Source organism: Ictidomys tridecemlineatus, chromosome 1, assembly GCF_052094955.1.
Source record: "Ictidomys tridecemlineatus isolate mIctTri1 chromosome 1, mIctTri1.hap1, whole genome shotgun sequence".
Lineage (NCBI taxonomy): Eukaryota > Metazoa > Chordata > Mammalia > Rodentia > Sciuridae > Ictidomys > Ictidomys tridecemlineatus.
Genome location: NC_135477.1, coordinates 195,505,848 through 195,619,831, shown reverse-complemented (window position 1 = coordinate 195,619,831; position 113,984 = coordinate 195,505,848). Strand labels below are relative to the sequence as shown.

The 113,984-nt window shown below is 41.9% G+C and overlaps 4 protein-coding genes and 2 pseudogenes across 9 annotated transcripts; 4 read left to right on the top strand and 2 right to left on the bottom strand.

The window, feature by feature from the left end:
* Positions 1-676: 676 nt before the first annotated feature.
* Positions 677-6,045, top strand: LOC144364894 (obscurin-like). Its single transcript, XM_078015019.1, has 4 exons — positions 677-983; positions 1,134-1,773; positions 2,606-2,764; positions 3,152-6,045. The coding sequence occupies exons 1-2, from the start codon at positions 798-800 to the stop codon at positions 1,326-1,328; spliced, it is 381 nt and encodes a 126-aa protein (XP_077871145.1). The 5' UTR covers positions 677-797; the 3' UTR covers positions 1,329-1,773; positions 2,606-2,764; positions 3,152-6,045.
* Positions 6,046-6,980: 935 nt separating this feature from the next.
* Positions 6,981-9,543, bottom strand: LOC120885431 (guided entry of tail-anchored proteins factor 1 pseudogene; annotated as a pseudogene).
* Positions 9,544-22,670: 13,127 nt separating this feature from the next.
* Positions 22,671-28,769, bottom strand: LOC144367362 (dolichyl pyrophosphate Glc1Man9GlcNAc2 alpha-1,3-glucosyltransferase pseudogene; annotated as a pseudogene).
* Positions 28,770-42,047: 13,278 nt separating this feature from the next.
* On the top strand, positions 42,048-80,079 carry LOC144364881 (uncharacterized). Of its 6 annotated transcripts, none has more exons than XM_078014962.1 (5): positions 42,048-42,155; positions 52,410-52,553; positions 63,955-64,081; positions 71,546-71,638; positions 73,470-80,079. In XM_078014962.1, exons 2-5 carry the CDS (start codon positions 52,539-52,541, stop codon positions 75,227-75,229), a joined length of 1,995 nt encoding a protein of 664 aa, XP_077871088.1. In that variant the 5' UTR covers positions 42,048-42,155; positions 52,410-52,538; the 3' UTR covers positions 75,230-80,079. The 6 variants fall into 6 exon arrangements, with proteins under 6 accessions (XP_077871088.1, XP_077871103.1, XP_077871095.1 ...); XM_078014969.1 differs by lacking the exon at positions 42,048-42,155 and adding an exon at positions 42,337-42,477; XM_078014971.1 differs by lacking the exon at positions 42,048-42,155 and adding an exon at positions 42,802-42,890.
* A 4,530-nt stretch (positions 80,080-84,609) lies between these two features.
* Positions 84,610-95,617, top strand: LOC144364890 (butyrophilin subfamily 1 member A1-like). Its single transcript, XM_078014993.1, is given in 6 exon segments — positions 84,610-87,066; positions 87,748-87,834; positions 88,060-88,413; positions 89,738-89,956; positions 92,234-92,391; positions 92,393-95,617. Coding segments are annotated over 6 exon segments (1,293 nt in total). The 5' UTR covers positions 84,610-87,029; the 3' UTR covers positions 92,831-95,617.
* An 8,661-nt stretch (positions 95,618-104,278) lies between these two features.
* On the top strand, positions 104,279-112,755 carry LOC120885274 (uncharacterized). Its single transcript, XM_078014927.1, has 2 exons — positions 104,279-104,360; positions 110,199-112,755. The coding sequence occupies exon 2, from the start codon at positions 111,012-111,014 to the stop codon at positions 111,321-111,323; it is 312 nt and encodes a 103-aa protein (XP_077871053.1). The 5' UTR covers positions 104,279-104,360; positions 110,199-111,011; the 3' UTR covers positions 111,324-112,755.
* The last annotated feature ends 1,229 nt before the right edge of the window (positions 112,756-113,984 follow it).

Below are 113,984 nucleotides of genomic sequence, written 5' to 3'. Positions count from 1 at the left end.
GCTAGGACTCTGTGCCTGGGAGCCCTGGAGACTGGCTGGGTGGTAGGCAGTAGGGGGACAGCCTTCCAGGGAAATCACAACCCTTGTGTTCGCCCAGCCAAGCTGCAGGTGCCTGGAGGTGACAGTGATGAGGAGTCCAAGACTCCATCCGCCTCCCCCCGGCATGGCCGGTCGCGGCCCTCCTCCAGCGTCTAGGAGTCATCCTCGGAGTCAGAGGATGGGGACTCCTGAGGAGAGGTGGGTGGGCTGGGACCCTTGCGAACAGGGCTTGGGGCCTGACCTGCTGAAGAGACGATGGGGGGCTTCAAGGGCCTGGTGCTACCAAGGGAGGGGCATCACCCCCAGAGACACCAAGGGACACCAGAGGTTGGAGCAGAGGGCAGGGTCTCTGCACGTGGGTTCCTGCAGAGCACTACCTCTGATGTCACTCTCACTGCCATCTGTGGAGAGTGCACCTTTGCCTCCAGAGCCCACCACCTCTTGGGTTGCAGGGGGCAGTGGGCAGCAAGGCATTGTGAGCAACTACAGTCTAGGCGCCCATCCACGTGGGCAGGAGCCAGCCCTCTCACTGGCATCTGTGCAGAGTGACCTGGGGGCTCCTGCCCTGTGGCCCTGGACTGGGTACCTCCTCGGCCCCTGGACTCAGCACCCTTGCCTCTGTGCTCTTGGGGGTTTTAGGGGGTTAGGAGAACCTCTCCCTCCTCAGAGGTGGGGGGCCATGGGGGGCCTTGGCAGGCCTCACCCCTCTGGCCCCAGGACTTAGGCCCATTTCTCTTTATCAGATCTTTGATATCTACATGGCCACGGCCGACTACCTACCCCTAGGGGCCGAGCAGGATGCCATCACACTGCGGGAAGGCCAGTATGTGGAGATCTTGGACTCAGCCCACCCGCTGCGCTGGCTTGTGCGCACCAAGCCCACCAAGTCGAGCCCCTCCAGGCAAGGCTGGGTGTCACCAGCCTACCTGGACAAGAGGCTCAAGGTATGGTAGTCCGGAGCTGGGGGAGGGTGCCAAGGCCCTGGGATCCTGGCCCTTCGCCAGAGAACCCTGGAAGTAAGGGACAGGAGCCCGGTGGCCACAGAGAAGGTGGAATAAACTGGTGCCCTGGGACAAACTCCTGTTTCTCAACAGCTGTCTCCTGAGTGGGGGCCCAGTGAGGCCCCCAAATTCCCCGAGGCCGTGTCCGAGGATGAGTACAAGACCAGGCTGAGGTATGCGTTGGGGAAGGTTGAGGGTGCAGCCACAGCTGGCTGCTGGGCCTCAAGGGCCAGCTGGCGTTCTGCCCTGCTTCTTCATGGGGGACCTGTGCTTGCTGAAGCTGTGTGAGCCTCCTTAGGTCACGGTCCTGCCCCTGGTTGCTGCAGCTGTGCCCTCCCAGAGCCTCATGCGGGAGGGCTTCCTGGGGAAGAGGTGGTGCCCTTGCTCCACCACCTACCCACTTTCTGAAGCTGGGTGACAGGCTCCTGATCACAGGAACCCCGTTTAACTGCAGTGCAAGGGAGCAAGCTCTCCATGTGTCCCTAGTCCCCATGTGGAGACTAGGGACAGTGGGAGCAGGGCAGCTGCTGGGCACCCCCTGATGTCAATCTTCCGCCAGCTCTGTCATCCAGGAGCTGCTGAGCTCAGAGCAGACCTTCGTGGGTGAGCTTCATTTCCTCCAAAGCCACTACATACAGCAACTGGACCATGCTCCCCGAGCACCAGCAGCCGTGGCCAGCCAGAAGGCAGTCATTTTTCGCAATGTGCAGGACATCAGTCGCTTCCACAGCAGGTAGGCAAGGCCACACACATGCATGTGAGGTGCACGCACAGCTGTGGGTCAGGCCTCGTGGAGGGTGACACTCAGCAGCTAGGGTAGGAACTCGATTTACCCATGGGCACATCCCACTTGTGTGATGCCCCAGTGACAGACGCTCGCCATATGGGTTGAAGGCTGCAGAATACCTGCCACCCATGAGCACTCACACAGGCCCATGTGCATGCACATGAATGTACACAGGCACACGGGAAGTCCCATGTGCACACCACATATGCTCAGGCACCCAGCCTGTTCATGCCTGTTCATGCACTGTTCATGCACATGTGCTTGATATGTGTGTGCACATAGTGTACATGTGTGCACACATACATATGTGAATCCTGTACAAAAATGTGCATACATGCTGGATACACATAGATATGTGCACTCACATGCATGCTGATCTCCATGCACGTGCACTCTTGCACACTCACACAAGCATTTGAGTGCATGTGTGTGCCATGTGCACATCCACAGACACATTCAGGCAAACACATGCACACATATTATACACACATGCACAGTCACATGCATGCACACATGCACCCACACACGTGCACATGTACATGCATGTACCCACATATACATGCTCACATACTACACATCTGCACACTCGTGAGCAAGTGTACATACCCATGCACTTCTGTACGTGCCCACGTGTCTGCACACCCAGCTTAGTATACTCAATCTCACAGGCCCAGAACCCACTCCTGGGCAAGAACCATAACCTCTCAAGGAGAGGGCTCAGGACTGGGCTGTGAGCTGTGCCTGACCCTGTCCCTGACCCTGTCCCTCTCTGTGGCAGCTTCCTGCAGGAGACCTGCAGCACTGTGACTCAGATGACAATGTGGCCATGTGCTTCATCAAGAGCCAGGAAGCCTTTGAGAAGTACCTGGAGTTCCTGGTGGGCCGTGTGCAGGCAGAGTCCGTGGTTGTCAGCACGCCCGTCCAGGAGTTCTACAAGGTGCCCGTGCCTGGCTCCATGGCGTTGGCCACCAGGCCTCTCCCTGGCTGCTCCCAGGCCTAGTGCTGGCCTTGACTCCCACCAGAAAACTCACTGACCTGAAAGTCCCCTGAGGCTTAGCCCTTGTCCTGTGCTCATGGCCTTAGTTCATATTTCCTGATCTCTTCCCCCACAGTCCCCAGGGCCCCTTGAGCCTTGTAGCTCTGTGCTCCTGGGCTAGCCACCTCACTGCCCAAGTTCTGTGCATGCCTCCGGCTAGATGGTAACACAGCCATTGTCCAGGTTCAGGGCCAGGTGTGAGAGTGTCCCTGGGATGTCCTCTACTGTCAGGATGCCCTAACTGGGGCTGTGCTTTCTTGCCCGAAACCCGCCCTGTGGTGCCTACAGAAATGCACTGAGGAGATGCTGTCCGCTGGGGACCCCTCGCAGCCACCCCACCCCCACTGCAGCACTACCTGGAGCAGTTGGTGGGGCAGGTGCAGAAGTACCAGGCTCTGCTCAAGGTGGGAAGCCCTGTCCTGTCCCAGCCCTGAATGTCCAACTTCTAGGCCTCAGGAAACCCACTGCACAGAAGTAGTTCGCAGTGCGTCTCTGAATGCGTGCGTACGCACACACATACACACGCACGTATGCATGCACATCTGTTTCAGGAAGATGGTGGAGAAGCATGTGTTTTCACGTAGCTCTGTGTTCAAGTAGCCATGAGTTCAAATCCTGGTTTTTAAAAAAGTCATATTTTTGTACATGGATTTAAGTAAAATTTGGCTTAGATATGAGGTAAATTAAGGGTTTATATGATTCTGGTTTGTGTTAGGTTTAGAGGTAAAGACTGAATCTGTATATCAGGAAGTGTAAGTATTCATAAGACTTTAAAAATATGAACGAAAACATACAGACACATGTTCTGACACAGTGAAGAGTAAAATGTGAGTCATGTAATTACATGTTTTGTAAAGATGGGGAGGCAAGTGTATATCCTGTAAAGGATATAGTGAAATATATATGCAAATTTAACATTTATAATTGAAAATTGGAGTCAAAATGCATGTGAAAATTCATATTGGGTTACATGGAGATGTGTAAAATTTGGATTAGTTTTAGAGGTAAGGATTAAAATAATATTTTATTTAGGGTTACAGTTGGGGATAAGAATGAATATGTATACAAGAAAATATCAATATTTATGAGATTGTATGTATGGAAATGTGTACAAAAACTCATAATCAAACAGGTTCTGACACAGAGGAGAGTAAATTGTGTGTCATGATATTATACATTTTTAAAATATGGGGTTGAAAAGACATAAACTATGAATGATACATAGTAATATATATGCATATTTAAAAATGGTCATTGAAACAGAAGACAAAATATACTTTAAAGCCTGTTTTGTGTACATACAGTTAAGTAAAATTTGGTTTAGATATAGAGGTAATACAAAGTATAATATTATAATTTAGTTTCTGCTAGGGTTAGGATTAAAAGTAAATATGTGCATCAGAAAATATGCATGATCATAAGAATTTATGTGTGAAAATATATATATATAAACACATCACTGTACATATTCTGACATAGAAAAACATAAAATGTGATTCAGGTGATTACAAATTTTGTAAATATGTGGTTGCCCATATATATACATTTTATGATATGCATATATACATATAGACAAATTTCATGTATTTGAATATATGTCCTGATACACATTAAAATTCATAATATATTACATGATTTTAAGTAACATTTGGTTAAGGTATTGAGGATAGTTAAGGGCTTATATAAAATTTTGAATTGAGTTAGAGTAATGATTAAAATTTTTAAAATATATATGGGGAAACATGAATATACATAAGACTGTATGACTGAAAATATGTATAGATATACATATTCCAAAAAAGGGAACAGGAAAATTTGAGTCATGGGATTACATATTTTGTAAATATGGGGTTGCAAACATATATTCTATAAATGGTTTAATGAAATGTATAGGCAAATTTAACATTGATAATTGAAAATACAAGCTAAAATAAGCTTTAAAATTTATATCATTGTACATGGATTTAAGAGAAATTTGGTTTAGTTATAAAGGTAAGGTAAGGATTAATATTTCATTCTACTTAGGATTCTGCTTGCATTAAAGAATGAATATCTACCTTGGGAAATATAAATATTCAAAATAATATATGGGAAGATATTGCATCTCTTCTAACACAGAGGAGAGTACATTTTGAGTCATGTGATCATATATTTTGTACATATGGGGATGTGAATATATATATGTATATATATATGTATATATATATATATATATCTTACATTCAAAATTGAAATAAAATTCAAAAATAAACTTTAAATTCATAATTGGGGTACATGAATTCATGTAAAATTCTCCTTAGATATAAAGGTAAGCTCAATATTTAATTTTCTTTGGATTTGGCTTAGGGTTAAAGAAAAATAATTGGGAAATCTCAATATTTTAAGCATTTATATGTGTGGAAATATGCATTAAAGCGTGTATAAACATACATGTTTTTAGACAGGAAAAAGTATAATTTGAGTCAGGTGATTAAATATTATTTACATATGGGGACAAAAGCATATAACCCATAAATGGTACATTGTAATGTTTATGTAAATCAAGAGACTCATAAAAATTCATATTGATTTATATATTTTTAAATAAAACATGATTTAGGTATTGAGGTAAGGTAGGGCTTAATATTTAAATTTGTTTTGGGTTAGGGTTAAGGTTAAGCAATGATAATGTGTATCAGGAAATATCAATATTCATAAAAATGTATGTGTTGTGATATGTATGATAACATATAAGCATGCAGGTTGTGACACAGAAAAGAGTCAAATGTTAGTCAAGTGACTAAAAGTTCTGTAAATATGGTGATGCAAGATTATATCTCATAAAATATGGGTAGTAATATAAATGCAAATTTAATATTGATACATATTATGATTACATAGGTGAAATACACATAAAATTTCATATTGGTATACAAGATTTTAAATAAAATTTGGTTTAAGTACTGAGGTAAGGTAAGTTTTTATGTAAAATGTTTAAGTTAGGGTTAAAGAATTAACATATATATGAGGATATATGAATATTCATTAGAAAGTACATGTGAAATTCTGTATGAAAACAGATACATACATGTTCTGACAAAGGGAATAATAAAATGTGAGTCATGTGTTTATATATTTTATAAATATGGCAAATGAAATATATATTATAAAGGATTTATTATTATAAAATATGTATATTAGATATTGAAAATTGAGTTACAAGTAAAAATATCCTTTAATATTGATATAGGTGTACATGGATTTATATAAAAATTGGTTAATATGTAGAGGTAAGATTAGGTTTAGTATGAAATTTTGGTTTTGAGTTAATGTTAGGATTAAAAAATTAGCATGTATATGTGGAAATATAAATAGTCCTAAGAATGTACATGAAAATATGTACAAAACATATATAAATATACATGTTGTGACACAGAGAAGTGTAAAATATCAGTCATATGACTACACTTCCTGCATATAGGTGATTGGAGGATATATACTATAAATGATATATATTAATATATATGCAGATTTAAATTTGATAATTAAAAATGGAAGTCAAAATACAATTTAAAATTTATATTGGTGTATTTTGATTCAAGTCAAATTTGACTTAGATATAGAGATAATGTAAAGGCAATATAAATTTTGGTTTGAGTTATGATTAGGGTATAGAATGGACACATATGCTGGAAAATATCTGTATTCACATGACGGACATGTAAAAATATGTAAAAAAACATAAAAGATACATGTCCTGACACAAGGGAGAGTGTTTTTTAAATAATGTGATGAGACATTTTGTAAATATGGAGTTAGAAATAGATACCCTATAAATGATATAGCGATATGTATGTAAATTTATAAAATTCTTATTGGTGTGTAAAGGTTGAAGTAAAATTTTTCTTACAGAAGTAATATAAGGATCAATATAAAATTTTGGATTGTGCTAAGGTTTTAGTGAAAGAATGAATATTTGAATTGGGAAATATCAATATTCATAAGAATATACTATGAAATTATGTTTCATAAAATATATAAACACACATGTTGTGACACAGGCATGAGTAAAATGTAAGTCATGTGATTACAAATTTGGTAAACATGGGGATGAAGAATATATCCTATAAACAATATATACCAGTATATATGCAAATTTAATATTGATAATTGAACATATAAGTTAAAATACACATAAAATTTTATCATAGTTTACATGCTTTTAATAAAATTTGGTTTAGTAATTGAGATAAGTGTTTACATAAAATTTTGGTTTGAGTTAGGGTTATAATTAGCAAGAGTTTGTGGAAATATGAATATTTCTAACAATACACTTATGAAATTATGTACAAAAACATACATGTAGTAATACAAGGAAGAATTAGAAAGTGAGCCATGTAATTACACATTTTGTAATGATGGGAATGCAAGGATAGATATCCCATAAAAGACGTAGCATAATACAAATGCAAATTTAACATTGATAATTGAAAATAGAAATCAGAATACACTTTAAAATTTATATTCTTGCCAATCACAGTGGTGAACACCTATAATTCCAGCCACTCTGAAGGCTGAAATGGGAGGATTATGAGTTTCAAGACAGCCCCAGCAGCAGCAAGGTGCTAAACAATTCTGTCTCTAAATAAAATACAAACTAGGTGTGGAGATGTGGCTCTGTCCTCAAGTGCGAGTGAGTTCAATTCTGGTTTTTAAAAAAATCATATTTTGGTATATGGATTTAAGTAAAATTTGGTTTAGATATAGAGGTAAGATAAGGGTTAATATAATCCTTGTTTGTGTTAGGATTAGGGGTAAAGACTGAATATGTATATCAGGAAATATAAGTATTCATAAGATTGTAAAAGTGAAAATATGAATGAAAACATAGACACGTGTTCTGACACAATGAAGAGTAAAATGTTGAGTCATGTGATTACATGTTAGAAGTCAAATAAGTATCAATTCAAATTAACTTAATCAGATTCCCTATTTTGTTTTTCAAATTCATTCCTTTCTATACAGCAGAAATATTAATGTTTATAAAATTTATAAAAATATTATATATTTTATATATTTAAATATTATATATTTAAATTGATATATTTAAATATTATGAATATTAAATGTTTATAAAACATGCTTAATTTGAAATGCTTTCAATACAAAACAATTCAATCACAAAACAATGCATTAAGGTCTCTTCAGTACATTTATAAAACACTGTAATGAAAAACTAACAGTTGCAAATAAGTAGATGATATACACTATAGAAATGTTCATCCAACTAATGACTTTAGACACAAAGAACACACAATGTCAATTAGTGTTATTCTTTCAATTTTACTACATGAGACAATAAACCAAATGTTCAAGTTCTAGTAGTTGTAATAAAACTGTCTAAAATAGATATAAAAGTACTTAAGTTTGGGCTGCAGTTGTATCTCAGTGGTAGACCACTTGCCTAGCATGAGTGAGGCACTGGGTTCTATCCTCAGCACCATCTACAACTAAAAAATATATAAATTAAAATATTTTTTAAAGTATTCAAGTTTTTAGAAAATTTTGACTTTCCAGTTGGCAACAGGACCACAATGTGCCAATAGAGCAAATCAGGAGTAAGGCATGTAGGCCCCCATCCTGTTTCAAATCTGGTGTTACTATAGAATACTGTAGAATACTGGGATTCTTACAAGAATCTCACATAAAGCCCAATAACATATTCAATACAAAACTACCCTATGTACTTTGGGTTTTTTGTTTTGTATTTTTAAGCAGCAATCAGACTCTTAACCTAATAAGAGAATAGAAGTCATAATAGCTGGGATACGTGCTGTGGGGCACACAAGTGTAACTCAAAAACTCAAGAGGAAGAGGTATGAGGATGGTAAGCTTGAGGTCAGGCTGGGCAACTTACCAAGAACCTGTCTCAAAATTAAAAAGGACTGTGGCTGGGGTTAGGTGGTAAAGAACCTTTGAGTTCAACCCCCAGTTTAACAACAACAACAAAATCCCACAGTGGTATTCATCTTTCTTTTCGACTGAAAGGGTAAAGTACAAGGGGTCACCACAACGTGTTACAGACTAAAATCCAACTAATAATTCCAACACCACCTGCTGTTCTAGCAGGGAAGGCTACCAGGAGGTCTAGTGGTGTTATCCATTTCCTCAGCACACAGTCACAGGGGCAGAATAATATTTCCAAATGAGTGACATCATCAAGGTAGCTTGCAATGTACAGAAAGCAACATTTAAAAATCATTTTATCTTGGCTAGTTGAGCAGTCCGTGCTTTCACATAAGTCTTGAGCTGGTCCACCATCTTGTTGATCTTCCATTCCAGCCTGGCATATCTGGCAAACTCATCCATCTTCTTGACCATGGAGAATAATTGCTTCATATCCTGGATCTCTGCCCTCATCTGCGGCTCTGGCTCTGCATCATTCTGCAGCACTCTGGACATGAAGGAGGACAAGGTCAGAAGGAGGATCAGAAGGACATTGCATCCAAACAGGAAGCAGAGGACCAGTAGCCACGTCCAGCTGTGGGACTTGGTCAAGTTCTTCCATTCTTCCCAGATACTCCCTGAAGCCCAGGCACCTCTAACAGAAGCTCCAAGGGGACCTCATCACTAGGCACACCCACAACTGCGCACTGAGTCCCACTAGCCCTGCTTCCATGATTGAAGTTTGTAAAATTTATTCCTACACACATTACATTTGTGATGCTTTCTTTAATTGTTATAGCCCAACTTAGATTATGGTTCAGCCCAATAAGCACCCTATAAAATGGAGGATATTAATAGATAAGACAAGATTAGATAATAGGATAAATAATGTTAAGTTATCCTGACTGTACTTAAAAGAATTTAGCCTTTGGCTGGAGTTGTGGCTAAGTGGTACAGCGCTTACCTAGCATTTGTAAGACACTGGGTTCAATTCTCAGCACCCCATATAAATAAAGTCTATTGACAACTTTAAAATAAAACAAAACAAAACCTTGCCTAAGTGACTCCATTTGGAAGTTCCAAAATGTAACCCTAGGTATATAACTTATTTCTTATAAAAGTTGGTTATTTTTGTACTGCATGTGTTTGGAACAAGGATGTGGTTATATGCATTGGGTGGCTGATTGTTAACTTTAGCTTCTGTGTCCTCCTTGCTTGCTTGCATCTACATTTTCGAGGATGTTGTTTTTCCCCTTATAAACCCCATAGAACTTGCACCCCATACTGTTCCTGGCAGAAACAGTTTGGGTCCTTCAGGGAGCAGTCACCAGCTAGCTAAATAAAGACTCTCCAATTTGGAAAAAATTCAGTTGAGAGTGTTTTCCGAGCTATAGACCCACAACAAAATGGTATCTTTTTTTTTTTAATCTCTATTTATGAGCATTCACTTCTACCATATATACAATTGATTTTTATTTGTAGGTTGATCTTGAATCCTGCAATTTTACTATTCCAGACATTTTTAAAAGATTCAGTGATTTTTACTATAAATGTTCATGTTTTCTGCAAATAAAGTTAATTTATTTTTTAATTTTTCATTAGTATGATTTTTAGTGTTTTCCCCCCTTAACTGAGTACATCGACAGACTCTTTAGTAGCAAACAGAAAGAAATGATATGTACAAAACCCCATTTGTTTCTGAGGATTTGGTTAAGTATTCAGTCTACTGTCATTAAGTATTGTGTTTCTGATAAGTTTTTAATAGAATCCCTGTGTCAGATTGAGGCACTTACTTTCTATTCCTAGTTTGCTAAAATTTTAAACAGAAGTTGATATTGGGTTACTAGGAAATACTTTTCTACACTTATTGATTTTACGAATATATATGTGTATATGTATATGCATATTACATACATATGTCATTTTATATTATTGATATGGAATTGCATTGATCAATTTTGGAATGTTAAATCAACTTTGCATCTCTCTGAAAAACTTTGGTATGATATATTAACCTATTTCGTATATTGTTGAATTTTCTTTGCCAAGTTTTGGTTAGAATTTTTGCATCCAAGATCATTGTGTTGGGGTTGGGGTGGGAGTGTTGGGGGGAATCATTAGGGAATTAGTGATCTTAGTTTATAATAATATTCTCTTGCAATGCTCATTCCTGTTTTTTTTCATGAAAATAATACTGGACCCATTAAGTGAGTTGAAAAGCACTTCATCTTTCTTTATAGTTTCGTGTAAAATTTTATTACTTCTTCCTTTTGTAATTGGAATTCAATATTGTTGCCACTTGAGATTGGATTAGTATTGGTACAAGGGTTTTTAACTAAAATTTCTATTTCTTTTATAGATACAAGACAATTGACCAAATTATTTCTTCTTGAGTAAATTTTGGTTTATTTTGAACTTTGTAAGAATTTATTCATTTTATAATAGTTGTCAAATTTATTGGCATAAAGTAATTCATAATATTTTCTGATTCTTTTTTTGAGGGGAATGTGGTTGAGTGTTTGTTTGTAGATATTCTGTCCATGGAAATAGACATGGAAGCATTTCCCCTGGTGAGCAAATTCCCAGGGGTGTTAACTGGTGCCCTGATTCCCACAGTTGGCATACCCAGCCTCCTCCCTGTGAGGTAATTAGACAACTAAGCAGTCACTATCTGGTCTCCTTAACAATGTCCTTGGAGAGAAATTACTCTGTGTTTGTTTTAAGGGGATCTTATCTCAGTTAGCTAGCACTTGGGTTAAAGAAATACTAATTAGAATATAGTCATAGTAACAGGAAGTATATATTCTTTGAGTTATAAACTCCCAGGCAGGGAAGAGTGGTCATTTCACTTCTGTACTTCTTCATCATCACTTCATTTTGCTCCTCTCCACTCCTCCTGTTTGCTTGTACTTGTGTGTCTTTGTCTGTTCTTTGTGCACCTCCTTACAGGTATTCCTCCACAGGTGTTCCTTTACACTTGATATTGAACCCAGAAGTGCTTAACCAGTGAACCCACATCCCTATCTCTTTTCATTTTTTTTTATTTTGAAACAGGGTCTCACTAAGTTGCTTAGGGTTTTATTAAGTTGTTGAGGCTGGCCTCAAACTTGCAATTCTTCTGTCTCAATCTCCTGAGCCATGGGGATTACAAGAATGTGTCAACAGGACAAGTTGACTTTTCATTTAATATCCATAGAATATTTAGTGATATAATGTCTCAGATTCCTAATATTGGTAATTTGTGCCTATTATTAAATTTACTTATCATTCTTCTAAAGATTTATCAAGGTTATTTTATTTGTTCTAGAGACAGCTTTTGTTTTTATAGATTTTAGAAGTGTTTTACTTAATTGATTTCTGTGCTGATGGTTCTTTTTTCTCTGACTTCATTAATTTCTTGTTTGTTTTTATTTTCTGCTGTTAAGGTGGAAATTTTATCAATACAAACTAATTGTCAGATAATACATGCAGTAACATGTATCCACACCATACCTACCTCTCTATTACATCACATACTTTCCCCTGTGATTTTCATCTTGCATTAGTGGGACACATTTGCTGCAATTAATGACCCCAAATTGGCACTACATTATTAGCTATATTCCATAACTTACATTGTTTCACTCTGAGTTACACAGTTTTGCGGCTTCTGATAGAAAGCACAATAATAGAATGCATTCACCACCCTAAAATCCCCTGCGATTCACCTATTTATCCTTCCCCTCTTTCCTCCTAAATTCCTGGTAACTATTGAGTTTTCTAACTCTCTGTATAAATTTACCTTTTCCAAAATGTTGTATAGTTTAAACTTTCTAGTATATAGCATTTTTAGACTACCATCTTTCATTTACTAGTATACATTTATAATACCTCCATGTCTTTTTATGGATTCATACCTCATTTATTTTTATTGCTGAGTAATATTCTGTTGTATGCATGAAGTACTGTGTGTTCATCTATTAACCAGGACAAAGACATCTGGGTTGCTTCCCATTTTGTGATTATCAACAAATCTTCCATAAATATTCATGTGCAGGCTTTTGTTGAACATAAATTTTTGACTCATTAAGAAAAATACTTAGGCATGAAATTGCTGGATTATAAAACTATGTCTAAAAAAAAGTAAAACTATGTCTTTGCAAGAAACTTCAGAGTGGTCTTCCAAAGTGAATGTACCACTTTTCATTCTGACCAACACCCATGAAAGTTCCTTTTACTTCATATTCTCACTTGTATTTGATATTGTCATTTTTCAAAAAAAAAATAACCATTTCAATTGTGGCATAGTAGTGTCATGTTGAAAATCCCTAATGACACATAGTATTATATAGTTTTCAATAAGCTTTTGTTCCATGTGTAGATTTCCTTTGGTAAAATGGGTTTTCAGGTTTTTTTTTAAATCTATTTACTAATTGTGTTTTTTCCTTATTATTGTATTTTTGGAGTTACTTTTATACTTTGGATGCAGGTTTTAAGAAGATATTTGTTGTGTAAATATATTTTCCCAGTCTATGATTTGTTTCTTTATTCTTTCAACATTTTTTCCCAGAGTATTAGTTATTGATTGATTGATTGATTGGTTCATGCATTATTTGTGATGGTATCTCACTATATTGCCCAGGCTTGTTTTAAACTACTGGACTCATATATTCCTACCACCTCAGCCTTCGAGGTTCTTAAAGGTTTTCATTTTATCAAACTTACAATTTACTAGTATTTTTTCATGGATTATATTTTGCTATTGAATTTTAATATCCACTGTCAAATTCAAGGTCACCTAGACACTTTGTGATGTTATTTTATAAATGTCTTATATTAATATTTGGGTTTTGAAGTTTAACTTATGGAAGTAGAGAGTAAAATGATTGTTACAGGACACTGGCATCAAAACAGACATGTCCTCAGTGGAATACCATAGAAGACACAGAGATAAATCCCTACATGTACAGCATCTGATCCTTGACAAGATATCAGAAACATACATTGGAGAAAAGACAGCCTTTTTACAAGTGGTTTTGAGAAAACTGGATAACATATGCAGAAAAATTTAATGAGAACCTTATTATATATTTCAAAATAACTAAAAGTAAGTTTAACATGTTTTACCAGAAAAATATCAGATCATTGAATGACTAGATAGATATGTTAATAAGCTTGACCTCTTAATAATTCCATATTGTATACATACATAAAAAATCATGTTACCCCATAAATATTTATAATTATGAGTTCCCAATTTAAAATAATGTTAATAATGTTAATAAAAATTACATCTAATGTGCAGGTTGAATAAATATTTATTGAAAGGAGTAAGGATTGTTTTAGTGTTATGGTTTGGATCTAGTGTTATAGTTTTGGATCTCAAAGGGCTCATGTGCTGAAAGCATGGTCCCCAGTGCATCAAGTTGCACAGATGGGGATTTTAGGAAATTATTGGATCCTAAGTTCTCTAACCTCATCAAAGGATTAATTTACTGATAGCTGAATAGACTTCTGGGAGGCAGAACCTAATTGGAACTAGTAGGTCACTTGTGAACTAACCTGGAGATTATCTTCTCCATTGCCTGTTTCTTTGCCTCTCTTTCTCTGCTCCCTGGCTGCCCTGAACTGAAAAGCTTTTTTTTCCACTAAATGCTTCCACCATAATATTCTGCATCACCTCAGGCCCAATAAATGGAACCATCCAGCCAAGGACTTCAACCTCTGAAACTGTGAGCCTAAATTAATCTTTCCTCTTCCAATTTGTGTCCGGTACTTTAGTATCAGCAATGAAAAACTGAATAGCACAGATCATATCTTGATTAATTTTTTCTTTTTCTTTTTATTCCGCTGCTGCTGCTTTTTCATCTCTCCTTTTCCTCTTCCTCTATTTTCAACATAAAATATACAAAGATTTTACTTGGTGTGGAGAAATTATCTTTCCTGTATTGAATTGCCTTTGCTTTTTTGTAAAAGAACAGTTAACTGTGTTTATGTGCTTTCATTTCTGGATTCTCTGTTTTGTTCCATGGATCAATTTGCAAGTCATATAAGTTTTTTCTTCTTCTCCAATATTGTTGACTATATAGGTCTTAAGCCTTTCTATAAGAACTTTAGAATAAGTTTGTTAACTTCCACAAAATAAATTTTTTGGTGTTTTCACTGAATTGTATTAAATGTATAGATCATTTTGAAGAGAAATGACCTCTTGACAGCATTGGTTTTTCTCATCTATGAGCATGAAACATCTTTTCATTTGTTTAAATCTTCTTTGATTTTTTTCAATTGAATTTTTAAATTTTACTCATATAGACTCTGACCATATTTTACCAGATTATATCAAAGTATTCATTTTCTTGATACTAATGCAAATAGTATTGTGTTTTTAATTTCAAATTCCCATTGTTCATTGAAGGTATATTGGAAAGTAGTTGACTTTGTATAGTAACTTTATATCATGGAACATTGTATAACCATTTCTTAATTGTAGAAGTTTTTCTGGTTGAATCTTTGAGATTTTCTACATAAAAAATCAAGTCATCTGTGAATAAAAGCATTTAATTTCTTTATTCCAAATTTGTATACATTTTATTTTTTTATTTTTGTTGTTTTACTGCATTAGCTAAGAATCCAGGAACAGTAAAATGGGGTATTCATGCCATCCTCCTGATCTTAGGAGCAATCATTCAGCTGTTCACATTATGTATTACATTGCTGTTGGGTTTCTTATTTTTTTTTTTGATAGATTTTTAAATCGAATTGAGGAATTTCCATTGTATTCCTAGTTTCCTGAAAGTTTAGTCATGAATGAGCATTGAAGTCTGTCAGATGCATTTTCTGGACCTTTTTATGTGATCAAATGATTTTTCTTCTTTAGTCTGATTGATGAGTTAATTACTTTAACTATATTTTGAATGTTAAGCTAGTCTTGCACACCTGGAGTAAATATCACTTGGTCTTGGTGTAGAATTGTTATTATGTATTGCTAGAATCTGTTTGCCAATACTTTTTTTTGAGGATTTAAAAAAAAATCTTATGTTCCTGAAAGATATTGGTCAGCATGTATTTTTTTCTAATTTTGCCTTCATCTTGTTTTGGTATTTAGCCCCATGGAATAATTTGGAAAATGTTCTATGTTCTTCCATTTTCTGGAAGAGATTATAAGTCATTGTCATCATTCCTTCCTTAAATTTTTGGTATAATTTAACAGTGAAATTATCTGCACCTGGTGTTTTTTTCATTGGAAGGCTGTTGATTATTCACCCTTTTTTTTAGATATAAACCAAACCTACTTAACATTATCTATTTCTGCTTTTGTGAATGCTGTAGACTGAGTTAGTATCCCTTTAAGATATATTAATTGAAACATTGTCTCTTATGTGATGATATTAGGAGGTAGGGACTTTGAAAGGCAGTTAATTTCTGAGGGTGGAACCTCATGAGTGGGATTAGTGCATTGATAAGAGAAGCCACAGGGATCCTCACCCCTTCTGCCATGTGAGAACACATTCATCCATATTGCAGGAAGTGGATCCTCATCAGACACTGAAACTGCTGATGGCTTGCATTGATTTTGAACCCACTCATCCTCCAGTAAGATGAGAAATAAGTTTCTGGTCAATTCAAAATAACATCAATCCACCCGGTTTGTGTTTTTCTGCCACATAGCTTCATGAATATATGAAGACACTGCGTTTTGGTATTTTGTGTCTTTCAAGGAATCAGTGCATTTTAAAATTCATAAGCATACATAAATTTCATAATATTTTTGATAACTTTTAAATGTCCATGACATCAGTGGTGATGCACTTCTTTTATTTCTGACATTAGTAGATTTAAAATATTTTATGTCTGTTTCCTCTCCTCTTATCTTTCCTTCTCCTTTACCTTTTTTTTCTTCTCTCTTTGCGGTTTTCCCTTCTTTTTCAGTTCCCTTGGCTTGGGTTTTATCAATTTTATTGGTCTTTTCAAAAAATGAACTTTTAATTTTGTTGACCTTTTGATATTGCTTTCCCTTTAAAATTTTCATTGATTCTTGTTCTAATTTTTGTTTCTTTTTTTTTCCTGCTTTATTTAGGCTCTTTCTCTATTTTCTTAAGGTGGATGCTTAAATTATTAGTGTTATATTTTTCCAGTGCTAAACTCTTACTTCTAAGTACTGTTTTCTCTACATCCCTCAAATTTTGACCAAAAGTTTTAATTTTCAAAATGCTTTCTAATTTCTCTTGAGACTTTGGCTTATGTGTTATTTTGAAGTCTATGGTTTGATCTTCAATATTTTGGGAATTTTGGTGTATTATTCTGATATAGTTTTCTACTTTACTCTGTTGTTGTCCAAGGATGTGTTTTGTGTGATCATTATTCTTTTAATTTGTTCAGTTGTGTTTTATATCCTAGCATGCGATCCATCTTTGTTGGAGTTCTATGTGAGCTTGAGAAGATTGTCAGTTGTGCTATTGTTAGATGAAGTATTCTATATATGTCAGTTATTTCCAGTTAATGAGCAAGCATCACTCATCATACTTGGCCTCTTTAGACTGAAATATATGAAAATGTTATTCTCTTGAGAGTGGGAAACATAGGATAAACTAGCCAGAAAAGTGGGTGTGTACCTCTCCCTCCCTAGCATTGCTAGTAGCCAGCCAGGTTTAAGATTTACTGCCCCTGCCTGCACTTCCCTGTATTACCACCAGAGCAGCCTGGATGTGGGGCTCTGCAGGTGTGTGGGGCAAGGAGTGCATAATGGCAGATGAGTGGATGTGTCTACAAGTTCCACCTTCGCCCCACATCAGAGAGGAGAGAAAAGGCGGGGAGGATGTGCGCCAAGAGACCTCTGCATCGAGTGAGATATTGGATATGGGATGGAGGAACTTCAGATAATGTGGTCGTGAACCCTGTTCCTGGAACGTTGCTCAGGATGCTCACTCTTTTGAAATTGCAGACCTGCAGCACAGTAGTGGTGGGGGGTACTTGTAAGTACAGCAGATATTTTAAACTTATATTGAAAACTTAGAAATTGTGTTGTTATTGTTAATAAATATTGACAAATGTAATCAATCAGTAATCTGTTTCTGAAAATGCAGCTTTCAAAGTATCTCCAAATCCCACCACTAAAATTGTTTTTCCTCTTGTTACATCTAAAGTATAAGAAGCATGTTTTGACTTTTGTGAATCTAAATGTAGGCTGCTGTTTTGTATATTCTTTGAGTAAGTGCAAGTTCTAGTGAAATCTCAGATTAGCACTAGAATATTGACAGGTGAGATGAGGTGAGTGCACATAATAGGAACTTGCAACTTATGCCATTTCATTACAAATGTGTTTCATAGGAACTATGTAAGAAAAAGTAATAAAGGTTGAACTGGCTCTGTCCTGCATAGTGTAGATCCTTGCAGTTGCTACTCTGCAGGGTAGAGTGGACCAGAGGTGGCACTGCACTGGCAGGCACAGCATCAGGTACAAGAATAAATCTGGATTTTTCTGGCATTTTCTGGGAGATTACCAGCTCCTCTCCCTAGAGGGCTTTTGCTTAGTTGAAAATGGTTTGTCATTCAGGTTGTTTTAAAAGTTCAAATGCTTATATTTTGTGATTTGTTCTGTTTCTGATTTTTGTGGGTTCAAGGTAGTCATGTTGATTGCTCTGCTCTGCATTAACCCTATGATATGCTAGCCAAATGCTTTCAGCAGACCTCAAGGCATTTTAATCTGACAATTTTTAAAAAAAGGTTTAAAAATCTGGATCACAGGCCTTTTCTTTTCTTGAGGAATTTTTAAAACATTTCTCATGTCTTTCACTCTCTCCATTCCTCATTAAGTTTTTTTAATTAGTTGTGGCTGGGTGTGGTGGTGCACTCCTGTAATCCTAGGGGCTCAGGAGGCTGAGTCAGGAGGATCATGAATTCAAAGCCATCCTTAGCAACAGTGAAGCACTTAGCAACTCAGGGAGACACTGTCTCTAAATAAAATACAAAATACATTGTGGGCAGGAGGACAAATTAATGTGATTTTCAAGAAAGTCACTTTGCTGCCATGTATTCAGATTAAGTTTTGTCATCATGGGAAAGTTTAGCCTGAAGGGAAAGGCATTGCAAAGTTACTCTTCCATCATTCATCCCTCTGTGCCAAATGGCTTAATAATTTCATTTCACTCATTTAAGACCATAGTATATGTGAGTCCCTGAAACAAATGAACATGCAAATACTGATCTGCATCTTAGACACAATTTTAACTTAGCTTTGTGTAACCACCTCCACAAATTAATTAAAATGGAACATTTACATAAAACCTAATCATTAAGTCCTGCAAGAAAACATTGTTATTTTGCTAAGAGATTTAAAAATAACTAGACTAATTAATTTGCTTGTAGAAATGAATTACCAGATAATTCCACACACAGTCACTGAAGTACAATTAAAAAGTAAGTCACTGGATGTCACTATTACCTGGAGGAAATGTGGCTTCAGAAAACTTTGCCATGAGAGGAGCAGACGGCTTTGCTGCTTTTCCTGTTTCCTTAGTTTTAATTGCATAATATTGATGTTGTTAACAGTTTTATTCTTTGTTTTCCATTGGTATTGCATTTCCTGGAACCCAAGGGGATGCCCCCTCTGACACTGAGCATTCTTGCTAAAGAGTCACATGTGCAGGTGCTCTGTGGGGAGGGGCAGTACACTTGCATGCAGTGAATGTGTTTCTACGCTCAGCTTTCTGTGGCTCTCTAGATGACTCTGTAAATTTCAGTGCTAACTTTTTCATGTATCACCTCTTTTTTAATTTGTTGTATTTAGTACTCAAATTAATGTTAAAAAAATAAATTGACATTGCCATGAACATTTTAGATAATAAGGTCAATCTCCATAGGGAAGAGATGGCTATTGATGGTTCTTCAAATGTCAAGATTATATTTAAATGGCTTGTGGCTTCAAAGGTTCACAGAGACTAGAAAAATTACATTTGATAATTCCTTAGGGCTCCCATTCTGATAGTACAAATTGTGGAAGTAGAAATAATGGAGAATAGGACTGGGGCTGTAGCTCAGCAGCAAAGTGCTTGCCTAGCATGCATGAGGCAGTGGGTTTGATCCTCAGAACCACATAATAATAAACAAATAAAATAAAGGCAATCTGTCCATCTACAACTACAAAAAAAGAAATAATGGAGAATAAATGTTATTAATCTTATTAGGTAAGATAGATAAGCTAATATTTCTTTGTTTTCTGAGGATTTGGGAACTATTTGTGTGTGTGTATGTGTACACAAGTAAGACACTTAAAACTTGTATTTGAAATCTGTTATTACCAAGTCATTAAGAGCTATTCTCATGTCTGTGCTATCCTCTGAGAAATTAAATTATTTAATTAATTAATTAATTAATTAATTTTGCTTTACTGAGGATTAAACCCCAGGGCACTTTACCATTGAGCTGCATCCCCTGCCTTTTTTTTTTTTTTTTTTTGAGATGGGGTCTCCCTAAATTGATTAGTGCCTTGCTAGTTTGCTGAGGTTGACCTCAAATTTGCAGTTCTCCTGCCTCAGCCTCCTGTGTTTGAGAAATTTTAATGAGGATATTGCCAGCAGGGTGGAAAATCAGGTTCCAATACAAAACCATGGACCTCAGTGATGCTCAATGCTTTTGCTGGCTAACCTTTAGTAGTTTCCTGTAGACTTTATGACTAAACTGAAATGTTCTTGAGAACCAACATGAATGTAATGAGATGCACATACATATCTAAAAAAATGCATAGGTCTTCCTCCCACACAGACTGAATGCCATTTTTCCTCCATTTATAGCTGGTTCTCAGGAGGAAACCATTCTTCTCTATGTGTCAGCTTGCATGAGGTTTGGTTATGAGAGCAGCTCTTCCAGAACAGGACTTTTTGCACTCTCAGAGATTATGCACATTTTTACATGATCTTTTTAATCAGCAGGAGATTTTTGAGTCAGATGAATTTTGCAGGGAGGATAAGTTTCTAGATAGCCTGTACCATTGGCTTGTGTTTACTTTTTCCTCCTCCCTTCCCCTTCACTCCTCCCCCTTTCTCTATCTTTTCTTTCTCTATATACTCTCTCTGTCCCTGAGGACAAACCAAATTGTGTGGACTGCAACTATAGTCTATGACACAGGATCTATTATTTTAAAAATATGAGCAACTGCGTGGGCTTCCTTCTAAAACTCTTTTAGTCAAATGAGAGTGTTTTATGTGGAACTGTTCTCTTGAAGGGAACTATAGGGGAATTTTGAACACAGATTCTGAGTTAGAGTTCTGTTTTCTGTATAAGCAGTTGTTATTTCCTTCACTTCCTACTGGGAGATACAACTGGAGGAAGAAAAAAAATGTTTTATCATTTTCCCTGTGAATCTGCCACTTATTAATTTCTGGGTATTTGGAGGAAGAAGAGGGAGAATAATAAAATGTTCATGTTTTGATTGTTTGTCCAGTTCTTTAAATCTGTCTCATGGATTGTCACTCTGATATATGGGGTTCACTCTTCTCCCATGTAGCAACTACACAGTTAGAATCTAACACCTGCATCATTTTCTCCATTAGGTAAAGCACAAACTCTACCTGACAGCTTCTTTGCCCCCACTACTCTAAGGAGGATTGAAGTACATATTGAGTACATTTTATTCCTTGATGGTGATATCTGAGGTGTGGCCACACTTAACAGATCCATGGAGTCAATTCAACGGGTAGGTCTGACTTGGAATCTCCGCACTTATAATTTTTCTCCAGAAGCTTCCTTTTGCTTTCTTCCCCAGTGAAAAGTGCCCTTCATATTCCAAGAAAAATTCTGGATCAGTATAGGTAGGACGTACACTTTGAATCACTCTTCTAAGAGAGATAATGTTTGTTTTCATCCATTTCCACTGATGTCTTCCCTCCTCTCCATTAAGTTCAAAAAATCGCTCATGGAAATGTCCCTGACCATGACTGGGGGTGCAGACCAATCTATTTTGTTGGCCTACATGGGAAGCAAACCCATGATGTTCAAGTAATATGCTTGACCTGAGGAATCTCCATATTGATACCTTGATTTGAAGATTTGTATACTTTCTTCATTGAAGCCTTGTGGAAAGCATTACTTTTTATTATCTTTGTTATAGTGTATTAATCCTACAAGTTCCTGCACAGTATTACCAGTTTCAAGTATAAATATGCACAGTGTCACCTAAGAGCAAGACAACTATAGTGTATAAGATATTCTTTTTTTTGCAGAAATAAAAAATGCCATTTTATTTATGTTTCCTTCAGTAGAGGAGTCTAATTATCCTTTATATCCTGACAATGGTTGACATAGTCTACAAATAATTATGCGGTTAATCAGACTCTGTTAGCTTTCAGAAAACATAGCAGTCTGAATGATCTCAGACAATTTTAACAGAGGAAGATGATATTTTTTTTTCAGATGAATTTCACTGTTTATGGAGAGCAGTAGCTTCTTACCATGGTAACAATCAGGTTGCTAGGCTCAACAAGGCCAATGATGGAAGAATGATTCTCTAAACAGATCTTCTAAAATGAATGGCTCATGCCACAAGCAACTTTCTTCAAGTTCTGATTAATTTCCCATGAAATAATTGACTTGCCTACTTCCAAGCAGTTCCTCTATTCATTGCTCCTTTGTCTTTCTGATCAGAGGACCGTCAACACTGAAACATACAGTATGAATCAAGCATGTGTGATGCCCACTGCACAATACACTGAAGTCAGTAACAAAGGGAAAAAAGGAGCACTTCAGCTTCCAGGAGGTAAAAGGGAATACAAATTCACAGCAGACTTCCAGAATCCCCAAGCCAAGGAGGTAGAAAATTTCCATCCAATTAAAAAGAGGTTTTTCTTTTCTGAATAGAATCTTCAGTGAAGTAATACTATAGATGGAGAATAATAACATGAGTAAGATTTTAATGGGAAATTCTGGGACAGTGAAGAGCAGAGAGAAGAGGGAATAATGTCCTGTTGTGGTCAGAATCAGAAAAATTGAAGCATCTTCTGCTTTTTCCACAGACAAAAGGATCATTGGGAGAATTTCGAGGAGTATGGCTGCTTGCCATTGAGGCCTTAGGGATCTTGTTGGGATCAAGAAGTTTCAATTCCAAACCAATGACAGACAGAACTTTGTCCAAAGCATTGTATAAGGCCCAGAAGTTTGAAGCCCAGTATGCATGGCAGAGGCCCCTCTAGAAAGGAAAGAGTTGGGGAAAGACTTGAGGCAGCTGGTTTAAGGCTAGGAAAGGACCCAGTGATGGAGCAGAAACTAGGAAAACAATGAGGCCCAGCAAAATAACACAGACAAAGCTAAAACTGTTCCATCAGACAGACCCATCTGGTTTATTTGCAGCAAAACAGTAAGAGCATAGCAGGTATATACTGTAAACTGGTGCTACATAGAAGTAGATGTGCTTCAAATGTAGGAGAACGGTAAAGAAAAATGCTCCTTCCACATGCCTTTTCTGAAATAACCGTGCAATGGAGAGCAACATTAATCAAAATAGGAATCCATTGTACTGGAAATGAATATCTGTAATACCAGTGGCTGAGGCAGGAGAACTGCAACTCTGAGGTCAGGCTAGGCAACTTAATTAATCAAGATAGCTGGATGTAGTGATATAATTCTATCTCATAGACAGCATACACAAAGAGTGCATCTGTAAAGATGACAGGAAATCTCTGGAAAAAATAAGGTACTTAAACTGCAGTAGTTCATATTATGAACATTATGCATCACTTGATCAAAATATTTGGCAACAAGTGACAGGACGTATTCAAACCACACAAAAAAGCAGGATAAGCCAAGGTCCACTCTGAAGTTGCCTCATAATACCAAGGTGATATTGGCAAACTGTGAGTGATAGCAAGCCAGTTGGGGTGTACTTCAAAATCTGTAGAATGGTAGGTAGAAATAAGAAGGCATTTGAGGAGAGTCACCCGGATCACCAAAGCAGAAAACCAATTGCCACTACCCATTAGGGTTCTGAGCGCCACCATTGCTGCAGCACCATGCACTTTCCATGTATAAGTTATTCTTACCTGAGAACACAATCAAACCTAAGTACTTTGTATAAATCACAGACATGCAGAATGGAGGCTCTTAACAATTTTCCATTTCTAGGAATATAACGTCTTGAGCATTTATTAAAAAATTATTTAATAGTATCTTTGTCAAACTCTCCAAGAGTTTTCTCTCGGTAGTCAAGTCATTTAGTGGACATGGATTGTTTGTCCTTATTTGATAAATGCTGTCCACACTCTTTATTGCTAAAGGAACATGTTCAATCTCAAGTAACGCTATGAGTGCTAAGAGGGTCAATATAGTCTATAAAGGCTTGAATAACAGGGACTAAACTTTTGCTGATATTTTAACTGAGTCAGCCTCTTCTTTCCTCAGTAACATGCTTGTTGTTTGCCTATAGTGAGTCTGATCTGTATCAACCTGGTGTGTATAGGAAGGCTCCCTGTGAATAGGAAACCATGCATTGATGTAGGCATGGGGAAATAGCCTTGGAAACAGTGATCAGTGTCTTTATGGGCATTTGAACTTGGAGTTTTTTAAAAACAACTTTTGACAAACTAGTAAACAGATCTGTATTCATAGTATGTGAACACATTTCCCAGAAATATGAAGACTAGGATGTGTTTGCATACTTACAGAAAACAATAGCATTTTCTTTAATAAAAGTTTATATGACTGCTAAGCCCATAGTGTCAAGTGAGGAGAGATCCAGGTTTGGTGGGGTCTGAAGCTTGTGGAATTGTAGGAGATTCTTTAAGCAAAATCAAACTAAATGACCATAAGGACCCATTCTCAGTGCCCCTGCCAGGCCTCTAGGGTATTATGAGGAGAACTCAAGCCTCATGTGCATTAAGGAAAATCTTCTTTTCTGTGTAGATTGTTTGGGAAAAGTGAGATCAAGTCATTTCAAAGTACCTGATAATTATACTAACCAGGAAAAAAGATTCAAATATATCAAAGCAATAATGAAAAAACAGATGTTGCAACTAATCTGCAGATCCCTAGGGAATATCTTGAAAAACCACACACTCATAATTGGAAAATCCAGAAATGAATGAATTTCTAGACACACATAACAACCAAAATTGAACCATAAGGATCTAGAAACCTTAACAGAACAGATGTATCCAAGGAGAGCACATCAGGAATAAACTTCCAACAAACTAAAGCCCAGGGCCAAATGGCTTCACTCCTAAATTTTATCAAAAGTTTACAGAACAACTGCCAATTCTTCTCAAATTATTTGGAAATATTGAAATAAAGGAAAAATCTTCCAAATGTATCCTATGAGACCAGCATTGCCCTAATATCAAAACCTGCACAAGAACACTAATAGCCTGATGACCATAGATTTAAAATTCTCAGAAAAACACTAGCAAATTAAATCCATCAGAACAGCACAAGGTTTAAAAATCATGACCCCATGTGAACCACAGGAATGGAAGATGGTTCAATATATGAAAGTCAATACATGTAATTTCATTGCATAAACAGAATGAGGATTAAAAATCATATATCTTGCTGGGCATGGTGGCACATGCCTATAATCTCAGCAACTTGTAAGGCAGAGGCAGGAGGGTCTTGAGTTCAAAGCCATCCTCAGCAATTTAGTGAGGCCCTAAACAACTCAGCAAGACCCTGTCTCTAAATAAAAGACAAAAAAAGGGGGCTGGGAATGTAGCAGTGTGGTTATGTGCCCCTGGGTTCAGTCCTCAGCATCAAAAAAACTCATGTGTGTCAACAGACCCAGAAAAGGTATTTGATAAAATTCAACACAGTTCTATTATAAAATCCCTTGAAAAGCTAGAGTTAAAAGTAATGTTCCTGAACACACAGACTGCATATTAAATTCTAACCCACATCGTACTGAACAGGGAAAGTCTCAGATTGTTTCTGGCAGGATCTGGAATAAGGCAAGGTGTTGGCTTCCATTGCTCTTCAAACAGGACTGAACACACTGACTCAAACAGTAAGAAGAGAGAAAGAAAGAAAGGGCATCCAAGTAGGAAAGGAGGAGGTTAAATAATTATTAGCAAACACCATGAATTTGTATACAGAAAAAAACAGAGATTTGTATACAAAAATTCCTCCAAAATAAAAAAAAACTATTAGAACTGATAAATGAATGCAGGAACTGATAAATGAATGCAGTCGTATCCTCAGTTGGAAAGTACAAAATCAACAAATATCAGTAGCCTTATTATACATCAAAAATAGAATTGTTGAGAAAGAAAACATGAAAGAAATCTCAATTACAATAGTTAATTTAAAAAAACTACCTTGGAACAAATTTAATGAAAGAAGTGAATGATCTCTACAACAAAAACTTCAAAACACTGATGAAAATAAATTAAGGAGGACACACAAAAGAAATACATCCTATTTTCATATATTGGAAGAATTAATATTGCTAAAAACCCTTAATACCCAAAGCAATTGACATATTCAATGTAATCCTCATATAACTTTTCTTCACATAGCTAGAAAAATAGTCTTAAACATCATATGGAAGCACAAAAGACCTCAAATAGTCAAAACACAATTAAGCAAAAACAACAAAGCTGGAATCATTCTAATATCTGTCTTCAAAACAAACTACAAAGGGATAATAATCAAAACAGCATGGTGGGTTGGGGTTGTAGCTCAGTGATAGATAAGAGTATTTATAGCAGGTGTGAATCACTGGGTTCACTCTTCACCACAAAAAAATAAAGAAAGAAAATAAAGATATTGTGTCCATCTACAACTAAAAATATTAAACCACAGCATGGTACTGGCATAAACAGACTCCAGACCAATGGAACATAACAGAAACCAATATTAAACCATTATTAAGATATAAGATATTATAATATATATATATATAATAAAATAAGATATTATAAAATATATATATATATATATATATATATATATATATATATATATAAAATCTCCAACTGATTTTCAGCAAAGTAGCAAGAATATATGTTTAGAAAGTAAGCTCATCAATAATTGTGGGAAACTGATTATCCATATGCAATGTTAGACCCCGTTCTCACCAGACAGAGAAATCAACAAAGTGGATCAAACACTTAATACCTAAGACCTGAAATGATTAAACTACTAGAGGAAAATGCCAGTGAAACACAGACATTGATCTTGCAAAAAAACAACAAAAGCAAAAATTAACAAATGGAGTTTACAAACTAAAAACTGTAAAGAAAATATTTGCAAAATGACAAGAGATTGCCTTCTGGAAAATATTTAGAATCTCAGACATTTCTCAAGAGAACTGCAGAAGAACTTTTAAAATGTATTCATGCACAAAAGCCAAGTTCAATATTAAGAATTATCTACAGTGAAAGTTCTTATGTGTATTTAATGCAGGAATACATTTAATATTAAGAACTATCCAGAGTGGAAGTTCTACTATCTAGAGTAAAAATTTAACCTACAGAATGGGAGAAAATATTTGCAAACTATCTGAAAAAGGATTAACTTCTGGAAAAAATAAGAAATTCAATTCAATGGCAAAAAAAAAAATCATATAGTTAAAAACCGGACAAGTAACCTGAACAGGCATTCTCAAGAGGACACACAAATACCCATGAGCACAGGAATAAATGTTCAACACCATAATTATCAGTAAAAGATCAGAATCTAAACAAGCCATCATGACACCACTTTTAGGTGCTCATTATTAAGACACAGAACAAAAAAGCTGGCCAGGAGGCACTGAGAGGAAAACCTCCACACTGGTTCTAAAAGTGCAAACTGGTACAGCCACTATGGGAAACAGTCTGCATGTCCCTAAAACCTAGAAACAGTATGACCATATTTATAGCAGTATGGTGTATATGTATTCAGGGAAAACCCATTCCTTGTTTTGAAGAGGAACCTGCACTTGCACATTTACTGTGGCACTGCTTACAAAATCCATGATAGGTTATCAACTCTGATGTCCATCTTAGATGAATGGGCAAAGAAAATGTGGTATGTATGCACACGGGACTGTTATTCAGTTTTTAAAATATGCATTTGCAGCAACATGAATGGAATTGGAGGACATTTATGTAAAGTAAAATAAGTCAGGCACAGAAAAACAAATACTGCATATTCTCATTTATTAGTGGAAGCTAAAGTTTATCTCAAAGATACAGAGAATGGTGGTTACTGGAGCATGGAAAGGCTGTGTGGGAGGGAGAGTGGAGAAGAGATGGTAATGCATGTGGTGGTGCACCTGCATAGGAGAATAATTTTAATATTCTACAGCAGAGAAGCATAATTAAAAGAGCAGAGCAGCTTTTTAAATATTTCAAAATATCTAATAGCTTTTAAATGTTCCCAATACAAACCTGCCTATTACTGATAATTTGTGTAATTCACTATATACATGTACTGAAATGCCACATTTTGCCCCATAAATATGTGCAATTACTATGTGTAAGTTAAAATATATAAGGTAAACTTGGAAAGGCTGTGTGGGAGGGAGAGTGGAGAAGAGATGGTAATGAATGTGGTACACGTGCACCTGTAACAGGAGGTGGCGCATACCTGTAATTCCAGCAGGTGGGGGGCTAAGGTAGGAGGATCACAAGTTCAAAGCCAGCCTCAGCAAAAACAAGGCACTAAGCAACTCAGTGAGACCCTGTCTTTGAATAAAATTTAATAAAAAGGAAGTTGGGGGGCTGAAACGCTGGGGGGCACTGGGGATGTGGCTCAGTGGTCAAGTACCCTGAGTTCAATTCCTGGTACTCAAAATAAATAAATAGATAGATAGATAAATAAAAATAAGATAATAGTAGTATTAAAATTTAAAAATGATTCCTCTAAATACTGACAATGAAATTGCTTCTAATAAGATCACTGGGGCTTTTCACTCACCCAAGGACACCAGGCTGCTGTAGGTCTCCAGCATCACATCCCTGTAGAAGGTCCTCTGAGCCTCATCCAGGTCCTGCCACTCCTCCCAAGTGAAGTCCACAGACACGTACTTGAAGGACACCATCCCCTGTAATGGAACATGTCTCCTCAACCCAAGCACTCCACCCTGGGTCAGAACAGAAATACAGAGTTCACTCTTGTGTGAATGTGTGTCTTACATATGTCTTTTATAAGATACAGCTTGATTTGTATTATGGGAGAGGAAAATACCAATAAAAATACCTTGTCTTTGTACTAATTTGGTAACCCTATATCACTATTATAGAATTTCCTTTATAGATTTAGAAGTGTCCTTGTTCACAGCAGAAACAGGGTGAAAAAAGTTCTGTTCCTAAAAAGAGATAAATCTAGTGTGAAGACTTCAATATGAACACATACTTGAAATACTATGTTAAATAAACTAAGCCACATATTTGTAGTAAGATAGGGTGGGGGAAAAGGGGAAAAACAGATTGATCCATGTTCCCAGCATGTATTTCACTTAGATGAATGTGTCCTGGCCCTGGAATCAGACTGTGAAATTACAAAGAACCCACGCCAGGCTAATGGAACTACAGTGGTGTCAGTCTAGGTGAGGCTGCCTAGGCTGTGACATGTGGTAAAGGCAGCAAGTGTGTCGGGGACTAACAACCTAGTGATGTGAATATAAATGCTTTGCCTAATTCCAACAGTTAAAAAATCATTTTAGAATGATTTTTAGAAACTATTGATAGATTATAAAGTACTCTCACAGTGGGGGATGGAGGGGTTGGGGTTGTGGCTCAATGGTAGAATGCTTGCTTAGCATGTGTGAGTCACTGGGTTCGATTCTCAGCACCGCAGATAAACAAATGAATAAAATAAAGGTCCATCAACATCTAAAATTTTTTAATTAAAATACTCTCAAGGCAGTCTTGTATTTCCATTCTAGATTAAACAGATCTGCATTTTGGAAGTCTTCCCCTAAAGAGAATGGAAAAACTTAATAGGAGAGTCAGAGAAGAAACTGGTGACACATGACCACATACACCAGGGAACAGAGCATTAAGAATGCAGCATAGAGAACTCATCCTAGAAAAAGAAAAAAAGAAAGGAAAAAGAATAAATAGAACACAGTACTAATTTTAGCTTGAAAGTAAATGCCTACTGCAAAAACAGGCATTTACTCCCAAGCTATCTGCATAAGCAGCAGTGTAGACCCAGGCTGGAAAATACAACAATGGCCATGATGGGCAGTCTCAGACATGCTGTGTTCAAAGTCCCTGTAATCAGATGTGTAGGGATGCCCACCTGGTAAGTGGATGCATGGTCCACAACTCAGAAGAGAGGTCAAAGATAAATTAAAGATTCAGGAAGCAGCAAGACCTCAGGGACTGCTGAAGCCATCTAAGTGGATGAAATGGCTTGAAGAAAACCTAGAAGTTGAAAGAAGAATTTGATGGGAAGATAAAGATATGAGAAGTGCAGAAGAACATTTAAAATATATTTCTGCATTAAAGCCAAGTTCAATATTAAGAAATAAATGAATGTATTTCATCATACACATAGCACTGTGGAAAACCAAATGTCACCCATTATAGACTCTGAAGAAGTGTCTTTAAAAATAATATCCAACTTGTAATGAGCACCTTCAATATGATGGCATGACCTGAATGTGAACACATGTGTCTTAGACCCAAGGCAGCATGACAGTTCAAGTGGACACAGGGAGGAGAAGCATTCTCCATCATCACAGCACTGAGTGCTACTTGAGAGACATTAATACAAACAAAAAGAGGAAAACAAAAGTAAAGATTGTAAAAGAATCTCCTGAAAAGTGACTCAAAATAGGAATATTCAATAAAGTAGAAGACTATAAATACCACATATTAAAGTCTTTACATATGTACAAACATCCATAAAATAATAAAAACATCAAAAAGAAAAATCTTCCAGTAAGACAACAAAAGGTAGGCAAGTGGATGAGAGGAGAATAAAAATGGAAGATGAAAAAAAAGCAAATAAAAAGACATTCATAAACAGTAAAATTGTGCATAGGGATATCAGTGTTCCCTAAGCCAGTCACTGTGATTATCTCATACAAACTACACACTTGTAGATGCAAACAAGTTGATTCAAAGTTGCTATGAGAAAGTAAGCAAACACAGACAATGTATGATAGGCAATCTTTGTGTCCCTCCCTGCTTCAGCGGCTGGGATACCAAGACAAATACCACAGACTGAGACGCTCCAGTGGAACTTGGTTCTGGCAGTTCTACAGGCTGGGAACCCAGGTCAAGCAGCCAGCTGATTCAGTTCCTGGTGTGGTCTCCTCCTGGCTTACACATATCCTTTCATGGAAGAAGAGAGAGAATCCCATCTCCTTTCAACACCATCAATCCTATAGCCCACCCTGAGGACTTCATTTTACCAAAACTACCTCCCAAATGACATCTCCATGAGAAATGGAAAGTCTGGTGGCCATTTTCAAAATACAGTATTTAGCCTTGAATATAAATACGGGAGGTAAGAAAAGCAGCAGGAGAGAACAGAATGGAAAGTTACAGGCAGATAACATTAGAGTGTGGAAAATTCACAGTCCCTTTACAGATAGGAGGTGAGGGGGAAAGGGCCTGCTGAACCAACAGAGAGGTAAACTGCAAGATGCACTCACCTCCAGAAGGCTTTCCAGCTACAAGAGAACAAAGGGAGGTGGGGGACAATTAAAGATGCATTTCTTTAAAAAACCCAATAGGAGACAGTAAAACCTAGGTGATGGCATACCCCACAGTAGGGGTGCAGGGGCAAGGAGGGACTTATGTACTAAGGGATAAAATGCTGATTGCAACTTCTCTGGGTGTGCCTGCTCCCTCAGACACCAGATCTTGCAAGATCATCATTAAAGTCTTGCTTTCTCCATACCTTTGTCTCTCAATCCATTCTTTGGGTTTGGACAGGTGAGTGTGTTTCTCACAATCTCCAAATACAATCATATTTGGGTTTAGAATAAGCTTCCACATAGATGGGGGCTGGTGGGGGTTGGGGCACGATTCTTACATAGTATTAACTGTGGTGGTTTTCTATGACTAAGGATTACAGATCCCCTCACAGTGAAACTCAAAGATCATTTATAATCTTCCATTTGCCTTGGTTGGCCAATGGTGTATAAATGGAAGTGATACATGCTAAGCTATGGCTTGATGTGAAATGTCCCCCAAAAATTCATATGTTGAGGGCATTGTCCCTAGTTCAGCAGCATTCAGAGGGGAGGTCTTTGGGAGGTGATAGGATCGTGAGGGTTCTGCCTCATCAAAGGATTAATCCATACGTAGATTCATAATGTGAGAAACAGAAAGTTTGGTGGTCCACTTTCAGAACATAGTACTAAGCCTTAATTGGTAAGATCCAATTGTACCCATTTTAACTTTAGCCCTTCCCTTTGCCCACCCCAATTTTAAAATTAGCCAACTGACAGAGTATAACCCAGACCTCCTCCTATCAGGGCAAGGGGGGACACTGTTGGGAGTCTCCCTGAGAACTCCCCGGGCCTTTCAAACATGGTGGTGGGCAAATTGCCAGTGGGCGGCTAGAACTCCCTGGGCCTTTTAGATAAGGAGCCCCTAATGCAACATGGCGGCAGGTAAGTTGCCAGTGGGCAGATAACAAGTTGTTTTGAAAATTTTCTAATTGGTCCTCCTGTCTTCTGTGATCGTGGACAGCTCGTGCCCCCCATGAATCTTATGCAGGGTAGACGTGCATGCACCGTAGGTGATGATCTGACCTTTAGTATGATTGGCCCCGGGAGCTTCCTGGTTTAAGATAACTGACTCTCACTTTCTATATAAGCTAGAACCAGCTTGCAGTAAAGTGCTTCATCTTTGTCACTGCTATCTGTGTGTGTGCATTTTAATCTCCGACGATGGACCTTGGCCTTTCAGACACTGTGTCAGGGATAAAAGCAGGCGGACTGCCCGCCCAGCACTTGCCAGCCAGGTTTGGTGGCACCCTTCTGGCAGGAGTAGAGTCTGCCATGCCCATCTACATGCCTGAATTCTTGTGGCACTTCGGTGTTTCTAGCAATGACACATGGGCTGCTGGAAAGTAGTAAAACCTTAACAGGTGGGGTAGTTGGGGAGGCACGTCACTGAGGGTATAACCATGAAGGGTATCTTCTGTCTCTGTGCTTTCTCTCTGCTTCCCAGTCACCCTGAGGTGAGAAGCTCAGCTCAAGCATGTACTCCCACCATGACACTGACTCACCAAAGGCCCAGAAACAACAAAGCCAAGTGAACTACAATTTAAAAAAATAAATATTTTTGTTTAAAAAAGAATTTTCATGGCTTTTTTTTTTTTTTTGGTTTGTTTGCATGCTGGGGATGAAACACATAAACTCATAGGCTATAGGCAAAACCACTAGACCACTAAGTTACATCCCCAGCCCAGAATAAGTAGTTTTGTTATTTTTTTTAACCTTTATTTTATTTATTTATTTTTATGTGGTGCTGAGAATCGAACCCAGGACCTCACACGTGCTAAGCGAGCGCTCTTCCACTGAGCCACAGCCCCAGTTCCTTGTTATTATTTTTTGTGAATAATTTTGTACAATTTTGGCATCACTGCACTATTGACTCAAAATGAGATGAGAACTGCATCTACTATTCATGTTTTAGAGCACTGGGGAAGAACTAATATTACATCCCCCAGTGTTTAGTAGCATTCTCCAGTGTACTATAACAGGGACATGAGACTTCTTGGTCTGCAGCCGATAATTATTGCTGATGAAACCCTCTGCACTTGTGATAGGTCTCTTCACATTATTTTCTATCTTGTGTCTAGTCTGTGTTTCCAGATACTGGCCCATTTCATGTGAATTACCTAATACAATGACATAATAATTGTTCATATTACTTTTCTCTAAATATAATTTTGTTTTTCTAAGGGAGATAGTAACATCTCCTGTGTAATATCTGAATTTACCTGAGTCTTCTATTTTTTTTTATTGTTGGTAGTTCAAAACATTACACAGTTCTTAATATATCATATTTCACAGTTTGATTCAATTGGGTTATGAACTCCCATCTTTACCCCGTATACAGATTGCTGTATCACATCAGTTACACTTCCATTGATTTACATATTGCCATTCTAGTGTCTGATGTATTCAGCTGTCTATCCTATTCTCTACTATCCCCCCTCCCCTCCCCTCCCCTCTTCTCTCTCTACCCTCTCTACTGTAAATCATTTCTTCCACTTGTATTATTCTTCTCTTACCCCTCCTTTCCTCTTATATGTAATTTTGTATAACCCTGAGGATCAACTTCCATTTTCATGCAATTTCCCTTCTCTCTCCCTTTCCCTCCCACCTCTCATCCCTGTTTAATGTTAATCTTCTTCTCTAGCTCTTCGTCCCTACCCTGTCCTTAGTTATTCCCCTTATATCAATGAAGTCATTTGGCATTTGTTTTTTAAGGATTGGCTAGCTTCGCTTAGCATAATCTGCTCCAATGCCATCCATTTCCCTCCAAATTCTATGATTTTGTCGTTTCTTAATGCAGAGTAATACTCCATTGTGTATAAATGCCACATTTTTTTTATCCATTCATCTATTGAAGGGCATCTAGGCTGGTTCCACAATCTTGCTATCGTGAATTGTGCTGCTATGAACATCGATGTAGAGTCTTCTATTTTTCCCTGGTGTTTTGCCTTTTGAAAAAGCTGAGAGGTAAAAGGTATCTATGAATTTAGTCATCTTAACCTTATTTATTATCCATTGTTCTCTTGATTTGAATTTTTTCTTTCTTTTTTTTCCTGATTTATCACCTGGAGTCACATTAACCCATTACAGCCTCACTGCCACCCAACTTCCTTGTATTCTAATTAGCAAATATGTTACATTTCCATATGGTATAGGAAGAAGAGTATGTTTTATTTGTAATTTCATACTATTGCTTTCTAGCTCAGTTAAGAGTAAAAAGAAGAAACTGAGCGTTACACTGCCTTTTACATCTTCATACATCCTGGAACCATTCCCAATGAATGAACATGACTGGCTGTTGCTGCTGTTGCTCTGTTTAGCAATTTCCTGTGATTTTGCTGGGGGTTGGGGGTAGTTCCACAGAGCTCTTCACAGGGCATGCTGGAAGTCCTAGAATTGAACAAGCTGACTGACCTGGGAACTATGTTTGTAATGGACCCTGGGCAGTGATGCATCAACTCGTAAACAAAGTTAAACTGAACCAAGTGATGGTATCCTCTGAATAGTCCTGTTACTACCTGTGAGCTTAGTGGGCTTTGCACATGCTGTGATGATCTGGGTGGCTGAAACTTTTGCTTTGCTTTAAATTCCCCAATTGTCATTCTCATGTTCACAGGTAAATGCTGAAACTGTCTGAAAATAATTCACAAAACTGTTAAATATCATAAAATTCTGCAACTGCTAGTTAATATACCATGTGGTTAGTAGAAAATGCTAAAAGGTGTGCTGCAGCACATGCAGATGTGTGCTTTCTCCTACAAGTGTCCCTTCCCTGTGTGCCACGTAGCCCTAAGTGTGAGTGTTCAGTTGTGCCAACTTAAAACTGAAGAACTGTATGAAGAAGTCACATCGGGTACAGCCTCAGCACCAGCTACAGCAGCAGGACCGTGATTCTTCTACTAATCGTTCCAGTTGCTGCTCTACTTGAGAGGGTGCTGCCAGCCTTGAGGAGTTAAGAGGAAAGCGAGACTTGCAGTGGGGTTTGAATGCCACTTTTAAAGTGCACAGGTCCTCTGATGGCCCTGGCTCTGCCCCTCAGCCCAGCTGCTGATTTGGAGGACAGACCCCATACACAGGGACACAGCCCCAATCAATTTAAGCCTTGACTCTCGATTCTTTTGCCACAATTATTTCCCAAGTCCAAGAGAGTTCACTTGGCTCATTCACAGGGAGGTCAATGTGGCTGATGTAAACTGCCACATGAGAGGCAGAGGTGTCAGCTTCCCATGGCTCAGGGGATCACTGAGATGCCTGCAACCTGGACCCTCAGGGACTACCCAGAACCCAGATTTCTCACAGTGGTCCCCAACTCAGCAGCACACCTTTCACTGCCTTTTCCTCCCTTCCTGTCTCACTTTTCCTACTTCCTTGCACCTACTCTTTGAGTTTACTTTCAAAAATACTCTCCTTACACACATTTCTACCTCAGGTCTTATAAAGTATTTGCTCAGTAAAAGGTGACTCTGATGATTCAGTCGTAATCTCCAGGAAAATGTCTGGCTTGGTTTCCTCCACTGCATTTGTGGCTCTTTTGATTAGTAGATGTTATTTCTGAGCAGCATGCTCAGCTCTTGGAATATCATTTTCTTCATTTCTCAATTAAAAATAAGGACTTATACTACATGATGTTGTGAAGATAGAAAGAGGTGTATGATACATCTTCTGATATAGTAGATGATGTATGTATGTTATATTAAATTTTTAGTTTTTTGCTTTTTCACATTGTTATCAAACTTTGAACCAATGTTGCTAAATCAAATGGATATAAATGAAGAAAAATCAAATTCTGTCCCTATGTACCTTACAAAATAATCATAGATTGAAGGCAAGAAATAATTAAAATCAGAGCTAAAATCAATGAAATCGAAACAAAAGAAACAACTGAAAAAATTGACAAAACTAAAAGTTGGTTCTTTGAAAAAATAAATAAGATTGACAGACCCTTAGCCATGCTAATGAAGAGAAGAAGAGAGAGAACACAAATTACTAGCATACTGGACGAAAAAGGCAATATCACAACAGGCACTACAGAAATACATAAGATAATTAGAAATTATTTTGAAATGTTATACTCTAATAAAATAGAAGATAGTGAAGGCATCAATAAATTCATTAAGTCATATGATCTGCCCAGACTGAGTCAGGAAGATATATACAACATAAACAGACCAATATCAAGTGAGGAAATAGATGAAGCCATCAAAATATTACCAACCAAGAAAAGCCCAAAATGATATACAGCTGAGTTTTACAAGACCTTTAAAGAAGAACTAATACCAATACTCTACAATCTATTTCAGGAAATAGAACAAGAGGGAATACTTCCAAATTCATTCTACAAGGCCAATATCACCCTGATTCCAAAACCAGACAAAGACATCTCAAAGAAAGAAAATTTCAGACAAATATCTCTAATGAACATAGATGCGAAAATCCTCAATAAAATTCTGGTAAGTCTAATACAAAAATATATCAAAAAGATCGTGCACCATGATCAAGTGGGATTCATCCCAGGAATGCAAGGGTGGTTCAACATACAGAAATCAATAAATGTAATTCATCACATCAATAGACTTAAAGATAAGAACCATATGATCATCTTGATAGACACAGAAAAAGCATTTGACAAAATACAGTACCCCTTTATGTTTAAAACACTAGAAAAAAATAGAGATAACAGGAACTTACCTCAACATTGTAAAGGCTATGTACGCTAAGCCTCAGGCCAACATCATTCTAAACGGAGAAGAACTGAAGGCATTCCCTCTAAAATCTGTAACAAGACAGGGATGCCCTCTCTAGTCACTTCTATTCAACATAGCTCTTGAGACACTGGCCAGAGCAATTAGATGAAAGAAATTAAAGGAATAACTTTAGGAAAAGAAGAACTTAAATTAGCACTATTTGCTGATGGTATGATTTACCTAGAAGACCCAAAAGACTCCACCAGGAAACTTCTAGAACTAGTAAATGAGTTCAGCAAAGTGGCAGGATATAAAATCAACACCCATAAATCAAAGGCATTTCTGTATATCAGTGACAAATCCTCTGAAAAGGAATTGAGGAAAACTACCCCATTTACAATATGCTCAAAAATAAAATAAAATACTTGGGAATCAACTTTAAAAAAAGAGGTAAAAGATCTATACAATGAAAACTACAGAACCCTAAAGACAGAAATAGAAGAAGTCCTTAGAAGATGGAAAGATCTACTTTGCTCATGGATAGGCAGAGTTAATATTATTAAAATGACCATACTACCAAAAGCACTATACAGATTTAATGCAATTCTGATCAAAATCCCAATGGCATTCCTCATAGAAATAGAAAAAGCAATCATGAAATTCATCTGGAAGAATAAGAGACCCAGAATAACTAAAGCAATTCTAAGCAGGAAGAGTGAAACAGGTGGTATCGCTATATCAAACCTTAAACTATACTGCAAAGCAATAGTAACAAAAAACAGCATGGTACTGGCACCAAAACAGGTTGGTAGACCAATGGAATAGAATAGAGGACACAGAGACTAACCCACAAAATTAAAACTATCTTATATTAGATAAAGGTGCCAAAAGCATGCACTGGAGAAAGGATAGCATCTTCAACAAATGGTGCTGGGAAAACTGGAAATCCATATGCAACAAAATGAAATTGAATCCCTTTCTCTCACCATGCACAAAAGTTAACTCAAAATAGATAGATCAAGGACCTAGGAATTAGACCAGAGACTCTGCATCTAATAGAAGAAAAAGTAGACCCTAATCTTCATCATGTGGATTTAGGCCCCAACTTCCTTAATAAGACTCCTATAGCACAAGAATTAAAACCAAGAATCAACAAATGGGATGGATTCAAACTAAAAAGTTTCTTCTCAGCAAAAGAAATAATCTGTGAGGTGAATAGAGAGCCTACATCCTGGGAACATATTTTTACCCCTCACACATCTAGGGTATATAAAGAGCTCAACAAGATAAGCACCAAAAAAACAAATAATCCAATCAATAAATGGGCTAAGGACCTGAACAGACACTTCTCAGGAAAGGATATACAATCAATCAACAAATATATGAAAAAATGCTCATCATCTCTAGCAATCAGAGAAATGCAAATAAAAACTACTCTAAGATACCATCTCACCCCAGTAAGAATGGCAGCCATTATGAAGACAACAACAACAAGTGTTGGCAAGGATGTGGGAAAAAAGGTACACTCATACACTGCTGGTGGGACTGAAAATTAGTGCAGCCAATATGGAAAGCAGTATGGAGATTTCTTGGAAAACTGGGAATGGAACCACCATTTGACCCAGCTAGTCCTTTTCTCAGACTATACCCAAAGGACCTAAAAACAACATACTACATGGACACAGCCATATCAATGTTTATAGCAGCACAATTCACAATAGCTAAACTGTGGAGCCAACCTAGATGTCCTTCAGTGGGTTAATGGATAAAAAAATGTGGCATTTATACACAATGGAATATTACTCAGCACTAAAAAATAACAAGATCATGGCATCTGCAGGGAAATGGATGGCATTAGAGCAGATTATGCTAAGTGAAATTAGCTAATCCCTAAAAAAACAAATGCTGAATGTCTTCTCTGATATAAGGGGGAGGACTCAAAATGGGATAGGGAGGAAGAGCATGAGAAGATTACTACTAAATAGGGAAGAGAGGTGGGAGGAAAAGAGAAGGAGAAGGGGAATTGCATGGAAAATGGAAGGAGACCCCTCATCGTTATACAGAATACATGTATGATGATGTGAGGGGAAAAAAAGTGTGTCACATTGGATTGGGTAGAGAGAAGTGATGGGAGGAGAGGGGAGGGGAAGAGCGGATAGGAAGGGCAGCAGAATAAAATAGACACTAGTATTGCTGTGTGTATATATGTGACTCTATGACTAATGTGATTCTACAACCTGTACACTCAGAAAAATGAGAAATTATACCCCATTTGATTAAAAAAAAGAACTCGATCTACTTTATTACTGCATAGGCAAGGTTTTTTTAATGATTTTATTTATTTATTTATTTATTTATTTATTTATTTATTTATTTATTTTGCATTACAATTCTTAATGTACCATTGTACAATAATTTATCATCTCTCTGATTATATATAAGGTATGTATATCCTGTTACTGGGCAGATTGATCTGAGGGTCACATAACCCAATGAGCTAGCAACATGCTTAGGAGTGGCGACCCATGGATTAAAAGGTCAATGGCAGAAAAACAGCAGGAAAGGAACAGGCTGAGTACACAAGGGAAGCCAGGTTACCATGGTGATAAGGCTGAGCATGGTTAGTGTGCCAACTGCAACATCTGGGTTCAGAGTGCTGAACCCTAAGAGTTCCTAACATAGGCTGCTTTCCAACTTACGGGCCCAACAAGGTCATATCAACTTTTTAATTATGTGAATGTACATATTATTCACAAATGGAAAGAATGTGGTGAATATTATTTTTAAAGTTTCCATAGCTTTTCTGATCTTTGGTCTTGTGAGGCAGTAGCATGAACTTTGAACTGGGAAGCAATACCCTAAGGCAGCAATATCCAACACAAATAAAATGGGAGGCACCAGTATTCGCATTAAAATACTAAAAGAAAAGATAAAGTTGATTGTAATAACAATACATCTAAAATATTATCATTATAGTATGTATCAATATGTAATTATTGTGAATTAAATATACTTTTGCTATAAATCTTCAAAGCTCACTCTATTTTAAGCCTCCTGCACATGTCAGATCAGAGCAGTCACATTTTAGCTTTGAAAGCTGACTCCTCCCCTGAACTCAGGGAAGTGCAGGACTTGAAGCTCCATTTCACAACACAGGTGATGAAACACTTTTACCTACCAATATTTCTCCTCAGGGTCAAGAACAGGGAGAGACAATGCCTTGACAGATGGCAGGGAACTCCACCAGGAAACCTCCAAAGGTATATCATTCTACCCATTTTCTGCTGGGCCAAGGCCCATCCCTCTTGCAGAGATGGGAGAGCAAACAAGGGAAGAGGAGGAATCTCATGTTTTAGATCTTCCCAAAGCCTTGACCTCCAGAATTTAAATAGATTAAAGCAAACTTATTTTGCAGTTCAGCCTTGGACTTAATTGTCAGGCTACCAATGTGTGTTTCTTCTGTAGCATGGGGTACTGTGTGAGCTTAAGCCAAATCACACGCATGCAGTTCTACATGTATGCCTGTATAACTCAACAGTATCTACCAAAAGATTAAACTTTAAATTATGGAAACAGGAAATTACCTTGGCAATGTGCTTTTACTGCTGCTTCCATCAAGAGACAGAGTCTGTTTACCAAACCTTATATCTGGGATGGCCTTATTTGCTACAACTCATACAAAGCTGTGATGACAAAAGTGTATCAGTATGGTACCAGGGCTCAAAAGGTCTTGAATGCTTTCTCTTTTTCTTTTAGAACCCTGCTATCCATGAGAACGAGCCCACATTGGCCTAGTAGAGGATGAGATATCAAGGGGAGGAGAATAGGTATCCCAGATGACAGCCAGATCACACTTTGAAGCTGAGCCATCTAGCCAGCTAACCACATACAGGAGGAGGAGCCCAGATGAGCTCAGTATAAATTGCTGACCACTGGTTATAAGCTAATATATTTTGGGATGACCTATCATCTAGTGATGGATAAACTAATAGTGATAGGCAGGATGCTAATATTCAGTGACATGTTGATTACAATTTGTCTGGCAAACAGTAGGTGCCTTATAGATTTTCTGTTCCCTCACATGTGGTATGAAATGGAGGTCAAGCCCTTCACCTCCCTGAGGTCAGGGAGTTATAGCTCAAAAAGTTGGAATGCAGCTGCTCGGCTGGACAGTGCTGGAGCCTTACAACAATGTGAGATTTGAAGACTTACTAGCAAGACTTAGTGTATAGATGTCACAATAATTTTATGTTAATAACAATGATAATATTTTGGATTAAAATATGACAATTTCATCCTTTTGTGGTACTAGGGATTGAACTCAGCTGCACTCAACCACTGAGCCACATCCTCTACCCTATTTTGTATTTGATTTAGAAACAAGCTGTCAATGAGTTGCTTACTGCCTCACCATTGCTGAGGCTGGCTTTGAACTCGCAATCCTCCTGCGTCAGCCTCCTGGGCGGCTGGGATTACAGGCATGCGCCACCACACCTGGCAATCTTCTTAATTTTTAATATAAAAATCCAATAAAATTTTAAATTATTTGTATTGCACATAGTTTTCTTAAGTGACTGTTTCCTTCAAGTTCCTCCTCACAAGAATAGACACCAAAGTTACAGGAAATTTAAAAATTATTTTCATTGTACTCTGTCCATTTGTGATTAACATATACATACACATACAATTGATAAATGAATATGATCTTATATACAAGGTTAAAAATGCAAATGTACCTGCATAGTAGGGGGAATGGAAAGATCCAGCAAAGAATGTTATTTTGGCCTCATTCTGCTGAAGGTTATCCATTCACTCTCAAAAGAAGCCGGGGTCTCAAGCTCTATCCAATCAGGGACACGTGCATGAGGACTGTCCAATCAAGCACATTTCTAGAAAGGAGAAGGCAGGATTTCCTAACCTCCCGGATCTTGGTTCCCGGATTCCACCATATTGGAATCCGTTCTTCCGCGTGGCAGGCCTCAGAGGCTCTGCCCGTCCCCAGTCGCCCTGTCATCCACCCCAAGTGCGTGAGCCTCCCCGGAAGCCGGATATGGTGAGTGTGCGGCGGAGTTCTGAGACCAGCGGCACCCGTCGGGAATCGCGCCGCTGGCTGTGGCGGGACCCGCCTTCTGCAGGCCGAGTCCTCCGGGACGGCCGGACATTGTTACCCGCGGCCATGGGTGGGCTGGGCGGCAGCCGCAACCCAGGGCTCCGGTCCCTCTCTGCGTGGCGACTTCGGCCCCGCTGGAGCCCTCTGTGCAGCTGGGAGTTGTCCTCTCAGGCTGTGGGGTGAGCTGGGCAGCAGCTTGAACCGCGGTCTCTGGTCCGGTCTCTGCGTGGAGACTTCAGCCCTGCTGGAGCCCTCCCAGGCGGATGTGAGCTTGCAGCCCCGTGTATCTCCCTCAATACACTGTGGGGAGGACAGGATGAGGGAGAATCTTCACTTTGTGTGTGGGTTCCTGTGTTAGAGGACCTATGGGACCTCTATGGTCCCTTCTTTCCCCCTGAGAGATCTTGCTTTTCTACAGAACTTGAAGATACTACCTCTGATATGTTGAATATCTTTAAATTTTTGTTTAATGAATTTGGGTTTTCTTTACTCTCGTTTTGTAAAATTTGCCTGTGCTTTTGCTTTTTTTATTTCTTTTTTTTTTTTAATTTAAAACATGCCCTTGTTTTTGTTTTTGAATCTGGTCAAGTTGCTTGTGAGCCTTGCTGTGTTACTGGTGCAGGCCTGGAACTTAATGATCCTCCTGGCTCAGCTTCCTCTAGTTGCTGGAATTACAGGGTAGGCCACCAGGCTACATTTTGCTTTTAAATCTGTGGAATTTTTGTATTATGATATAGGAACTATTATTATTATTATTATTATTTTGATTGGCAGTGCTGAGAAATATTGAGGTATAACAGAGAGCTACCCTTCCAGGACCTCTGAAATAAAATTGACTTCCGGATAAAATTCTCAAATGGATTAAGTGCAGATATGTTGTAAAGTAGGAGAGTGACTCTTAGGCCGGCAAGATTAAACTCTGCCACTAGATAAAGGGGATCTGTTTGAAAATCAAAGTATGTGGTACCAAAGTCGGAAAGTCTTAGAGGAAAATGTAACATTGCCCATCCCAACACATAGAAGAAGATGGGCTGGCTTAGTGAGTTCACCATCTGGAACTGAGGCAGGGGAAGGTGGACAGGCAGTACCTGACCATTGGATGCATTGTTCTAACTCAGCATATGTTTTAAACACTTTTATTTCGCTTATTTATTTTTATGTGGTACTGAGGATCGAACCCAGGATCTCGCATGTGCAAAGCGAGCGCTCTACCGCTGAGCCACAACCCCAGTCCTAACTCAGCATTTCTAAAATTGCAGGTAGAGTTGACTCTGGGGAGCTGATGATTACTTATAATTGAAATAGAGCACAATGCAAAATAATATATCAGAAAACTTCACACGTTGAAAGATAAGCTTTATTTTGTTTGAATGTCTTTGAAATTTTCAAGGATGTATAGGTGTGTACTAGGATGATATAAAATGTATTTCTTACCATAGGCTGCCTTCCAAAAATGCCTTGAGCCTCAAATTGCTACTAACTCATTTTCCTTATGAACTGCCTTCATTGTGTTGTCCCTTGTTTACAATACACACATCTGCCTACAAGAAGGAAAGGGCCAGTCTTAATGAGTCTCATTTCTTCCCATGCCTGTGTGTGTGTATTCGATATCTTCTTGTATGTCCTGTGCTGCAGTAGCCCACTGCTTCACAGCCCCAGGCCTAGAATAAAGATCTCAGCATCAGTGTATCTGCCCATATTATTCCGACAGAATTGGTGGGGGTGGAGTTACTATGAATTAAAAGTTGAAGATGGGTTGAACAAAGAGGAGACTAGGGTACCTAAAACTACAGAGGCAACTAAGGCCAATTCAGATGTCCAGCCAAAAGTGCTGGCTCCAACTATAGCAGCTTTTTGTTCTCTTTATTCCAGAACTTCCTATTTCATCGCCTTCCCCTCAACTCTGACTGTGCCTCTCCTTTCCTTCCCCTAAACCTTCCTAGCCCCTGCTTTGACCTCATGTGTGGTTCACATGCAGCATTGGAACTACAGGAATTGCAGGCTGGGATCTGAATTCTTCAGTCTATTCAGAGCCCAGATTCTGGTTCTTCCTCCTCACTTTTGGGTTGTCAGACTGTCTCCCATCTCCTTTACTTCCACATTCAGTTTTTCTGCTTGTCATTATGTGGCCCCCAGGATGGTGATTTCAGGTAGAGTTAATGATCACCTTGGGGCAAATATTAAGAAGGCACTAAGCAGGTAAGAAGGAAATGATGATCAAGCAGAGGTTAGAGTTTCTCCACCTGTTTTTAAAAGGTTGAAGGGGGCACTTATGCTTTCTTATAAAATCACCTCTGTACAAATTGAAGTTGAATTTACAAGGCTCTTTTTCCTAATGCAACAGTATATTACAGATTAAAACCATTCTTTGCCAGTTTAATGACATCTGGCTTTATCTTTCACAGAGGATTATTTTATCACCTGTTTACAGGCTGAGAGAAGGGACTATTGGATTGCTTTGAGAATGCAGAGGTTTCCCGGTATGGGTACGACATTCATGCTAAGTATTGAAAATGTTATCATTTCACCCAGTCTCCACATCTCCAAGCTCCCTGAGAGTTTGGCAGGACCAGAGGACTAGCCATGTCCAATGAATCACTCCAAGGGAAGCAGGAAAGTACCAGTATCCAAGCTGGATCATGATTCATGTTATAGGCTGGGGCCTTCTGCAATACTTAGGAAGCACCAAGCACCCCCTTTCAAAACCTGATTCTTGTGGTCAAGTCAAGAAGGATTTCAGACATGTCACTCAGAGTAACAGGTATAAGTTTAATAAGGGTGGGAAAAAGTAAAGGACACACACTCAAGGGAGAAAGTTGGGTCCTCTCAGAAAGGAAAGGGACAGAGTGCCTCTCCTTCCCTCCAGTTTTATTGGGGGTTCCAGGAAGTTTCCAGAGAATCCTACCCACCCAGGTTTACCTCTTGACTTTTGACTAAGCAAGATGACAGCAGAGTTTCAAGTCCACACTGCCATGACAATTCTGGGTCACTTTGTCCTATGTAGACCGGTTCTGATCGGAACCTGTTCTTACAGATTTTATGGTTAAGGGCAATTATTCTTAGCTTCCTGAGTTCTGGGATCTGATCTGTGTGTAGGTCACAAAAGCCTCCCCCTTCAAGCTAACTTTTGTTTTTTTCAGCATTTGGGGGCCTGCATATAAAAGGTAGTTTGCTGAGGAAGGTAATAATACTCTCAACTTGAGCCAGGCAGGGCTATAGTAAATTGCTTCAGAGGAAAGAAAGCATGTGGGCATCAGCACAGTGGACCCAGTTTATAGAATTAAGCCCTTAACTTCCTGTTCCCACTGCTCATGTTTGTCTGTTCCCTATCAACACCACTACCAGCATAGGTTCCTCTGTCACTCAGGGAAGCACCATATATCAAGTTGCTGTACCTGAGGAGTCAGTCTTCTGAAGCCACTAAGAGGGCATTATTTTTTAATGGATCAAATTGAGTAGGTCTTACAATTGCCTTAGCTTTGCAGAGCACATGGAAGAGAGCATGGAGACATGCTGATGTGACATGACGAAAGTGTTTGTTTCACAGAGATGAACACAAAAACTCACAGTACAGAGTTTTTGAGAGAAGGTTTAGGAGGGAATAATATACGCACAGAGTTAACTGACATGTATATACCCTGGGGTTTGAAGTAGATATGGTGTTCCACATGGGTTTTATGGGGAAGAACATGGTTATGCAAAGGATAACAGGGGTAACAACTGGGATGATCTCAGGCTTAGTGGAGCAGGGAAAGGCTCCAGGGTCTGGTAAGAAACACAAGTATGGCCCTCAGTCCCGATATGGTTCCGTCCTCTGCTCTCTTGTCTGGGTTTGCCTGTGTCCAATGAGCTCATCTGGTTTGGGATCTCTTAAATTTTCCCTGTGCAGGATATCAGAAGCAGTGTACGTGGCTGTCTTCTCCCCATGTCTCACTCTTTTGGGTCTTCCACCACCTACTCTATTCTGCAGTCCCAAGGTCCCCTCCCTTCCATCATTCTCCTGTGCATGGAGCTACCTTTTCCTAGTTCTGGCAAGCACTGGATGAGGACACGTTCCCTGGAGGCTCTGCCATGTATGTGGGGTTGAAAAAGTTCGCCTGTCTTCACACTTGAGGGCTCCCTCAAAACTTAGAGAAAGCAAACACAGGTCACCATAAGCTAGACCAATCTCTTCTACAGCCTCTGGAAAGAGTACAGTCGTGTTAACACTGATTTAGTGCAGCATCACTCATCCAGATGCACATCAGCCACCCCAACCAGAGCGTAAGTTTCTGTTACTTTAACCGTTGTGTTTGTGATGGTTTCTCTCAACAGCAGAAGGAAACCCAGCTTCCTTGCATCTTAAATCTGTGTGACCATTTGCATCATGCCAATGTAGCCAATATCAAGTGGTAGTGGTCAAAACTGCAAATCTGGAAAGCTATTCTGTCAGCAACAGCTTGACAAGGTGACCAATTCAGTCTGATTGTAGAAGTCACGTACTGTGATTCTTTCCTCCTTAGCAGCAACCTTGGAATGTAAGGTACCTGGTGTACTTTGTGGCTGCATGTGGAGATATTCTCTTTGTTTTAAAGTACTTCTGATAACTGTTGCCTAAACAGATCTTTTCTTCTAAAGCTAATAGGCATGCATTATTATCTTCAGTTAAACAATTCTGGTTTACATATGGGGAAGGCTATTACTATCAGAAATTTCATACTTACTCTTGGAATTCGTTTTGGGGATGGGGTGATCTTTATAGCTCCTGTCTTCTCTTGATAGTTGCACAGTTTGCTGCCTGGTTGTTCTGTCATCTCATGTGTCAGGTGAATGTGTCAGCCTTGGAGTCCTGTCCTCCCTTTTTCTGGCTTATAGGGGCTAGTGTCGGGCTGAGGTTCCCACCAGTATCTTGGAATTGGTTAAAGTAAGGGATGTTGTGATTTGCTTAGTTCTCTTGGTGTCTTAGTTTCATTTTTCCTCCAAAGAGACCTGAGGTAGAAGTGTGTATAAGGAGAGCTGAGAATGTAGCTCTGTGGTAGAGCTCCTCTAGGTACAATCCGTAGAATGAAAGGGAGGGGGAATTGGAAGAGAAGGAGAAAAAATGTAGAGAGATGAAAATACTTAAAAAACATAAGTGAACAGAACCCATCAACATATGATGATAAATATATACTGTCACCTAGTTTGTTTATCCCTGGAATATACGATGGATTAGTATCCAAAAATCATTTAATATAATAATCTATCAGTACAATTTTTAACATATCACCTCAGTAGAGGGAGACAACAGGATGACAAAATTCAAAACCTATCATGATGATTCAACAATGTAGGAAGAAAAGGTAACTACTCAAGCTGAAAATGACCTCATAAAATTCCATAATCAGTATTACACTTTATGGTGAAATCTTTATATTTTTTTTAAATTGAAATTAATTAGAATTAGGGGCTGGGGATTTGGCTCAAGTGGTAGCATGCTCGCCTGGCATGCGTGCATCCCGGGTTCGATCCTCAGCACCACATACAAAAACAAAGATGTTGTGTCCACTGAAAATTAAAAAATAAATATTAAAAATTTTCTCTCTCTCTTTAAAAAAAAAAAAGAAATTAATTAGAATTCAAGCCAAAGATCCAGCAAGTTTTTTTTTTTTTAAGTTGTAGATGGACGTAACTTTATTTTTACGTGGTGCTGAGAATCAAACTCAGTGCCTCACACCTGCTAGGCAAGCACTTTGCCACTGAGCCACAACCCCAGCCCCCTTTATATTTGTTTTCTAAGATTACAAAAGATAAACACATGCTCTCACATATCTGTTCTTAATTGTACTGGAGTAGTAGCCAGGACAAGAGGAAAATAATTCTAAGATATATAGACTGGAAGAAGAGTACTAGGATCACATATGTGCAGGTAACAAGTTTAACAAAGTAACAAGACACATAATCAATGTATGATATCAGTTGTTTCTGTACACAAATAAAGAACAACCCAAAAACTTAGTTTGGGAAATAATTCCAGTTATAATGATATCAAAAAGAAAATACTTAGGAATAATTTTTTTAAAAGATGTGAGAACTTGAACCTTGAATAATAGAACCTGTGGCTTGTGCTGAGAACACCTGGTATCCTCCCTGAGCTACCATGTCTTGCCTCTGAGGACTTCTTGTAGAGGGATGAGAGGGGTTGTATTGTTATCCTTTCTGTTATTACAAACTGGCTCAGGGTGAGGTCTGCACACATAAGTGTATTGCCATCTCCAATTCTGTCAATAGAAGAACCAGGCCCACTAAGTGAAGGAACAACATCCCATATCCCAGAGGTGCTGCCAACTCCCCTCACCAAATGCCATTTACCTGTTTAACAGATCCCCAGTACCATACCCGTAGATGCTTAAGAGAGAGATCCAGGATCCACAGCTCTGAGGAAGGAAGACGAGAATTTCAAAGTATGAGGACAGAAGCCTTTGAGAGGATCCAGGCTAGGTTCCCTAGATATATGGAAGAGTTGGGGTCATTTTAATCAAGGGAGACAGAAGCATGTGAACAATGCAATGCATATATAGGAAAAGAGCCAGCCAAGCTCTTATGCAAGAGTCAAGCCTCTCACACCCCTCCCACAAACCTCATTTCCCTTTCACTAAATACCACTCAATGCACACATCACCTCCGACTGCTCAAGCTGGGCATTTCCCTGCTTGAGGAGAAACTTCATTGTCAGTGGAACTCTGAGAAACCACATGTCCTTGCTTAGTTTGTAGCAGAAGCCACAGAAGGAATAGTTAGGGTAAATAATGTAGACACTGGAAGTTTAAACATGCATGTGGACTGTGGAACACAGCCATGTTACCCTGCCATTTATTCCATTATTTTCACAAGAGCAGTTTCTCTAACTGTATTATAATCCAAGGAAAACTCAAATTAGTGGGTTTGGTAGAGATTTGCCATTTTTTTGTTTGTTAGCAAATCTAACATTTTTTCCTGTTTTGGCATGCATCTGTAAAAAGTAAACATGGGTTCTGTGGTAGTGATACTAATATGAGTACTAAAACAAAGCTGGTTTTTAATGTCATTAAGTGTCTCAACATCCAGATTTCCTTATTACTATTGCAACATCCCAGGGTGTTAAACCAGATTTAATAAGGAATAATAATTCCACCTGGCTGTTACATGAATAATTGACCCTTCTTGGTTTATTAGGACCTGGTTTCCTGTTCCTAATGGAAGAGCTCAGAGTTTTGTAGGAAATACAGTGATATCTCTGGGAGAGGTCCAGGAGGGAGGAGGACTCTTCCAGGTTCCTTCTGTGTATGTGCAACTCCGTTCAGTCTACCATCTTCTGCACAGAAATTTTTTACTGTGTGGCTCTCCCTAGGATTCTCTGCAGACCAAATTGAATTCTGTGTCCCTGAAGATAAGTGAAAGTTGGAAGACAAGCCAGGGGCTTCGAGGAACCCTAGGGTTTTAGATAGCTGTCAGGAAGGATGACATTGGTGTGGGATCTTCAGGTCTGGGGATGATGAAGTTGCAGCTGCACATGTTTCAAGTTAGTGCTTTGCCAGAAAACAGTTCTGGGAGCATGCTTCCAGACATACAAAGTCTGGCTCAGAAGCTCTGGAATAGTGTGGTTGAGTCCAAGATGAGGATGATGATGGGGTTTTGAGCCTGAAAGGTGTGCAGTGTGAGTTCACATTCTAGCTCTACCACTGCAGGGTCTTCTCATAACCTGACTGACACTCAGTTCACCCATATGTAAGATGAGTGTATTTTTATTACTATTGAATGCCACTGAATTCCCAGAGAAGCAGTTGTAAAGTGTCCTAAGCAAAGTTAGTATTTGTGGGAGTTTTATTGTTGTTTTTGTACTAGGGATCAAACCCAGGGCCTCGTATATACCAGGCAAACACTCTATCACTGAACTATATCCCAGCCCATCATGTGATTATTATTAATGTCTCTGGCAAGAAAATTTTGAATCTAATCCCGCATTTCATAGCCTGCCTAGCACTCCTGGTGTGAGTTTAGGGAGTTCATAGAAGACCTCGTTTCCAGGAACAGGGAGTTCTACAAGGCATATTGGGGTACTGGATGGTGGCCCTGTTTTTCTTTGGAACAAAGTAGTCCTTATGTAGTATGAGGTAGGAGGCTTCATGAATAGAAATTCCACCCTAAAGAATATCCTTGCAATTTGAATCCTCTCTCTAGCAGCCCAGGCAAAGGAGATTAAGAAAAGAGAAGGTCCTGCTTTGATGTGGACCAAATAATTATTGATACTACCACCTAGTGTGAATAAGATTTGAGCAATACCACCTCATCCAGAGGCTATCAGAGACAGGATGCTATTTGGAAGTTCTGGATAACTTTCAGAAGAGCAATTTAAGGTGGGCTGTGACCATTAGGAAGGGCCTAGCAAATATTGCTTATTCTTGGGACAGTGAGGGTATGCCTGGGGTGGAGGGACAGCCTGTCCTGTTTGGCAAATCCTATCTACATTGCTCCATAACACTTCTTTAACTGTACTCTGTCCTCTTTATGTACAGAATTAAGTTCCCAAACCTCATCTTCACCACATTGTTCTCTAGACGTAATGGTGTTCCCTATATCCTGGTGGTTCTTCCTAGTAATTCAGGAAGTTTGCCAGCATCTTGCTGGCTGATGAGAAAGGTAGAGAAAGTTGGATTTGTGGTAGTAAGTGAACAGTACCAGGTCTTATGTTTTGTAGGCGTCGGGCATCTTGGCTTTTTGACTAGTGTTACCTATTTTGCCACGATGAAGTAAAATCTGTTGTTTTTGAGATCAGTTTCAACAGTCAATTTAAAACAAATTTTATTTTAGAAGATTTTTGCTTTGAACATGCTTATCCTTTTAATCCCAGTGGTTTTCTGTGAATTGTATGAACCCAAGGAGATAATACAGATTTTTTTTAACTTAATGTCTATAATCTGTTCTTGAAATTCGTGAGTGCTACAGCCAATAGGGGCCTATTTTTTTCATTATTTAAAATGGGAAATTAAGCACAATTGCTTTTACTTCTAGTTTCTTAAAACAGTACACTAGCAACACATAAGTGATAAGATCACAATATAAAAATGTAGACATGATTGCCAGTTTCTCTGTTTGATTCCCATGACCTCAGTGCCTAAGTCTTGCTGAGGTCTCTCTGGTTAATATTTATTGTGCTTATGAAATCACTCATGTGTGATTGTGAAGTTCTTTTGATTATTTTTGGCATATCATTAAATTATTTCTCACTGCTCTACCAGTATGTTAAAAACATTGAATACTATAAGATCACAGGTATCTGTTCGTTACATAATGTATCACCAAAATTTTTCTGGGCTTAAAAAAAAAGGAAGCATGTCATTTGTTCATGATTCTGTGCATCAGCATTTTGTGCTGGATGCATCTGGGCAATGCCTTTGCTGGTGTTGACTGGGATTCCTAATGAAGCATTAGTCATCTTGTCCCTTAAACGACTGGCTCCTTGAAGATGGCTTTACTCTCGTCTGCTGGTTTGTGCTGGCCATATGTATCCAACAGTTTAGCTCTAGGCACCTTCACAAAATGTCAGGCAGGATTCTAAGAAGGCAAATTCTTTTTCAAAAAGAATTTTTATCACATTTATTATTGTCCCATTGGCCAGAGCAACTGAAATGGTGAAGCCCAGAGTCATTGTGGAAGGGTTAGGGTTAATATGGAGATGAAGATGCACAGAGACACACCCTAGAGAGTGGTACTCAAAAGTGTACTATAGCAGATGTACAGTATTCCCATGCTGTCTTGCGGAAGAGACAATAGGTTGTAAGATGCATGCTTTCTATGAAATTTAAATATGTAAAATCAAGAGATGTTCTAACAGAAACACTAATACAGAGTGCTACATTATCCATCTGTATTATTGGGAAAACAGTTAACACTGCCTAAGTTTTGTTGTATAACTTAAATTTTAGTGATTACATAGTGTTTCTTTAGTTTCATTAAACAATCATCCTTAAAATTTTACATTATTTCTTCATGTTAACATTATTACTAAATCAATGGCAAATAAGTATTTTCATTAACCTAAGGATAAATTATATGTTTAATCTCTACCAATGAAAGAATTGCTAGTGTTCCTTTAACAAGATATTTTCAATAATTCTCACATATAAGGGACTACATTCATAAAAGGAAGCTTTCTTGTTATTGGTTTTTAGCTTTTTTTTTTTTTTTCTTTTCCACCAGCTACTGTGTAGAGATCTTTGTACAACAGAACCTAGGAACAAGGCACACCAACTCTCTTGATTCCTTCCATTCACCTTGTCTTCCAACTGTAATTCCATAGTCTCCTATCTGTCTCCAGGAACAAAGAAAATGAATACCACTGTGGTAAGTTATATTCCTCAGCTTGTTTTAGTGTATTTTAAAAGCTTTTACTCCTTAATTCAAATGGGATTAGAATCAAATAAATTTAACATCACAAAGAAGATAAAAGTTGATAGGTTGATAGAGCCAGATTATAAAACCTTAGAGCCATCTGAACTTCATGCAACTTGGTTTCTGATCTTTCTGATACCATGGCCAAAAGACCTATTTTATATGGCTGGAATTGACACTAAGAGGAGAACACGCTAAGTTCTCCTGGCATATGTAATCTAAAACAGAGGCTTGCATAGATGTTGTGGACAGTGCTTCACTGCCAGACTGCAGAGTCACAGCATTCTGCTGTATTAGAGAATCTAGTGTTAGAGAATCTAGTGCTGAAACAAATCAATTAAAACAGTTTTCTGGAGTTGCTAAAACCATGTGGTCCCACATAGCTTTGGAAGACCTGGAATACACGTGTGGAGGACAGAGTCTGGTACAGGGCTTTAAATAACTGCCAGTATGTTGCTACATTGTCTGTGTATGTAAATCATAATGCAGAGTGTCCAAAGTTGTCTTTTCTGATAAATGTGTCTAGTGCTCATTTGCACTCTAACCTACCCTTCCTTAGTCTTAGTTCAGTTTTTCAAAAGTTCACCAGGAACTTAAATGGTAGTCAACTCCAAAGCTGTTCTTGTATCTGCCTTATTCAAGTCTTCTGTCATGACCTTACTCTTGCTTTTTTCTTCTTTTCCCTGAATTCTATTTTTTTCTCATTAACAAAGATTATCGAGGTGTTTTGTCCTGTTCCTCATTCATCTACTCTGCCATTCTTGTCTTATTGAGCCCTGTGGTATTAGAAGTACCAGGGTACATCAAGGAATCAGACACATACTCAGAAGTAGCTGGGCAAGGCAAACTTTACTTCTGCAGAAGTGTGTGCTACTGAACAAAGTCCAAGAAGCAAGCACAACTTGGTGGGCAGTCCACCTGTTTTTATCCCTAATGCAGTACTGCCCCTTGCTCTGGCAGGAGGAGCTCGGGGTCATGATCTATGCAATTGTGGTTAATTTTAAAATTGGGGAAGGTAAAGAGAAGGGCTAAGTTAAAATGGCTATGATTGGATACAGATTGGGAAGCTCCAGGTATTTAGATAGATAGGCTACAAGTTGCCTTTCTTATACCAGTTTACATTTAAGGCTAAATACTGTATTCTAAAAATGGACCCCTGGACTCGTATTTTGCACACTGGTTTTGAGACTCCTACATATTTCTCGTTGCGTGGACCTCTTCCCCAGCCTTTAAAGCAATGGTTCACTTACTTGAGGGCCCCTCAGGCTCTATGAATCTTAAGTGAAACCACATCCTCCATTCTTTCCTTCTATATGGTATTTCCATCAGCTACACCTGAAACATCAAAGGGAACTTTGCCCTGGTTCCTCCCGCCCCTCTCTGGTCTTGGAGTCATCAGTTGTCAAATCCAACTGTTTTTGTTTCTTGTTAAATTTTTATCTTAGTGCCTGTAGTGCACTAAATTAGGCCTAAATAGGAGATATTAGTCTAAACAGATATAGTAGTAGCCTTTTTTACACTGGAAATGTCACTGTTATGAAGACATGAATAGGTGTGTTTGCTTAGAGACGAGGTTGGACTCTCCTGGTCTGTGCTAATAGCAAGCAGGTGTGGTGAGGCCTAGGAGTATGCACTTAGTGGGTACAGTTTCAGTGAGAGTCGAGAGAAAGATACACAGAGAATATTCAGGGAGCAGTTCTTAATAATACCTTCCTTTTGTTTTTATATCATTATTGTTTTTCTGGTTTTAGGGATTAAACCCAGGATCTCAGACATTCTGGAAAAGCTTTCTATCACTGAGCTACAATCCAGCCCTTTTTAAAAATTTTATTTTGAGACAGGGTCTCCCTAAATTCTCAGACTGACCTTGAACTTGGCAATCTTCTGCCCAGGCTTCTGAGCAAATAGGATTTGAGGTAATGTGTCTCCACATTCAGCTAATTTTTTCAGCTTTTATCATGGAAAGAATCTTGCTTTACATTAAATGCCTTGTCTACATCTGTTGATGATCATATGGTTTGTCTTTCATTCTATTGATGTTATATATCACACTCATTGATTTGCATATATTGGACCATACTGAATTCCTGAGTGTAATCTCACTTGATAATTGTGAGTCATCTTTTGTTTGTTTATTTTGTGGTGCTGGGGTTTGAACCCAGGGCCTTGTGCAGAACCCAGGGCCTTGTGCATTCGAGGCAGGCACTTTACCAACTGAGCTATATCCTCAGCTAGTGAGTCATCTTTTAATGGGCTTTTGGATTATGGCTGCTAGTATTTTGTGAAGGATTTTGTTTATTAAGGATATTGGTTTGTAGTTTTTATGGTTTGTGAGCTCATGCACACAGTTAAGTTTTGCTGTGCTTAGCAAAACAAGGAGTTCTGTGAGAAAGTATGAACTCTTTGAACTGTGTCCTTGTTGCTGTCTTAAGATAGGAAAAAAAAAATGTTCTGCCAAGTGTAAAATTTATATATATGTGTGTGTTTGCCTAGAAATAACTAATCACAAATTAATTGATAAAAAATATGGAACACTATGATCATAAACAAAGTTTTCCTAAAAATGTTTATCCTTGCTTATAAGGATTAAGCTGAAAAAAGGATGTTTTTTCTTTCCCTTTGTTTTAATTAACAATCTGTATATAAAAAAAAGTAAAGACAGTATTCATTTTCTACTAAATACATATGTGTACATGTGTCTTTCTTAAGCATCTCTGCTGTACCAAAAATTACAAATTGTCAACGAGTCTGACAGTGGTTGTGTCCTCATCTAGTTTTGGTGTTCTCTCCAGGTATGCTGGTCTTATAGAATATGCTTAGAAGAATTCCTCCTGGTTTTATTTTGAGAAAAATGTAAGGAAAGTGATATTAGTTCTTGAAAGTCAGTGCTGAAGCTATCTGATCCCGAGCTCTTCTTTGATGAGAGACTTCACTGATTCAGTCTCATTACTTGTTATTGGTCTGTTTAGGTTTTGTGTTTTTCCTGATTTAGTCTTGGTAAGATGTACGTGTCTAGGATTTTGTCTGTTTCTTCTAGGCCATCATATTTTTTAGTGTATAATTATTTTTAATAATCTCTGGTGATCTTTTGTGTTTCTGCATTGTCAGTTGTAATGGTCCCTTTTTACCTCTGATCTTATTTGTGTCATCCTTCTTTTTTCCTTAGTCTATGGGATTGACAATGTTGTTTATCTTCTCAAAGAACAAGTCTTTGTTTCATTTGTTTTTTATATATTTTTTTCTTTCTACTTCCTTGAGATGCAATGATAAGTTGTTTAGTTGAGGTCTTTCCACTTTTTGCTGTGGGCATTGATTGCTATAAACTTCCCTCAGTACTGCTTTTCTTGTACCCCATAGATTTTTGTATGTTGTATCTCCATTTTCATTTGTTTCTAGAAATTTAAATTTCTTCTTGAGCTAATGTTTATTCTGAAGTAAGTTGTATAATTTCCATGTATTTGCATAGCATTCCAAGTTTTTCTTATAGTTTATAGTTTTATTACATTGTGGTTACTTGGTATAATTCTAGTGTTAAAAAAATGTGCTGAGACTTGTTTTGTGGACTTTGATGTAATTGGTCCTTGAAAATGTTCCAGTGCACTGCTGCAGCTGTTGAGAGAAATGATCTATAGATGCCTGGTGTGTGCATTTGGGTCTGCACATTATGCAGGCACCACCTGAAGTTATAAGCTTTAGCAATACAGACCCTTTCTCTTACATCCCTGTGGACAGTGATAGACGGAAGTTTTGCAGAGGGCAGAGCTTTGGGCACTGTGCCTGGTGGTACATTTTGCTTGAAAGGAAATAAGGCTAGTGTGCTGCTATATATCACTAGCTGCAGCTAGTGGTTTGGTTGCATGATCAGGGACTTGGAAGCAACATGTGTTAGTCATCTATTTGTCACTGTGACAGAATACATGAGAAAGCCAACAGAAAGACTAAGAAAAAATAAAGGGTTAGGGTTAGGGTTAGAGGTTTCACTCCAAGCTCAGCTGGTTCCCTCATTTCTGAGCATGAGGTGATGTGGTACATTATGGTACAAAAGTGTGGTAGAGCAAATCTGCTCACCCCATGGCATCTGGGAGACAGTGAGAGAGGACAGGGCAAGTTAAAGTCCCCAAGGGTACATCCCCAAGGACCCATTTCCTTAAGCCAAGCCCCACCCACCTCCTATACTTTACACAATTTATGTTTACATTGGACCACTTCCAGCATGGAAGGGTCAGCACTTGGTCAATATGCTGGGTATGGATTCTGTATATAACACTCTGCCAAACTACCATCGGTGGACTTAGCAAATGCTCACAGTTATGGTTTATTGTTATGAAAGGATCCACTAAAATTGACGAGACCAGCACATATAACTAGTTCCAAGAGTCCTTTTGCATGAGCTTCAGATTATTTTCTGTCAGTGGAAGCCTGTTGTCTTTGGCTGTTTCTCCAAACAACAGTGTCCTGTAACAGCCATGGGATAATAACAAGAAGGCCATCTTACCCAGGCCCATTTCAAAGTCTTTTTAGGATTCAATCACATTAACACCTTAGTCTCCAGTACATTCAGAGTTCAAGCTGATATCACATGACTCAAGGCCTGTCCCCACAGATCACATTGTATGCTTAGACTGTGTGTCCAAAGGCTTAAGGTGAACAAACATTCATACCAGCCAAGATACTCAGGGACAGAGAGAAATTCCCCGGTTCTGGGCAAAGGCAGAACCTTTCTTTGGGAACAGTTCTTCACTATATAGTTTGTGACCTGTAGACAGGGATTCTTGGTTCAGCAGATTCTCAATTTTCATCACATTTGGAAAATGTTTCCTGTGGTTGGATCCATGGGTGCAAGGCACACAGACACAGAAAACTCCCTCTCTGAAGGTAGAACCATGAGGTTGGTCATGTTCCCCCTACTTCATAGACTGTGACCTTTTTAAGCTGTTGGAATTTTGTTAATTCTTTTAGGTGAAAAAAATGCATTGCAGTGTATTTTTAATTTGTGTTTTCAATTTTTGTCAGAATTTGAGCATGTCTTCATACTTTCAAAACTTCATATCTGTGGAGGGTGGGGAGTGCCATGTCAGTTTGGGCTCCTTACTTTTCATTGAAATGCTCACTCTTTCTCTGTTTTTTACTATGAACATAATACTAATTACGGGAAAGGTAGGTTTTATGTGATGTGGCTTGTTTTTCTTTTGGCTTTGCTGTTTGTTTTTCCTTTTGTCATAAGAAGAAATGTTTTTACATTTATACTCAGGTTTCTCAGTTTTTAGTTGTATGCTGATAAAATATCCTTTCCTAACTGAAGATAAAAAGCAGAGTCGTTTCATCATGTAATTCTTTTACTTTTTTATGCACTTACTAAATAAAGGTACCACTTATTAAAGTGCTTATCTGTTCATCCCATGGATTCCCTTTGAGTTTGGGTTGTCATCCATACACTAGAATGGTCTTCTCTAATTGTTGCTTTTTTTGTGGGTTTTTAGAATATCAGGGGCAGTGATCTAGGTTGTGTTTTGGTAATCGCAAATTATCGAAGGATCACACATTTCCTGTGTGCATCAAATCTCTGTGGCTATGACAGCTCGACAGAATGGTGTTTCTGGAGCATTCTGACCATAGTAACTGGAAGGAAAGGAGCAATGAATTAAACACCAGCTTTTACTGCTCATCAGAAGTGACAGTTTTTCTCAAAAACTGCAATGAAAAACATATGGGCTGGCATCACAACATCTGGAATTCCTCTCTTTACACGTTTTTCACTTCCTCTTTTTGTCACAGACACCCCTGCAGTCCCAACTGTTCAGCACTTTGCACTGAAAGTCCAGGATCTCTGACTGAGGCCATGTCACCCAAATGTGAGCTATCATGTTCCAGGGACTTGTGACCTAAAAAGAAAAGTTGCAATCTACTCTGTACCTAGTATACGAAGGTGGTGGGTCGGCAGGACAACAATAAACTGGAGGGGGGAACCACTAGAGACATCTCCATTGCGTTTGAAACCCTGGGTTCAGTCCCCTCTACCAGGAGTGGACACCTTACTTCATGAGGCCTGGATTCTGCACCCAGGGACTCCCAGACACTCTTCTTCATGGCAGCTCTCTCTGCTTCTATTATTCTTCTGTCACCCAGTTTGGTCTGTCTTGATGAGTGCCTTTAAATCTGTTATGTTCAAAGGTAGGGTGCCTTTTAGTTTTTGGTTTGGTTTTAGTTTTTTGTTATTGGTTGGTAGGGGGTTGGAACCCAGGGGCACTTTAACACTGAGCTGTATCCCGGGTCTTTTTATTTTTTATTTTGAGACAGGGTCTCACTGAATTGCTAAGGATAGTCTAGAACTTCTGATCCTCTTGCCTCAGCCTCCAAGTCACTGGGATTACAGGTGTGCACTTCTGCACCCAGCTCGGGTGCCCTTTAGACATACTTGCTGTTCATATCATTAAAAAGCCTTTTGGGGGGCTGGGGATATAGCTCAAGTGGTGGCGTGCTCACCTGGCATGCGTGAAGCACTGGGTTCGATCTTCAGCATCACATAGAAATAAAGACATTGTGTCCACCTAAAGCTAAAAAATTTTTAAAAATTTAAAAAATTTTTAAAAAGCCTTTTTGCCTTAACCCGCCATCAATTTTTCTTCAGTTTGATTGGTTTGGTGGTAGTTTTATTTTTTGGTACTGGGGATTGAACCTGGGGTGCTTTACCACTGAGCTGCCTCCCCCACCCTTTTAAATTTTGAGATAGGGTTTTCATAAGTTGCCTAGACTGGCCTTGAACTTGCATCCTCCTGCCTCAGCTATACCTCGGAGTAACTGGGGCCAAATACATGCTCTACCATGCCAGGTTGGTTGACTGTTTTTATGATGTTATGACTCTTAGAAAGCATAGATAGATTTATGTCTTTATCATTTCACCTATTTCTGGGTGTTTGTTTGTTTGTTTTTGAGATTTGGCTTTGTGGGGTTTTTCCCCCAACGTTAATGTGTTTTTTTCAGCCTCAGTTTTCCTAGGAGGACTTCATTCTAAATCTGTTCCATTTTATCTCTGGAGGTAAATTTAATCTATTCATAGGTCTTAACAATGTCATAAAATAATTTTTTACTTATCATGAAGAGATTTGTTACATTTTGAAGGCATTTGTGTATGTTTTTCTGTGAGAACTATTAGAGACAACCTTAAAAGTTTTTTATATAGTAAAATAAGAAATGAAAAACACTTTCAGAGTTTTGGAATCTTACATGTCCTCATATTTCTAATAGTTCCTTATTCTTTTTTATTCTTGCCTTTTCTGTGGTTTTTTCTTTCATGAATTCCGCATTATGGTATTTTCCTAAATAATGAAAGTAACTGAAATATACTGCTATCATTCTACTTTTCAGCCTATTTTCCTTGAGCTGTAGGTAAACACATGACTTAGTAATATATTGCATAGTTGCTGTCATTCTAAGTAAGTTCATGAGTGACAGCTGCTTAAGTAGCACTGTGGGTAGGTAGTGAGCCACTTGGTACTGTTTTAGACCCTTCAGTTAGCTTTAAGAAAGCATGGATCACCAGCTTTGTCTTGGTCATTGTCATTGTTCTTGGTGTTGGTTTTGTTTTGTAATGGTGTTAATATTTCTAGGTAGATTGGAAGCAAATATTTCTTTTTGACTTATAGTTCCTATGCTTGAAGGGTCAGAGAAGTATTTGTTGCTCTTTGCTTCAGAGTACCAGAGAGAGGATTATTTGTTTTTGTAGCATTATTAGCCCTCAGGAAAGAGGGAGATAGTAGAGACCTGTGTGTGGCTCCTACAACTTCTGAGATCACATTTCACCTCATCCAAATGCCTTTGATCAGCTAAAAGCAAGTGAGGAAATACAAGCCTGCTTGAATTTCACTGCAAGAGGGTACTTAAACTTTTTTCAAGGAAAGGTATAACAATGCAATGGATGAAGTGTGTCCCCAAGGAATTTATATGATGAAGCCTACTCCTAAAGCCTAATGTTACTTCATTTGGAGATGAGGCTTTTAGGAGGTAACTGTGGCTTAATGAGGCCATCAGTGCTGGCCCTAACCTCATAGGACTGGTGACCTCCACTGTGTGAAGATACATCAAGAAGGTAGCTGTGTAAGCCAGGGAGTGGTTAGGGATACCTTCTCAGGACTAAACACTGGCCCTTGGATCCTAGGCTTCCTGAGGGTGAAATTACTCAGAGAACCTAAGAGAGGGTTAAGGAAAAGATAAAGACATTAACAGCAGCAAGACCTCAGGGACAGCTGAAGCCACCTGAATGGGTAAAATGGCTCAGAGAGAAACTGAGAGACTGAAAGAAGAATGGAAACCTGATGGAACCCAAGGGAACATGAACAGCAAGGAAGGGAGAAAAACATGCCATGAAAGCTGAAGATTTATAAATATATATTCTGGGAATTAAGAAAAGGTCAATATTAAGAAGTCAATTAAGGGCTGGGGATGTGGCTCAAGCGGTAGCATGCTCGCCTGGCATGCGTGCGGCCCGGGTTCGATCCTCAGCACCACATATAAACAAAGATGTTGTGACCGCCAATAACTAAAAAATAAATATTAAGATTCTCTCTCTGTCTCTCTCTCTCTGTCTCTCTCTTAAAAAAAAAAGAAGTCAATTAATGTATTTTATTGTATTCATCATTCTATAGAAAAAAATCCTATGATCCACATAGATATGCAGAAGGTATCCAAAAAATAAGACCCTCAATAACAGAACTCAGGACATTCTTTTTAAATTGATAAATGTAAATCTCCAGGCCTAAAAGGCAGCATGACCAGGGAAGCAAGAAAGGGTGAAGTTGCTGCTTCACTATGACTATTTTCCACTGTAGGAAAAGTACTGATTAATTTAAATGAAAAGAGAAACTCAAAAATGAGAAAGATTATGATGATACCCTTGTAATTTATACCTAAAAACAAAAAAGAGTATCCTCAAAACTATTCCAGTAAGAACATTCAATAAATTAACATTCAACAAGATAATAATAACAACAACAAAAGAATAGGAACTGGGATCAGATAATCAGATAGCTTGGTTTGGGGAGATGGGATCAGGTAACCATGTAGCTTGTTGGAAATCTTAAGCAAAATTTTGAAACATTCAGTAAGAATTCTGGCATAAATCTTTTATTTATTCATTTGTTTGTTCATTTGCGCTGGGGATCGAACCCAGGATCCTAGCCACGTACTCTAATACTCTATCCTGGCCTCTGAATCTGAATCTTTTATAATAAATCTGCCATTTTTGAAAATCACACAAGAAAAATATGTTCCATATTTTAAAATGAAATGAAAATGTAAATAATTGAACTTTATTCAACCTACCACTGTTAACATTTTGGTATTTTATGTGCTATATATAAATATAGATAGAAATTTATAGATTTGGATATAGCATAAGGTGGAATCATACTACACAGAAAAACACCTAAATATATAATTTCCTGATTAAAAGGAATTTGAATTTTAGAAATCTTGAATCATTTTGCCAAATTGTGTCTCAGAAAACTTGTACCACTTTGTACTTGGGTGAGAAATAACATTTCTCATTTCAACCAGTGGTTTTTGGGGGGAATTCCAAAAATAGTTTTGAGATCTGTCATTTTTAACTTCTATCATATTTCCACCAAAAATCCTCCTTGGGCATCTTTCAATAATAGAGGAGATAAAACCTAAGTCTCAAAGAGCTTTCTTTCAGTCTAGAAGATGGATTTTGAAGCCGCCTTCTTTTTTGCAATTTGTTTATTAAATCATCATTAGAAAAAAAATCCTCATGTTCAAAAGAACATTAATACAATAACAGAAACACCAAAGCAAAAAAAAACCAAAAACCTATCAATACATTTAAGAAGAAAAATATATGAGTATATGAAAGGGAAAAAAGTAAAGGATACAAAACAGAACTGAGCAAATGAAAAGACTACCATATTCATGGACAGTAAAATTCTACATCGTAAGGACATCCATTCTCTCTAAGCCAGAAACCTAGTTTAATATTATATCAATGGAAGCATCATGTTCTCAGGTATAGATAGGTTGATTTAAAACCTGTTATGGAAAAATAGTGTGAGATAGGTCCTACTTATGCTCTCCCAACCCAGTCTCCAGCGGGCTGAGACACCATGGCAAACACGACTACATCTTAAAAAACACAACTTTTGTCTCCCAGTTCTTTCTGAGCCATTCTACCCACTCCAGAGGCTTTAGCTGCCCTGTAGTCACTGTTTCCTAAATCTTTATCCTCACTTTAAACCTCTCCTCTGAGCTCTAGAGCCAGTATTCACTTGCCAGTTGGCCTTCCCCACATGTCGATGCAGAGACTTGAACATTGTGCTCACATTTCATCCCATCTTAGTCATTATCCCTTCTCTCAATTTTAGTTTATACTCAGCTCCTTTCTAGCTGTTGCCCAGACAACTTGGAAGTAGACTCCCATTTCCACTCTAGGCATAACAAATAAGCACCAAATTCTACTCCTGATTCTGTTTTTGTGTCCCCCCACCTGCACTGCCCAGCTCTCCCTTGAGTCCTTCTGCATTCTCCTTTCACTACACACCTTTTCAGGTAACGTACAACTTTTTACTGACCCCTCATTATTTACATGCTGTGTAAGAAGTGAGTGATGCTCACTTTTATATGGACACTAGTATATCTTTTGAATTTGGGAGGGAAATATGACTATGTACTTTAATTTGTAAGTGATTTGCCAACAGTGGGCACATGAAATTTAAGGCGTTGGAATGGTGCTAGGGGTTGAAATGCAAAAGCACCCTGTTGTGAGTTATCTGAACACATTTCATTGGTCAACTCACACAGGAATATTCACCTGTGTATGTTGCTGTTTGTAGTTCCATTAACCTGCATGTTTTGTAGCTTTCACATCTTGACTTCTGTTCCTTCATATTCATGAGAATTCAGATAGAAGATATAACAGTGAAGTTCAACCTGGTAACAATCTGGTTTTGTCATTTTCTATTTCTTTATCGCCCTGTTCCATGCCGAACATGTGGCTTAGTTCAACTAACACATTATCCCTAGTGTGTGTTTATGTCTTCAGACTGGATTTTTTCATCCTGTTCTTGCTAGGAAAAAAAGAATAGTTATGAATCTGTAAGAATTCTTTAATAGTATTTTTTTTTAATTACAAGACAGGGTCTCACTAATTTGCAGAGGCTAGCTTTGAACTTGGCAGTTCACTTGCCCCAGCCTCCCAAATTGCTAGGATTACAGATGTGCACCACCACACACAACATAAGTTGCATCTTATCTAAGATACTTGTTCACACACAAGAGTGAGCTCCATATTCCTTTTCTGACCCAGGGTGGAAGGCTTGGGCTAAAGAGACATGTACCATTACAGGGGATGGTGTCCTTCGAGGACGTGTCCGTGGACTTCACCTGGGAGGAGTGGCAGGACCTGGATGATACTCAGAGGATCCTCTACAGGGATGTGATGCTGGAGACCTACAGAAGCCTGGTGTCCTTGGGTGAGTGAAATGCCCTGGTAATCTTACTAGAAGCATTTTCTTTATCAGCAAATATAGGAATCATTTTTAAGTTTTAATATTACTATTATGTGTTTTTAACTGACATAGTAATTGCACATGTTTATGGGGTATAGTGTGACATTTCAATACAGGTATATAGTGTGTAATGATCAGATCAGGGTAATTAGCAAGTTCATCACTCATATATCACTTCTTTATATTAGGATCATTTAAAAGTCTTTTTACTATCTTTTTTCATTTTTATTTTTAGTTATAGATAGATACAATACCTTTGTTTTATTTATTTTTATGTGGTGCTGAGTTTTGAACCCAGTGCCTTAAGCGTGATAGGCAAACACTCTACTACTGAGCCACAATTCCAGCCCTTTACTAGCTATTTTGAAATGTTCAGTTAATTGTTGTCAACCATAGTTGTTCTTCTATGCTACAGAATATTAGAAGTTATTCCTCCTATCCTAAAGCACCCCTGAACGTACTAACCCACCTTCTTTCCCCTGTACCCTTCCCATGTTCTGGTAAACACAGTTCTCTCCACACATGTGAGAATATGCAGGATTTGTTTTTCTCCTCCTGACTAATTTTAGTTAACATAATGTTCTTTAGTTACATTCATGTTGCTACAAATGATGGAATTTTGTTTTCTAAATGTGTATGTGTACCGAGTTTTCTTTATCCTTTTATCTGTCCATGCATACCGAAGTTGATCCTCATCATGGCTTTTGTGAATAGTACTGCAGTAAATGTGCTAAGCATAGTTTCAGCCACACGACCAGCATGCTAGCTTCATAATAGAGGTTCGAAGCATAAAAATTAACTAGTGAGTTTTAAAATTAAAGAGACATAATTCTCATTTCCTTATTTGCCCAGCCCAGAGACAGCTCCTCCTAGCTCCTGCCTCCAGCCACCTAATGTGATGGTGAGGTTAACATGAGAGGCCAGCGAGAGAGAGGGAACATGCCAGGGAGTGAGCTTTTATTGGGGAACAAATAATTCAAGGGAAAATTCCATCCAGTGAAGGTCGAGGAGTCCAAGGTAAGGGTCAGTGATTGGTCTTCGGATCAGTAGTCAGGCACACCCTCCACATGGACAAGCCCTCGCCCCTGGGACAGGGTGGGGAAGGCTCTGACACAGCTGTGTCTAAGCACCTCTCATCCAGCCAGGGAGATAACTCAAATCACCTGCCAGAATGGCTTCCCACAATAGTTTTCTCTTCAAAACACTAGGTTCGCCTCCTTTGGCTATGGGCAACTGACTGTATCATGTGGTAGTTCTATTTCTAATTTTTTGAGGAAACTTCATAGCTTCTCTCCTCTTTCTTATTCCCATCCACAGCATGGGAGAGCACTTCTTCCTCTGTATCCTACAGGCCTGTGTTACATTGTATCATTTTGATAATAGCCACGCTGACTGCAGGCTGCAGGCTGCAGGCTGCAGAGCATTAATACCTCCTCCGGGTTCTGATTAGAGACCTGGAGGTTTAGTCATATACTTGTGGATTGTTTGTGTCCTTTTTGAGAATGCCTGTTCTGGTCATCTGTTCAGTTTTTAATTGGTTTATTTCTCTGCTGTTGAGTTCCTCATATATTCCAGAAATTAATGTTTTGGGGGTAAATGGTAAATATTTTCTGCATTAGATGCATTGACTATACACTCTGCTAATTGTTTTTTTGTCAGAAGCCTTTTAGTTTGACATAATCTTTTGTTGTTGTTGTTGTTGTTGTTTTGGTGCTGGGGATTGAATTTAGGGACAATTGACCACTGAGCCATATCCCCAGCCCTATTTTGTATTTTATTTAGAGACAGGATCTCACTGAGTTGCTTAGCACCTTGCTGTTGCCGAGGCTGGCTTTAAACTCAGAATCCTTCTGCCTCAACCTCCTGAGCTGCTGGGATTACAGGCATGAACCACTGCACTCAGCCTACTTTGATATAATCTAATTTATCAGTTTTTGCTATTTTTGTCTGTGCTTTTGGGGTCATGTCAAAAAAAATTTTTGTGTAGGGCTTGCTGGTGCATGCCTTAGTCCCAGCATTCAGGAGGATAAAGTGGGAGAGTCAGTCCAGCCCAGGAGTTTTGAGACTAGCCTGTGCAAACATAACAAGATCCCATATCAAAAAATAAAAACTTTGCTTTGATCAATGTCCTGAAGTGAAATCCCTTGTTTTCCCTTTGCAGTTTCATAATTTCAAGTCTTAATATTGAAGTTTTTAATATATTTTGTGTTGATTTCTTTATGTGGTGAGAGGTGGGGTCTAATATCTTCCTTCCATCGTCATGTGGATGTCCAGTTTTCCGAGCATTTACTGAAGAAAGGTTCTTTCTCAATATATGCTTATGCTGCCCCTCGTGAAAATCAGTTGGCTGTAAATATATAGATTTACTATTGGTTTCTCTCATATTCCATTGGCCTATTTGTCTTTTCTTATGCCAGTATCCTGATGTATTTGTTATTGTCACTTTGTGGTGTGTTTTGAAGACATCTTTTATTCTAATTCCAGATTTGTTCATTTTCTTCATAATTACTTTTACTATTCAGGATCTTTTGTGCATCCATATAAAGTTTAGAACTCTTTTTTTCCAGTAAATGCTCTCCCAATTTATAACAGTGATTTGTCCTTCTCTGCGCATGTGCCCGCACACACGCACGTGTTTGTCTTTGATTTCTTTCAGTATTTCATAATTTTCACATAGAGATTCATTAATTGCTTGGTAAAATTTATTCTAAATGTTTTATTTTTCAGTAGCTATTATGAATGGGATTGTTTTCTTGATTTTTAATCTCAGCAATTTCATTATTGTATTTTAAAAACTACAGATTTTTATGTTGATTTTGTTCCCTGAAATCATACTGAATTCATTTATTTATTCTAACAGTTTTTTTGTTGGAATCTTTAGGTTTTCCTGTAAATACAAAATCATGTCATTTGTATATAAGGACAGTTTGACCTCCTTTCTGATCTGCATGCCCTTTATTTTGTTGACTTGTCTTATTTCCAGTACTATGTTAAATAATTGTGGTAAAAGTAGACCCTTTTCTTACTACATATTTTAGAGGAAACAATTTTAGGTTTTCCCCATTCATTAAGATGTAGGCTGGGGCTGGAGTTGTAGCTCAGTAGCAGAACACTTGCCTAGCATGTGTGAGGCACTGGGTTTGACTCTCAGGACCAGACAAAAATAAATAATGAATTGGGGCTGGGGATGTGGCTCAAGCGGTAGCACGCTTGCCTGGCATGTGTGCGGCCCGGGTTTGATCCTCAGCACCACATACAAACAAAAAGATGTTGTGTCTGCCGAAAACTAAAAAATAAATATTAAAAAATTCTCTCTCTCTCTCTCTCTCTCTCTCTCTCTCTCTCTCTCTCTCAAAAAAATAAAATACAGGGGCTGGGGATGTGGCTCAAGCGGTAGCGCACTCGCCTGGCATGCGGGCGGCCAGGGTTCGATCCTCAGCACCACATACCAACACAGATGTTGTGTCCGCTGAAAACTAAAAAATAAATATTAAAAATTCTCTCTCTCTCTCTCTCTCTCTCTCTCTCTCTCTCTCTCTCTCTCTCTCTCTCTCTCTCCCCCTCCTCTCTCACTCTCTTTAAAAAAAAAAATACAATGAATAAATAAATAATGAATAATTAAAATAAAGGTATTGTGTCCATTAAAGAAATAAAAAGATGTAGGCCGTGGGTTTGTCATATTTAGCCCCTATGGCACTAAGGTATATTCCTTCTAAGTTTTTGAGAGTTGTATTAATAAAAGGATGTTGAATTTTATGATCTTCCTTTTTGTGTCTGTTGAGATATGCATATTGTTTTGTGGGGGTTTTTTTGCTACCCCCAAGTCTCCTCTCTGCCCCTCCCTCCCCTTTGCCCAAAGTTCCTCCATTCTTCCCATGCCCACCCACACCCTGCCCCGTTATGGATGAGCATTTCCTTATCAGAGAGAACATTCAGTCTTTGGGTTTTGGGGGTTGGCTTACTTCGATTAGCATGATATTCTCCAACTCTATCCATTTACTTGCAAATGCCATAATTTTATTCTCTTTTAATGCTGAGAATGTTCCATTGTGTATGTATACCACAGTTTCTTTATCCATTCATCTATTGAAGGGCATCTAAGTTGCTTCCATAGTTTAGCTACTGTGAATTGAGCTGCTATAAATGTTATGTGGCTGCATCACTATAGTATGCTCATTTTAAGTCCTTTGGATATAGACCCAGGAGTGGTATAGATAGCTTGGCCAAATGGTGGTTCCATTCCCAGTTTTTTAAGGAACCTCCTTACTGCTTTCCAGAGTGGTTACACCAATTTGCAGTGCCACCAGCAACGTATGAGTGTACCTTTTCCCTCACATCCTTGCCAACACTTATTGTTGCTTGTGCATATAGTTTTAATTCTCCATTCTGTTGATATGATGAATTACATTTATGGATTTGCATATATTGAGCCAGTGTTGCATCCTTGGGATAAGTCACTTATGATCACGGTGTATGATCTTGTGTCCTCTTTAATTTTATATGTTAACATTTTGTTGAGAATTGCATTCATGTTCATCTCCTTGGATTATTGGTCTTTAGTTTTGTTTTTTGTTGTTGTTGTTGTTTGTTTATTTTTGTTGTGTCTTTTTTTTTTTTTTTAATATTTATTTTTAGTTCTCGGCGGACACAACATCTTTGTTGGTATGTGGTGCTGAGGATCGAACCCGGGCCGCACGCATGCCAGGCGAGCGCGCTACCGCTTGAGCCACATCCCCAGCCCCTTTGTTGTGTCTTTTGATATCAAGGGTAATGCTGTTCTAATTTATTGAGTTTGGAGGGTTCCCTCCCTTTCAAGACTTGGGAATAACTTTAGAATTCATGTTAGTTCTTCTTTAAAAGTTTACACAATTTACCAGTGAAGCTCTCCAGTCCTTCCTGGGCTTTACTTTGTCGGGAGCTTTTTCATTCGAGATTTAGTCTCATTGTGAATTATTAGTCTGTTCAGATTTTGTATGTCTTCGTGGTTCAATTTTGGTAGGTTGTATGTCCAGCAATTTATCCATATTTTCCAGGTTTTCAATTGGTGTATAGTTGCTAATAGTCCTTTGTGTTTCTGTGATTTCACTTTAAATGTGTTCTTTGTCATGTCTATTGTAATTTATTTGAATCTTCTTTCTTCCTTGGTTAGCTTTGCTAAAAATTTGTCAGTTTCATTTATCTTAAAAAAGAAAAGAAAAACTTTGTTTTATTGGTCCTTTGTATTCTTTTTTTGTTTGTTTTGTTTTCAGTCTCAATTTTTTTTTATTTTTGCTCACACTTTTCTTCCTACTTAATTTGAATTTGGTTTGTTTTTCCTTTTCTGATTCCTTGCATTGCAACACTAGGTTGTTTATTTGAAATTTTTGTTTTGTTTTGTATGGATGTAGGTATTTATTGCTGTAAACTTCCCCTTTAGTGGCATTTTTGCTCCATAGTATTGATTTTGTACCCATAGGTTTTGGCTACTGTGTTTTTCAAATTCATGTATCTCAATAAATTCTAAAATTTGCATTTTAATTTTTTTCTTACCAATCAGTCATTCAAAGAATATTTAGTTCCACATATTGGTAAAATTTCTAATGTGTATTTTATTGTCAACATCTGTTTTTTTCCATCATAGTCAGAGAAGGACACATAGCATGATTTTAATTTTTTTTTAATTTTTAGAGACTTATTTTGTCTCCTAACATTTGATCTACCCTAGAGAACATTCAATATGCTTATGAGAAAAATTTATATCTTTCAGGCATTGAGTGAGATGCTCTGGAAGTGTCTGTAGGTTCAGTTTGTCTGTGGCCTGGTTTAACACCAGTATTTCTTTGCTCCTTGATTACCCAGACGACCTGACTGTTGAAGTCCCCATGTATACTGTATTAGCATCTGCTTCTCCTTTTAGATCTAGTAATGTGTGCGTTATAAATGATTGCTCCAACATGGGGTGTATGTGTCCTTACAGTTGCTGATTCCTTTATCACTGTGCAGTGCATTCTATAATGCAGATTTGATTTAATATGCTTTGTGTGATGCAAGTATAGGTGTATCTTCTTCCAGGTGGTTCCAATTTGCAGAGCATATCCTTCTCCACCCCTTCACTTTCAGTCCCTGTGCTCTGCCCTCGTGAAGTGATTTTCTTTTAGGCAGTGTATCATTGCATCTAGTTTTCTTTTTATCCCTTCAGTCATCTCTTGGGAAATTTCTTCTTTTTACACATTCAGGGTTATTACTGATATGCAGACTTACTCCTGTCATTGTTATTTTCTTTCCTGGTTGTTTTGAATATCCGTTTCATTTCTTCCTCTTTGGTTAATTCTCGTTTGGTGATTTCCTGTATTGATAGGGATTTATTCTTTTTCTTTGTCTGCTCTGTACTCTGTGTGTCTTGATGGTAGTTATCATCCTTTCACTTCTAGTGTAGGACTCCTCCTCCCTTAAGCACTTTTGTACATCTGATGGTGAAGAATTCCTTCAACTTTTGCTTGTCTTGGAAAGTCTTTCTTCTTTATTTCTGAAGGATAGCTTTTCTGGGTACATAGTCTTGGCTAGCATTTTTCCCCCTAGAACTTTCAATGTTATCCTGTGAGGTTTCTGTTGAGAATCTACTGCTTCTCTAATGGGGGTCTCTCTTTATTTATTTATTTATTTATTTATTTATTTTTTGTAGGTAACTTGATGTTTTTCTCTTGCAGTTTTCACAGTTCCCTTTGTCTTATAGTTTTGACAGTTTTACTATAACATGACTCAAAGGACCATTTTTGCTAAAATTCATAAGGGAGCTTCCTGGACTGAATGCCCATATGTTTCCCAGATTAAAAAGTTTGATAAGTTGTTTCATTGCATATATTTTTTAAATGTCTGTCTATTCTCTGTCTGGAATACCTATAATGCAAGTTTTTGCTTTCTTTATGATGACCAAAAGTCATTCTTCGTTTTTCTTAACTTTTTCTTTTTAAGATCCAACATGATTATTTTAAAATACCTGTCTTCAAGATCAGAAACTGATTCTTCTTTCTGATCAATTATGCTGTTTAGGCTTTTAGCTGACTTGTTTACTTATGTTTTTCCCTTTCTTCTTTCTAATTTTATTGAGTTTTTTTATCTCCCCTGATTTTTGATTGGTTCTTTTTTATTTCATCTATGTCTTTGTCCAATTTCTTCTACATATCATAACGTGTATTTCTAACTTCTTTGTATTGTCCATCTGTATTCTTCTGTCTCCTCAGTTTTCTTAAAAATCATTCCTTGAATTCTTTCTCCAGCTGTTTAATTCTGCCCCAGTACATTGTTCCAGACCATAATAATGTGAGTGAGATGCTCTCACAAAGTGTTTAGATCAGTCTCATCATTGCACAGCTCCCGAAAGGCTGTGTCATCCCAAAGTGCACCTGACAAACAGCCTGGCACAAATCTTTCACTGTTTTCTGTTAACAGGGCACTGCGTTGCAAAACCTGAGGTAATCTTCAAGCTGGAGCAAGGTGCTGGGCCGTGGACAGTAGGCGAAGCCTCACACCAGTGCCTCCAAGGTCAGTCAGTGTACACTGCGCAGGGAGACCAGAAGCAGAGCCTCACAGACAACAGCCACGTTGAGCTGTTTTCATCTGTGTTTCCTCAGGTCCCAATCCTGAGGAAGCAGGTCTTGTGCTTCAGCCCCTTCCTTTGCACAGTCTCCAAGGAGCGCTCTCTCATGTACACCCATGTTTATGTTCTCATAATGTATACTTCATTAAATTTTCCCAAACCCCCAACCCCCATATGGATCTTGACATTTTTTGATTGGTTACTTTTCAAATTAGTTTCATAGCCTACTAATTCAGACATTTTATTCACATTATTTCTTTAGTACTTGCTAGTTGATCACTTTATAGGCAGTGTTTTTTTAAACTCTGGGGGTATCAACATTAATGAAACAAATGCATCTTCTCTTTACATTTTGTTGAGGAAAAAATATAACACATGTATATAATATTTGGCAGTAAGAGCCACAAAGAATATTTTATTAGGATGAGATAAAGAAAAACATGTTGTTATGATTTTAGAAATGTAAAGAGAAGAAAGTTTTAAGGAAATTGTCATCCCTTGGGCTCATTTTGAGATGATGTTTTCCAAGTTTGGTATATAAAACAGGTAGATGTAAAATCTAGATTTTGAGATTGGTCATGAGTATAATGGAGATACAGATTTGGAAATCAATAGCCTAATGCTAGTATTTACATCATAGTTATTCAGGTTGTCACCTAAGGAATGGATAAGAAAATCAGAAGAGAGGTCCAAGGCTGGAGCCTTGTGCACCACGTCAGGACTCATGAGGTGAGGAACAGCCAGCATAAAAGTATGCGGATTGATAGTCCTGGACTGGGAGGACAACCGGGAGACCTTGGGTCTGCAGGCCAAGGGAATCAGGAACTTCATGTTGAAAGGCTTCAGTGTCTGTTGGGAAATGGAATTTGTACTTAGCCTTTACCCTTCATGCTGGAAATCATTCAAAGACAATAGATTTGTACAGGAGACTCTCTTTTCTGTGAAAGTAGAAGATGGCTGAACCTCCAAACACAAAAGCCTACAGAAGCAGTGAGCTGCCAGCCAGGGTACATGTGCCTGGGACTGGGAGAGGATGCCATTAGTAGTGAGCCAGAAAGGCAGTAGCAACAACTGATACAAACAACATACATTTCAAAGATGGCAGGTTCAGCTTGGTTTACTGAGCCAAATCCTTTATATTCCAGCAAAAAAGATGGATTGGAGCTTCCTGAGAAGCATAGATACATTAGATTAGGAATTAAGTGGAGGCTGTCTTTAGTGTGGGAAGGGTAACTTGAATTCTTAAAACCCCAAAGGTTTCTACTACATTTCCTTAGGGAAAAGTAAAATCTAAAACACACAGATAGCAGTTCTTTCCTAAACTATATTCCTGCTCAAGTGAGAGACAGATCAGCCATGCCTGCATGATGTAAGTAGCTAACCCAAGAAAACTTGGCCACTACAAACCTGAAAGAGAAGCACAGCAGGGTGGAATTATATTTACAAATGTTGTAAGAAAGAACTAGAGAAAAAGAACAGAACAAATAACAGATGAAACCAGTGAAACCTTCAGCTAGGCACTCGGTGAGTGTTTTAACCAAATATCTTCCTACATTTCAGAAGAATAAAGTAACCTCAAGCAACAAAGTAACATGATAGATACTAAAATTATTAATTATAATTTTTACATTCATTAGGGCCAAAACACTCATAAATCAACACAGTTATTTTGCAGTTTCACGTCATTAGGATAAGAAGGCACTTCTTTGTGTTTGAATTTCATAGCAAATGCTCATGTGTTTTTCATGGATATTGTTCTTTTTTGTATCATTTTAGATATCCAGAAAGTGAATGGCCTGAATGAGACCAGCCAGGAAAAGCAAGAGAGGCATTTCTGGCAAATTGTACTCCCCAACACTAGCACCTCAACTGAGGAGAGGTTTGCATTAGGAACAAGGTTTAACTTGAGATCAAAGCAGGTTTCAAGTCCGGGTCCAAAGAGTAGGCCAGAGGGGCTTAATGTGTGGCAGAAGGAGCTTCTCCCTAGCAAGCCTGAGGAGGTGCAGGATGGAGAGGAGCCTAGTGGTCTTAACATTCCTGAGAAGCCCCCCAGGCATCCTGATCAAAGAAGTCTACTAAAGGTTCAAAGTAGGCAGCAGCAGTTCCATCACGGTGGACAGGGGAAATCCTTCACAGTGAAGGCATTGTGGACACTGAAGAGGCTTCATGTGGGAGAGGCCTTCAGCACACTCAGTGGAGGTGGAAAAACCCTGGATAAGGTGGCACTTACTGCCCAAGAGATGACTCAGGTAAGAGAGAAAACTTCAGAATGTAGTATGTGTGGGGAAACTTTCTGTAAAAACTCTAAAGTCAATGCACATAAGAAAATACAGAGAAGACTGAAATGTGATGAATGTAGTGGTGGCAAGAAGCTATTGGTTAAGAAGCCATACCTTACGAAACTCCACAGGTCACAATCAGAATCAGAGGGAAAGCCCCATACATTCAATGAATGTGAGAACTTTTGTCAGAAGACACGACCTACTGGGCACCAGAGGACTCACAGAAGAGCAAGACCCTTTGAAGTTTACGAATGTGGAAAGCACTTTCCCCAGAAGTCACACCTCAGCAGGCATCAGGGAACTCCCATAGGGGAGAAGCCCTATGAGTGCAATATGTGTGGGAAATCCTTTTCCCGGAAGTCCCACCTCAGCAGGCACCAGGGCACACACACAGGCAAGAAACCCTATGGGTGTAAGGAATGCTGGAAGACGTTCTACCATAAGTCGTCCCTCACGATTCATCAGAGAACTCACACAGGTGAGAAGCCCTATGAGTGTAAGAAGTGCAGGAAAAGCTTCTACTGTAAGTCAGATCTCACTGTGCATCAGAGGACTCACACGGGTGAGAAGCCCTACGCATGTGAAGCCTGCAGGAAGACTTTCTACTCTAAGTCACACCTCACTGTGCACCAGAGAATTCACACGGGTGACAAGCCTTATGCCTGTAAGGAATGCAGGAAGACTTTCAACCGCAAGTCTAACCTCACCGTGCACCAGAGAACGCACACAGGTGAGAAGCCCTATGAGTGTGATGTGTGCGGGAAAACTTTCTATCAAAAGTCCCACCTCAGCACACACCAGGGAACTCACACAGATGAGAAGCCTTATGAGTGCGAGCACTGCAGGAAGGCTTTCCTTCACAAGTCATCCCTCACTGTGCATCAGAAAACTCACTCGGGGAGCAAGCCGTACGCCTGTGAAGAGTGCAGGAAGACATTCCTGCATAAATCTTCCCTCACCGTCCATCAGAGGGCTCACACAGGCCACAAGCCCTATGTCTGTGAGGACTGCAGGAAGGCTTTCTACTGCAAGTCACACCTCACTGTGCATCGGAGAAGCCACACAGGCGAGAAACCCTATGAGTGTGGTGAGTGTGAAAAAGCCTTTCACCAGAAGTCATACCTCAGCAGGCATCAGATGACTCACCAGAATGAGAAGCAGTATGAATGTCAAGAATGCAGGAAAACTTTCTACCGTAAGTCATCCTTCACTGTCCATCAGAGAACACACCTGGGGAAGACGGCACGAATATGATGTATATGGAGAGCTCTTCCACCACGCATCAGAAAATGCACACAGGGGAATCCTCCCACAGTGATCAAGTGTGGGGACAGAGTTAGTGAAAAGGCACATGTCAGCAGATGCCAGGGACGCCAGAGAGAGAAGTCCCCGCAGCAAGCTCTGTGGTCCCCAGAATCCAGTTCTCTCTGGGGTGCTCAGCCTCCAGGGGGCTCCTCTCCTGTGTGGGCCCTGGAGCCGAGTTGCACGGCAGAATGTGTACCTGTGGCAGTCATTCCCCACACCCCAGCCCAGCCTAGCTCAGAACTTCTATCAGGTTCTGCTCCCTGAGTTCTCATGCATCCTGGGCCTCATGTGAGCATGAATACCAGGTGGCTGGCCTTGAGAGCCAGAGATAGAGGCACTGGGACTTAAGAGAAATGTAATTTATTGGAGAGAGCAGAGGTCTTTCTACTTGTATCCCAGAATGCTCCATTCTTATTTCACATGTGCAAGAAATACTCTGTTGGACCAGTGCATGAGCTATTTGCATTTCATTGCAAACCCACTGTAGTTAATTCACTTTATAAAGTTTCTAAGAGAAGTTACCTCTCTTTTTATATTGCAAAAATTCCCACATGAGAGAAACCTGTACTGTCACCTTTGATTCCCAAGTCAGCTTATGGAAAATAGGAATAATCATATGGAAAAGTAATAAATTGAGAATGTCTTATCAGGCAGGTTACTTTCATGAACACTTTATGAATAAAGTAAACCTTCATACATTTCTTTAACTTGTAAAAGCTTTTACACACCTTCTGACTTTTTATGTATAAACTTTGTAATGAAGGAAAATTATCAGTATCTGTAATTTGTATGTTAATTTTCCAATGAAAGTGTTGAATATAGTATTGGAGATTATTTTAAATTATTTGACTATATGCCAGAAAATACTGCCTGTCAGAAGTCCTTATCATTATGTACAGAGTCACTGCAGTTGGAAGGAGGCAAGCAGGTGGCATAGCAAGATCCCATCTCAAAACAAAGAAGCAGATGGGTGCTGACTAGACTTGCATCAGGAATACCATAGAGGCTGCTCGGGGCCTTGCTGAGTTACTGTGGCTGGCTTTGAACTTGCAATGCTCCTTCCTTGGCCTCCTCAGCAGCTGGGATTACAGGAAGGCCTGTGCCACCTCACCCAGCCAGGGGGTCTCTCACATTGCCACTGTCCCTAAACTCCGGGTCCCACTGCTCTCCTTCATTTCCTGAAAGTTAATAAGACTGCTCTGGAAGGCAGGCAGATCTAAGTCCATCAGAAAGCCCCCTGAAGCATTCCTAGTCCCATCCTCACCACCCTCATGCCAGGGTCAGGAGATCAGATAGTGTGATTGAAAAGGCCTTGGACTTGCATCCAGCTTTGGGCTCTGGAGAAGGGATCAGGGAAACTGAAGCCTCAAAGAAACAGTGCCCACACTGTTATCCACATTGGACCTTCCTGACTTTGGAGGACCCACCTGAGTCTCCTTCCCTGGGCACTGCCTGAGAGGCACTCAGCCCAGCTCAGCTGCTGTCCTGTACCTTTTTCTCAGGCAGTCCTTGATCTCCATGAGGAGAGCAGGCAGGTGTCATGTGCAGGCCCAGTGCTCACAGTGGGCAGGCTGATAGGGTGTCTGTGAGTCTCAGGGAGGAGGTTCCAAGCCCTGAGACCTGAGGGCAGACTGGGATCATGTGCAGGCCCAGCACTCACAGTGGGCAGGCTTGTGTGGTGTCTGTGAGGCTCAGGTAGGATGTTCCAAGCCCTGAAACCTGAGGGCAGGCTGGTGTCATGTACAGGCCCAGCGATCACAGTGGGCAGGCTGGTGGGGTATCTGTGAGGCTCAGGGAAAAGGTTCCAAGCCCTGAGACCTGAGGGCTCTGTATAGGCTCCCTAACCATCAGGATCCTGTCCTGACTCCTGCCGCATTGCCCCCAGTCACCTCCACCATGGGTCCCAGCCACACCTCACCCAAGTCACCATGAGCCAGATTGCCCTGCTCCTGCCCAGTTTCTGTGCTGGAGGCACCTCTCCTAGCCACAGCAGAAGGGAAGAGCTGAAGGAGAAAGCTCACCTGCTCTCTTGATCTGAAGGCCTCTCCCCACCTCAAGGCCCTCACCTGCTGCTGCTTTTTCTTCTGGACTGCCTGGGGTTCATCCCTAGGGGACCCAGGTTGAGGTGCTCCATAACCATGGTCAGAGGAAAGGTAATGAAAATTCCCTGCACTGGTTAGCACTTGACCCTTGACTGTGGGCCCTGGATAAGTGGGTGAGCCAGGTGCAGTGATGCTCCCAGATCCAGCACTCGGAGTGTCACCTCAGGCTTGTGTGGCCTGGTCTCTCCAGCCTGACCTCATCTGGAACCTGTGATGTGAACTCACACCTGCCTCACGGTGCCACAGCCCTGAGAGTACCAGTAGCAAGCTCTCTCACATGCTCTCCCACCTAAATCTAGTGCACACGCCATGCCTACACATCAGGGTCATCAAATACCCATTTTCCAGATGAGAATCAGAGACCTAAAGGAAGCCAGTGACTTCCCTCCCCTAGGGGTACATCCCATCTCAGCTATGTTCACCCCATACCCTGGCACCACTAACTACAGTCTCATCCTCTGAGCTCTCGAGGTGTGTGCAGGGCCCAAGAAGGCACAGCCATGGTAGGAGAGGGGCAGGGTGTCCCAGGCAGGATAAGTGGCCCCTGCTGTCCTCGCCCGAACAATCTTCAGAAGCAGGCCCTGAGGCCATTTTCAACTTCACCTCCTGAGGGAGTTTGCAGAACAAAACACTCATCTCCACTCAGAAGGTGCTCTCCAAAAGAGTCTGTTCTCACTGAGTGGGCTGAGCTGAGATTTTACTCTTTGACATGGAAATTTCTAGCATCTGGTCAGGAAGGATCCACTAAGCATGCACGACCTCACAGATACTCTCATAAAACATCTGACAATTGCATTGATTACATCGCTGCTAACAGGTCATCAGTGTAACAGTCCTGGGATGGTTACTCAGCAAGTCACCTGAGAAATGACCAGTGGGACCCTTGTGCTCATGCCTGTATGGAACAACCTGCCAGCATGTCCTCCTCAGGTGGCCCTCACAGGTGGAGGGGCCGGTACAGGAAGCATACACAGACATTCTGTTTTCCCACTGCAGGCTTGTACACAATGGCTGGTGCCCCCAAAGGAGAGAATTGTGCCCTGTGGATCCTGCCCCTGGGTGTCTGGTACTCCCTCTTCCACTCACTCATTCTGCAGATATTCTCTGCCCTGCTTTGAGCCCAGGACTGTGCTTCCCCAGCCATCCTGACCCCTGTGACCTTCCCAGGTGAGCTCAGACCCACTGTGTGAAGGAGGAAGTATGGCCCTGGTGTAGGCAGGGAAGGTGGGCACCAAGAATCACTCATTTTATTGCGTGGGAGGTTCACAATTTCAGGAAGTGTCAGAGATTGATCAAACTGGTATATAGATTCAACTCCATCCCTAGGAAATCCCAGGGAGGCTTTTTGGTTTTATTATTGCAGACTTTTACAAGTTAATTTTACAATCCATATTACTCCATGATGGCCAGTAACAAGTGTTGTCAAGGATGTGCAGACAGTGAGACCCTTGGGGTTTGGGAATGGGAATGGGGGCACTATGAGCACCGCTGTGGAGCTCCAGGTGATTTGACAGGCAGTTGCACTGTAAGCAGGCAGCTCCTCGGTTGGACTGCATCCTGGTTGATGGAAAGGGCAGGCACACCTAGAGCCTGGGAACACTGTGAACAGCAGAACTCTTCAAGCAGCCCGCAGTGGACATATTCCAGGGGTTCATGAGCTGAACAGGTGAGTTTATTCCATCCCGGAGGGAACCTGAAGTCTGTCAGCCAAAGGAGAAACTAAATGGTCCACCACAGGCTGGGCTCCTTCAGCTGACTGACTTCAGCTTCCTCTGGGTTGGAATCAAGACCCTCCATGTGAATAGACCATAGTGGGTGGGTGGCTGGGCTGACTGTGGGTTTCACATCCAAGGCTGTGATGATTGGCTTGTGGATGTATATACACATACATATTTGTTTCTTTTTTTCTCATTTTTAGTGAGAGTTTTCCTTGACTTTTGAAGATTAAGGAATTTTGTTTGTTGGTTTTGCTTTTGATTGCTTGTTTCTCTTATTTCACTTTCTCTCCTTCTATTGCTAACAGCCAAATTCTATTCTCTCTTTCTCCCTTTGCTTTTTTTTTTCTATTTTTAAATTATTCTTTGTAGCATCACCTGCTACATATTCTCTACTTTCTCTCTTTTCACATTTTGAACATTCTAAACTTTCTTTTACTTTCCTATCACATTTTATTTTCTCATAATAAACTGTGTTTTAAAAACCTTATAGAATCATTTGGTTTATGTACCTTCTGCCCCACCATTTATTTGCAGTTATTAGTATGGTATTTGGCACCGGATGAATAGGGAAAAAATGTAGTGGGTTTTATTTAGCCATAAAGAAGAATGAAATTATGCCATTTGCAGGAAAATGGATGGAACTTGAGAACATTATGTTAAGCAAAATAAACCAGACTCAATGTCACATGTTGTATCTCATCTGTGGATGAGAGGAAGAGGGAAAAGAAAGGTGGGAGAGGGTGGAGATCTCATGAAAATCAAAGGGAGATCATGGAACATAGGAAAGGGACACATAAGGGAGGAGGAAAGGGAAACAAATACTGGGGGTTGATAATGGCCAAATTGTATTATTGTGTCATGTACATATATGGATATGTAAGAGCAAATCCCACCATTATATGCAACTGTAATGCACCAATAAAAAAAATAACGATGAAGACTTTAAATCATGAAAAAAATAAAGTGACAATAAATTTCACTTCTCTAGACTTTATTTCATATTCATCTTTTGGCTTTGAAAACTCATTTTAATTCTTTAAATTATGTACTTTCTCTGTTAGTTTATCATGATTTATTATTGTTTCTGTTGTCACTGCAGATTTTCTTCTTGCGGGTTTTTCCTTACTGGTTAAGTGAGTCTTAGTAGGTCTTGCCTCCCTGCCCTGCTGAGCCAGGTCAGCCCTGGATTATAGATGTGCTTATGGTAGGAATTTTGTGTGTTTGGGGCCTCCAAGTTCTCTCTTTGGGTATCATAGACAGAGATGATTGATAGATACAAAACAGACAATAGGTAGGTAGGCAGATGTAGATTTAGGTAAAATACAGGTATAAATGTAGATATGTAGACACTGGTGATGTTGGGCTCCTCAGCTTCTGGGTAGCGTGAATCTGAGGCTGGGCCTGGCATTTTCATTTCCCAACCAGGTATCTTTATTTTCCACACAGAATCTTCCTACCTGCCTCCTAAAGAACTGGAGGAGTTTTCTGTGGTCTCTGCTGTGTGTGGGTACTGAATGTCCCCCACAGGCCCATAGGTTTGGTCCTGCGTGGCCCTAAGGAGAAGAAGTGGACACCTTAACGGGGCCTCACTCAAGGTCTTTGGTTATTGGGGGCTGCCTGGTAGGATCCAGCTCACTACTCCTACTTCTTCTTTCTATGTCCTGGTGATGAGATGGGCAGCTGGCTCGAGGAAGTGTCCACACACCACAGTCATGGTGACGAGCCAGTCTTCTCTCAGGGCATGTCGATGGTCTCATGTTTTGCTGTGGTGATGAAAAGGTGATGAACACAGTCACATTCACAGTGTGGACAGTCCATCCTTGGCCTGAGGATGGTGTAGGTGTCCTTCCAGCTGTCAATCTAATCCTAGCCCAACTTATGACGATGGCAGCTGCAACCCGCCTGTCAGACTGTCTGCCTGTCCCATCCAGCCCAGGCATGCTGCAGCCCCTGTCTCTGCACCTGAGTTCCTACTTCCTGCTCTCAGTTTCATCCTCACTGCTCTGAAGCTGCTTCCTTCTCAGTGTTGACACCTACAGATGGCCCTTGATTTCTTTCAATCTCCACTATGAGTTTTAATGCATTATTTATGAGAGTTTTGCATATTGGGGAAAATGTCCACATCTGTAAAATGAGGACAACAGGGCCATTTTCAAAGTCAAGGTGATAGTGCATATAAAATACACGTAGCACTATACCTGGCTTATCACTGATTTCTGATGATGACAATGGCAATTATGATGACAAAGATGGTGTCATCTCCAGCCCCACCTCTCAGACTGTTTCCTCCATCTCTACCTAAAAGACATCTACCTATGATACAGACCAGGTATCCCCCATCAAAGAGACCCCCCTACCATAACTGTAGCATACAAGTTTCTCTCTTGATCAACAAGATCTTTACAGATGTCAGCAGGATTTCTGCAGACAGCACTGTGGTTTGAAGCTTCCTTTTCCTTGTAAGTGCCCGGTTTGCAGACTAAAGTTGTGATGGAGTCTGTCTCAAAGAGAGCTTGTTGCTATGCTACAGATACCATCTCTGTTTTCTTGGTAAAAACTTTGTGAAACCTCTATCTAGCCTAACCTATTGTCATGTAACCACCCCACTGAATATAAATCCAAAGGAATTTCCAGACTCAGGGTCCAGAGATACTTAGGTATTAGCCCTTCTGGACTGCTATGGCTTAAGTAAACCTGCTTCCTGAAAATTTCTCGGTGTCCCACCTCATCTGTCCAACATCACCTACTTTTCAAGAGTGCCTTGAAAAATACCCCTGGACCCTCCCATGAATTAGTCACTGCCCCTGGTTTCTTGCAGCACCGTCTGTGAGCTTGGTCTGTACAGCTTGGACGTTTCTGTGAGACATGGTAAAGTAAGTCTCTGACATGACACTGACAGCCCAGGGCAAACCTGTCAGCCGAGCATGTTTCCCTGGAGCAGGATCTGGTTCGCAGTCTTTGCGCTGCTTCCAAGCCACGCCCAGGGCCTTTTCTCTACTGGTCTTCACCTGTCCACCTCCTGGCGATTTTCCGCTCTTTACTCTGCAAGCCTGGGTTCCTCTCTTTGGCCTGTTCCCTTACATTTTCTCTGTGTTTTCTCCTTGTTTTTACCTCGCAATGCAAGCGCTATTTCAGCAGGTTATTATCCCTCACCTTTCTTTAAGGACTGGAATCATGGTGACCTTGCAGCACTTAAGCTATGAAATGACTTGTCTGGTTCAACATGCATTTGGCTCAATTGAAGCAATGGTGAGCCATGGTGATAATAAAAACAAAACCAACTCCGATATTGAAAAGTCCTTGAAATACATCCAAGTCATTCTTATTTTACATGGGTTTTGCCTTTTTACTTCATGACTCTTACTTTTATTGAGACAGGACATCAGCACATCCATGGTAGGTACAGTAATTGAAAACAGAGATCCAGGCAGCAAGTGAGAGTCCTCATCCTCAGCACCCTTTACTCCAGTCCAGGGAATAGACATTCTCTTGGTGTTAGCTGAAACACAGACAGCCCAGGTTCTTGCAGAAGATACTGCAGATCCACACTATTTCCATTTCCTTTATTTATCTGAGGCCTACAAAGATTAATATGAAACATTAATTAGTCAAATTGACTACGTATAGCTTTTATTATAACCGAATCTTGACTCACAATCAATCAATTCATTGCTTTTGATTCAAAAAGCTGAAGGATGCTTTAGTTTTAAATTTACAAGGACAAGTCTATCCAAAGGAAACAGCTGCTAGAAACTCAGCCAGATGTGGCCCTCTGGTGGCTGTGCTTGGGAAATGCGGTTCCCCTCCTCTAGTTGTCAGGGCTCTGTTGAATCCAGCCATTCATTGTCTAGGGTGCCTGCTAATCACATCCAACCAAAGACCTAAAGCAGAGTGGTTCAAGAAGAGAATCCTGAGGTAAGTGGACCAGATCTGCTATCACTATTTCCAGTGTGTGACCACCAACAGAGGAGAGAAAATGCTAGAATTCTTCAAGGACATTAGGTTCAATGTGCTGAAGAAACATGGAAGGAGCCAGGGCTAAGGGGGAGGGAGAGAGGAGGGGGAGGAAGGGAAGAGGAATAGGAGGGGCCAGGGCTAAAGAGGAGGAAGGAGAGGAGGTGGAGAGGGAGAGGGGGGGAGGGGGAGAAGAGGGCCTGGGGCTAGGGAGGAGGAAGAGGAAGAGGGGTCAGAGCTAAGAAGGGGGAGGAGATGGAGGAAGAGGGGCCAGGTTGGAATGGGGAGAGCTGGCAGAGGATCCAGGATCCCTGCAGAGGGCGCCCAGAGAGCTCACAGGTCTGTTTAGGGGAAGTTGCTGGGAAGGGTTCTTTTTTCTTTTCTTTCTTTTTAAAAAAATTAATCTCCTCTTGAGTGGGTAATCATGTACCTTTTTAAATTTTTTTTTCCTTTTTGATTTTTTTCCTTATTCTGTTTTATCCCTGTTTTTCTTTTTTTAAAAAAATAGAATTGAAATTCACATAGCACAAAATTAACCACTTAAAGTATAGCATTCCGTGGTATTTATGACACAATGTTTTCTACCACTGTTGTAGGGACAAATGAGGCAAGGCACTGAAGATAGCAGGAAACAGTTTTATTTGGCTGCAGCCAGGTTCAGAGGGCACAGCTTTTGCTGTAATTAATCAATCCCCTGAATCCTGAGTCAGGTATTTTCAGAGTTTTATACCTAGCATGTAAGGGGAGGGACTCAGAAGTTCACAGTCTGCAGAAGTTCACATAAAGCAGCTTTTTCTTTCACTGTTTTGGGCAAGTTAACCCTTCAAGGACAACACCTGAGAAGGAGAGAGCTGTTTCTCCCCTTTCTTTCCTCCCGCTGCCAGCTGTTACCATGGAGCCCAGTTGATAACCTATCTTAAAAATGTAGACATCTCTATGAAGCCCAGCTGAAGGCCAGAGGCCTTGTTTGCACATTTCTACCAGCTACTTTACTGGATATATTTGTGAAAACTAGTAAGGGGGTGTCCAGCACCTGGAGTACTGGTATCTTATCAGCCAGTGGCCAAGTAAAACAGCGCAACACAAAAATAGGAAGTTTTTCTACATTGAACTCTTTTGTAGAGACTCTTTTGCTGACAGACCTAAAGTCAACCATGGTGAAGATTTCTGGAGAAGCCCAGTTAAGACTTTTCTGTGGAGAAAGGGGGTGCCACTTTACCATCTCTGATTTCAAAACATTCCCAGCATACTCAAGTAAAACCTCCAAACCACAAAGCAGCTGCACTCATTTCCACTTCCACCTCCTGCCCAGTCCCGTCCTTGACACCCAAAATTAGTTTTTGTTGGCTCTCTGCCTCTGTCCTCTCTCTCTCTCCCTCTCCCTCCCTCTCCCTCCCTCTCTCCCTCTCACCCCCATGCCCCTCTGTCTCCCTCCCACCCTCCCCCATATCTCTCCCTCCCTCTGCCTCTGTCCTTCTCCCTTCCTCTCCTTCTCCCTCCCTCCCTCTCTCTCTCACCCTCTCACCCCCAATGTCCCTCTCTCTCCCTCCCACCCTCACCCTTACCGTGTCCCTTTCTCTCTCCTTCCCACTCCCTCTCCTTCTCCCTCCCTCTCTCCCTCTCTCCCTTCTCTCCCCCTCTCCCATGTCCCTCTCTCCCTCCCTCTCTGCCCCTCCCCCTCTATCTTCCTCTCCCTCTCTCTTTCCCTCCCTTGCCTCCCCCTCCCTATCTATCTTCTTCTCCCTCCCTCTCTCACTCTCCCTCCTCCCCTTCCTATCTCCCTCTCTCCTCCTCCCTCCCTCCCCTTCCTCATCTCCCATCTCCCTCTCTCTTCCTCTCCCCCTCTCACTGTTTCTCTCCCTCTCCTCATCTTCCTCCCCTCCCTCTCTCCTCTCCTTCCCTCCATTCCCCTCTCTCTCCTTCCCTCCATTCCCCTCTCTCTCCCTCCCTCTCCCCCCTCCCCTTCCCTTCTCCCTCTCTCTTCCTCTCCCCCTCACTCACTGTTTCTCTTTCCCTCTCTCTCCTTTTCCCTATCTCCCTCTCTCCTCCCTCCCTCTCCTTTCCTCCTCTCCCCATCTCCCTCTGTTTCTTCCTCCCCCCACCCCCCACCCCCGTAACTCTTTCTCCCTGGACTCACCCCTTCTGAACACTTCATGGAGATGGAGTCCCACAGAGGATGGTGTTGAGTTTGTGGTCCTCCTGCCTTAGGACTTCAAGCCTGGTACCTGAGGCACCTGTGTCTGGGCAGCTTTTGCTGGAGGCTCTGCACCACAGTGAGCCCTGCTTAGCAAGGAGCACCCTCCCTGGGCCTTCAGACAGATTTCCACTCCATAGAAAGGATGGTTCCCAGTCTCTCTAGATGTTGCTAGCACTTAGCCCTTCACATCTGCTTCTATCACAATTTGCTCTGCTAATCTTGGGAGCACACTGTGATTCCTTAAATGTAAAATTTGTAAAGGTATATAAAGTGTCACTTATCCCTGGGGTGTCCCGTGATGTTTGGGTGCATGTGTACACTGTGCCATGTTTGAACCAGGGGAGCAGGTCTTCTCAGATATTCACCACCCTTTCTGCTAGCTTCTAAGCACCAACTGTGCCTCCCCGCCCCTCTGCCCTGCTTTCCTCACAATGGATGCCCTAGGCCCTGAACTCCCACATCTTCTGGAGACCCTACAGGGCTGATTTTGTGTGTTAGTTCTGGTCATTTGGTGTGAGGATCTCTGGTTCCATCCATGTCAACACAGAGGACAGGACCTCTTTCTTAGATGGATGAGTGTCTCCCATCCTGTGAAGTCTCCACGTTTCCTTTAGCCACCCATCTTCTGGATGCCTGGCTGCTTCTAGGTCTGGCTGCCATGGATAGGGCTGCAGGCAGCATGGCAACCTGGTGCCTCTCAGGCATACCATCCCATGTCCTCTACACCTATGTGGAGTGGGTTGATGGATCTCCGGTGCTTCCACTATAGGAACCTCCCTACTGTGCTCCCTAATGACTGCATTGGAGTACTCTAGGTGGTCAGGACCCAAGCCTTCCTTCCCAACTCCAAAGGACAAGTGAGAGAGGTTGCCTGGTGAGAGCCACTCACAGGACCACATAAACAAGGTGTGATCCTTGTGTTTCTACCTGAGAGAGGACAGCTGACTTACAAGAGAAGGTTCCTCCTGAGAAGGTAGGGAGGCATCAGGGGCTTAGACTTTCTCAGCAGTAAGTGAGCATCTCAGAGCCCCTAACACCTCTGTTGGGTGAAACCAGATACCATCCCCTGATGCCCAGGCAGCCTTCCCAGTGGCTCTTCTCCCACTAAACCTTTCAAGGGTGTGTGAGGCTTGAGGGGAGAATAGGCAGAACAAGCCGGTGTGGGCAGGCCTTAAGGGGTGAAGGGAACCCAGTGAAAGATCTGCAAGCAGCCCAGGGAGGACAGACTCAGACTCCAAGACACACAGTCTCAGTGACTGGGAAGCAATGAGGAAGAGTGTCTCCAGGGACAATGCCAGAATCAGACCGAGGTCACCATGATCTGGAGAACTTTCCCGAAGGAACTGCAGCCCTCAGCAGCTCTGAAGGTCTCCAGATAACCATGGAGTTTTATCTGAACTCTCTGGCTCTGGAGGTTGGCTGGGCTCCCAGCCTTGGTGATCTGAGCCCCTCCTTAGGGCTCCTGGTGGCCCCAAGCTGGTCCTGCTGGCCATCTTCCAGGGGCCGTACTTGATCTCAGACTCTTCCCTTATCTCCTGCTACCAGCATCTTCATCCACCTTCAGGACTCTTGGCCACACCCCTGCCTGTTGGAATCTGTTGCAGCTGCCAAAAAGGCACAGTTGGTTATTTTTGCGAAAAGTAATAAGGGCTCTGCAGAAGCTCTGGAGCTTGGCGCTTCCTCTGGATCTCCAGGCTCTCTCTCTGATCACTACCTGTAGACATTGTCCCTGCCTTGGATTTGCCAAGAACCAGGCTGATCCCCTCAAAGTCACCAAGATGTCCCCAGGAAGCAGGGCAGCTGCATCAGAGCAAGGTGAGTGTCCTCTGTGTAAGGCCCTCCTGGAGTCTTTGCCTCCTCACTCTCTCCCCATGCTCGGGGGGCACAGAGCCCCATGGGCTTTCCTCCAAGGCAAGAGCCAAACTTTGCAGGCCTCCCTGTTCATCCAGACATAAGAGCAGACCCCGGGAGGCTGTGTCAGAATCTGCCCAGGATGGCAGAAGGCTTCCACACCCCTGCTCTCCCAGTCAGTTCAGGACAGCCAGCAACAGTGGCTGAACTCCTGTCAGGAGGGACCATGTCCTGCACCCAGCTGTAGAAGTCCTGTAGGACAACAGGCGAAGGGGCTTTGGGGGAGGGGGCTGTTGTCATCCTTCTGACCTCAGATTTGCCTGGTGGGAGTTTGGGTTTTTCCACACACCTTCTGGTGATTGGTGGGTGTAAAGAACTACTTACTGGGTGAAAACCCTCACACGAGCAGGAGAATAAGGCCTGGGATATCTCCATGGCATTCTGCAGGGGAGGCACACAAGAGGAAGATGATCTCGAGAAGGCGACATGAGAGAAAGCGTCGTTGGCCTGCTTGCTGGCTACATGTGGATCTGATGGACCACCTCTCTCTGCCAGGGCAATTTCCCCTTCTTTCCTATGAGAAGGGGGCTTCTCTCCCTCCATGTTCAATGCACGTCCCACCTCATGTGTCTCTGTCCCCAACAGGGATGGCAAAGACACGCTGTGGACGTGCATCTCTACTGCGCTGCACTGTTGCCTTCCTCTTCCTTCAGCTCCCACCTCCTGGAAATGGTAGGAAATCTCCCTTGCCAGCTCTGGAGGGCACCAGGAGGGACATTCCTAGGTGGGGACGAGTTGAGGTCTCACTGAGACCCAGGGTGGAGGGACAGGCCAGCTGAGGCCTTGCTGCAGTGCAGGGTTTAGAGGACGCTTGCACCCTCAAAGGCCTTGTGGGGTAGGGAGCACCATCTCCCTACACGAGGCCTGACTCCATCCTCGTGGGTCTGTCTCCCTAAGGAAGAGCTGATTTCCAAGTCCAAGGGCCTCATGCCCCCGTGCTGGCCCTGGTTGGGGAAGATGCAGAGTTGTCATGTCGACTGGTCCCCAGCATCAGCACTGAAGGCATGGAGCTGAGGTGGTACAGGAACCAGTCCAGCCCAGCTGTACTCGTGCACAGGAATGGGGAGGACGTGCATCAAGAGCAGATGGTGGAGTATCAGGGAAGGACGAGCTTTGTGAGTGACCATGTAGCCAGGGGCGGGGCCACACTGAGGATACATAACGTCACTCTGTTTGACAACGGCACCTATCACTGCCTCTTCAAGGAGGGCACTTCCTCCAACCAGGCCACACTCTGGCTGACAGTGGCAGGTAAGGGCAGCATGTGGCCATCTGCCCTGCTGGGGAGCTTCCTCACACCTGGCCCCAATCCTGGTGGTGTGACCAGAGTCCTACAGCTTGAGAACCTGCTAGACACACAGTCCCAAGCAAGGCCACCCCAGGGTCTGCACATCACTGCGCTTCTCAGGGAACATAGTTCTGGAAGCACAGCTGTTTTCTGATCTTTCTCTTTACTATATTATTGCACTGATAAGAGGGGAGCTGAGGCAGGCTGAGAAGGAGGGCATGGAGGGACAAAGGCATTTGGGGTACAGTTTTCCTGGGTGGCTCAGGGCTGTTCTTTGGAGGCAGGCCAGCGAGCTCCTTCTTGTTCCCTGCACTCACTCACCTGTGTGACACAGGAACCCCTTCTGTCTTGCTGAACTGTCCCTGCCCCACTCTGCTATTTTATCTAGGACAAAGGCGTACCTGTTAGGGATGCGCTTACTTCAGGGAGTGATGGCTTGTGAACAGTTGGTAATACACACTAAAGTCTTCAAGATGTGTTTTAATGGAGCAGCTGTGGTGGCAACGTCCCAACTGATGTTTCTCCTCCAGGGCTGGGCTCAAAGCCCAGAGTGCAAGTGGTGGATGACCAGGGCACAGGTATCCAAGTGAAATGTACCTCAGCAGGCTGGTACCCAGAGCCCTTGGTGGAGTGGAGAGACCTCAGAGGACAACCAGTGCCTGCTGTGACCAACTTCTCACTGTCGGCCACCACGGGCCTCGTGGCTGTGGTGTCTAGGGTGACCGTCCAGAATAGGGCTGTGCAGGGTCTGTCCTGCTCCATTTCCAACCCCCTCCTCCCCGAGAGGAAGGAGGCTGAGAGCTGGATGCCTGGTGAGTGTCTGTTCAGCCCTGACAGCACAGTACTAAGACCTGTGCCAGGACTCCAGGGTTCCAAGTAAGATCTGGTGGGAACTAGTTTCTGTGCACAGCCTGGCAGAACTCTGGGGATGCAGATTTAAGTAATAGCTGAGGATGGGGCAGAGATGGGGTACAGGGAGAGTACCAGGGGAGCTTTGCATTTATGTGGAAACAAGAAGTTTCACCCCCATGTTGTTTTTGTAATTCTTAACTCTTTACAAAATGGACTATTTTTAGAGCAGTTTTAGCTCACAGCAAAGGTGAGCAGAAAGTACATAGATCTTCCATATACCCCGAACATGTGTAGCTTTCTCAATACAAAAGTCCTGCCCCAGAGCAGATTTCATTACCACCTGGCACCCACAATTTACATCTGGGTTCACTCATGGAGAGCCCCCCCATTCTGACCTCAGCACCATGTACGCTAATACAGAACTGCTGTTCTCAGTTCCTATATCCTCAGCTCCCCTCTCCAGGCCTCCTCTCACAGAGTGGCAACTATCTCTGTCTCTGGCCCTCGCTGCTCTGGGATTCCTGGTCTCTGGAGTACTCTGCTGTTTAGGGAAGCAGCAAAAGAAAAGTTCCCAGACACTGCTAGAAGAGACAGAGCAAGAAGAAACAGCACAGAGGCCACAAGCCAGCAGTACCAAGGCTGAGCTATTCCACGGTGAGTAGGAGGCTTAGCAGGACACGTGGTGCCCCCCAAGCACGGGGCCTCAACACGCAGCCCAGAGCAGAGGATGTCTGTCCTCAAACCCAGCAGGAACAGAATGATCAGTAGGGATCCCAACTCCAGAGCTACCCATATAATCCACACAGTGAAAACCCTTATCTCTGAAGGAGTCTTCACTACATAATCCGAGCAGCCTGGTTGGTCTTCCTAAATACCCAAGGCTGGGTGATATATGAAGAAAAGAGGTTTCCTTAGCTCCCAGTTCTGGAAGCTGAAAGCTCACTCAGGGCCTGGGGACCTGTCCCTAGCCTCAGGCTCCTGTGTTGGATATAGAGATTGTCCCCTTGCTGGCTGTCAAGGCTGTGTCATGACAAACTGGGGAAGGCTGAAGGGAGGCTGAGGACAGTGGTCCTTGGCAGTGAATGCCTTCCTGTTGTGTCACTAGGCACCAGGCACAGTCTCCAGCTCTCATCTCCAGAGACACTCTGAGAGGAGCCCTGTGAGGCAGACTAGAGGCTGCAGTACACAAGTTCAGCCCCATTTCATAAGCAGGGCCCCACAGTATAGGGTCTTTTTGTTTCCCTGCGGGTTAGAGAGTGTGACTTCAGGTACAGCCTCCAAACCTTATGCATTTGTAGACCAAAGATCCACCCCTGACCAGCTCCCCACAGGGAGAAGACCCAGAAGCACAGACCTGAGCCCATCTGGCATTGATGAAAAATGACTAGTGACACCAGGAGACCCTGAAATCAGAACTAGTCTCAAAGAAAAAGAAAAGGGTAGGATTCTTAGTAGCTTATGGGTCTTGTTTTCTGACCCTCACCCACTCTCACATGACAGAAATAAAAAATTCCAAGGGGGTGGTGAGAGAGGGACACACATGAGGACGTCTCTGGCTTCTGCTTTCTGATATTCATCCCCACATGTATACACAGACCACCATGTCTGTGCATGAGTGTATACATATATGTGTGTCCACACATGTGTGTATATGCATGTGTACAAGCATTAGTGCCTGTGTGTGCAGTTTTCATGTGTGCTTGTGTGTTTGTGCACACATACGTGCATGCAGGTGAGTGTTCATGCGTGATGCATGTCTTTGGTTTGTGTGTTTGCACATATGTGTTCACATTGGTATCTACATGTGTGGGTCATGCATGTGAGTTCATACCTGTGCAATCATGTGTGCATGCATGTGTTATGAAGGTGCACATATGTACATGTGAATGCATGCATGTCCATGCATGTGCATCCAATTTCATCTGTGTGCCTGTGTGCACTGTCTTGATGTGTCAGTGTATATGCATGTGTGTGTACATTTGTGTATGCATGTGCATGTGTGTATGTATCTGTGAGGTGCATGCTTATGTCTGTGAATGTATTTCTGGATGTTTGTATATGTATGTGTGTGCATTCATGTGTCTATAAGAGATGCTTACATCTGTTCCAGAGAGCAGAAGTACTGTGTCAACTGCTGATGCCACATCCTTATAAGTCAGACTTTAGTTGCCCCAGGAGACCTTAGTTCCTGAGTTCCTGGGAGAGGGAGGTGTGCTGACAAAGATATCCTGCATGTGGCAGGTGCTGGGAGGAGGCCGTTTTTTTAAGACTGGGCACCCAGGGGAGGCCATTACCATGACAGTGGAGAAACAGTGACCTTCCATCTCCGGGTACAATCTCCTTAGTGAGGACTGAAGAGCAAAGAGGTGGGAAGGGAGAGCCAAGGCTGCTGGGCATCAGAGAGTGATGGGAGGACTGGAGACATCTGGGAACTGAGGATGTCCCGCAGATTTCATGATGGCATTTAATAATATTGTATCCATTCAGGTTTGGGTGTAGTGCATTCCCTCTCACTTCTCTGCATTACTGTCTCTGTCTCTGCATTACCATCTCTGTCTCTCTCACTATCTCTGCATTGCCGTCTCTGTCCCTCTCACTATCTCTGCATTCCTGTCTCTCTCTCTCTCTCCATCTCTGTCATTCACACACAGACACTAGCCACGAAGGAAGCCCAGGGCACATGTTGGGAGCTAGCAGGGCCACACTGGGTGTAGTCGTGCCCACAGCTCCCAGGAACCCTTTGGTTCTGCCTCCCAGTCTGGTGTGCTCCTCTGCCAGGGAACAGGCTGTTTGGACAGGCTTTTGGCACAGGACTGGGACAGTAGTGGGATTCTAGAGCAAGGGACACCCTGATGTAGGAAACAACCCTGGGAGTCCTGGTCTGCAAGGAACTTAGGGTGCAGACCCACTGACCCTCTCCTCTTTCCACAGTGAGCCCCTCACTGGACCCTGACACAGCAAGTCCGAAACTCATGGTGTCAGAGGATCAGAAAAGTGTGAAGAGGCTGCTCTTCGACCAGTACCTGCTCCCCAACTCCAAGAGATTTGACCAGGACCCCTGTGTCCTGGCCCAAGAGCGGTTCTCGGCTGGGGAGATACTACTGGGAAGTTGAGGTGGGAGACAGACAGGCCTGGATTCTGGGGGTTTGCCTGGAGAACATAGATCGAGAAGGCTGGATCCCCAAATCCCCCCAGCATGGCCTCTGGGCAGTGGAGTTGTATAAGAAGAGATTCTGGGCTCTCTCCTATCCAAGAACTCGCCTCTCTCCTTCCCAGCCCCTCCAACAGCTGGGCATCCTCCTAGACTGGGACGCAGGGGAGATTTCCTTCTACAATGCCACCAAGGGGTCCCTGGTCTACAGGTTCTCTGAACTGTCTTTTTCTGGCCCCCTGCAGCCATTCTTCTGCCTCTGGACCCATGATCCTAGACCCCTGACCATCTGCTCAGTGGCCAGAGAGACCCAGGAAGACACAAGCCCTCCCTGGAGGCCTGTCCTTTCCCCCAGAGGTCCTGGAGACTTCTGCTGAGGGAGAACAGCACCCATAAGCCCTGGCTTCTGCTTCCTGGTGACATCAATCATATTCTGTGTGCATGAGGGCAGTGTCAGGGCTGGCTTGCTGCCTTTCCCAAATTCCTGTGCTGAACTCCTAAGCCCAGGACCTCAGAATGTGACTGCCCTTGCAGATGGGCCTTCAAGAGGAAGTCAGTGCCTTCATGTGAGTGGTCCTGATGTCACAGATCTGGTGTTCCTGTGAGAAGAGATTGGGACCCAGGCACATGAAGGGGAAAGCCTGTGAGGACTCAGACGGGCGCTCTCACAAGCCACAGATCTGGCCTCAGAAGGAACCAAGCTGCCCACACTCGGTCTCAGACCTCAGCTTCTGGAAGTGAGAGGAAAGGGCTTTCTGCTGTGTAAGTCACTCCATCTGCAGAACTTTGTGATGGCAGCTCTGCTGTGATAAAACCACACCATTATCAGCTCAGCATTGTCTACTTCTGCCACGTACCTGGGTGCATATGTAAAATATCCAGCTCGAGTTGGACAGGTAGTAGTCACACAATAATTGCCAGCCGTCCTCTCCTGTCCTCCCCCTCCTCCTCCTCCATCATCTTGGCCATTCTTCTCTCCTTCTCCTCCTCTCCTCTCTTCCACCTCTCCCTCTTCACCTCTGCTCCCTACAGCAATCACTCAGACATCTGGTCTACCTCAAGTCCCTTCTTCCCTCTCTGTGAGAAGTCAGAACAAGCCAAAGATTCCTGGGCATTGGACAGCATTCAGCCAGGACTGGAACCACATAAGCCTTTTGGCAGAGAGAGTAGACTAGAAGCAAGTGTCAATGAGGCACTGAAGAACCCAGGAGACCAGAAACAAGGAAACATGGGAGGAACGAGCTGCCAACTACCATGGCTGAGGGCAGAGGGGAGAGAGAGCAAAGGAAGGCACAGAGGTGCTGCTCAGGACACCCAGGCCAGTGGGAATGCAGTCTGGCCAGGTGCCATGCTGCTGGGTGGCCCTGAGAGGGACAGGCTTGACTGTGTCTAGCCATGACCCTCCTCCTACTGCCAGTGGCAAAGCCCACCAGGCAGCAGTGGGGGGTGAGCTTTTAGAGCCCAGCCCACTGTAGGAGGCCTGCCGTGTGCCCTGGGCCTGCTGCAGAGCCAGGCACAGGGCTCAAAACAGGGTCTGTTCTTCCCAGTTCTGAAGCCCAGCTTTGAAATCAAGGGTCAACAAGGCTGGTTTCCCCTGGAGGCTATGAAGAGAATCCAGGCTGGGCTCATTTGCAGCTTCTGGGGCTGCCAGTCTTCCTTGCCTCATAGAACTGCTGCTCCGAGCGCTGCCTCTTTCGTCACACCACTGACTTCTCCCTGTGTTTAAAATCCCCTGGCCTTTCTCTCAAAAGGACACATGTCGTTGGCATTAGGACTCACCTCAATGCATCATCTCTTGTTGAGGTTCCTGCCTTCATTAATTCTGCAAAGGCGTTTCCAGATGAAGTCCTGTTCTCAGAAGCCAGGGGTCAGGACCTGGACATGTTTGGGGATCCTGAATCCACCCAGAGTTCTGGCCAGATGATTGGCACACTATTCCACGTGTTGGCACCTCCTCAGAATTGCAGGGACGTGTGGTGAGCAAGAGCCCTGAAGGGATCTGTAGATGTTTTGAGACACAAGTTCTTCACACACAAATAAGGAACTCCTAGTGCTCTAGGTTTGTAATCCAGAGCACAGGCATGGATTACCAGTGGAGAGGCCAGACAGTCCAGGGAAGCAGGGGTCCAGACTCAGCCTTTGGGAGAGGCCAGGATTTATATGGACAGGAATAGGAAGGGTGACATAAAAGTCCATCTTCCTGCCCTCCTCATAGCCCTCTCACTCAACCTCAGGGTAAAGCCTTTCTTAACAATGTTCTTCTCTTATGAGTGTGATGCTTGTATGCAGTGAGTGTGCTGGTTCTAAGGGCACATGCTAGTGGATTTGGTCACAGCATACACTGGTGCTATGGCACCATCAAGAGACTAGACATTCCCTCAAGTCTGGTAGAAATGGAGCCCCTATTCCACTCCCACCCCTACTAGTCCTGATCTGCCCTCCACAGCTCTAGTTGTCTTTTAATTATCTTTGGTCTCACTTTGGAATATCCATTACATTTAGTGACATCATTCATCCACCGGTTTTCCTGATTTTCTGACATAGCTACATGGTGTTCCCTTTACCCCGTGCTGGAATTTCATGGAAGCAGACCCTGTGTTTGTCCATTGGACTCCCATGGTAGTCCACTGTCCTCTGTCATACAAGACACCTGTGGCTGGGAGACTTGTAAATAAGAGGCTCCTGTAGCTCTCAGTGCAGAGACTGAGGTCCACACAGCATGATGCTGGAGGACTCTCTGGCCTCATTCTATCTTGGTGGTTGTCATTAGACTGAAAGAAAGACCACCCACAGGCAGCCAGGAAAAAGGTCTTGGAAAAGAAAAGGGGAAGAGAGAATTGGGAAGTTGAGCTACCTGTAGCCTCAAGGATAGCTCCTTAGCCCCTAGACAGGACCAACCATCAATGGTACTTTCTCCTGCAACAGAGCTTCACTCCCATTCATGTGCTGATTAAGGCTTAGAGATCACTTTTCTCCAGATTTCCTGAAGAAGGCAAAATAGAGTTGATTGTCCCCTTTCTGAATCCTCTATTCCACCAATCATCTATAAGGACAGACCAGCCCAGATAGCCGACATCTGTGGACACCCCTCTCTTGGGACCCCTCCCCTTTTGGAGCCCTGCTTGCTTCCTATTTCCGTAATAAATCCTGTTAATTTTCTCTTACCCTTGTGTCTGTGGATTTCATTCTTTGAATTCATGAAACAAAGAACACACCTGACATCCATGTTCCATGTTACAGCATCATACCAGGAGCCATGTGAGAGGAGAGATGGCTCCTGAGACAGGAACCCTGAGGAAAGGGCAGGCTGGCCGCTCTCCAAAGGCAACTTGCTCTTGTGGGGCTAGGTCAATGAGAGCACCCATTTTCCCTTCTGAGGGCTTAGCCCAAGGACCTCAGCATCTTCCACCAGGCCCTACCTCTCCAAGGACCTCTCACCTCCTGCCTCCCACCCTGGAGCCAAGCTTCTAGCATATGACCCCTGGAGTCACTCTCAAACCCTGTCCACAAGATAACAACTTCCCTCCCTCAACATAGCCCTTGAGATTCACCCATGCTGTTGCCTGTTGCAGAATAAAATCTATCACATTCATCACTGAGTAGTTTTTTGAGTTGCTATGAGCCATTGGGTATGGTAAGTAACAGTGTCACAGGTCCACATCCAGTTTCTATGCAGATTCATGCTTCACTTCTCTCAGGAGATGACAGTTGACATTTAATTTGACAGGAGATGGCCACGCTGTTTTCCAGCGTGGTGCAGGGCCTTACCTTCTCACTAGCAGGCACCAGAGTCCTGAGTGTTCTGATTCCTGCCTGCACTGCAGTCATGGTGGCCCGGATCTCAGCCCTAACTTTACCTGAGACGCTGCATGTGTGATTTGGTCCTAAGTGGGAATGTGGTTTGCTTTTCTCTACTGACATCAGGTCTGAGGGTTTGTTCCTGTGCTTATGAAGATCCATATATCCTCTCAGCAGGATGTCTGCTTCTGTTATCTGCCCATGGCTTAGTACTGGGTTCTGTTTCTGCATGACCGAATTATAAGAACTCCTCATGTGTTCTGCATACGAGCCCTTCACTGAATCTGTGTTCTGTAAAATGTTCTGGCACACTGTGGCTTGTCTTTTTATTTCCTTAATTATTCATCTAGAAAGGTGGGGCTGGGGAGGGAAAGGGAAGGTGTTGGTGCAAGAGTATAAACTTTCAGTTATAAAATGCAGAAGCTCTTGTCATGATCTGGACTGGGACTGTCCCCCAAAGTCCCTGTGTGGAAGGCTGCTCCCCTGTGGCAGTGTGCAAGGAGGGCCATGAGGCCTGGGGCCTTGCCTGGGTGGGCCTGTGCATGGCCTCCATTTACTGGGAGGTGTGGCACCATAGGAGATGGCCTCGCGGATGGAGCAGATCACAGGGTGTGCCTGGAAGGCTGCCTCTTGTCCCCATGCTGCCACTCTCTCTCCGTCCTGATCCAAGCTCAGCAGTCTTGCTCCACCATTTCCTCTGTCCATAATGTGCTGCCTCACCACAAGCCACATGATGGAGCCGGTGACCATGACAGAGACCTCTGACACTATTTCAGTTGTCTATCTCAGGTGTTTTGTTAAAGCAATGAAAACTGACCACTGCTCTAGTGGCCTAACATAATGCTGCACAATGACCATGGTTAATAACAATGTATTGTGTCCTCAAAATTTGCCAAGAAAGAATGTCTTAGAACTGTGTGATGTGACAGGTATGTTAATTAGTTTGTGATAATCATTTCATAATTATACAAATAAAGTATATACATATACATCAAATCATTAGTGTATCTTAAATATATACAATCTTGTTTATTTTTTAATTTGTTCTAATTAATTATAGATGACAGCAGAATGCATTTCAACTCATTGTACACAAATGGAGCACAACTTTTCATTTCTCTTGTTGTAGAGTCATTCCATTCGTGCAGTGATACCCATACATAGGGTAATAATGTCTGTCTCATTCCACGTCTTTCACACCCCCATACTCTGTCCCCTCCCCTCACACCCCTTCTCCTAATCCAAAGTTCCTCCATTCTTCCCTTGATTCCCCCCATATATAATCTTTCCTTGCCAATTGTACCTAAATACATCTGGAAAAATAAAACTGCACCATATACTGAAAAAAAAATGGCAAAAGCCCTTTTGTTACCAAACTCACCTTGGAGGTTCATCTCACATTAAAATCAATATCTCAGACTCTAGCATTGGAGAACAGGAAGGGCGTTATCGGCCAGAGAGTGGAAAAGAAAGTGCTCTGCTAACCAATCAGCTGCTCAGCTGCAGGTGTGGAAGGCCACAGGTGCAGGAAGGGAATAGGAAGGAGGGACTGGCTAATGGCTCCAGGTGCTCAGGGCCACAGGTGCAGGATGGCAGGAAATGATAGGCTGATGGCTTCAGGTGTCAAGGGGCACAGGTCCAGGACAGGAATGGCAGGCAGCAGCAGTCTGGAAAAGGGAGAATTGTGTCTCTTTTCTGGAACTCTGTACCGCCTCTTTCTCACTCTCATGGCTTGATGATTTCACTCATGGTGCTGGGGTGTCTTTAGCCTTGAAGTTCAGGGAGAGAGAGCCTGGGCAAGTCTAGGGCAGAATGTTTCTGGACAATAGGTCTACATGCAGAGCAGAGCAGAATCTAACATAAAGGTGACCAAGCACAGGATATGAAAACAGAGAGGCCATGCCCTTTCCTCCCACCTATCAGACAGCACCATGCCATGAGGGGTTAGGGTTTTAGCAAAAGAGGCCTCAGGTCCCAAGTAACCACAGCAACATTTGAACCCACACTCCAGAGGTGTGGCTACAGCACAGCCAGCAGGAGGCTCATGGTGTGCTGCCCAGCAATTCCCAGGTCAGCTGAGAGGAGTGACTGAGATGGTTTGTTCAGGTGTTTTCCTCAGCAATACCACCCCCCTTTCTTCTGTTGAGTTACCTGCTTTTGGTGTACTCTTTAAAACTTATTTAATCTGATGTCACAAAGATTTATCCCTGTGTTTTCTTCAAGATATGTTATAGTTTGGGATCTTACATTTAGGCCTGTGGTGAAAGGAAAGTGACTATGACACTCAAAGCGACCAAGAGATCTTTGTTGTGGCATTGTCTGATCCACAGGAGAAGGAAGAGAAAGAGAGAGAGAGAGAGAAGAGAGAGCAGTGCGCTCGCAAAGTGAGTGGGGGGAGGGCCCAGAAGGAGGGAGTTTTTATAGCCAAAATCTAATGGGGTCTCTGGGTCTGCAAGCTGCCTTATGGTACAGTGATTGGATCATACAATAGTTGCTAAGGATGTCATCTTCTGCCTTCAGGCAGACCAGGCAAAGGCCTGATGTAGGTTTCCGTTGCACCAGACAGGTGGAGGTCAAGTGTTCAGCCTTGAGTGGGGTTGAGTGTTCAGCCCACCCAAGCAATAAGAAACCAGATGGGTGGGGGTCGAGTGTTCAGCCCACCCTGCAGCTAACATGTGGTTCATTGTGATTTGATTTTTCCATATACAGTGTGAGGTAAACACCAAAATACATTTTTAAAAATACAGCTGTGTACTTCTTCTTTGTTGGAAAGATTGTGGATTTTGCCACTGCAGCCAGAGGAGACTTTTAAAACTAAACTCTGTATTTTGAGGTCATTAAAAATTGACTTGCAGTTGTAAGAAATAATACAGAGACTCCCTGTGTCCTTTAGCATCTTGCAGAACTACACGACAATACCCCAAATGAAGGTGTCAACATTCCCACTATCATCAAGATACCTCACATTTCTCATTCCCTAAGATCTTCAGAGCAGTTTTAGGTTTGCAGCAAGGTGAGGAAAAGGTACAGAGAGCCCTATGCACCCCTGTCCCTACGTGTGCATAGCCTCCTCCGTGGTTCATCTCCCAGCAGAGTGTCCTTCTATTAGGATCAGTGAGCCTGCACTGCACATGGTCCATGGTTGGCCACAGAGCTCCTTCCAAGAGCTGGGTACTCTGTGACTTTGCAGCATGCAGTGCCATGCAGCACCATGCACTCCACCCACTCATCTCTCTCACTCTGCCAGCCCCTGGCAACCACTAATCTTCCCACCACCTGCTGGCTCTTGACCAACACTGGCTCTGGCAGTTTGCAGCCTCTCCAGCAGCTTCTCCCTTAGCCATGCCTTGGGTGCCCCACCCATCTTCTTATGTGCCAAGGCCACCACTCTGAGCGCTGAAAGAATGCTCCATTATCAGATGCACCCAGCTTTTCCATTCACCTACCAAAGGACATCCTGGTTGCTTTGAAACTTTGACATTATTAAGAAAGTTTCTGTGAACATCTGTGTGCAGATATCCGTGTGGGTAAGTTTTCAGGTCATCTGGGTAATCACCAAGGAGCATGGTGCTTGGCTCTCTAAGAAATGGCCAAATTGCCCCCCACAGTGGCTGCACCATTTTGATTCCTTCCACCAATGAATGAGAGTTCCTACTGTCCCCATCCTCCCCAGTACTGGGTGGTGTCAGAGTTCTGGATTTGGGCCATTCTAACACGGATACAATGCTCTCCCACTGTCCTTTCAATTTGCACTTCCCAGGAAGTGATGTTTGAACTTACAAATCCAGCAGTGTTCTTCATCTGCTCCTGGCCACTTCTTCCTGCCCCAGGGTGCCCAGCGTCTTCTCAAGGCCTGTGTCCACCATCACACACCTGCTCCACCTCTGAGGATTCTCCTCTCCTTCCCACCTCAGGACATATCTAGGGGCTGTACATGGGGAAGGTCTGACCCCAGTCCACAGCATCCCTCCCATGTCCCTCAGGGAGCCCTCTGGGCTATGTGCTGTCCCAGTGGGCTGCTGTCTCCTTGTGTCCTGGAGTAACTCTGGTGATACTCATCTGTGCAAACACTGACAGGGATACCCCATTGTGAGAAGATTTGCCTGTGCTGACAGAAAGCTGGAGTGTCACAAAGACTTGGTGACAATGTAGACCAAGTGGGAGAGGTGCTGCTGCTATGTCAGCTACAGAATCCTCCGCTGTGAGATGGATCCAAACAACACTCCATCAAGCAGATGGTTACTCCTCCTCGTCCTTTGCCACGACTGCTCATTCTTCTTCTGCACACCTCTCTGTTCAGTTGTGTGGGAAGGGTGGGTGTGCTGGGTGCAACCAGGCCTTGCTCCTGGTAGGGAAGTGCTCTAACTCTGGACACACAGCCCTTGCTGTGCAGTGCTCCCGTGAATTTCCACACAGGGGCAGCAGCGTCCTGGAAAGCCATGGGAATGGTCCTGCTACCTGAGTCAGTCCGCCCTGCCTGTCACTCCAGACCCTCAGCATCAACCACATGCCCATTCTGCAGAGTTGGGTGCAACTCAGCTCTTGTTGGGACAGTCAGGTGTCTGGGACCTAAGAATCAGAACACAGAAGATCTTTCTGTAGGTAGGGCCACCGCAACAAGTTAGAAACAGCTGATCACTGAGGTGGAGTTTTTGCTTCAGAGGTGTGCCTAGATTTCTTCAGCAGTCATAAATGGCCCCCAGGAGGAGAACAGTCCAATGAGGCATCTCCAGCCCCTAAGCCCAGGAGTGCCAAGGACAGCTCCCTGCCCCTGGCTACTTAGTGACCTCAGCTCAACCTCCTGGGGCCCTACCTAGAGGCCTTGTGGTCTCTCCCAGCATCCCAGCCCCATGCAGTGACCCAACCCAGCTGGCTCTCCCAGACCAGGCAAAGACAGGTCCCCTGACTGGTGAGGAACCTAATCTAATCTCAGCCCTGGCTCCACATATAGCTCCCGATTGAAATGCACAATCTCTTTCACCCTTTTGCACCCTTTTTCCAACCTGGACTTCGAACAAATCATTCAGAACAACAAGCACAAACTACCAAAATCTGCCTCTAAGAGTTCCTGTGCATTCATCCCTGACAACTCACAAAATGATAAAATTTCCTATTCTTTATTCTTATGTTTATTTAAAACACTTTATTGAGACATGATTGACAGTTTGTTGAGATATGATATGACAGTTGTGTATATTTAATGCACACAGCTTGTTGTGATAGGGGATAAGTAAGCATTCATGGAATCATCCCCACCATCAGAGTCATATGCATGTCCCTCTCCTCCAGAAGTGTCCTCCAGAAGTGCCTTCTTAATCATTATTATTGGGGCTTTGTCTGATTTTTGTTTTCTTTTTTGTAGGAACTGAATGTAAGATCTACTGTGTTAGAAATTGTAAGCTTGCAGTATAGTATATAGCTATCAGCAGTGTGCTCTATAGTATCTTCAGAACTGACTTCTCCATACTACTGAAACAGATCCCATTGGCCATCACCTCCCCACTTCCCCAGCCCTCAGCACTGGAAGCCACCATTCTGGTCCACTCTTCTTTAGTCCATGTATAAATGAAATAAAGTATTGGTTTTTCTGTGCCTGGCTTATTCCAGGTTCGTCAGTGCTGACAGGATTCCCTTTTTTGTCTTCAGGACATGTCTGGGGCACCCTGTGCCTACTGGGAGTAACCAGGAGAAGACTTCTTCAGTGGGTAGGGGGCTCTTTCACAGATTTCCCACCCATGGGAAGGTCTTGGGACATGTGGAACCCAGTGGAGGCTACCCTTTAGCCCCACACCCCCTTCTGGGTAATGTCTTGGAGTGTCTCCTGTTCGGTTCAAATTCCCATGGGAAGAGAGGCTGCCAACCTCTGGACACTCAGGGATGTGAGCCTGAGGCAAGACAGACCACAATGGTCACTTTGGCATCTCCAGGTCCTGACCAGCTCTGGCACAGTTGTCAGACCCCAGCCTGTCAGCAAGGCCCGCTCCATGACAGTCACTGGGCTATCTGGGGCAACATCATGGGCTGAACTGTGCCCCCAAATTCCTATGATGAAGTTTCAACCCCCCTTGAGAGCAAACAAAGCCTGGACACACCCAGCAAGAATTCCTGAAATACCAAAGTGCTCAAGAAGTCTTCCAGGAAAAGCCTTTAGCACTCACTCAGAGATGAACTCAAGAATGAATAGGCACAGAAGCCTTTGGACATCACAAACTCACAATTCCCAGTGCAGAACATGATACCTGCCTCCAAAACATACATGTGGACAGAAGAAACGAGCAACGAGCAAGAGAACCTGAAACAACCTCCCTTTCTGGCCACCAGGCCACAAGCAGCTCCGCACCCCGTTCCTATAAATTCCCCAGCTACCACCTGAGAGGAGAGGCAGATCAGTTGAGTTTTTTGCTCCTGGCCTCTCTGCCAGTCAATCTTGCAATGAAGTCCTTCTTTCTGCAAGAACCAGTGCCATGGTAGGAGCCTATGTGCACATTGTGCTAAGCCCTTGTTCAATGTCACCAGTACCTGAGAGAGTAGCTGTATTTGGAGACAGTGTTCCTGGAGTGTCAGCATAGAGACAGAACCAGCAGGACATATATGAGGATATTTTTTTATGACAATGTGCTCAGATAGTTATGGAGGCAGATAGGTCTTATCACCTGCTGGCTGCAAGCCAGAGACTAGGACAACAGGTGATACCTCTGAACCAGGAGGTCTGCTGGAGTAAGGCCCCAGAGTACAAATGTAGCACAGGATGTAGAACAGGAGCTTGGGTGTTCCAGGTTACCAGATGGTTAAAATATCAAGTAGAGAGAGCTTTACCTTCCCACTGTCCTGGGTTCTATTAAGCCTTTAGCAAATTGGATAGGTGTCTGCCACATTGGTGAGGAAGGATCTCTATTCTGTTTCCAATACTTCTGTCCAAACAACTTTCACAGACACCCAGCAATAGTGCTTCACTAGCTGGCTGGGTACCCAGCCTCCAGACAAGTTGACACAAAAAATTAACCACAGCAGGCCTGGGAGGGTAGGGGATTACATCAGTAACTGCCAGCAAGCAAGCCAGAGGGGGTCCAGAGGACTCCCCTCCCCTTTTTGCTTCTGGCAACATTTCACTTCCCTGTCTCTGTGGAGCCTTCCTGGCCCCCTCCCATTCTCTCATTCTGGGTTAAAATATCCAGTGAGATCTGTACACACCCAAGTCGAGTCCAGTTCACATGTGACTCTTTACCACGGCAATAGTATGTTCCTGATGAAATTCTGTCCTGACCACTTCTGTGTGTGACTTTATCTTCAACAGGCACATCAACCCACCACACCTTAGCAGGCACTCATTCTGAAGAGTCCTCTGATTTCTCGCCCCTCAGATGTTGAGGGTGTGTCCCCATGACTACTGTAGTCCATTTCACAGGATTCTGAAGCGGGCCATGGCACTTGGCTCTTGCATTCTTGGGAGCTAAGAGCTGTTCATGAGTGAAAGGGTCGTGCTGGTGCTAGCCTGGAAAGTGCACCTGTAAGAAATGCAGGTTGGTCCAGTTGCCTGCCCAAATCCTGGTGGAGCTTTAGAAACCTCTGGGTTAATGAAAGATGTGTGTGACAGGAGGAAGAGTATCATCTACGTTAATAAAAAGAGTGAAACTACACTATGCTGATGGTTATGTCATTTTCATTCTCAAAAACAATTATCCAGGTTTTCCCCAGAAACATAAAATGGGCAATTTGGTATTAATAACATCTTTGAGGACTTTAGAAAGTCTCCAGGCATGGGCACAAACTCAGCAAGGGGCAGCTACCGTTGAAAACACGGGAGCGTTTGCCTTCAAAAAGGCTCACCAAGTCTTCCCGGCAAGCTTGCAAGAAAGGTCAGAAAAGGGACTGCAGTTCAGAAACCCTCGGAGAAGATGAGGGTCGGTGTGAACAAACCCAGCGAGGGCCGCAGGTTTGTTTTGTTTTGGTTTGTTGGTTTTTTTTTTTTTTTTTTTTTGTCAACGAAAAAGCGCTGCAGTGCCCGCGCCCTCCAGGGAGGGCGCTAAATACCAAGGGTGCAGTTGGGCCGGCGATCGGACCTCGTGAGGGTGGATTTCAATCTGGTCCGCTAGTTGCTTATAAAAGGAGGTAAGCACGCCTGACTCCACCGTCTTACTTTTCTGTGCATTCATCGTGAACTGGACTTGGCTGTCTTTAACAGGCTGCAGCCGCAGCTTCCCCGTGGAAACGTCCAGGGGACCTTGACGCAGCGCAGACTGGCTCTGAGCTTCTTGGCCGCAGGGCAGCACCCATCCGCGGCCTCCTAGCTGTGTCTTCAGTCCGTAGTAGTCCAGAGTTGGGACTCTAGACTGGGGGTTTCTATATATTTGAACTGTGGATTCAACTAGTAGGACTTTGAAGTTAACATACCAAAACTATGTGGCTTGGCTTAGAGTGGTTTTTAAGCTGTGTATGCTAAGCACCAGAGTGGATTTCTTGATGTAGGAGCTGTGGCTAGAGTAGGCGCAGGCAGTGCTCCTTCTCTGGCCATTGTCTGATCATGCGGGTTAAGCCTGTTTGGAGGTTTGGAGGTTTTGCAATCCAAAGGAATTCACTACATATGTCATGTAATCAGATGGGTGGAGACTTTTGCACTTAAGTGGAGTTGGCTTCAGTCACCTGAGGCCACCCACAGGTAAAGGTGATCCCTCTGGAATCACCTCACATGTAGGTCTTGAAGATTGAGTCAAAGTCAAAAGCTCTGGCTGGAGCTGGAGCTCTGGGGCAGAGTGCTTGCCTCGCATGAGGCACTGGATTCAATCCTCTGCACCACATAAAAATAAAGGCATGATGTCCACCTACAACTACAAAAATAAATAAACAGTCAAAGGCTCTAAATTAGAGCTATCTGAAAGTTTTGAAATATGCATTTCAGAATCCTACAATTAACAGATTTGAAAACTTCCTGAGCCAGTAAGAGTGCTATTGGGTGTGTACCTCAAGGGTATTTGTGAAGGTGCAAGACTCAAGCGAAATCTGCATACAGTTTGACAGGTAACCTTATTGTGCAAAATAAACTAGGTAACTAATGATTTTTATTCCAATTACCAGGAAATCAAGTCATTTCAGACTGGTCAATCAAGTCTGAACAAAAACCACAACTTACTGAAATGTTTGTCAACCAAATGTGAACCTTACGGGGAGGTCCTGGGCTGATCTTGACTGTTAAAACAACTGTCTCTTGGTCAGGTGTATGGAAAGTCAGAACCTCCAGTGTGGGATTCACTGAGCTAAGCAGGGGGAGAAGCTGTGCCTTCTCCAACTGCCAGCAGGCAGGAGGGGAGAAGCAAGCCACATGTTCTGGTTGTATGACCTTAATCAGTCATAGAAAAGAACACTGTGATGATATTTCTCTCTTCTGAAACACTCTTACAGTCTCTCTGAGCTGAGAACCTAGGTGTTTCCCTGATTGTACAACACCCCTAGGAAGACTAGAATAACAGACTTCTGGGGCCAAGAGGTAATATGTGGGGACACCATGTCTCAGTAAGAAACTGGGAAGAAATTACAATGTGGGGAAAACAGGAATGCACGGCCTGGGTGATGAATGGCAAGCACATTGTGCGGATATTTCCAAACCACCAGGAATGAGGGTGACCAAGGATTCAGGAAATTGAGGAGACATTCACAGCTAAAATAGGGCAAATACTTGGAAACTTGCCTGTGCTGTTCTTTATAATTGGAACATCCTTTCCCCATTTCCTCTCACTGTTCTTTTTCTTCATTGAAATTTTTCCCGATATTTCTACATGAGCCAGATGCCTCTTTATATTTCTAGATGTGAGCCAGCTGGCTCTGAAGATTTTGTGCTCCGCTGGTAACCACAGAGTGGATATTAACTGCTTTTAAGTTTTGCCTGTTGCTGAGTAACTGTTTGCACCCTACTCTCCCATTTGGACTGAAATTATCACAGTGTAGATAATGGTTTGCTGAATGGTTTTTACCTATAGTGCTGAGTACCCTTTTGGGCATAGAGCCAAGATGCCCAATATTGATAATTCAGAATGGAGGCAGGCAGGGCCAGAGATCACTTCTACATTTCCTGGCACCAGTGCTCCTGCCTTCTCACCCTGTGCACATGCAAGAACCCGATAGATATCCAAAGTCCTGACAGCAATTACCAGCTTTTAAAGACTCCAAGTCAATTCCCTTAGTAATGTAGGGTTCTTGCCTTGTAGTTAGCGATAGTGCTGATTTGTGTAATTATTCCTCCCTCTAGGCAGCAAACCAAAAGATGCATCTCTTTTCTAGCTATTTAGAGTGAAGCACTGAAGCAAATACTGAAATTGATGGTATTTATTGTTTCTTGATTCCCACCGTTTCTTGATCTCTCAAACACACAGTAAAGTATGAACTGATTTTTTGGCTCCTGTGTGGACTGGACCTATAAGGGGCTCCGCCTTTTTTGAAACTGTCTTTCTGACATTGTCTTTTTTTCTTCACGAATTATTCCAGACTTTAATTTCTTAGGTGGCTTATACCCTCCTTGGCAAGAGAGATTGGAGATGAAGCCATCATCATAGTGCACATTATAATTGTATATACACAGGACAAAAGTTGTAAGGTTGAATATCAACTTTCCTCTTAATGTGTGGTATTGCTAATTTGCTAGTATAAAAACAAAATTCCTTGGGCTGGGGATGTAACTTAGTGGTAGACTGCACGTGCCTACCATGTGTGAGGCCCCAGGTTCAATCCTCAAAAATGGGGAAAAAAAACCCACACTAATCACAGCCTATGGAACAGAGACTGTGGTACTATTAAAGCAACCAGAAATATTAAAATGTTTCTGTCAGTGAGAGAGGGTATGGCATTGAGGGGTGATAGAATTGGGAAGCTAAATGTTTATAAGAGCTGCTAATTGAAAAGAGAGGCAACAGCAAATCAGATGGAGATGGCAGGGTCTCACATGGTGAATTTAAAATATGCTTGTCATTCTCAGTTGAGAGGAAACCTAGAGCAAGTTGTTCTGAGAAGTTGAGCATGTTGGTCCTCCACTAAGAAAATAATTACACATATAAATATAAGATGAACATATTCAGTCAGTGCTCACTGTCCTTGGGGGATGAGTCCCAGAACCCCATAGATACTTGGATGCTAACTCCTTCTATAAAATGGCATAGTATTCATCTCCAATCAGTGTAAGAGGTGCACCTTCCAACCTCTAATGGACCAGCCCTTGGGTATGGGGAAGGGGCAGCCCTTCATTAGGGGGTTTTTTCTTCCTGCCATATAAACCACCTAAGAAATTAAAGTCTAGAATAATTGGTGAAGGACAAAAGACAATGTCAGAAAGACAGTTTCAAAAAGGTAAAGCCCCTGATAGGTCCAGTCCACAAAGGAGCAGGAGCTAGATAATTATAAAATGTGCCCCATTGTTGACTTAAGGGGAGCACATCAAAGGGAGGGATAAGGTTTCAGGGGTGGAGTCTTGCTTCTTGATATCTTACAGTCAGCAGGTTGACTGGCATCTTGGCAGTTCACACCTACCTCAGAGGGGCTGTGCGGCTACAGCGGGTCACCCCATCTCCAGTGCTAAGTGGGACCTTTGGCAGAGCTGAGGGGAAAGTTCACTTGCACCAGGCAGTCTATCCCTGTGGGGGTGCCATGGGACATTCCAGTGCCAGACCCATCCCCTCACTGGTTGTGATGCTGATATTCCATATATAACCCATGTATGGCTCTTGACACTTAGGGTGTTGTGATACTTTGGGGAAGCCTGATATAAAGCCACCGGCTACAAATATGCTTCACATAATTCTCTCTGCCATATGACAACCCAGTGGGATTGGTAACTTTATCCCCATTTTTACTAAGGCCTGGAAATCTGGTGGAAAGGGGCTGGGGTATGTTGGCCATGAGTAAAGAGAACCTAATCTTGGGCTGGGGATGTGGCTCAAGCGGTAACGTGCTGCTTGCCTGGCATGTGTGGGACGCTGGGTTCGATCCTCAGCACCACATAAAATAAAATAGAGATGTTGTGTCCACCGAAAACTGAAAAATAAATATTAAAAAATTCTCTCTCTCTCTCTCTCTCTCTCTCTCTCTCTCTCTCTCTCTCTCTCTCTTTTCTCTCTCTTTAAAAAAAGAGAGAGAGCCTAATCTTGAGGGACTGTCTTTCAGGGCTGTGCAAGACCAAAGGGTAAAGCCATCATAGGGTAGCATCCCCTGAAACATATATAGGAGTTCCCTATTTCATCATGACAGCTATGGGTTAGTCAAATAAAGTCCCAATCTTAAATTATTTGAGTATTAAATCCCTTTGAGTTGATTTTTATACAGGGTTAAAGGTAAGGGTCAAGTTTCCATTTTCCTAGCTTATTGAAAGACTGTACTTTTTATAATACGTATTTGGCAGCTTTGTCAAGAATCAGTTGGCTGTAGATGTGTGGGTTGATGACTAGGCTCTTTATTCTGTTCCCATTTGGTCTGTTTTTATTATAACACTATGCTGCTTTGCTTATTTTAGCTTTGTCATATATTTTGAAGTCAGATAGTGTAATGCTTCCTACTCTGTTCTTATTCAGGATTGTTTTTGCTATTAGGTTTTTTTTTAACAATTCCATATAAATATTAAGATTGCACAATTTCATTCATATGGAATCTAAAAAAAGTTAATCTCAGAGAAGTTATGAATAGAATAAGGGCTAACAGAGGCCAGAAAGAGTAGTGGGGAGGGAGGGATAGGGCAAAGTTGATCAAAGGGTACTAAGTTACAGTTAGGTAGGAGCAGCAAGGATGCACAGTGGGTAACTATTGGTAACCACAAGTACTGTATATTTCAAAAAAAAAAAAAAAGCCAGAAGGATTTTCAGTGCTTTTAAATCACAAATTATGTGTTTGAGGAGGTACATATACTTACCCTGACCTGAACACAATGTATACATGGATAAAACATTACAGGATACCCCAGAAATATATACATTTTTGTCAATTAAAAATAAATAATTTTTAAAATGAGTCCTGAATTGCCTTTGAGCAAATATTTAAGAAATTTTTCCATCTTTCTGAGTCTTTAATTCCTTATCTATAAACTGTGAAGATTTTGTCAGTATCACCTCCAAAGACCCCTGGCATTTCATTTATTCAGGCATGAATAAGCATCTTCTACATGCCAAGTGTTATTCTGGCACCAAGGATATAGCAGCAAACAAAATGTGCCAAAAAAAAAAAAAAAACAGAGTCCTGTTCTTATTCCATAGGTGGAAATGCTAATAATCAAATCAAACCTGTTTATAAAATAAGGTGGTATTGCTATAGCCATGCTCTGGGGGAGGAGAGACTTTAAGTTGGTGGTCTAGGAAGACAGCGGATGGCACCTGGCCACCCCACTGCAGGAGATGATGGCAAAGTAAGCCAGGGCAGGAAAGACAGAAGTGAACTGGGGAGGCTTAGGATTCCATAGGATTTCGGGCCTATGGGAGCTGCCCCAAGTGCTCATGACTAAGAAAAACGTTTGTGCCTCCCACCACCTTTACCACGTATAATAAGCCTTGCCCTTCTGGAATCCATTGCAGTCTTGCTGGGCCTTCTTGCTGTCTCTGGCATATTAACACACCGTGCCCTCCTTTTCTCAGGCTCACTCAATTGCTCTCTGTTCTTAAGGTTTATGAGCTAATTCCCAGGACCAGCTAATAGGTATCTAGAGACTTCTCAGCCACTGTACCTGTTCTGAGCTCGTCAATAGGCTTCCTAGAGGAAGGGAACATTCTGGAAGACTTCAGAGATTTGCTTGGCCAGAGATCAGAGGTCAACTACAAAGAAGGAGGTTGCTTGAACAGTAATTTCTGTGTCCTGCTAAAAACACTGACCCTTTTGTTCTCATGTGTGCACGTGAACACACCATACACACACACACACACACACACACACACACACACACACCCTGGAAACTGGCAAATTTTCATTTTCCCTTTCTCTTCCCAGATTGTGCCCCACGCCTCATAACCAGAACAGACTGTAACAATCATCAACTGAAATCTGAGAGAGTATCCATGACTGCTAAGACACTGGGGTCAGTTGTGCCAGACAGAAAGCTCCAACTATTTAAGATTCCTAGTCATGTAGTTCACAAACACATGGGGAAAGGAGGCCAGTTAATCAATGTTTATGTTCCAGTAGGATCAGGGAACCAAAGCAGAATTAAGAGGTTCCACACAGAGGCCTAAGTGAAGCAGGAGGATCCAGCCCCACAGCATCTGGCACTGAGCCCTGTTTGCCGACTGGCTCCTTTCCCCATGTGCCTGTTTCCCAGCTAAGTCCCTGCACAGGCTAACATACCACAGACTCTCACATGTGCCTTCCCCTGGGGATGACTTCTGCTCAGGAAAGGATTCCCTCAGCAGGGAAGTGCTGGTGGCCATCCCTGGGCTGCCAGGTCACCTGGGGAAAGAAAGGCATTCTACCTGCTACAAAGCACCATCCATGCCTGCGGGCACCATAAGGGAAAGGACTGGTTAAGGCAGGCAGCTCACAGCTGTGGACCAGGTTTGGAAAACCTGCTTAGGCCAACAGAGTTTCCCATCTTGCACCTCTCCGGTGCCGACCTCCACACAAGGACTTCAGAGGAACAATGACCCAAATGGGGTTAAAGAGAAACGACTCCCCCCTTGACAGAGTGGTTCTGAAAAGAGACTCTAGTGTCTGTCAAGGAGTTCACGAGGGCGGCACGACCTCAGCGGCCCTGTGGTGGCTCTCTGTGTTCTCTCCCAGCCGAGATGTCAGACGGCAATCTGCGCGATGGTCACGCGCCCTGAAGCTGGAGGTCGGGGCGACAAGGATGTCTTTGCGGCCGCTGGGTCCTCGGGTGCTGGAGCGCCAGCACCCTCACGCTTAAAGCGGCAGCAGATGCTCCAGGCCCGCAGGGAATTAAGCGTGCACGCCAGGACCACGCCCTTCCGGTGGCGCGCTAAGACCCTAGAGCGAAGAGGCCGAAGGAAACCAGCGCGGCAGAAACTGACCAGTAGCAACGACTGGCTGCTTACACCGTCAAAAGCTTCGCTGCCCAACTGTTATACAGGGCTGTGGATGCTGTACCCACCAATGGGCTGAAGAGGCTCTGCAGCCCTGGAGTCCCATTGGCTGCTCCGTGGAGCTCTTTGTCCAATCAGACAAGACCTGGAAAGTCGCCTCTTTTGCATACAGCCCTGAAGGCCTCAGCTCGCACCCAGCCTGCTGGGCGCCTCCCTGCCTCGGAAGCCTGCGGCTTTTGGGATAGCAAGCTCCCCGCGCTCCAATCTCCGTGCCGCCTGTGCTGGTTGGAAGGCGGAGGAGCCGGCGTTTCGCCTCAGCGCGCTCCTTAAGTGCTACCCGCCGAGGTTGGGTAATTGGAACGGGCAGAGTCTGGGGAAAAGGTACACAGAGGTGCGTGTGAAAAAGCGAATGCTCCCCCTAAGAGCGAGATCTAGGCGCTTGTGTTCCTTCTTAGGGGAAAGCAGAGGGGCCGACCCAGGACAGAGTAAAGGACTTTCAGGAAATGGTAAGCAGGAATAACTAGAATAGTTCCTGACGCTGGAGTTGATACGGCGTCGAATTCTGGTCTTTGTGGTCTGAGTTCACCTTCGCGGAAAGTCTGGAGAGGCCTACTGCTTTGATGCCAAGTTCCCCCGGGCAGATATGGTTAGTTTGGGGAAAGCTTCTGCCTGCATTTGCGGTTTTCCAAGTGCCTTTTAGCTCAAAGCAGTCACCTTCCCAAGGTGGAGTATGTGGGGAGGGGCATCCTGGACTACTACTGGTTCGAACTCCAAGTTTTGTTTTTTTATTACCGGGAATTGAACCCAGGTGAGCTTAACCACTGAGCCACATTCCCATCCTTTTTTAATATTTTATTTAGAGACAGGGTCTCACTGAGTTGCTGAGGGCCTCACTAAGTTGCTGAGGCTGACTTTGAATTACGATCCTCCTGCCTTAGCCTTTTGAGCCACTGGGATTACAGATGTGCACCATCACACCTGCTCACACTCCCAAGTTTTATGAGGTCTGTCAAGTCTCAGTTTGGCCACATCCCTTTAGGGTTACAGGTGGGTGCTGACTCTACCAGTTGCAATCCTTTGGGTGGGAGGCCTGGGCCTAGGTAAGAGGCCAGTGCCAGAGGTTCTGAGGGCCAGGGGCTTGATAGGGTGCAACGGGGGAGGCCCAGGCTGCTCTGGTGACTGCAAAAAGACAGCACCCTGCAGCCCACTCAGTCTAATGGCCAAGGACTCCAAAGCCTAGTACAGAGAGTATCAATCTTATAATTAAGAAAGAAATCTTGGAAAGTACCCAGAAGTTGCTTATGCACAGGAAAACATACTGGTCCTAGTCACAAGACAAATTCAGTGGCAGATCCGCGTAGAATTGAACTCTTACAAGACATGCTGTTCTGCAAACAGGAGCAGTGAGGCATGTGTCTATTACTAACATGTTATGCTTCCTGACAGTGTTTTTAAAACTTGTCTACTCTTGTTTGTACCAGCAAGGGTCCTATAAATAGTACTTCAGCATCCTCCTTTGTCCGTTGAGTTTAATTCTGACTGGTTGACTTAATCTCTTAGGCTATGTCAGTGGCAACATTTTTAGTTGACATTTCTTCATTTACAAATGGAATACTTACTTGCCAAATAGAAGTGTCTTGATAGCACATTCCTCTTAATGAATGAAAATTTAATTATAAACTCAAAGTCCAAAAGATTATCTTTCCAGAGGCAGGGGAAGACTTCAGGGTCTTCAGTCTCCAAACTGAGTGAAAGTCTCTGAGGGAATCAGCCCCTTTACACAAGACACAGGTGCAAGGGGCACCTCCCCCTGCCCACCCCACAACTCATTGGAGCCTCACTTTCATGGTTTTGGCAGCTGTCCTCTGCTTATCATGTGGCCCCCACCTTCCCTTGAGAAAATGCTGGACAGAGGCTAGGGCTGGTCTTTAGGCTGACCTGCTGTCAGGACAGGGGCAGCTGACCCATCCTGGAGGCCTGACAGAGATCTTCAGAGCTCACTCGTATTTCACACACAGCCTCCAGTCTTCTGAGATGAGAAGGATGTGCTCAAGGGCACAGCCTCTTGAGAAGTTCCCAAGGGAAGCTGAGAGCAGTCTATCTGAAATCTGAATGAGGGGCACTGCCAGAAACCCATATGGGTCTTGAATGCTGAACTGGTTTCCTTTCGATGGAGTATTCCAAGTACAGAAGGTCCTCCACCTGTGGGCTCCACATTTGTGTGTTCAACTAAACACAGATCAAAAAACACCCAGGGGGCGGGGGAAGTGTACTTAGCAAACATTATTTTTTTTTCTTGTGAGTGTTCCCTCTATAGTACAGTAGAATAAATATTTACACAGCACTTACATTGCATTAAATATTTCTGTTATCTAGAGATGATTTAAGGCACACAGGAGGATGTGTGGGATTGATAAACAAAAAGGACTTGAGCACCTAGTGTCCACAGGTCCTGAAACCCATCCCTGTGGATACAAAAGAAATGTCATGATACAAAAGAACTGTCATATGGCCTGAACCTTCCCCAATATGTACATGACTATAATACTCCAGAAACATCTATGGTTCTTTTCACCGATTTTGTTCCCAAGATGTGAAAGGGTGCTAGTTACAGAAACCCAAACAGAAAGGCAGGAACTGGAGCCTAGTGTCCTCCCACACAAAGCAATGATCATGGACAGCCCTGCCCCTCCCCACCTCTTCTGTATTGATATTCCCATCATTCCCCTCATGACCCTAA

What these genes read in the sequence shown, in the direction of transcription:
- LOC144364881 (XM_078014962.1), top strand. An exon ending in CAGAAGCCTGGTGTCCTTGG is followed by an intron (nt 64,082 to 71,545) that starts GTGAGTGAAATG and finishes TTCTGTTAACAG; the next exon opens with GGCACTGCGTTGCAAAACCT. An exon ending in CTCACACCAGTGCCTCCAAG is followed by an intron (nt 71,639 to 73,469) that starts GTCAGTCAGTGT and finishes GTATCATTTTAG; the next exon opens with ATATCCAGAAAGTGAATGGC.
- LOC144364894 (XM_078015019.1), top strand. Translation starts at nt 798, where the DNA reads ATGGCCACGGCCGACTACCTACCCCTAGGGGCCGAGCAGGATGCCATC. An exon ending in ACCTGGACAAGAGGCTCAAG is followed by an intron (nt 984 to 1,133) that starts GTATGGTAGTCC and finishes GTTTCTCAACAG; the next exon opens with CTGTCTCCTGAGTGGGGGCC.
- LOC120885274 (XM_078014927.1), top strand. Translation starts at nt 111,012, where the DNA reads ATGGTCACGCGCCCTGAAGCTGGAGGTCGGGGCGACAAGGATGTCTTT.